General features: G+C 49.6%; 3 protein-coding genes across 9 annotated transcripts; 2 read left to right on the top strand and 1 right to left on the bottom strand.

Annotated features, from left to right (window-relative positions):
- Positions 1-29,562: 29,562 nt before the first annotated feature.
- On the bottom strand, positions 29,563-62,086 carry Acox3 (acyl-CoA oxidase 3, pristanoyl). Of its 5 annotated transcripts, XM_076938351.1 has the most exons (19): positions 61,885-62,032; positions 61,031-61,197; positions 56,315-56,469; positions 55,743-55,976; positions 55,283-55,357; positions 54,749-54,838; positions 51,296-51,439; positions 48,994-49,082; positions 44,989-45,085; positions 43,070-43,252; positions 41,553-41,675; positions 40,118-40,238; positions 38,486-38,608; positions 37,889-38,002; positions 36,196-36,311; positions 34,966-35,140; positions 34,253-34,320; positions 33,572-33,658; positions 29,563-31,407 (listed from the first exon to the last, which is right to left on the bottom strand). In XM_076938351.1, the coding sequence occupies exons 3-19, from the start codon at positions 56,456-56,458 to the stop codon at positions 31,288-31,290; spliced, it is 2,103 nt and encodes a 700-aa protein (XP_076794466.1). In that variant the 5' UTR covers positions 56,459-56,469; positions 61,031-61,197; positions 61,885-62,032; the 3' UTR covers positions 29,563-31,287. The 5 variants fall into 5 exon arrangements, with proteins under 5 accessions (XP_076794466.1, XP_034364950.1, XP_034364949.1 ...); XM_034509059.2 differs by lacking the exon at positions 61,031-61,197 and having other exon boundaries at positions 61,952-62,086; XM_034509058.2 differs by lacking the exon at positions 61,031-61,197.
- Positions 62,087-62,130: 44 nt separating this feature from the next.
- Positions 62,131-92,398, top strand: Trmt44 (tRNA methyltransferase 44 homolog). Of its 3 annotated transcripts, none has more exons than XM_076938350.1 (11): positions 62,131-62,335; positions 71,630-71,744; positions 72,958-73,177; positions 74,832-74,900; positions 75,954-76,061; positions 76,745-76,816; positions 79,113-79,219; positions 80,225-80,408; positions 81,330-81,762; positions 83,629-83,745; positions 91,550-92,398. In XM_076938350.1, the coding sequence occupies exons 1-11, from the start codon at positions 62,131-62,133 to the stop codon at positions 91,777-91,779; spliced, it is 1,860 nt and encodes a 619-aa protein (XP_076794465.1). In that variant the 3' UTR covers positions 91,780-92,398. The 3 variants fall into 3 exon arrangements, with proteins under 3 accessions (XP_076794465.1, XP_076794464.1, XP_034365241.1); XM_034509350.2 differs by lacking the exon at positions 62,131-62,335 and adding an exon at positions 70,741-71,270; XM_076938349.1 differs by lacking the exons at positions 62,131-62,335; positions 83,629-83,745 and adding an exon at positions 70,738-71,270.
- A 21,234-nt stretch (positions 92,399-113,632) lies between these two features.
- Cpz (carboxypeptidase Z) lies at positions 113,633-138,153 on the top strand. Its single transcript, XM_034509247.2, has 11 exons — positions 113,633-113,813; positions 121,327-121,359; positions 123,145-123,519; positions 125,563-125,775; positions 128,094-128,290; positions 128,834-128,995; positions 129,533-129,691; positions 132,059-132,194; positions 133,534-133,673; positions 136,623-136,722; positions 137,690-138,153. The coding sequence occupies exons 1-11, from the start codon at positions 113,720-113,722 to the stop codon at positions 138,034-138,036; spliced, it is 1,956 nt and encodes a 651-aa protein (XP_034365138.1). The 5' UTR covers positions 113,633-113,719; the 3' UTR covers positions 138,037-138,153.
- The last annotated feature ends 3,895 nt before the right edge of the window (positions 138,154-142,048 follow it).

Below are 142,048 nucleotides of genomic sequence, written 5' to 3'. Positions count from 1 at the left end.
CATGTCCAACCCACTTCACTTCCTTCACAGGTTTCTCTTCCAGGAAAAGAGCTCAGAGTCCAAGAACTCAGGCCAGGACAGGTGGAAGCTTGCGAGGGAGCAAGCTTCCTGGGCTCAGGAAATCACAAGTGGTTTCCCAGGCTGGGGAGGGGGCGGGAAGGGGGGATGTGGCACTGGAGATCCAGGCGTTGATGGCTAAGCAGAGTGTAGGAGGAGCTCCTGCACACCCTGGGCCTCCTTGCTGAAGACTTGCAGACAGGGGCCTGACTCTGAGACACTACAGTAGAATTTCTTAACAATCTCTGTTCCATCGTTTATCTTATAAGCATTTTAAAATAAAGGACCCCAGCTGGATAAATAATCCCCCCAACCCATCTAAGCCATGGAAAATGGGAAGCTGCCCAGGCCTTCCATCTCCACAGATGAGAATCACAGAGGGGCCCGGACCCCAGGCCACCTCCCTGTCAGAACTCTGGACAGGAGGGGCTGCCAGACTCCAGGAAGGAGACGTGTGGCAGCCGCCTCAGTGACACTCCTGGGCCCCATCCAGGCCACTCTGAAAAGACTCAGCTGCTAAAATCATCTGCCTGGACCCTCTTGGGCCTGCTTTCTGCTCGTTCTGCATTTTTTTTTTTTTTTACTTAAAAAACGTTTACTGCTCTTCTCAAATGTTAAAAGTAACACATGTTCACAGCATAAAAGTCATATAAGCACAGAGGGAAAAAAGTAGGATTGTTCATAATGACACAAGTGACAGCATGTGCTGTCACACAATGGGTCTGCCACCTGAGAGCAGGCCTACCTTGCCTGTTGTTTTGAGACAGCCACATAAGAATTTGCCGGGTTTGGGTTGGTTGGCCTTGAGCCTATAGGTACAGATGAGCAAGTTGATGCTCTGATGATGCTGTCTTTCTGTCCATGGACATGGGATACTTCTTCCTTTATCAGCGTCTTGATTTCTCAGTGTTTTGTCTACATTTGCATCATGTTGCACTGAGAAAATCATCCGAAAGGACTGCACCTGCTTTCTGTCCTAACGCTATGTGACATCCCATCTTTCTCTAAACATTGTTAGCTATGCCCAAATCCCCATTACATGCAGACATTACAGCAACACAGATAACTGTTCCCCAGCACCGTATCCTCCAGGCTTGCTGTGAATGATGGAAACAGCGAAAGCATACCCGTCTTGTTCCCTGAAAGTTGAAAACTGTGCAGTAAAAATGGGGCCAGTAAGATGGCTCGCTTGCTGTCAAGCCTGACCACTTGTGTTGGATTCCTTAGGTCCTGTGGAAGGAGAGAACTGGCTTTTGCAAGTTGTCATGTGACCTATTTGTGTGTGTGTGTGTGTGTGTGTGTGTGTGTTTATACACATGTGCTGTGGGCTCCATACATGTACACATGTGTGTAAGCACATACACACAAAATAATAAAACATAGGTTTTTTTTAACCTCAGAAAATGGCTGGTAAATGCTCAACCAGCCACCGTGTCGCATGCACATGGCACTGACTCAGGCACTCAGGCATGGGTGCCAGGCACTAAGGGACTTAGTCCCAGGAGTCAACGAAATGCATGAGGGTGTGGCAGCAGCCCCTTGTGCCTGCGAAACACCAGCCTGAGGGCACAGAGCCTCCCCCTGGGTCAGGTCTGTTTTGTCATGGTGACACAGTGGTTTCCTGGGGCTTTCCCTCCCTACTCCCTGTTGTCACCCTCAGAGCTCTGGTAGATGCCCTGAGACCTTACCAATAGCTCCTCATCCTTGTTTGCTATCGTGATGGCTGTTCTTGATTGCCAACCTGACTACATCTGGAATTAACTAAAACCCAAATGACTGACCATGCCAGCAAGGGATTTTTTTTTCTTCATTAAATCATTCAAAATGGGAAGACCCATTTTTAATCATCTGCCGTTAGTCTGGGCCACACCTTCTGCTGGCAGCCTATATAAAGGGCACAGAAGAAGGATGCTCCATCTCTTTGCCTGCTTGTTCTCATTCTTCCTAGCAGGTCCATTCCTTCACTGGCATTGGAACCTACTTCTTTGGGATACCAGCATATACTGAAGATCAGCTGAAGCATCCAGCTTCATGGACTGAACAACTATTGAATTCCTGGCCTTTCTGTTTAAGGCCAGTCATTGTTGGATTCCCTGGACTGCAGCCTGTAAGTTGTTCTAATAAATCCCCTTTCTATACATAGACAGATTCATTCTATCTGTTCTGTTACTCTGGAGAACCCTGACTAACACTGCTATGGTTCTTTCAGTAAGTCATTACTGGCTGCAGCACACCCAGAGATGAGCACTGGTCCCCGAGTACTGCTCAGCACACACTTGACACATGTGCCGTGAAGCAGAACAGATCACAAAGAGGAAAAACCAGTGAGTGCCCCAGGACTCCATCAAGATTCCTCAGAACAGCAATGTACCCCAGGAAAAGCTGGGAGATGTCCAGAGCCGCAGCTGGTTGTCAGACAATGATGCTGTTGGCATCCCATGAGAAGAGGTAATGTCAGCATCCTGCAGTTCACAGGGTGGCCCTTCCCTGGGTTGGGCAGCCAAGTAGCTCAGACAGCCTGGGTCCAGTTGAACCCACAAGTCTCAGGACACTGTCCTGGAAGTGGGGAGCCCTGAGGTGGAGATCTCCTGGTCTTAGCCAGCCCTTTCTTTCTTTCTTTCTTTCTTTCTTTCTTTCTTTCTTTCTTTCTTTCTTTCTTTCTTTCTTTCTTTCTTTCTTATTGGGGTCCAGAAGAGCAGCATGGTGGGATGGGAGGGAGTGATCTGGGAAACAGGCTCTACCTGGCATCTGAGGCCTACTAGGCAAGGACTCAGGTCTCCCATCTCTATAGCCAAAGGCCTGCAGGGATCTGCTCTACACTGAACTGGTACTCCTGAGAGAGAGAGAGAGAGAGAGAGAGAGAGAGAGAGAGAGAGAGAGCCTCATGACAGGACCTCTGAGGCTAGTGGGGTCCAGGCCCTCTGTACCCAGAAGGTGGCAGAGAGTAAAGATCAGAAATTGATTTCCTGAACTCCTAGAATCTAGGGTCATGGGGGTCTTAGAATTTCAAATAGAAGAATTTCCAGCTGAGACCCTCCTCCTGCAGTCTCACAATTGTCCCTGCTCAGGAGACACTTGCAGACCCAGATCACATGATCACATGGTGCCTGGCTCTGTAGAATGGCCCCTCTCTGTCTTTACACACTAAATTCTCCATGGCAACATGGCGTAGTCTCTCAAATACACGTGTTACACACTATGCTCTTTACATGCGCTGATGACCTTGCTCAGCTACGAAAGATGAAAATATGTTACTCCCCCCCCCCTCCGGCCCCTCTTGCTCCAGCCCCACTCACCCTGGCCCATAGGTTTATTTTATTTACTATATGTAAGTACACTGTAGCTGTCCTCAGACACCCCGTAAGAGGGCATCAGATATCATTATGGATGGTTGTGAGCCACTATGTGGTAGCTGGGATTTGAACTCATGACCTCTGGAAGAGCAATCAGTGCTTTTAACCACTGAGCCATCTCACCAGCCCAAATAGGTTACTTTTAAAATAAAAACAAATAAATTGTATTTAAGTAAATATTGCCCCCGCCCCACACACACTAAAAATTAGAATCCTGCGGGTGAAACTTAGAAGCACAGGTCAGACTCCTGGAACGCATGACAGGTTTGACTTCAGAATGTGGCTGGCTCACCTCTTCCATCTTGAAAAGGGCCCTGGTATCCCAGGGGTCAACCCTGTCCTCTGGTCCCCATCTAGCATGGCTTCCTTAAGAATTCAGGCAGCCAGGTCCTAGTCCTGATCTGGGGACACCAAATGTGAGTTAAGTTACCTTGAAGCAGGCTGAAAAAGGTGCAATGTCACCCCAAGAGTGGGTGTCTCCTTGGTACTACTCTCAAGCTCAGGCCTTCACCTGGGGCTCTGGAGCCACCAAGGCAGACAATCTTGGGTTCACACTTGGCCTTTTCACCACAAGAAAGGCTGCTCTAGACTTAGTGGTCATTTGTGAGACTTCAGGAGGTCATGGGACTCTCGGTGGTCCCAAAAGAGGAGGATGTGATTGGAAACAGAGGAGCATGGCCTGACTCTCCCTGGAACACAGCCTGATCCAGCTCCATTCTTGCCTGAAACCTTGAATACATCTATCTCTCAGGCCTCTGTTTCCTTATCCAGTGGATCCAGGGATCCACACCTCAGGACCATAGAGTCTGTCATGAGCACACTATTCCAGAAACATAAACAAACACACTCATGTCTTTCCACAATGTCAGGACTGATTAAATAATATTGAATTCACAAGTTACAGTGTGTGATAATCCTGCTTGCCCTACCTCACCAAGGAGAAGGCAGGTTCCCTCGTTCTACTCTTTTGTTGCTGCTCACAATAATAGTTTTTATGTGTTGTTTGGGAACTTCATACACAAATACAATGCTCATTCTAACCTGAGTTACTAATATTCAACTCTCACATCAAGATGTGGGTTACAGGATGGATTCGAGCCAGGCTACAGCAGTGCTCTGGAGGTTTTGGAAGTGGGCTGAGAGAAACACAAATAGAATCTGTGTTGGTAAGATGGCAAAGGAACCCAACCTAGGCTGCGGTGAAGCTGCTGCTGTAGAGACCAGGCCGCGGAGCTGAGGGTGAGAGTGAAGATGTTGACTTGAGTCCATCTGTGATGGGAAAGGCAGGCCTGGGTGTGGAGCATGAACAGTGGGGGCAGGTCCAGACAGGTGAGCAGGTGGTTGGATGAATGGCTGTTGAACAGGTTGCATGAGAAGCGAGGAATGAACAGAGCTGAAGCCCCAGGGACTGTCAAGGAGCTCTCTCCCTGTACCGCTGTGGGCCATACATCAATGTCAGATGAGGGTGGTATGGAGTCATTGCCATCCCAGAGCTAGATGCAGTTTATGCAGTCTAGGTAATGGAGTTACACCCTTTTTTTGGTCTTCTGTCTCTGATACATTCTCAGGCCTGACACTCCCGATGTGATTTTAATACACCCACGTTCTTGCACACTCTCAATCCACCCTGATAAATTTTTCCTTTCTTCCTACTCTCAGGAATAAATCACATGTCAGTCTGCATATAGGTGACGCTAGACAGAGATCTCGTTTGTGGGTCCACTCAGGTACATGGTCATCCTGTACCTGATGGGTCTTCAAAATGGAGTCAAAAGTTGCTTGTAAAATGGAGTCTCTTAGATCTGTGGGACACAGTCTGAGAAACTGATGTTTTACACAATATGGAGTAACTCAGGGCACAGACTGATCTCTGCAGTCTCGGAGGCCACCAGGGGCAGGTACCACACATGTCTGTACTCAGCAAGACTGGGCTGCATACTCTGCCTTTATTGCCTCCCTGTTCACTGTGAGCCCCACTGGTGAATCACAAAGCTGGTGAACACACTCTCCTGGTGTTACAGAATATCCCATTAGATGGGAGTTCTGCCTAGACTGGCCAGCTGGACATTGCCGAGGTCCCCAGGGTGAATGAGGCAGTGTCTGGTGTCCCATGTCAAGTCACAAGTGCAGAGCCAGGTAGTATACAAGGCAGCCTTAGTGGGGAACCAGCTTCCCAGATAAAGACATGGATCGGGGTCCTAGCAGACCCCATTTAGCTCCTCCCTCTTAGGACACAGAGAAAGGGATGTGGGTAGGCAATCTCTAGTCCCCATGAGTACACCTGGTATCCTGCCAGCTAGACAGTCTATGGAAACCGTGAGAAATCAGTCATGTCATGGGGTCAGTAAAAGTCACTTGTTTACAGCAAAATGCTCTCAGCCTGAGGTGTCATGCAGTATCACAGACACATAAGACTCAAACAGCCTAGATGTGCCTCTAGGAAGAGGGTGGCCCAATGAGGTATGGGTCTAGGGCCCGAGAGGGAGGAGTCCTAGTAGCCAGCCAGAGTATTTGCAGAGACAGTGGGCAGCAATGGCGGTGGCACACAGACTCCTGTGAAGAGTATGTACCTCAGGGCTCGTGTCTCATGGTCTTAGACTCTGTCTGGCCAGAGAAGGCCAAAGCCTGTAGGTAAGGGGCACAGCAATGTCAGCCCTGAAGCTGAGCACTGCCTGAGACACCCCAGGCCACAGACAAGCAGACTTCAGAGCTATGGCAGCAGAGCTAGACACCATAGATTGCCACCTCCCCATGGATACCAGGAGACACAAGATCAAGAAGGATGCAGGACCAAGATTCAAAGAAAGAGCAACCAACAAATGTGGGGCAGGGACACTCTATGGCCTGGGGACATCTTGCAGTCCCGGCAAAGTCCATGCAGGTGGCAATGGTATAGCATGCATGCACACATACACACATGCTGGTTTCTTGTGCACATAGCCACATTGCTACCTCTCCAGCAGCTACACAGGCCCTGTCCAGTTGCCAACTGACAACAAGTTTCCTCCTCCCTGTTTCTGAGCTGCTGATGTTCAAAATAAGGAATGAGAACTCTGTGTCCCTTTCCACAGGACTTTGAGGTATGCCCTAGTGGTTCTGGACTTTCAAAGCCACCTCCCATTCAAAAGCTGCCAAAGCTACAGAGGCTTTCTGCAGAGGTCTCCAAGGCCTGACCTGTGGGTGGCAGAATGTTGTCAGGACACAATGGGCCAGCTCATGCATGGCAGGTCAAGGACTGCATTCCCCAGTGTGTTGTCCCAGTGATGACTATTCTGAGGGCCCTGGGGACCAAATCTCTTTCCCAGTGCCAACTAGGCTCGCCTGAATCTGGGTAGGGCTGGTTGCCATTTTTGTAGCTGGACTGGTGTTTGCTATTTTTGCAGCTGGGCTGGTACTGGGGGTGGGGGTAACTAAAAATGGGAGGGGCTACTGGATCCAGCCATATCTGAATCCAGATCAACATACCCTCAGACACTAGGTTACAGAGTCAATTCATTGTCCTTTTGGCTTCAGCTCCTTTGAGTTGGGTTTCTGCACCATGTGATCAAGAGTCCAAAAGAACCCAGTAGTGTTGGGAGCCAAGACCTAGCAGAAAGCGGCTATCATCTTTGCAGCCATCTTGGGCCATATACCCTGACAAGAGACTTGTTTTCAACAGCCCACAAAGCTGAGCACACTCTGATAAACAGCTTGTTTTTCTCAGATATATCTTGGTTTGTTGTTTAGTGCCCCAGCTGCAAGGCACACGTGATAAAGCGTCTTCAGCTGTGTTCAGCTGGGTATATATACCCAGGGTTTCCTTTCAATAAACGGGACTTGATCAGACTCTGTCTTGTCTCCATTCTTTGCATCGCTTGCCCCTCCATCCCCACTCTCTTGCTAGACCCTGTTGATTGACCCCGCAGACTGGAGCCAAACGTGGGGCAGCATGGAGCAGCATGGGCCGGGACACCTGGTGCCCAAACGTGGGGCAGCACAGGTCCGGACACAATAGGTGTCACAGTGTTCTTATCTGAGAGGCGCCATTTGAAGACCTGCATCTGAGGATCACAGGGTGGCAGAAGTTCCTGCATTGGGGAAATAGTTGCTGGTGAATAGCCTTGTGACCTGGAATCCTCTGTGGTCTACTCGCCTTCCTTTTCTGTTAGCCCAGGGCCACGGGGGTCTTCATGGAACTGGTGCTTGTATTTCAGCGGGCCCTTTCTGCTTGTATTGAAATGAATTTAATTGTAATTTTCTATGTGTTGGCACAAAGGTGAGCATGGTTCTCTATTGCACAAATACTACAATTATAGATAATTTTTCTCCTCATTTTGAGGGGATGCTAACATTCCCATAGGCATCTTTTGCATGACGTGCCTTCCATTTGCATCTGCTATGCCTGTGGTTATGCTGCTCTGGGGCAGCCAGACTCTCCTGAGTTCAAGCGTTGTGGATAAGGTGTCTATGTCCCTCTAGAATTTTATGTATCCTGTTCTGGATGGGATGGTGCTAGGAGGTGGGACATGTAGGCAGAGGTACCCCAGTTTGTTTTCAGTTGCTGTGATAAAATAACACCCTGACCAAAGCAACTTGGGAAGAAAAGTGTTTGTTTGGCTTATACTTCTAGGTCGCAATCCATCACTGAGGAAAGAGGAAAGCCAAGTCAGGAATTCAAGACAGGACCTGGAAGCAGGAACTGTGGAAGAATGATGCTCACAGGCGTTCTCATTGGCTCATGCTTAGCCATCATTCATATACAACCCAGGACCACCTGCCCAGGGGTGGTCCTGCCCACGGTAGGCTGGGCCCTCCTATACCAATCAATCCATATTTCATACACGTGGTAACAGACCAATCTCAAATTGAAGCTGTCCCTTCCCGCCGGATGCTAGGTTATGTCAAGTTGACAATAAAAACAGGAGGTGATGAGGTCATGAGGGTGGGGATCCATATGATGGGAAAAACATCTGTATTACTCTGTTTTCCCTCATTATAGTGAAATACGCAAGGCTGAAGACTTATTTACAAAAGAGATTTATTTTGGTTTTTTTGGTTCTCAGTTCTGGCCCAAGGTCAAAGGCAACATCTGGTGATAGCCTTCTTGTTGGGAAAATCTTGAAGTAGCTCAAGATATTATGACTCTGTGTGTGTGTGTGTGTGTGTGTGTGTGTGTGTCTGTGTCTGTGTGTGTCTTCTTCTTCTTACAAAACCACAAAGATAAAATCATGAGGCTCCACTCTTGTGTCCTATCCAATTCCTATCACATTTATTATTATTATTAATTGATGTGTGTGAGAGTGTGTGTGTGTGTGTGTGTGTGTGTGTGTGTGTATGTTCATACATGACATACAACATGTAAGGAGGCCAAAGCCAACTTTTGGGAGTCAGTTCTCTCCTTCTACCTTGTAGACACAGAGTCCTTCTTGTATCTGTTACACTGTGTTCTCCTGCCTACCCGGCCTGAGAGCTCCAGGTGATCCTTCTGTCTCCGTTTGTCACGTCACAGTAGGAGTGCTGGGATTACAGATGTATGCCATCACACCTAGCTTTTTATGTGGGTTCAGGGTCATCAGACTTGTGTGACTTACTTTTACCCGCTGAACCATCTTATTAGTCCAGCAGTGGACTATGGAAGAAGACTCCAGTGTATTCTTGCCCGGATTCCAGCCATTAGGCCAAGACTACAAAGCAGTCAGCCACCTGCAAGCCAGGAAGAAAGGCCTCTGCAGCTGCATGGAGCTGCCTCTTTTGTTCTCCAGAACTGTGTGAACATCTGCGGAGTCACCTGGTCTCTGACTCTCACCGCAGCTCATACAGACCCAGCATCACCCAGAAGCACCCCAAAAATGCAGGACCAGGCTGCTGACTGAGCACATGGTACAGGAGTCCTGGAAGTGGTGATACAAAGCTGGAGCACACACAGGAAGGGAAAGTCAGGGCGAGAGACCAAGGTGAGAGGTAAAAGGGGCAAACTTGGTGTCCCAGGCAGCCTTTGGGAGCACGGAGTGGGTATCTAAGACGTCACTAGGTATACACTGACCTGCCAGCAATCTTCAACCAGTAACCCCATTCTAGCCACCCAGAAATCATCAGGATTCCTTGGCTACCCCTGCCTCCCATCTAGTAAATCAGCACCATCCAGCACTGGCTTTAGGACAAGGGCTGCCTCCTCCCCCAGGAACCCTGGCTCTTCAGTTGCCTCCTGGCCATGCACAGGGGTCCACAGGAGAGAGAATTCCAGATCCTCCCATCCCACCTGTGTATGTGTGGTCCAGGCTACCTAGCTCCACTGCAGAAAACATCCATGTTCATGCCTGGGGCCCGAGAGCCAGAATGGACAGACTGGGCTCCTCGCCACCTCCTTTCTGGAAGGCATGGGCTCCTTCTCTTGACTCTGGCAAGCACACTGGACTGGCTTTGAGGTCCCCAGGGGACAGGGAGAAGTGAGACACTTCCCGACAGGCCATGGCAGGGGAGGTGATTGTCCTAATGAGAACCAGAGGTAGCTGGCAGGCTCTCTCCTGCGTCCCATAGTTGTATGGTTGCCAGACTGGAATCACAGGACCTGCAGTTTGCAGAGATGGCTCTGGCTTCTTAGAGACAAGTCTGAAGACTGTCCCAAGCAGAGGTTCAAGGGACGTTTGCTTTGTGTCTGGGTCATGTGGGACCTTGGTTCTTTTTGCAGACAACTCAACAGCTAGTGAAATGGGTGATAACAGATCTAAGGACTTCCCTGGGCCACTAAGTGTCCATCAAGTCACATTTCATCTTAGTTGTCACAGTCTCTTCTTCCCCTACAGAGGAGAACGAGGCCTAGGAGATAAAGCCAAGAGAAGCATCCAGTGTGCTGATCTTAACGTTATCACCTGAGCCCTCAACCTGAACCATCCCACTTCAAACCCAAAGTAGATGGGAGGGAAGGAGTCTTGTCCCTCAGAGGGTGGCCTGCAGTATCCAGGCCTCTGAGGCTCAAGGTCTGCTGGTAGCTTACTCCTGCACTCCTGGTCTCTCAGAGCAAGGCACAGAAGACTCTGGGAGGGCATTTAGCTGCAAGATTTCACTAGGCTGAGGCTATTCCTCTGTTACTTTGGACCTCTCTCATCCACACTCCAAGACAGGAGGGGGCTCTGCTTGGGACAGATCTCCTCAGTCAGTAGAGAGTGTGAGAAGTGAAGAGACTTGACTCCTGCCCAGAGGTATACAGTGGCCCAGCTGCTGGTGCTTCTTCTCTTCCTCTTCTGCCTCTTCTCCTCTTCTTCACCACATTTTAACCCTGATGTACAAAACAGGTGTGTCCCCAGACCCCAGAAGAACCTGCTGAAGCTGAGTACTCAGGTTGGGGCTCCTCAATAAGGGAGTCTCCCCACCCCATCATGAGCTCAGCCTCCCCAAGGAAGGGAAGTACTGGTCTCAGCTCCAGATCTCACCTTACAGAAGCCTTTGGATACTGCAGGGTGAACTCTCTCCCTCTCCTCTCTGTCCCACCCTGACACTTTTGATCCCGCAGTCAGGGCTGCCCTGGAGCCCACCCTTCCCCACAGCTTCCTTGTCCATCACCAGCCCTGCTCAGTCCTCCTTCATTGTTGTTTCAGGAGCTCTGGGAAATGTCTAGCAAGCACTTCGGATGGGGACAGCAAGGGCCTGAGAAGAGATGCTCCCAGCCGGTTCTTACTGTGTGGATAGGAGCTGGTTCAGCCCACCATTAGCCAAAGGCTCAGGCACTGAGGGTGCTAGGGCAGGGAGGGCTGAGGCAAGGAAGGCTGAGGGCAGGTGGGTGGGCAGGATAAGGAGTTGTGCTACAGAAGTCAGTCCTGAAGCAGAACCAGCTGGGGTCCTACTGTGTGCCAGGCACTTGGCTGAACTCATCCAAGTCTCACAGCAAGCACAGTAAATGACAGTTAAAAATAAAAAACAAACAACAACAAAACTGTGTATCCAACCCCCTTCCACAGTGACACGCCGTCAGCTCTTCTCTAAATGATTTTTTTTTTAAAGGTCAGTAAAGCCACCACTACTTAGTCCTTCCGAGGACTCTGTAGTCCTGTTCACAACCACTGTAAAGTCATTACCTCCCCTTTCCCATTCAGAGAATGCAGAAGCAAGGACTAAAAAAGACCTTTCAAGACACTGTTTACTTTATTAATTTATTTATTTTTTTAAATTTCATGGGGCTGGAGAGATGGTACAGCAGGTAAGAGCACATACAGCTGTTGCAGAAGATGAGAATTCAGTACCCAGCTCCCACATTGGGTAGCTTACAGCCATCTATGCAACTCCAGCTCCAGGGGTATTGAAGGTCTTCCTCTGGTCTCTACAGAAACCTGCACTCGTGTACACACACACACACACACACACACAGAGAGAGAGAGAGAGAGAGAGAGAGAGAGAGAGAGAGAGAGAGAGAGAATTTCTTTGTACTATATGAATACATTACCTGTTAATTTAAAAAACCTATGGCCTATAAGAAAGGGTAGAATAGAAGGTGGGACATCCCACAGGCAGAAAGGATTCTGGGAGTGAGCCAGGTACTGGAGGTTGTTTCAGGAACATGGGGGAGCACAGAAGGAGTAGAAGTAATCAGCCACATAGCTAAACTTAGATTAGAATAAATGGGATAATAAATAATGAGCTAGTCAGGAAACAGCCAATGCTTATGGCCAAGGCATTTGTAAATATGAGTCTCGGAGTCATTATTCTGGGAGCTTGGGGCTGGCAGAAGAAACATGACATCAACACATACAATTTTAAAATATTTCGAAAAATGTATTCATCACTGAGTATGAGTGTGTGTGTGTGTGTGTGTGTGTGTGTGTGTGTGTATGTGGATGCCATAGCACACATGTAGAAACCAAAGGCTAACTTTCAGGTGTCCACTGTGGGTTCTAGGGATCAAAGAGGGTGTCAGGCTTGCACGGCAAGTGCTTTTACTCATTGAGTCAACTCGATGGCCCCAGAATAGTAACAGGAGAAGGAGGGGTTGAATATAAAGATTTGGGAGTTAGAGGGACTTTTCAGTTGCTATGAGTTACAGTTATGAGAAGGTGGTAGATAAACCCCTACACAAGTGGCCTCTCCTACCATTTCCTGCACACAATGGTTTCTAGAGTTTTGTACCCAGCCCAACTGTCCATTGAGCATGAGGTTAGGGTACAGATGTGGTCAGATTACAACTGTCTCACCTCCTCCAACCTTTACTGGAGTCAGATGAGCTTCATCAAAACAGGAGTCACCAAGGCCAAGGAAAATGCAAAATGCAGAGCATACTCTGCGTCCACAGAAGTTCAGGCAGTGGACAGAATTTGGAGTGAAATCAGCATTAAACAGGCACATATAACTGATATCTGCAGGGAAGGGTTGGAGTCTAGCTCACTGGTAGAGTACTTGCCTAGCATGCACAAGGCCCTAGGCTCATTCCCCAGTACCAGCATTATAAAATAATTTAAAGCATTAAGTTCATTCATAATTAAAAGTAAAAATCTGCATGGAGTTAAAAGGTTAAAAAAGGAGAGGAAGCCACAGTGCACTGTGCTCTGCTGCAGATGGCAGGGTCAGCTTGCCCTTGCGTGTGGGGTAAGGTGCAGAAGGACAGGATGCCATGGACTTCATCAAGGAAGTCATTGACATGCTAAGCCATAAACCTGATGAACAGGTATGCAAGGATGCTATCAGGAATATGAAAGTAAATTCCCAAATAACTCAAGTTTAAAGGAGAGAGTTGTCCTAAAATGGATAATTAGAGTGGATAGATAGGAGTTAGTCTGGCCAGCGGATTGTATAACTCCTTAGGCTAAAGAGATGATATGCAAAAAAATTAGGACTCAGAGGCAGAAGGGATGGCTCAATAGTGTCAAGCACCTGATACTCTTGCAGAGGACCCAGCTTTGATCCCCATCACCCACATGGTGGCTCACAACCATTCTAGGAGATCTGATGCCCTCTCCTGGCCCCTCAGCCACCAGGCACTCATGTGGTATACACATGTGTAGCCAAAACACCCATATATAAAAAAAATCAATTAAAAAATCTGAAAGACAAAAGAATTAGGACTCAGAATGGGTGCACAGCAACTAGGAGTTTAAAACAAGCTAAAAGAAAACATGTGTGTGCTAGAAGGCATGGGGTAACGCCAGAGCCAAGGGAGAGGCCTGAGTGTTTAGGGGTGATAGTCCTGGGTAAGGGACGGGAACATTCTCCACACAGGGTGCATGACCTGGTTCCGGCTTCTTGGCCTGGCCTCCACCAGTAGATCCTAAGGGAGCACCCCATGACGGGGCCATGTGTTTCTTTTGCATACAGCCCTGCACAGCTGCACTGGCTGGATATACTGGCCATCCAGCCTTCTGCAGGGGACTTGGTCCTGCTTTCAACCAGATGTGAAGCCAGCACTGATGTTTTTCTGCCTGAAGCCTGAAGGAATAAGGGCCAAGACCCATTGGTAGTCTGAGAACAAGATAACATTCTGGTCTCCCTGTCCCCTGGTGGGAACAAACATCCCTGGGTGTGGGGGAGGGGCAGAGCCCTGTCTCCGCCCATCTTCATTTGGCTTCATATTTCTGGCAGACTCCCCAGTTCCGACAGCAGCTGACAGCTTTGCTTTCTCCTTGAGTCCCAGGCAGATGCAGTTTCTTGTTAAGCCCCACTTCTTCCCTGAACCCTCCCCTTGCAAGCACAGCCTTGCTCTCTAACACCCTGGTGGTATTAGGAGATGACCTTTCCTTCCCTCCCTCCCATACAGAGCTTTCTGACAGGCAGCAGGCTCAAGCCCTAAGTGGTAAGTATTGCTGCAGCAGCTCAAAAGACACAAAAATCCAAGTTCTAAGGAAGCAGAAACTGAAGGAAGGGGAACATGGCAGGTAGGGACATGGCAGGTAGGAAACGCTGTGGCATGTATCTGTAGGGACAGACCCCAGACCTGATTGTGAACTAACTTTTAGCAAATTTGGGGGACCTCAGGGCTTCCCTAGTTGGTCCTACTCTTCACCCTATTTGCGTGCCCAGCCTCAGCCAATCAAGCTTCAGCTAGCACTCTATAAATGTGGGCTCTGGAGCACAGGGCACAGAAGAATTCAACAGAGGAGGAACAGAGAGTCACCAGAGATGAACCCAACGCCCCCTCCAGCACTAGAGGCTTCTGTTAGCCTCCAGGACTGGATTTTTACTTCCAGCTGAGGGGACTCAAGCCTGCCTCAGCCTCTGTGACTATATATTCTTACACTGTGGAGGGGAATGTGTTTCGGCCTCCAGAGCTGGAGATTACCCAAGGCCCTCCGAGTTTTGTGCTGTAACGCTTAGGGGGCATCCCACTGCTACCAAGAGTTCAAACCTTCTTCACTTAATCCTGCATGGCAGTCTGTTTTAATTTGGTTTGCCCCGTTTAAGGTTCTTAATCTTGAATTGACAATAAAGCGTCTCTCATTTGCACTGTTTACTGTCTGCCCAATCCTTTCTTGGAAGGAGATGGGGGAAAAAAAAAACCAAACTGGAGGCAGACTTGATCTCCATTAGACTGCTTTGGTGGCTGAAGGGTCAGGGATACAGCTCACAAACCCTTGGGCCTGTGCTGGGTGTTTCTTGGACCACCCTTGCTTTCCAGGGTAGAGTCCAAGGTCTGGCAGCTTTGTGTCACCTGAGAGCTTGATGGAAAAGAGTCTCTCAGGCTGAACCCTCAGATATACCAAGTTGGAACCGATGCGTGGGGATGTTACAGTCTGGGCTCCCTGCCTTCCGAGGGCTTGGTGATAGCCTCACATGAGCCAGGAGCCAAGTGATAGCTGCAGCCAGGGCTGGATTTGGTGTGTGCCAGTGCCCCCAAAGGCAGGCAGGAACCATGCACACTGCCTATGCCTCAGTTTCCTCCCCATAAAGAGTCAGGAGCCAGGTTATCTGTCTGGGCTGATTCCAGACAGCTGGAGTATGACCCAGAGCAGGCTGATCTCTGTTTTCTCTGAACATCTGGTGGCAGTGAGGAAGTCCCTGAGGAAGTAAGGGTAAGTCCCCCTCAGTGGAGCTCACAGTAGAGCCTGGGCAGGACTGTGTGCTCAAGACACTTGTTGAATTGAATATTACAGAAAAAGATATGCGGGCCAAAGTCAGCTTGAAAGAAAGATTGAGGCATAGGGGCTGTGGGGGATGCTCAAGGGAGCCTCCCTAGAGGAGGCGGCCCCTAGGCTGGGGTCACCTGGAGAGCGGGTAGGGAGATCGGAGTCTGGGTGAGGTGAGAGGAAACAAAAAGTTCCCCATCTTGGATGCTGTGCTGGATAGTTTCATGTCAACTTGACACAGGTTAAAGTCATCTGAGAGGAGGGAACCTCAATTAAGAAAATGTCTCTATAAGATCCGGCTGCAGGTAAGCCTGTAAGACATGTTCTTAATTAGTGATTGATGGGGAGGGCTCAGCCAATTCTGGGTGTTGCCATCCCTGGGTTGGTGGTCCTGGGCTCTATAAGAAAGGCTGAGCAAGCTACGGAGAGCAAGCCAGTGAGCAGCACCCCTCCATGGCCTCTGCATCAGCTCCTGCCTCTGGGTTCCTCTCCTGTTTGAGTTTCTGTCTTGGCTTCCTTTGATGATGAACAGTTAGAATGATAGTGAGGGCAGAGCCTGCTGCCCAGTTCTGGTTGGTGGACAAGGTACATACCAGGCCTTCACAGACTGACATATTGGAGTGTTTTCCTGAGTCACCAACTGTAACACTGTTACCCTTTAAGACACAGCAGGAGGTAGGGGTGTTGACAAGAAACAAAAAACAGACTTGGGCTTGGACAGGGTGGGGTGGGAGGGTGCAGCCGGAGGTCTACAGGCAGATATCTGGAGCCATCCCAGAGGCCCCAGGGTGGGAAGGGCTGGGAGAAGGGTTTCAGCCCATCGTCTGAGACTCTGGTGTGAAAAGTCACCTATTCCTGAGGTGAAGGACCTGAAAGGTGCTCCCAGGTGCCTGATGGATCCATCACAGGACAGGGGGCAGCCTGGACGTGGTCTCATCTAAACGCAGTCACTCTGTTCCTTCCATTGCTCCAGAATCAGGTGCCTCTTTTCTTCTGTGGTCCCAAAGCCTTGAGGGCTGGACCTTCAGATGATGGCTCTAAGCCAACATGCAGGTCGGTGTGCCTTTTCCTGAATCCATATCTTTACCCACTCACTGGTTTTTATCTGAGGTCTCACTGCTGCCCACTGCGCTGAAGCCTCCATGAGAGCAGGACTGTTCTTCAGTCTGACTTCTGGCATTTATATTAGGCCAGATCAGGCAAGGATCAGCCTAAAGAATATGTGAGCTTTAGTCAGGATTCCAGGGGAATGGAACCCACAGAATAGATACATATCACAGGGGGATTTGTTGGATTGCCCTACATGGTGTGGGCTGGGTAGTCCAACAATGGCTGCACAGTGGAGGGGACTGAGAACCCAGCATTTGCTCAGTCCACCAGGCTGCATGCCTCAGTTGTTCAAATCTGGTGCCGAAGACCTAGAAGATTCCTAGAGAATTGCTTGTTAGTGCACAGTGAAAAGCCAAACAGCTGAAGAAATTGGGGCTCTGGTGTCAGCAAAGGATACAGCAGCAGTAGCAACAGGGCAGATAAACACTCCAGTGAGGTAAAAAAAAAAAAAGTCAGCGCAAAGAGTAGAAGCTTTGCCATTTGATCTCCTTATTCTGGGCCACCCCAAGGAGGTGCCATCCTCATCTGTGGGTGTGTCTTCCTATTTCAAATAACTTAATCAAGAAAATCCTTCAGAGACATGCCCTAAGACTTATCTCATGGACGATTCTAGATCTTGTCAGGTTGGTAATCAATATTAACCATCATGATGTGGGGGTAGGGCTAACTGGTGATGGACATTCAAGCTGACAGATCTGGGAGGGTCTTGAGCTGGTGGCCATATAGAGAATGTCAGAGAAAGGGCATATACCCCAGACCAGAACATAGGGAGGCTCCATTACTAAGTGTCTATGGAGGGCTCCCTGGAGGAAGAGGACAGGATCTGCCAACTCATTATTAAGCCTCAAGAACCACAACAGACTCTGGTTAAAGAGATATGGAAGAGATGTGGTCCAGGCACATCTACAGCAACAGCTGTCCGCGGTAGAAAAAAATGAGCCTCCCAAGAGGCTGAGGTTGTAGGGGGGAGGGATAGCTGAGAGTGGAGGTTGGCCAGGGAACAGCCAAGGATGGGGAGGAAGTGGGCAAACAGAGGAAGCAGCCTGATGGAAGTAAGGAACACCCTGTGTAAAGATTCTGGACAGGCCCAGCTGTCGCTCTGTTTGGGAAGGACCCAATGGGATTCAGGGCAGACATGGCTTGACCCTTTGCACAGTGAAGTCAAGCCAAGGGAAGGCAGGGCTCTCTGGTTGAGGTGTCCCAGAGCAGCTGCTGGCAAGTGTGTGAAGGGTGGGGCAACTGGAGGCGTCTAAGTCCCTGCCCCTTGTTTTGGTTTGGTGTGTGTATGTCTGTGTGTGTGTGTGTGTGTGTGCGTGTGCGTGTGCGTGCGCGCACATGCTCGTACACCCACATATGTGTATTAAGGAAAACCAGCTGGGAGGCCGAGAGAAGGGATGTTTCGAGAAACTTTGATTATCACAATCCAACTTACAAACTTGGGATGGGGCCTCTAAATACCTCCACAAGTACAGCCAACCCCAGGGCTCCACATAGGCTGGTTCAAGCAGCCTCACATCTGGGCCAGACACAGAACCCCAACCTGCACAATGCCAGTAGCCTTTACAGACTCAGGCAATCTAAGACTCTTTGACCCCTGCAGGTACCAAGCCCCCAGGCTGGCTATGCAGGGCCTGTACGGCCTGGCTGTACTGTGCTCACAGACATAACAGAAATTGGCTGGCTTCGCTGTACTGGGAAGACAGATGACAATTGTACAGAACTTATATACTAAGCCATAGTAAGCAAGAATACATGGCCGTGCAGGGGCCCCAGGTATACTGGATCCACAAACCCAGCTGTACTAGGCAGGAAGCTGTAGCTGGATGCTGGACTGGAAGGTACACTAAGCCACACCAGCTCTGCAGACAAAGTGGTACTTGTCAATCTTACTGGGTCTGTAGGCTCAGCCTTACTAAGCAAAGAAACTTGGCCATACTGGCCCAGCAGATCCAGCCCTTCTGGGCCTGCAGAGCTGACCCTCACTGTGCTAAGCAGGAAGACCTAGTAGTACTGGAGAGGCAGAGCCAGCCATATTTGGCAGGCAAACAGCCTTTGCTGGACCCACTCACCTAGCCCTATCAGACAGGCAAACCCAGAGGTACTGGAGACCAGTTCATGCCATGCAGTTAGACATAGCTGTAGAAGGTCCACAGACAGGATCAAGTGGCTACTAGGTAGGCAGACTTGGATATAAAGAACCCTCTGACTTACCATACTGGGCTTGCAGACCTGGTTGTGCTGGACAGGTAGGCACAGCTGTGCCAGGGTGGCTGACCTGAATGTACAGGGTCTGTAGACTCAACTATACGAGGTGGAAAGATCAGTCCATAGTGGGAGGCACATGTAGCTGCACTGAGTCCATAGACCAGGTCATATTAGACAGGAAGGCTGAGTGACTGTATTGGGGAGGAAGACACAGCAATAGCTGGCCCACAGGCCTGGTCATACTATGGAGGCAGACCAGACCTTAATGAATCCTTACCCAGAGTCTTATGAGGCGGGCAGACCTGGTTGTACTGGGCCCACAGACCCAACTGCCCCCAGTAGGATTTCTGCCACCCTGAGCCTGTGCCAAGAGTGGGGTTTGCCTCTCCAGCTCTTGGGTCCCCTCCCTGTACTGTCTGTCTCCACTTAGTTCCCACATGACAATTGCAGCAGCTGCAGTCTCTGAGCTTATAGCATGGGCTTCACATTGTCTCATGGGTCCTGTTACCAAATCATAAGGTCCTGTTACTCTTAGCCTCTAACTGAAACAAACCCTGAGACAGAGGTGGGTGGAGGAGAAGGTTTATTCAAATCTAGTCTTGGGAGGCACGGGTTGAGACTGACTGCTTCATATTCCCTGCTTTCAAAGTGGGGGTAGCATGGGATTTTATGCAGTAGTGTGTAGAAGACTGCGGAGGTTTGAATGAACATGGCTCTCATGGGCTCATAGGGAGTGGCACTATTAGGAGGTGTGGCCTTGCTGGAGGAAGTCTGTGTCATTGGGGGTGGGCTTTAAGATCTCAAATGTTTAAGCCAGGCCTAGTAACTCTTTCTGCTGCCTGCAGATCAAGATGGAGAACTCTCAGCTCTCAGCTCTATGTCTGTCTGCATGCTGACATGCTTCACACCATGATGATAACGGACTAAACCTCTGAAACTGTAAGCCAGCCCCAATGAAATGTTTTCCTTTATAAGAGTAGCTGTGGTCCTGTCTCTTCATAGCAATAGAAACTCTAACTAGTAAGACATTGAACCTTGGAGAAACTCTTTGTATTGCAAAGAAAAGGGTTGGCACAAGTACCTGCCATACCAAGAGTTTTTTTTTTCTACAAGAATAGGAAAAGCCACCTGGGAAAAATCCTGGAGTAAAATGTTCACTGTACTGGCTGGTTTTGTGTGACACAAGCTGAAGTTATCACAGAGAAAGGAGCTTCAGTTGAGAAAATGCCTCCATGAGATCCAGCTGTAAGGTATTTTCTCAAATAGTGATCAAGGGAGGAGGGCTCCTTGTGAGTGGTGCCATCCCTGGGCTGGTAGTCTTGGGTTCTATAAGAAAGCAAGCTGAGCAAGCCAGGGGAAGCAAGCCAGAAGTAACATCCCTCCATGGCTTCTGCATCAGCTCCTGCTTCCTGACCTGCTTGAGTTCCAGTCCTGACTTCCTTTGGTGATGAACAGCAATGTGGAAATGTAAGCTGAATAGACCCTTTCCTCCCCAACTTGCTTCCTGGTCATGATGTTTGTGCAGGAATAGAAACTCTGACTAAGACATCCACCAAGACAAGCGTTTCTGTCTGGAGTGAACAGCTGTCCGGGATCGCTTACTTCAATTCTGGCATTTTATGTGAAGCATTTATTTTCAGATTTGAAAAATGAAGCCTTTTGCTGAAACAGCTGTAGCTTGGTGGCTGGTCCTAACACTGTGACTGCAAATGCCTTATTTGGTAAATGGAGAAACTGGGTCACATTGGGGGCTGGGGAGAATGTCACCTCACAGCCCCTCACCTAGAGAGTGACTAAAGAAGGGATGGCCCTTCTTGAGAAGGATGTGAGGATCACATTATGATGAACCCAATGTTCCATCCACAGTGGTTGGCTTCCTCAATCCCCGCCCTGGGCTGCACAGGACAGAAATGAGCTGAGTTCCTCTTTGGAGAGGCTTGGGTGTGAACAGGAAAACAACCAGAGGAGCAGACAGCAAAAGATGAGTGCAAAGAAGCCACCCAGTGGCTAATCAACAAGAGAAGATGATCCCATAGCCCACCCTTGGGGAAGTACCACCAGGAACACAGTGAAGGTCTGAGCTGCCATGGAGAGGATGAAGAGGTGAAGGTCTGAGGAATGCGTGCTCAGGCGTTGGCACGATCCTGGATGGCACTCGGGATATGCAAGTGCTAGGAGGGAGCTGACTGGTGTGGAAAGTTTATCTTGATGTATGGGACACTGAGGCCTGACCAACACCTGCAGGGAGACCAAGTGCTGGCTGACCTGATAGGCTCAGTCAGCACTGTATGGGAAGAACCCCAAAGGGAACTAGACCTGACACCCACCAGCAGAAGGGAAGACCCAAGGCCCTATGGGTACACCATGAGATGGTACAGCCAGAGAGCAAGAGTTCTGTCACCTGGTATCACATGACAGCCAGGGATAAGAAGCATACACAAGACAGCATTGCCAATCTGTGGAGACTGTTTCCCAGGGCCGAGCGTCGTCTTATAGGAGGCCAAGAGGACAGAGTCTTTCACTCAAGGGTACGTTCAACTCTCGAGACTGTGAGCTGAGTGGCTCTGTGCATCCTCTGTGTCGGTGTCACACATTCAACAGAGTGAGAGAGGAAGCTGGGGTAGAGGTCGGCTGAGGGGAAGGAGCTGGATGGCAGGGACTGAGGAAGGGGACACTAGAGTTTTAGCACCCACAGCCTTCTCATGGGGTCACCCAGGGAAAGTGGCAAGCAGACCAGGGCTAGGGTCTGGCTAGGATCTGTGGAGAACACTAGCATTTGGAGCAAGGCAGGGAAGGAACCCTTTCCTCACAGTGGGGGGTCTGCAGGCATCTTTTCAGTGAGGCCTGACAGGAAGAAGGTGCATAAATACAGACCAGACACATCAGAAGCCAGCAGCTGGCAGGAGGCTGCTGGGTTCCTGTGTGGACAAAGGACCCTTGTTCCCAGGACTGAGCTTGGTGTCACAGCTTGGTGAGCAGTGCTGTCTTAGCCATCCGTTCACGCCTGGTGGGCCAACCAGACAAGCTGGGAGGCTGCCTGTGTGTGGGTGTGTGACATTACCTGTAAAAGTGTGGCCACTACTGTCATCACTGTGACTGCAGATAGATGCTGAGGGCCAGTAAGATAGTCAGGGCTCTTGGGTGTCAGTCTGCCAGGGTGGTTGTGTTACTCATGAGCAGGAGGCTAGGTACTGAAGAGAAGGCTCACAGATTTTCAGAAGAAGCCAGGTGACTATTCAGCTAGCAGAGAGAGGGACACACCAAAGAGCAACAAGCAGGCCATGTGAGGCCAGTCAAGGGTATGTCATTCCAGGGGATTCCATCTATGATCTTAAAGAGGAGAATTTGGTTACCAAGGGGCATGGCTTGGGTGGTCTTCTGTTTTGATACAAAGATTGGCTCATATATTTTTTCCCACTGCTCATACCCCTTCCTGTAATACGTCTGATCTTAATCATAAGCATGCCCAATTATGCACAGGCTCAGGCTGGTTCTTCTGTTCTTGTGGTAATGCATCGGGGATTCTCCCTAAAAGTTAACTTGAAGATGCAGTTTACCTTACTGCATAAGGACCTCGAACTGGTTCAGACTAGATGGACCCTTCCTTTCTGGACGCCAATACATTGAAACTATTGGATAAAATCTGTCTACTTATAGTAGTTGTTAGGGGCAGAAATACTATCTCACTGTCCAGTGGGGGATACATATGGCCTGACGAAGTTGGGGTCGGAGGTTCTAGGTGCATTGTATGGAGAAGGGTGTGTGTGCAGTGTGTGCAGGTGATGGAGCTAACCTGTGTTATTAGAAGAGGTGGGAGTATATCCCAAACCAAGTGGAGTTCCAGGCTGCTAAGGTAATCCTAGGCTTGCCTGTCTCTGTTGTGGTAAAGAGCCTTAGGCTGGGAACATAAACTTCAAGAATTATCAGCTCACATTCTGGGGACCAGAAGTCCATGAGTCATAGGTAGGTGGGCTGGTTTCTGCTGAGGCCCCTCTCTCCTTGACTTGCAGAGACACCTTCTCAGTGTCCCCATAGGGCCTTCTCTATGTGTTTGTCCCAAACCTCTTTTTATGAGGACTCCAGTGGGGCTAGACAGGGGCCTAATTTAGCAGCTTCATTCAGACTCAGCAAACCCTGTGGCCGTATATGGCCTATGCTGGGATCCCTGGTTTAGGACTTCTAAGTGTAACTCTAAGACACAACTTGGCTTCTCCAACACCCTCCATGGTCTCTGATCTGGTAAGGACATGGGCCAGGGCCCCATAGTACTATGTACGCAGAGGACCAAGGACTCTTGGGACCTTTGTCCCCCATCTTTCAGGACATGCTGAACCACTCTCTGATAGATCAGGAATCTATCTTCCCCCAACTGCCAGTCTCCTGCCTCAGATGAACCTTATATGTTAATCACTTACTTGTCAGTGTGACAGACACCTGAGAGATGTGAAGGGGGAGGGTTTCTCTCAGCTCAGGCTCTCAGAGGGTCCAGACCATGCTTGGCTGGTTATTGGTAACAAAGAGTATCATGGAGGAAGGGCGTGGTATCACCCAGCTGCTCATCCTGTGGTAGCCAGGAAGCAGACAGATGAGGAGAGGAAGGGGCCAGAGCCAGGATCCATCCTTCAAAAACATGCCTCAGTGACCTGTTTCTTTCAACTGGGCTCCACCTCCTAATTCTTCCCTCAGCTCCCATAAGGCTGTCAATGGATCCTTCAGAAGGGAGAGTGCTTGAGAGTCAATTGCTTGGCCAAATCCCTTTGAACTCGGCTCTATCAGGCAACCAATCCTTCAACACAGTAGCTTTTAGGATACAGCTCACATCCCAACAGTAATGCTATACCTCTCTACATGTTCCCAACTAGCTAGCATCTCTGTCCTCAGTAACAGAGGTTAGTACACTGAGCAGAGATTCCTGCAGCATCCAGGGACCTCCATCCCCAGTCCTCTCCAGTGCTGTCAGACTGCACTGATTCTATGGAACAGAGATGCCTTCAAAGCCCTCTGGAAATGACATTGTTCATTTACTAGGTCTAAAGGAGCAGCAGCTTTTGGCTTCTCATTCCTTGTGATGGTTTTTAAAGAATTTGAAATCCAACAATAACAGGATGAAAAATGTGTCTTCCCCTGGCCAAACACTCCATTGGGTCATATCCAATTCCAACATTATTCTGTAGCCGTCTACACCTTCTGCCCACTGCAGATCTGGCTCCGTCCCTCTGCTTACCACTACACACCCCATCCCTGGCTGTAAGGTGCAGCACAGGCAGCCCTACCCATGGGTAGAGACTACATACAGCCCTGTCCCTGCTGCAAAAGAGCCAATTAGGAAGGGAGACAGAAGATATGGTCAAGCACATCTTCTCCTCTCCTCCTCTCTCCTCCTCTCCTCCTCTCCTCCTCCTCTCCTCCTCTCCTCCCCTCCTCCCTTCCTTCCCCTCCTCCCCTCCTCCTCCCCACTCCTTCCCCCCTCCCCTCCTCCTCCCCTCCCCCCTCTTCTCTCCTCTCTTCTCCTCTCCTCTCCTCTCTTCTCCCCTCTTCCCCTCCTCTCGCTCTCTCTCTCGCTCTCTCTCTCTCTCTCTCTCTCTCTCTCTCACACACACACACACACACACACACACAGAGGAAGCGATGACAGCTCAGGTCTCCCATGTGGAGCTGGAGTATGTCCCCTGAACATTCCATGATGAGACAGTGTACCTAGGGCACAGTGCCAGAGTGGTCCACCTTTCTCTCCAGCATCTGGACTTAACCACATCACTCTTTTACTAATATACTTGTTCATTCCTTTGTGCATTTAATCACTTATTCATTCATTTACTCAATTATTCACTGTTCATCACCTAGCTACCCTCTCACAAATCCTTCATCAATCCATTCACCCATCCACCTATGTGTCTCCTCATCTACCTATCCATGCACCATTGACTCCTCTCTGTCCATCCCATCCATCCACACATCCACCCACCCACCTACCCTTCCTCAGACCATCCATTTACCCACCCAGCCAGCTTTTCCTTAATTACATTCACTGCTTGTATGTGTAGCCTTTTGCTGGAGACAGATGACTAAGACCCTGACCTCAATGAATTTCTACCCAGAGAGCAATCCCAAAGAAACCAGAGGTTGGGCTCCTGCGTCCCATGTTGTTGGGGAAGGTGTGTCAACAATTGCTTTGGGTAAATGGGTCACAGGTAGGCAGAGGAAGTGATGGGCTGCCATGGCTCTGATGCTAGGTGGATGACCACTGTTCCTGGTAAGAACCCTGCAACCACATCCACCCAAGGCTGCTGAGTAGGGAGAGGACAGATGAGATGTGTGTGAAGATCAGGGAGGGGAGGTGCCAGGCCCCCAGGTGCTAGCCTGGACTCTAAAGGCTCTTCCCTAAAGGTCAGCATAGAGGTGACCAGGGTTACTGCTCAGGGCAGGCTCAAGACACATGGCCTTCTTAGTGGGAACCATACAGAATATATTCAGTAGTTATCCTGGTCCTGGAAGAGCCCTGTGGTAGACACAGAGAAAGCTAAGGACAGAGCTGTGTATACTAGGCAAGAAGAAAAACAGCACAGGGTAGGACCATCCACCTCCCGCTACTTTGGTCTGCATTAGATCCAGGGACAGGCCTTCCCTGCCCTAGGACCTCCTCCACAGAAGGAACTGCCTTAGGATGTGGAAAGAATGTGCATTCCCCTGGTCCAAGTTCAGTTCAGTGGGCCACAGGTCTTCCCTGTGGTCTTGATTGTGTTGGGAATGCTGACACATACTGTCTCAATCAATCCATACAGTGGGACAAGTTAGCACACAACAGTTAATGTGCCCATAGCTTTGAATAAAGTGCTGCAGAGTAGAGAGGCCAGGGAGGAGGTGGTGAGCAGGGCTAGCTCTAGGGCTCTGTTTTTATACCCTAAAGCACCCAGCCCTGTAAGCCTATCCATGGTCTCCTCCTGCAAAGCAAACAGCACACTGGTCCCTGCTTGAATGTATTAAAACACCCTAGTGAACCTCAACAAAAGGGCAAGCAGGCTCCACTCCAAGTGCAGCACCAGTGGCTCAGGACCAAGCCACCCAGGAAGGAGCGCTGCCTTTAGTGTCGGGAGCAGAAGCAGAAAAGCAGTCTCATGTTTCTGATTCCCCTTCATGCGTGTGTGCCTCTCCTGCTGACTGACCTTCTCTTGCCCACTGTACTGGAAACTTCTCCGAGCATCACACGGCAAACTGAGTCACTTTCCCGGCAGCTGCTAGGGCGAGGGTGAGGGATGGTGGTGGAGGAGGGTGGTATAGAAACTTGCTGAAGTAAGTCCTTGCAATTGCCTGGGAACAGGGCAGCTGAGCATTCCTGGGAAGCCATGGGGGCTCTGGGTGGGTTCTCCCACAGAGCCACCCTGACCTTTTAGATTTACGCTCTAAGCCCTGAGCCTGAGGGAAATGCCCTGATGTAAGTTTCAGTGACAAGTGGCTGCAGAGTTAGGAACCAGACAAAGCAGAGACTGCCCCAGGGTCACTGGGCAGTTGGGATGGCTAAGAGTAAGGATACCCCCAAGGAATGGAGGCACCTCTGTGGGTGCCTGTGCTGAGCTCGCCAGCTGTGAGCAGCTAGGATGCTGGTATCCAGGAGGCTGCTGCAGAGGAACTGGGCCTAGTGAGACGTAACACTCACAGGCAGGCAGGTAAGTTTGGATACTCACTGAAGGCAGCAAGCATTAACAGAAGGCACAACCCAAGGGGACAGGCACCCAAGGCTCAGTAATGCAGCCAAGGTGGATAGGGTCTCTCTCAGACGTGGCCACCTTGCATTACAGAGGCTCCGAGGATGCTCTGCTCTGGGTTTTATGTCCTGAGTACCATGCAGCCCACTGAGCTTATGAGCTGCAGAATAATATCTGACTTTAGGTCAAGGGCTACAAAGCCTGGGGCCTCCAGATACCTCATTGTAGCATGCTGCATGCTTTCTAGCTTCTGGCTGAGACCTGAAGGCAAAGCTAAGAGACGGAGGCCTTCCAGCACCAATTATTGCTCAGTCTCGAGCCTGCATCTGCCCTACTCCATTTGTTCTGTAACACTCTCGGGCTGGAGTCGGTCTTTGCTCCATCCCCTAGACTGGCTTCTTGAGTCTTGGGTTCGTAGAGGTGATACAGCGGAGGTAGCAAAAACCCATCAGAAGAAACCTCCAGGTCCAGTGGAAGATGCCACTTCTATGCCAGCATTGGAGTCAGCCTTTAGGGCTTAACCAGAAGCCCTTAACCTGGGCTTGCACCTATCTCTGAGACCATGATCAGAGTCCCTTGAAATTGTTACCTTGTTTCTCACAATGTCATCCAAACTTACCACACAGTGAAGCAAGAGGCTTTTCACCACTGGATGAAGTTAGCCTGTGCACATAAATGTCATATGATGACATTATTTTTCCTGAGCATAACACAGAAATAGAAGGTTGGAATGCTTGAAAAATCTACCAGTTAAGAGCATTGGCTGCTCTTGTAAAGGACCAGGGTTTAATTCCCAGCACCAACATGGCAGCTCACAACTGTCTGCAATTCCACTTCCAGAGCCTCTGACACCCTCTTTTGACTTCTGTGGGATCCAGGTAGGCTTGTGGTACACAGACATACAAGCAAGCAAAACTCCCACATACACAAAATAAAATAAAATCGCCTGACCAGACAGCCTTGACTGTCTTCCTATAGAGACGGAGACTCTCCTGGAGTTGGCCTGTCAACTAAGCAGAGCCTTCAAAGAACCATATGGATCTGTGGGCTGGAGACAAAGCCAAGTTCAGTTGCTTCAGAGGTTTCTGAGAGAGATGAGAGAAGAGCCTTTCCTAGCTGTACCAACAACAGAAAGATGAGAAGCAGGGTCCTGGAAACCAGATGCTGTGCATGGGACAACCTGACATGGAGTTGCAGAAGCAGGAGCCTGAGTCTTGCCTTCCACAAAGGGAGAATTCAGACCTGTGCATGATTCAACAGGCTAACTGGCTACTATCCGATGCCTACCTCATACCACGCCTAGAAAACATGCAGCCTTTCAATGACAACTGAAATGTACCCAAGGACGAGCTCATGAAAACAAAATTGATCATGGCCTGAGAAGAATTTCCAAGTGTGACCTACAAGGCGGGGGCCCATGTGCTTCTTCATTATAAAGTTAGAAAGAGTTCTGATTTTAAAGCGTAAGCCACTTTAAGCCAAAACAAGGCTAGTACATTACAAGGCAAGTGATGAATGATGGAAAATAATTTACAAAGGGTGACTACGCTTTTCTACTTTCCATAGGTAAAAATGATTTATAGACAGTCATGCATGGTGGTACACACCTTTAGCAGTTGGGAGGCAGAAGCAGGCAGATCTCTGTGAGTTTAAAGCCAGCAGTCTATGTAAAAAGTTCTAGGACAGCAGGGCTATGTAGACAGACTTTGTCTCAAAACCAAACCAAACTAAGAAACAAAAAAATACTTTACAGATAAAATACTTGAGTTTAATGGTTTCATTAGATGATGAACAGAAATGGGGCTGAGGGGAGGGCTCAGTGGGAAAAGGGCTTGCTGCACAAGCATGGAGACCCGAGTTCGGATCTCCAGAGCCCACATCAAGCCATGTGTGGTAGTGTGTGTCTATAGTCACAAGTGCTCCTACAGCAAAGTGAGAGGGAGAGACAGACACCCATCTGTTGTCCACAGGGGCTCAAACAGGGTGGAGAGCCAGGATTGGCTCTGACCTCCATGTGTGCACTGGGGCACATGTATACCTGCACTCACACACAAACATGCACATAAACAGTTTTAACAGAACAAGCTAAGGACAGGTGCCATCACGAGGCAGCAAGAACAAATGAGGCTGGGTTACACCGTAAGAGAAGACACACAGGTGACCTACTCAGGCAGCGTCGGAGGTAGGCAAGCCTGCTGCTTGAAATGCTTTCACCCTGAGGACGGAAGTCTCCTGCCTTCCTGGGGAAGCAGTTGGGATGGAGACTTACCAAGTGCATCACTTGCCAGCCTCAGGCTTGTGTGTTCTCACAGATTTGCTGGTGTTTGTGCTTACTCAACACAAGGGGCCTTTCCTCAGGTGAGAACGTTGCACCTAGTGCTGATGCGGCTGGCCACTGCTCATGCTGTCTCCACGCCTCTATGGCAACTTGGTACCCAAAGTCCTACAGCAGAGGGTACAGAGTGAGTCCCTGCAAGCCCCTTCTGAGAGCTAGCCACATGCAAGGACATAAAGGTACGTATGTGCCAGCCATAGTGAGATTGAAGTGCAAGCTTCTAGATTCATGTCTCTTGGGGGGGAGGGGGACTGATAACCTTGGAGGTCTGTGTGGCTTGGTAGGAGAAACAACCACACCATACTAACACATGCACATGCACATACACCATACACACACACACACCACACACTACACACACACATCACACACACACATGTACACATGCATACACACACATACACATACCCCATACACACACACCATACACACAAGGAGAAAAGCATCCAAAGGGACGCATGCTAACATGATAGCAGCTGGTGTGATGCAGAGCCCGGTGGTGATCATCTTTGGGAGTAGAGGAAGGACCACACAGCACAGGTCACTCCCTCTGCTCCAACTTCTCCTGGGTGGAAGGAGCCTGGAAGGAACCAAAAACAAAGGACAGTGAACAGGCTCTGTGTCTCATGACACAAGTAAATGAGAAAAGGGTGGCAGTTACTCCCAGAGGTGTGAGGTCACCAGAAACATGTTTTTCTTCTTTGAACTCTGCTGTTGCCCAACAGCACCCAGGAATAGGCACCGGCTTTATAGGCAGAAACATGAGAAAGCAGGGCTTTGATTTCAATACTTTATTGCAATTATTCAAGTCTTTTCTGCTGTTCACAAATGTTTCATTTTTATGGGGCCTTTACAAGTTTGTCTTAATAATATGGCCCTGTCCGTAGGCCCTCACATGCCACCTGCCCCACCCTCGGGACAGAGGAGGGGAGTGTGCATGCACAGGAGCAGGGACCAGAATACACGATTCACTCCTGGAAGTCATGTCATGTCTGCCAGCTAACAGGACACCCATCCAAACCTAGTTGCCCAGAGAGCCAGTCCCTACCCCAGGGACAAAGATATATCCAAACGGTAGGTGTGAAAATTTATGTGCACACATTACAAAACAAAAGCCATCAAATCCACCCTGTGCCACACATATGCTCTTGGGTGCATGGGCATGAAATGGAGCATGGTCAACCTACCTAAGTGGCTACTCTTAAAAGAAAACTGACTCTCCCTCCCCTCAGAAGCTATAGCTAATGATCCATTTTTCTATAATTTGAAATCTGTTGGCACCTTGGCCACCAGGGAACGCTCTGCAGTCAGACTGCCTGACCTGGGGACCATGTGACTTATCTTAATGCAGCATTCTACTGACCTACTGACCGTGGACACTTCTGTGATATTCTAGTCAATCTCCAATCAGACTTATAAGTAACCAACTCCCACACAAAAGTATGGTCAGGGGAACAGGTGGCTGAGGTGACCACTGCGTGGCAGGATGGGAGGGTACAGACCCCAAGAGCTGGGAGGACCCAAGGGGACCTAAGACCTAGTCCTCATTGTTGGGAAAAGCCATAGATCCAGGTGGAAGGCATCATCTGTAAACACATGGCCCTCATGTACCAAAGAGACTCCAGCTGGCAGACCCCCATTTGGCTGGACTGGGACTCTGGGAGGGGGCTGAGCCAGGACAGGGTAGGGTGGCTGATAAAGATCAGGTGGTGAAGAGAGAGGCTCTCTGGTTCAGCAAACACCTGAGGCTCAGACCAGCCCAACAGAAACATGAATGGTGTTGGATCCTCCCTATGGCAGGAAGGGATGGCGACATGTGCCTTTCAGAAGCGAAGGGTCTGGCTATGGCCAGTGTAGCAGGGTCATGCTGTGTGTAAATTTGCTGAGGGACACTTGATGGGAACAGAGGACACTGGGCATTTCTCCCAGTCATTGACACAGTGGGGTGTCTGTGGTGAGCAGATTGGATGTCCCCACCACCACGCACATCTTCTGTGGGAGCACTTTCCTCTGTGGAAACTTCTGATGCCACCAAAGGAGGTAATAAAACATTTTTTTCCCATAAAAATCTTCAAATTACATCATTCTGACAGTCCATGGTACACAGCAGTAAGTGGCAGGTAAACAGAAGTATGGCAACCCCACGGCAGAATTAAAGGATCAGACAGCAGCAGAGAGAAGAGAGCATCTGGAAAATCCTCCACGGATCCCAAAGTTCACCTGAGCAGAAGGCTTTCATTGTTGAGCCCTGACTTTACCTTCCTATCTGAGCCCCGAGATAGCATAACAAAGTCCTTTGTTCGATTCCAAGGCCCTCGGGGAAACAAGCTCTGCAAACCCCTTGCAAATACTCCATTTGAGGATGGGTACAACAGGCTGACCAGGGTCAAGGAGGTTTAGTGTAAGCAGTTTTCAGTGTGGGCATCCCCGTGACTCTTGGAGCTCCACGTCTGGGTCCTCTGGATCAGCTGATCCTGCTGTAACCGCCCCTCCAACAGTATCTACAGCTGGGACTTCAGCCTGTTGGCCACACATTTGTTGGCAGTGAACTCAGGCCACCAGGTGGCACGCTCCAGCACACCGTTCTGCTGCAGGACAGCTGCCCACAGGTTTTTATAGAGCTGCAGGAGACACACCAGGTAGAAGTGAAGGGCAGGGACCAGCAGAGTCCTCAGGGGACAAGTGGCCAGTGTGATGCCCTCTCGTCTTGAGGACAGGAAATTCTCCACTGTCACTTTTTAGAAAATGTTATGATGATGTACTTTACTTTTATTTTTCTGAAAGGAAGTAATTAACCTAATTTGATTATAAAGTACCATAAAAGCAATCCTGGTGGGAACCATCCCCTTCTTGAATATTCCCATGGCAGCCTCTCCTATATCTGTACCCTTCCCCCACCTCCACCCTCACCCCCCATCTTCCCAGGCCATGTTCTGTCTTCTCTGAGCCCTGTCCCCAGCTACCCTACAGCTCAGGATACACAAGCCAGGTGTGGCTGAAGAGCAGGAGGCTGCGGCAGGGGTGGGAGCTTGGGTCTCCAATGGCCCCACTAGGGTCTTAGCTGTTCTACGTCTTAGTTCCTCAGTAGAAGACAGTTAGAATGGAGGATATCCAGGAGGTAGGTCCAGATCATACCTGGCCAGACCCTACACCTGCTACAGACATGGACACCTTGGGCAGAGGCAGTTAGGGCAGAGCCACAACAGAACAGATGGCTCAGTTAGTTAGCTCCAGGCCATGAAGCTGCCCTCCTACACAGCAGACCTGGACCGCTCGCACATGTGGTGTGAACTTGGCCACATTCCAGGGTGCTGAGCGCTGTGCTGCCATCAGAGCTATCTCAGATCCCCAGCTGAGTTTGCACTCCTGAAGCCATGTCTGCTGGAAGAGCCTGGGACGAGCACCTGTGGCATGTGCTCCAGTTCCTTTTGCAGGCAACAAGCCCCTGTGCATGGTGGTCCTGCTTGCAAATGCCTGAGAGGCCAATCTGCTTAGGGGGTGGGACCCAAGTGAGGAAAACCTTACTCCTCAGTGTTCTCTTCATACTCAAAGTTCTTTGTCTATCATCAGTTCAAAAATGGGACCCAGATCTCTGTCCAAAGCCGGCTCTGCTGTGCATGGATCACAAGGCAGGCTTCTCTGCACCTTAGGCTCTGATCATAAAAATGATGTGGTACACACCTTGTGGGCTATTGGCCCTGTCTGTACATGCTCCTGGTGCATCTGGGAACTCTCTGCCCAGCCCTGCCTCATATCTGATCCCTGGATGTCCACTCCAATGCACATGCAGCCTGAGTGTGCCAATCTTGGGGTTCATACCCCCAGAAAGGACCCTCACAGGCTTGTGAAGCACTGAGTCCAGAGGACAGTGGACTCCATGCCCTCACCATTGATTGCAAGCTCACAAAAGGCTACCACAGCCCTGGGGTGGGTAAGATTAAACCTGTCCCACAGCTCACAACCATCAGACCTCAAGCATATAGCTGGTACACCCTGCAATGTCATGTTGCCAGAAGAATGGGGGTACAGCCCCATCGGTAGCAAGGCACTGTAGAACACCAGGCTGTGAACGTCTCCCTACATGGGCATCACCTTGTGGTGGGGGGTCACACAGGGCAGGAAGGGGCAGCAGGGGTGGAAGAGGCCAGTTGCATCTTGGGTGCCTGGTTGCTGGCAATGGAAAGGCCTAAGCCCACTAACTGCTTCTGAACAAACCATTCTAGAATTTGGTAGCCAATGGACACCAGGAAGCTTAACAAGGGCTGTGGGGCTGTAGAGGGCACAGAGGGGCAATGGCCCCACAGTTGGGATGGTCAAGGAGTAGTCAACTGGGGCTGAAGGGCAGGGCAGAGGAAACTTGAAGATGCCAAGGTTTTAAAATCAGACCAAGCAGATGGGGCCATGTCTGACCACAAAGATCAGGGCCAGGGCGGCTAATGTAGCTGTTTTGTCAAGTTTATGGCTTTGACACCATGTCTGTGACTGAGCTGTAGGGTCTATGTGGAGGCATGGAGGGATGAGGAGGCTGAGACCTCAGTCCCTGCAGAGGAACTGTATGTCACTCCAGGATAGCAGTGCCACTCTCCTGTTCTGTGGGGTAAAGGAATGGTACCCAAGACACAGAGCTGGAGTGGCAAAGAGCTGTGACACCACCTAATTTCTCTTGTCCCTAGAAAGCTCCCCAAGTGTGACAATTTCCAGGAAGGCACCCGAGACTGCTCACTACCTTAGGACCCACATAGATTCCAGTCAAGCCTCAGTGGCCACAGGGGGCATTCCTCTTACCTCACCATCAGCTTTGCCAATTGGAGAGCCCAGAACAAAGTCGGAAGGGGCGATCACGTCCACCAAGGCCACAGCATCATCTTTCAGCTGTTGGGAAACAAAGTCCGTCCACTTGGCGACGCCCTACAGTCTCCAGGGCAACCATGGAGTAACAAAGCCCTGTGGCTGGTTGCTACGGTGCACTGGAAACCTGAGCAGGCCTCACCGGTCTGGGTTATGGATTCCCTGGGTGTGTGTTTGCATACTTCTACCATGTCGCCATTGACTTGGGACAGCCAGCATTTGTTGTTGCGGCAAGGCTGGGAAGCTGGCAGATGTAATGAGTACAGCCTGTTAGCGTGTCTCCCGAGGCTCATCCCCAGCCTACCGCCAAATTGCCGACTGCTTTCCTGAAGCCAGAAAGGAAATCCAGAAGCCACAGGGGCAGAAAGTGCTCCTGAGCTCCTGCAAAAGCTATCACCCTCACAGCTGAGGTGGTGGTTCCGTAACCCCTGCTTCCTCACACGGACTATCATTAAGCCCCACAGAGTCATCTGCTGTGGAGATGCCCAAGGACTTTCTTGAAATGCATACATTTTTTTCCTTCATATAACTCCAAGCACACTGAAGCTTAATAGTGTTTGGGTGATGGCAGAGCTTGGTCGGACAGAGAGGATTCCCAACAAAGGTAACGTGACTCACCTGCACACACAGCGTCAGGATGGCATCCTCCATCACTCTTCCTGTTTGTTCCCCAGAAATGTAGCCACCTGCAAGCACAGCCTTGTCATACATTCCTCAGCCCTGTGGCCACAGCACATCAGAAATGGTTCACACACTCCTCAGCTGTGGCCACAGCACATCAGAAATGGCTTTTTCCACTTAGTCCCATGAAGTCTTTTAAACAGAGATGTCAGGGTTATCACAGCACTGACTAGCCCACTGTGATATCTGGGAAGAAACATGCTGGCTCTGGACCAGTTCTGAGGCTCTCTGTCCCCACCCCTCAACCCCTGGGTATGTGTCAGGCCTGGCTAAGGAGCCATGAGGGAGGCAAAGGCCCTGAGGCTTGGGGCTGAGTGGAATCTGACCACAGGGGGAACAAGGGATACACAGGTAGGCAGGTGTCAGCATCAGCCCACGCAGGTGCCCAGATGCACTCCAGGTGGATGTGAGGGGGCTGACAGCCTAGAAGGGTCACGAGGCTATGGTGTGTGGAGCATATAGCCCTCTGAAGCTATCAGAGGACAGAGTAAGGGACCAAGCTCACAGCAGCCTTCCTGTAGAATCTCAGCAGTGGTCTGTGCAGCTGGGAATGTGTTGAAGGCAGGAACTATTTTTAGGATGATTTTTCACCAAGGAGAAAGGTGCCTGGTCGCTACTTTCTCAGACAGCAGTCCAAGTAGCAGCCTCACCTCGGTAGAGCAGGGCCATGTGCTGGCTCAGGCACCACAGGCCATAGAGTGTGCTGAGCCGCCCGAGCACAGTCCGTAGAGATGGAGGCACGCTGGAGCTGTGTATATGCTCGTGGAATCGCTGCATCACAGTGAGCTCCATGAAGGCCAGGGCCAGGGGCTGGCAGCCATACACCTGCAACAGGACAGAGGCCTGGTGTGCTGGAGGCAGCCAATCAAACAACTCTATATCTGGGTCTCCTATGTGGTGGAATGTCAGGGAACTGGAGACTGAGGTCCATGTTGGAACACTAATTCTAGGTCAGTACCATGAAGCTAAGCAGCCTGGGGACACAGGATAGCACCCGCAAAAAGGACCTCCGAGTGAAGCTAAGTCCTGTAAAGGGTGGCTACAGAATTTACACACTCCAAGACAGCCTACTTTCCCTTGGCCCCATGCCCAGCCCATCACTACAGCACCATGAGGGGTTCCAGGGCATAGGACCTGTCCTCTTCTGTAGCTGGGGATGACGGAGGACAGGTTCTACTGGACAGGGTCAATGCTCCACTGTTCTTAAGGGTTTCTGAAATGCAAATCCCCCCGTTCCTATACCGTGTGTGAGACTGGCAAGTAGCCACAGGCCCTGCAAGATTCCCTCTAGCCACAGACAGATCACCTCCTTAGGGAGGCTAGCCACCAAAGACCCTTTCTGGTGGCCTTCTCGGATAACCAAGCTGGCTGCTGGTGACCGCCAGCACATCTTTCCCCGGCCCCAATGCACTGCCTCAATAGAACTTTTAAACCCACAAGGACTTTAAATCCACATAGGTGCTGCTTGGCTGTGAGCCCAAGCCTATGCTGCTTCTGCGGGCAGGAGACAGTCAGTCAGGAGGGCAGAGAACAGGAAGCACTACAGCCCATTCCTACCAAGACACACTAAAGATGGTGACTGAGAAGGGCTGAACAGAGGGTTGAGAAGGAGGGAGGGGTGTGCAGTGGGAGGTGTTGCCTATTGAAAGCCCTTACTGTGGGTCCATGTTGTTATAACCGATAGCCCACTCCAGCTGCTGCCGCTCTGATTTCCAGCAGCCACCACTTGGCACAGTGAATACAGTACTCTTCACCTCTCCCATGGGCACCACAGCTGGTATTGACAGTCTATGGTGCAAGGGCAGGGCCTACCAAGGCACTGACTTTTCCAAACAGACACCAGAGCAAACAGGACAGACGTAAACGGTGAAAAGACCTACCTGGCTGTTGTTTCTTGCTTCAAAGTCACTGCCTCTGGACTTTTTCTCTTGACAGTATCTCCGATGACTCTCTCGGAGCAGGTAGCAAACAAGCCAGCGGTAGGCTGCCAGGGGGGCTTTGGAGGGGACACATAAAACAACTGAGAGCATCTATCACCACATATGTAACCCTGGGCAGACGGCACCACTGGCCATGTGTACCCTGGTGGTCTTCACAAGGATGGCAGAGGATGGGGTGGTTTTGCAGACAGGGAAACCCAGTCACAGAGGGTAGCTGCCCGAGGCCCTTTACCAGGAGTTGACAGGGCGCAAGTGATCGACAGCATTTTCACACTGCCATTACAGCTTTGAGATGGCAGATCACAGAGCCACTCGGAACCAACTAAGACACAGTGGCCTCTCTTTAGAGGGCAGAAAGGACAGGCACCTGTATTTCCATCCTTAGCCTCACTGGCCAGCTAGGGGGCTGTAGGTTGGTACTTGCCCTGCCAAGGCCTCGGTCTGGCATGCTGCTCCATACAGCTCTCACTGGCAGCAGCCAGCCAGTTACAGAGAGGGGAGGGCCGGGGTGGGTGGCTGGCCCCTTGCCTGCTCATCCTCCCTGCCATACCTGAGCAGGACACAGACACTGATGAGCAAGGACACACAGCCTTGGATGAGAACTAGGTTCTGACCAGATATATGGTGGAGTCCATGCTCTCTGTAACCCACATCCAGGGGAAAAAGGCCTAGGTCCTAAGGATTTGCAGGTTTCAGGGACAAGGAGCAAGGGGACCCCTGCTAGGCACCTGGTCATGACTCAGAGCTTCTGGGGAGAAAACAGGGGTCTGGTCAAAACTGGTTTGGGCCTCTAGTGTCACATAGCCTATTCCCAGAGAAGTGATGGCACAGACTATTGGGCTGTGATATCCTAGTGGCTCAACTGAGAAGCCCCTTAAAAAGACAGGCAAATGTACCTCACAGGCTCACCATGCATGAAGGAGAGCTGCAGTGGGAAGGCAGGTTATTGTGACTTCAGCTAGGTGTTCCAAGGAGCAGGTGCGGCAGGGCTGGGGTATGGGGTGGTATACCCTTCTCAGGGTCCTTCTAGGTATGGTGCATACAGGTGGTCTCCAAATATCTACCAGGTTCAGAGCCCTGGAATTTACGCCTGGCCCTTTTAAGATGGCCTACACAGGAAGAAGTCGTAGCTAACAAAGTGAGCTCACCCTGGGATGGGGCAAGCCTCAACTCCTATAACAAGGGTCCTCACTCAGAGACAAAGATGATATCTTGAGACAACAGAGGCAGAGGGTGGAGTGTTACAGTCACAAACAGAGGGTTCCTGGAGCCCCCAGGATCAGGGAGAAGCAGGGATAACTTGATGTTGATCTAGGGCCGCCTGATGCTCATCTGTGAACCTCTAATGTCATCCCCAGCATGTCAAAAACCCTCATCAACTTCTGGAGGCCACAGTCGAGGCTGAGGTGATGCCCACTCATTCTTAGGTTGTGTGGTTCACTGCTTCCCAGGCTCCTCCCAGAGAATCAAGTCACAGGCAGCAGGAAAGGTGGGTGCCCCGTAGACCTTCCCAAGATTTATGTATGGCAACAAAACCAAGGAAATGCTGCAAGCACCCGTCCCTATGAACTGTACGATTCAGTCCCCAACCCTGTGGATAGGCCCAGGGCAGTGGAAGGGAGAATGTTAGTACCTGCTGAGTCCAACCAGTCAGCCTTGCTGGAGCCCATGAACTTCTGGCCCAAGATTCCAGGATAGGCTTCCAGAAAGTCCACTGTCTTGAGAGGGCTTGTGAAGTGAGCTCCGTCTAGGGCACACACTTCTGTGACTTTGGAGAAAGACAAAAAGTCCCCACCCACAGAAGCTGGCCTGCTAGCTCATTCATCTCTGGCTAGGCAACCCTACTTGGCTGTCCTGCACCCAGGAAGCTCCACTGCCACTAAGTAATGACCTTTATTCATCCCGCAGGTGGCCTGCATTTTATTTTTGAGACAGTGTCTTTTTTTTTCTTTTTTTTTTTTTTTTGTGGGGTGGGGATTCAAGACAGGCTTTCCTGTCTCTGCCAAGTGCTGGGATTAAAGGCATTTGCCACCACTGCCTGGCAAGACAATGTCTTGCTTTATAGCCCTCTAACTTGAGATGCTCTTACCTTGGCTCCTGGGCTACTTAGACTATGGGACTGTGCTATCATGCCTGGCTTAAGGACAACATCTGACCACAAGCTTGAAACTCCCAGAGCCTGAGAGTCTCCTGTGCCCTGCTGAGTTCAGCCGCCCACGGAGGTGCCTGCCTTGGAGAGGATGCTCCAGGAGGCTGAGCAGGTAGTTGCTGGTCTGCTGCAGCAGGACGTTGTTGTCACCTTCATAGGTACAGTTTGGATCGTTGTCATTTCTGAGGTCACCAAGCCGGTTCACTGTAAAAAGCACCATGGTATCACTCAAGATGCTCTGAGAGGTGCCCCTCCCATAGCCCTGCCCAGCAGGGGGAGGAAGTGCTCTCACACCTCCCAGCTCCCTTGGCCCACATTTGCTGGCTATGCCTCTGCACAATCCTTAGGAGTAAAAGGTACCTCCAGGAAGGCTGTGGGATGACACATAAACATTCAGCACAAAGTTGGTGGCTGTGAAGATTGTCACCTTCCTACCTATTGGTATTAACAGCAGTATCTCCCTCCCTCCCTCCCTCCTTCCCTACCCTCGCTATACACACACACACACACACACACAGAGCATGCCAAGTGTGGGAACCACTCCAGACAGGCCATGGGGCTACTCTCCTATAGCTAAATGAAGCCTTTAAAAGGCAATTTGTAACTCTGAGATGGCTTTCATGTTGACACCACTCTCCTGCTATGTGAGCAGCTGGGGCCTGCATTCACTTCACCGGATGCACTTTGCCCAGGTTCTGCCTGAGGTGAGCTGTCCAGAACCAGCCTCTCAGCCTTCCTCTTCTGACAGAAAACATTCTCTTTGAGGCAGATGGAGGAGCTAGCAGGGGGAGGAGCCAGTCCAGCCCCTTCATGTGCTAGCTAACCCACTAGACAAAGAGCTGGGGTGGATCTGATGTGGACCCAGAAAGCTGGCATTCAACCCTGATGTGGTTCTTTACACTGCTGTTGATGTCTCTGCATCCTCACTGGAAGTTGCAAGCTGTGGGTCAGTCACATTTGCATCTACAGTACTTCAAGATGTAATTTCCTTTTTCTAGTTAAAGCCAGAACAAAGCTACACTGTTTGTGTGTTTCCATGAGTTAGAACAAAAAATACAAGCTCTACCAAGAACACTGAAGAGAGGACAAAATCACGCAAATAACTCAGATAGGACCATTGGGAGCTAGTGCCGGTAAGAGACAGCATGTGGGGGAGTGGAGGCCAGGCCAAAACATGCTGGGTGGCTGGGCCAGGCTACTGGGAGCATCAAATCCAGGCTATCACAGGAACATACACTGCTCCACAGGAGCCTGAATCGTCTCTTGGGCCACTAAGGGGTTGGTTCTGCGCTGTCTGCAGCAGCAGTGGACCTCGTTGAGCAGCCAGTTATTATTGATCATTTACAACGTGTACTATATAGCACTATATATATAGTGCTACAGGCCAGGTCCTCTAATCATTTATATACATTGACTCCTTGGAAGAACCTATATGCTGTGCATATAATTCTACCTTCTTCTAATAAAAAAGCTGAGGGTATAGTGAGGGTAACCTGCCCGGTTACCATGAAGGCCACACCAGGTGCTGACCTGACCATGTACTCACAGTCATGTACTGGCTACATGCCTAGTGGGTATGGCTGAGAGGAAGTGTGTGCATGAGTGGGTACAGCTGTGTCCCAATAACACCTTATCAGAAAAATAGGCTGTACTTTGCGGGACCCATAGGAGGATTGAGGATGAGAAACTCCCCCAAACTAACCCAAAACTTACTGGCCAGATAGCCATGTCCCCCACATGCCTCACGGCACTCCTGAATTCCTCGTTGGGCTGTCCATGAGGCTAGGGGCTTGCCAGCTGAGGCCAGTGCATGGATCTCACGTCCGAGTTCTGCCTGTGGGGGAGAACCCAGTGAGAAGAGGCAAAGACCAGCTGGCACTGCAAGTCAGGCCCCAGCCTCGGCACTAGTGTCAAAAGAAGGGAAGCCCAGCTATGATGAAAGGGGTTAGGAAGCACGGGAGAACAGAGCCAAGGTGGATGTGCTCCACTGCACAGGTTCACAGCATGAGGATAAGTGATTTTGGCTCTGTGGAAATACATCTAAAGGCAGCACATCTACTGCAGGCACAGACTGCTGGAGAACCACCATTAGACTTGGCTCCTACCAAGGTCATGGCTATGTAGTGAACATGACCATCTGCAGAGAGGGCAGCAGGGGCATAGACTGGCACGACACTGGAGCCAGTGCAGCCCTCTGAGGACCATGGCCATGCAGATGTTTGGCGATGGCTTGGCACCACGGCACTCCTGGGCCTTCATTCCTGGAGCTCACATCTGTTTCATATGCATCCTCTTCTCTACCTCATTGGATACAATGGCTGCTACACAAGATGATCCATTTAGCAGCAGCATCTGTCTCAACTAAGAACAGTTTCAGCTGCCTGTGCCTGGCTGAGTTTTACCACAGGGTTTCAGAAAAAAGAGAAACAGGAGAACTATGTTGTCAACAGGCAGGTCTTGCTAGGGGAAGCATGTTTGCCCCTTCATCTCGGCAGCACCCCTCAACAGCCTGTTCCTCCCAAGGGAGCCGTGCCAACATGTGCAACGCTCCAGCTCTCATTCCAGATCTGCGCTGTGCACTCCAGTGCAGCATCTGACAGGTGGGTTAAGACTGAGTACGAAGCCTCAGTTTTCGGCACAAACCTGCTTCTAGATCCATGGCTTTTGATTGACATCTGATTTCCACCAGGGGGCGGGTAGCACAAGGAGGAGCCAAACAGCAACCCACAGGCTAGCCAGAGAGGAGCCAGCAATGGACATCCTCGTGCAGAGCAGCTGACCCAGTGGAGCTGCGTGCTCACTTCTGGCACAAATCCTGCCTGGGCTGTCAACTCAGAGAGTGTTTTCAGACCTCTGTGGAGTTGTTTATGAAAAGACAAGAGTTGAGACATCTTCTGAGGGTGGCAATGTGGAGTGTGAACACCATCATCTCTAAAGAAGCTGTGAGTCCTGCTCTGCCAGCACATCCCCCAGATACAGGCTGATGGACACGGCCCAAACTGTAAGACATTGGGCAAGCCAAACCCTAAGCTGGTGGGCAGCTGAAGGAATTCACACAGGCTCGGTTCCCACAGTGAGCTGATTTTGTTTGGCCTTAGTGCTGAAACAGGGCTGTTCAACCTTGGCAACAGTAAAACAGATGCCTCACCTGCCTGTCACCGTGGTCTCCCCTGAGCTGGGCACGATGTAGCTCCATCAGGTCCAAGAAGATTGTCTTAGAGAAGTGGTCCAAGGCATAGGCAGCTGCCAGGTATGGAAGTAGGCGCCATTGCTGGAGGAAACAAGACACACAACAGATACCCAGAGCAGCTGGCACAAATAGCCAGCCTAGCCCTGACCATGGGAACCTGGAGTCAGCTTCCTTAGGAATGAAGGACACCTGGTGCCAATGCAGTCCAAGACAGGTGCCATTTTTAAATGCTAATTTATTTAATGTGTATGAATGTTTTGCCTGCATGTATTACATATATGCATTTCATGTATGCCTGGGACTCAAGGAAGTCACAAGAAGGTGTCAGATTCTCCAGGTGCTAAAGTTACAAACAGCTGCGAGGCACTCTGGGTGCCGAGAATCAAACCCAGGTCCTCTGGAAGAGCACCAAGTGCTCTAAACCACCAGGCCATGTCTACAGTCCTGGCACCATATTTCTTGAACCTGTGAAAGGTGATCAGTCACCCGGGGTGGGGAAACTCACACACCAGCACCTGACACACACAGCACACACCCACTGCTGGGTGCAGACAAAAGGATGAAGAGACAAATGGACTGGAGGACACAGGTGGAGCCTGAAAGGGACCCATTAAGCCACCACCATAGCTGTCAGTTGTTACCATGTGCCAACTCTGTCAGCACATCACAGCCCCTTAGGCAGTGGCAGCACCAGCGAGGACCTGGGTTGGAGCTTCTTAACCACTGGACTTCCCTGGGCACCCAGAGTAGTTAATATGCTGTCACCACAAGGAACAAGGATAATAGAAGGGCACATGGGCCACCCAGGCACGGTGAGACACTATGTTTCAATATTCACTTCCTAAACAGGAAAAGCCCACTGCCAATGTAAGGCAGAAGTAAAGAGAAAGGGCAATTCTGCCTCATTTTCCTGTCACTCAAACACCTATTTACGCATAACTCGGCACAAGGCCTAAGCCAGATATAGCAATCAGTCTACCAACCTGACCCTTGTGCCCATAAAGAGGGGCCATGACTGCCCCTCTGGCTGAAAAAGGCACCCGGGGCAGGGAAGGCAGTCAGATTCTAGCTGGGGAGCTCAGGAGGTGGCTGTGACATGCCCCTTTCCACTCGTGGTGTCTGTGCTCACTTGCTGCTTCCAGAAATGGCTTTTTCAAGGCCATTTCTTAGGGATGGGACAGAGGAATCAAAGAACGTGGCCTGATCCAGAACAGTCTCCCCTGGCAAAGCAGGGTGACCTCATTTGCACATTCAGCAGGCTTGTACCTGCCACCAGAGTCCTGGCTCTCCTCCTCCCATGTGTCTCCTTTTGAGCATACATACGCCTTTTTAATTAAAAGCCACCCCAAGGCCCTGCTGCCTGGCAGGCCCACTCCTGCCCACTATCCTGTTCTCAGGCCAGTCCCTGAGAACTCTCACCAACTCCCAGGGGCCAAGAAGAGCAGAAAGCAGAAAATGACGCAGACGGCCGGTACCTGCAGTGGATATTCAAGGACAGGAATCTCTTCCTTATCCGTGGGTCCAAACTGACACCGTGTGGCTGAGAACCGGATGGCTATGGACACGGCCAGCTTCAGGTTGACCACAGACATGCTGATGATGGAGATGCGTCCTGAGGACAGACTGCCCAACGATGCTCCAAAACGCTGCCGGACATCCTTGGGAAGAAAAACGATGTCACACATCATTCAGATGGTGTGCGGCCTCAGAGAACATCCCAAAGAAGAAGGTGTACATTCAGATGTACTGAGAAAAGAGGGCTCCCAGCTGCTCAAGGAGGGAGCTTTGAGAAACACTGTGGCTCAACTGTGCGGGCTCTTCTTCTTTGGCCACCTGAGGGCACTGTGCCCTGCCTTTTCCTAGAGGGGCACCAGATAGATGCAAGCGTGGTCCAGCACAGGACTCTGTACCCACTAGGCACTCTGCTGGTGCACTGACTCCTTGGACCCCAGCTGCCGAGCTCCTGGGGACTGTGTTCCAGCCTTTGGTGTCAACTCCACATCTATCCTGCCCTTCACTGTTTGACAGAAGCTGTTCTTGGGTCCCTCTGTGGTAGTACTCTGGGACAGTCTGGTGTCCTTGCTTCCTGGACCCCGCTGCTGCCCTGAGGATACTGTCCTTCCTCCAAAATAGGGTGTCGTGTGCATGGCAGTCTTCCAGACAGGGGACATCTGTCATACTTTCATGTAGAGAGGACAGCTTTGTTGGTGTTAAAAATGTTCAAATTCAGTGTCACACCTGAGGCATCACGGTAATAATTGGGTTATCCACCTGTATCAGAAGCACAATTTCTGAATCCTCTGACGATCTTATTTCCCCCCACGTGTCAATAGATAGCTTCTCCTTGCTTTTCCTCTTTGGAACAACAGAGATCCTTTACATGAGTCTTTCTTTCTCTGGCTGGGGACATTTGATTGTTATTTCTCTGAATCCCTGCTGCCACAACAGGACACTCCAGGGCCTTCGCTGAAGTCCTCCTTTCAAGCCTTTCACATCATGGTAAATTTTAATTGGCTGTCTTCATATTACTGTGTGTCCTGTATGGCTTCTTCCCCCACAGGGCTAATTCCTCTTAAGTAACTTTGCTGGATTTATTCTTGTTTTTCACCAGGCAAAGGGTGAGGGTTGTCTGGGGAGTGTCCTTCCTGGGAAGTCTCTTCCTGGAGCCCTGTTCTCAGGGTCAGCCAACTGTCTGTCTGTGTGCTCACCACTCCCCAGAGCTGTGGGCTGCCCCATGGTTCATCTCCACCTCCAGCCTTAACACTCTCTGTTATCATCACATCTGGTTATCCCATCTGTACACAGATTTCCATGTAACCCTCCTGTGGTACTATGAATGAAAATGACCCCCATTGGCTCATATGTTTGAATACTGTCAGTGGAACTGTTTAGGAAGGATGGCCTTGCTAGATGAAGAAGTGTCACTGGGGGTCAGGCTTTGGGTCGCTGTTTCCAGTGTGCCTCTGTCTTGTGAATGAAGATGTGAGGCCCCAGCTGTTCCTGCTGCCTGCCATTCCTGTTCTCTGCCGCCACAGACTCTAACCTTTTGAAACCACATGTTCCAACTTAAACACTCTCTTTTGTAAGTAGCCTTGATCATGGTGTCTTATCACAGCATTCGTAGCTAAGACAGTTTTCCTCTGTATGCTGTGGGAGAGCAGCCCCCTACCCAAGCAGTCATGGATATCCAGGCATAGCCAGAAAATGCTGCTAGATCCAGGCCACCCTTGCCCACCAACACTGTGGCTAAGTCCCTTCTCTGCTGAGGGCACTAAACCCAACCAAGAAAGCTGTGTGGTAATCCCAGGGCCAGCTGTTCCTGGGGTGGTCTTAAACACCCCAGGAACAGATACATGTGTAGTTCTGTCTGCAAATACCCACAGCCCACTGGTACCTTAAAGGAGGTGTTGTATGTGCCCTCAGAGGTGACATTCCCAGTCCGGTCCAGCAGGTTCTGGCGAGAAATTCGAACTTTGTTGAACATGGCGAATCTGTGCAGGAGATAAGGTGGGCTTCTATCATGCAAGTCCTCCAGGAGCCTGTCACATGGTTCCTGGACTTTACCCCTCTCCCCAAGAGCAGCTGAAAGTAACATCACCCCCCCAAAAAAAAAAACCCAGGGGCATGAGTATGATGGGACCATTTGGGGGCCAACCAGCTGACGGTAGTTTCAAATGCTAAGTCAAGCTGGCAGTGGTAGTGCACACCTTTAATCCCAGCATTCAGCAGAGGCAGCAAATATAAATTGGAGGCCAGCCTGGTCTACAGTGTGAGTTCCAGAACAGCCAGGGCTGCACAGTAAAACCCCTGTCTTGAAAAAGCAAAGCAAAGCAAAACAAACAAACAAAGAAAATGCTAAGTGAAATCAAAGAGCCTGTGGTCCAGTCTCTCCCCCTGAGCAGCTAGGACAAGGTTCTAGTTGCCATGGACACTGGGTACTGACAACCCAAGATGTTTTGTAATGAATTAAGGAAAAAGCTTGTACAAGGCTACATACAAATCTACGTCAACTGCAAAGTAAACCATTGAGAATTTCAATGATTGCAATAGCAGTGTGACTAGTGGCTAAAATACTATGCAAACAGAACCTCATCAGTTGACAGCAACCACCTGTGCTGCTGGCCTGACAGCCTGCTGCTCTCCACCTGCATCTGACCTCCTGCAGGCTCTGGCTGGCAGCAGCCTTGCTCCACCTGCGCTGCTCATTAAAACAGCAGGGGTGAGTGAAGTATTTCAAAAGAGACACATCCTACTCAAGACCACCAGGTGGGTGTGACGGGATTTTCTGTCCATCCTGCAAGGATCCAGAGGCAGACCCCTCTCCAGGGTAGCACTCAGAGTAAGCATTCAGTTGTCCCTGTTTCTCAATGAGTCACTTTCCTGCCAGTAGATTCTTGGAGTTCACAGCACTTAGTCCCTACCAAAGCACTTAATGACCAGGAACAGAGGTGATGGTGTAGGATGGTCCTCCAAGGTGACAGAGCCATCCCCCAAAGACCATTTCCTGGGAAGACACAGAAGCCCTTCTCAGCACCCACAAGACAGGGCTAACAAGAGCCTTGGGTGGCAGAATCTAACACAACATAACAGCGCACTGTGTCTGGCTGCCACCAGGCTGCATGGCCCAGCCTGCAGGCTGCACATAATGCCTCATTTTTTAAGGAAACCCAGCCTCGGTGCCAACCCCGAGGTGCTCCAACTGTTTACTTGAAAGCCAAGGAATGCTTCTCAAGTGCAATGCTGTCAACAGAAAGCTTACTTTTTAAGGAGTGGGAAATCTTCACCCTTTCTTGCCACCGAGGTAGAACGAGTTTGAGCACATTTGTGCTTCTGGAGTTTCTGCTCCAGCTGAAGTCTCACAGATCATCTCTGGGTCACTTTTATATCCACAGAAAAGTCAGATGGGTCCAGCTGGTGAGCTATTTGGCACACTATGATTATGGTCTCCAGAGTTCAGGGGATATGTGTACAGCAAAGTGTGACACAGGGAATGTGTAGCACAAGGTATGTGCATACATGTGTGGTAGGGGACATGTGTGTGACATGGGGCATGCAAAGGTTCAAGTAGGTATATGTGTATGGGGATATGTGTACATACACATGGGGGGCTAAGGAGGCTTCAGGGTATGTGTGTGTGTAAATGAATGACAGGACAGTGACGTGGGATATCTTTAAGGCATGAGGCATGTGGTGTGGAGAAGGATAGAGTAGGAGGCTAGGGAGAGTGCTGTAAGCAGTGTGGATGACATGAGCATATATACAACTTGAGGCATGTGGACTGAATGTGACAGTGAGTTGGAAGGGTGTAGAGGGTGTGTGTGTGTTGCAATACCTTCCATCCGGTCTCCTGCTGCAACTTCCTTCCCTAGAGGCCCCTCCAGCAGCTACCAGCCGATTCCCACCTGGTGCAGACCCTCATCCTGGGCTCCCTCTCCATCTTGTCAAGGAGGACTCCTCAGGCCCAAAGGCCCGGCCTCATCATGAAAAGTACTGCGGGCACACTGAGGTTTGGGCTTAAGGGGTCCCTGGTAAAGATCCTTATCATTAGAACATGTGGTTGAAAGTGATCCATGCAGCTGACTTGCTCTGGATTCCTAAACAGTCATGACAGGTTTCAAAATGGCAAAAGTTAACTCAGAAACGGTCCCCAGTCTAAAAGCTCACTAACTGCTCCTGGAGCTGAGGCAAAGCAGCCACGCAGCTCTGGAGCTCTGGCGTCCTCTGCTGGTGGCCCGTGGTCAGTGCAGTCAAGAAGCTTAGTCTGCTAAGGACTTGGGTCCAAGAACTCAAGAACCTAGTAACCGAGCATGTCAGCGAGGTAACAATCAGCCATTAGCCTGGCATCTGCTTCGCTAGAACAGCTGTTCAGGCTGCCCCACAGTGTGTCCATGGTGACTCTCAGCCAAGCCTTTGCCACACCTACAAGTTGGGACTCCTGTAAGTGGGATTTGGTGCCTGTAAGGATGTATCCCAGGAGACGATCCATTTAAAGACAGGCACTGCTGTGACAGGGCCAAATACAAGCTCTCTGTAATGTTCCAAGGTTACTCTAATGGCTTTAATGAGCAACCAGCACAAGCCAAGAGTGCCTGCCAGGCTGCGCACAGTGCCCTTAGCAGAGGGATGACAGCTCTGTGATTTCTGAGCCCTGAGCCTTTTCCTTAAGTCTGGATTGCTAGGTATTGGTGCTCCTAGCCCACTCCTCACTGTCTCTTACTGACTGCAGGCTAAGGAGGCTTGCGCCCTCCCCTGGCCCTGCCCCAGCCTTCTTGTGATAGCTAGACAGTAGTGTCCATCAGAGCCTTGGGAAGCCCCTGGCCCAGGTCAGGATTCTCTCTCTAGAGGTGGCTGGTCTTAGTAGCCAGCCACAGCATTTGTTCAAGGTGACTCTATGAGCCCAAACCCACACAGAACTGAGGTGGGCAAACATACCTAATGCAGCAAAGGCACAATGCTTGGGAACACCTATTTGGCCACTTCCACAGTCATAAGTTATCCTGTGGGAAGAGAGAGTCCTAAGTGCATTGGGCCAGGCATCTTGGAGCTGGGTGGAGCCTGTACACACTGACCCAGGGGAAGGCAGGAAGGCCACCTAGGCTGCTCAGCAGGTCCTTTGAGGGCTAAGCAGGAAAGCTGGACTAGGAAATAATAGAGATGAAAGTAACCCCTACCCTGCTTGGGTGCCATGCTGCTGCTGTCAACCTGAGAGTCAAAGATGGATGCTCAGAAATGCCAGGACCTCTCAGGAGCTGACTCCACTACTGCTCCTTCACCTGGAGCAGGCCATCCAGGTGTCCTTCTGAGCATGGGCCTCAGCCTGGTTAAGGAGTTAGCTAAGGTCCTTCCGGGTTCCACCCAGCCCAAGGTCTTCACTCCCATCAGAGAACTCAGTGCACAGTGCTGTTTCTGAGTGGCACTAGGATGAGTCAAAAGCATCTCACTAACCATCATATGGTCCAGGACTTTGCCAATTACTGCCTTGGGGACTCTAAGCAAATATCATGGTTGGTTCCATGGTGGACAACTAAGGTTGATCACTAAGAGACCTCACAGAGGCAGGAAAGTCCTACATAGTTGGGCACCCCCGAGCTTGAAGTCTCTCCAGGAAGCAGAGGGCACCTCTAGTCTGACCTGAGAGCTGGGAGAGCTATACTCTGAGAAGCTGACCCATAGAGTGCAAGGCCAAGGTAGACCTGTGGGAACTGGGCCCATGCAGGCCATGGCTGCTGTTCAAGTAAGTGCCCATTAGTACCTACCACATCCATGCCAGGTCCTGAGGAGCCTGAACTCCAGAGTGAGTGTGGCAGTGGCAGTGGCAGCCCACTCCAGCCTGTGGCTTAGGAACAATCCTGGAGCCCCAAAGAGGTAGCATTTGTCTGGTGAGGCCAGTGACACTCACCCATTATCCAGGCCGTTCTGTCCCAGCTTCTTCCCCATGTCACCGACCATCACCCCTGGCATGGGAAGCAGGGTCTTTGGGTCCCGAATCTGCACAGAGCCACAAGGAATAATGGCTGCTTAAGTCTATCAGCAGACAAGAAAGCATGTCCAGATAAGCTAACTACTGACAGGGGTGACTCCGAATATCTCCGAGTCATACTGGGTCCCCTGAAGTGATATGCCCAGGCCTAGAGATGGGGCCCTCTGAGGAAAATAGACCTCTGCAGCTGTAATGTGGCATAGACCCCAACACAAGATCATCTGGATTCCTGGGTGGGCCATAAATCCATGGTAAGAGTCTTTACAAAAGAGAAGGTTCATAGAAGGCAGTATGGAGGGGAGGCAGAAGCTGGCATGACACGGCTACCAGTAAGGGAAGCCAGGAGCTGGGCAGGTAGGACGGAGCTTCCTGAGCTATCAGAGAGCACCTAGATTCATGACTGCAGCTTTAGTGGCCAGTGGCTCTCCTGTCTTACTTCTGGCTACAGTGTGACACTGTTCACACCTCAGACAGAGAACCTGCAGTGGGCTTCCGGTATTATGACAATCTTGACTGAGCACATATGTGCTGTGGGAAAGACAGTCAGGGCAAGCTATGCAATCTCCTCTTCCCCATTGGGTGTCCACTAAACATTCCCTACAGGAATGCAGGCATGACTGGATATAGACTCCTGACCTAGGGACACTGTGAAAAAGCAGGTTTCATCCCACATAAAGCAGGATCGCCAACCTTAAAGCAGAGGCTCCACTGCCTCCCTTCCCATCAAGGGAATGAGAACAGTGTCTAGAGATGCTATTGTTCCAGGTGGCAGACAACAGTGAGCACCACAGCTGCCACTTACCCACCCAGAAAACACAGACACCTCAGATCAGAAGGCCAGAGCACTGAGGTGGGGAAATCTGGAGAGTGAGATTAGAGCCCAGGGTATAGTATGTGTATTTGTAAGAGCTACCAGCTTTTGTTTTGTGTATCTGATTTTTATTGAAAAAAAAGTATATAATATTAAGGTTAAAACTTAGCCACAAGGCATCTTTTAATTTTCTAAAATCTTGCAATAAAGCTAGCTAAAAATTTAGACACAAACTTCTCTTAAACCTTTTTAAGTAAATACCATAAAACCCAGACAGTTGGAGAAAGATCGGTGATGACCAACCAGGAAGTGTCAAGGTTTGGATCCTGGTCCTCAAGGTAAAAGGTTTGGGCTTTAGCCAACGGTACTGTGGGGAAGTGGGACACGGGTAGGAAGAAAACAGACCACTGAGAGTATGTCCTTTAAGGGGCTATTGAGACCCTGGTCAGTTCTGTTACTTCTCACTTTGTCCCCAGACACAGCCTACTCAGTCACATACTCCTGTCAGGGTACCAGGGCTGCCACAGGCCCACAGCAGCACCAGTGTCATGACCCCATGGGCTGAGACTTCAGAAACTGAGCTAGAACAGACCTTTCTGCCTTTGAGGCTATTGAGTTAGGGATTCTGTCACAGAGGCAGAAAGCTAACACCAGAAGAATAACCAGCAGGGTAAAAGCAGTTGGTGGGTTTTGTCTGTCTGTTTGTTTGTTTGTTTGTTTTCCAAAAGATCAAACAAAAACCCCCACTCAGTGGCTGGAGGAATGGCTCAGTAGTTCTTGCAGAGAACACAGGTTTGGTTCCCAGCACCAACATCAGGCAGCTCACAACTGGCTGTGCTTCCAGTTCTAGGGCATCTCATACCCTCTTCTGGCCCTTGCTGGGACTGCCTGTATGTGGTGCATATATTCAAGCACTCTGTACACACACACACACACACACACACACACACACACACACGGACGCACATAAAATAGAAAAATCTTTGAAAAATAATATGACTAGTGGCAGTTTCCAGTTCATCTGGAAAGAATTCCAAAGTGAAAAGTAAAAATAGCTAAGGTCATGCTTAACTCAAAAATATTAATTGTGCAATTCACCTGTCCATTTCCTATGATACGCACAAGACTGCCAACCCTGCAGGTGTCTATACAGGTACTCAGCTGGAGGGGGATGGTGCGGTGTCACTGAGGTGTCCTGACATGTGCCATAACAGCAGGCCTGCTCTGAGCATTGCTCACAGAGGCTCTGGCATACTGCATCTCTGCGAGCTGAAATGGAAGCCTGCTACAAGAAGCCTGCAGGAAGCCGAGAATCAGCACAAGCATCTTCCACAGCAGTACACATCTGCCTGAAGACACATGCGGCTACAAGTTAACTGTCCATCGGTGCCAGCCCCGCCCAGATCTTACCTGCACCAGGAAGGAATGCAGCCCGTGGCACTGGCCGTCTGGCATGTATAGCTGGGCAAACACCACTGCATGAGTTGCCGTCTTGCCCAGGTTGCCCACCCAACATTTGGCAGCCTCAAAATCCGGGGAATGCAAGATAAATTCCTGTGAAGGGGAGATTGGCAGCCTTGTAATCAGCAGCTGAGACCGGAAAATGGGCTTTCCCTCCACAGCAGGCTAACCCCTATGTTCCAAGCCTCGGAGCCAACAGAAAAAATGGACTAAACACTGTATTTCCTGCGTGGGCCAAGTTGACTTTTTTTTTTTTTTCATGATTACCTTACAAAGAAAATGGAAAGTGAGGTTCAGTCTCACATGATGAACTACTGGCTGTCACCCATAGAGGCTGACACTGGCCACACTCTCCCAGTAGAGTTTGTTTGACCCCTTGCCACATGCCGTTCTGACTGCTAATGCATGGTGCCTGCAAGGTCGAGTTCTGCTGAGTCAGCAATTGACCCACAGCCTAAGGTAAGGCCATGGGGCACTGTCCTCAGCCAGCAGTCAACACAGGCTTCCCACAAGTCCCACAGAAGCCACAGGCACCAAAGTACAATGGGAGCAGACAGGGTCAAGGTATCAGAAAGTCTTTGTCAAGAAGCAGGCAAGAAACTACGGGGGGCCTATGTGCTGGCAGGTATGACAGCCTGCACGGTGGTCCCGCCCTGGCAGGACTGTGCATGGTACGGTCCACTCTATTTCCACTATACAGCAGCCCAGGCCAGGGTCCACCATCAGCCATGTGGATGAATGGACAGTGTACAAGTGCTGAGCACTAAGCTTAATTTTCTACACATAGATCTATCACATGCCATCTAGTAAGAGGAGCGAGACACCCCACCAACAGCACATGAAGGAAAGTGGTAGTGGGACACAGTCCTCAGATGAGTGGAAAAAGGGGGCTTCCATGCCCCACTCTACACTGACCATCCCTGACATTTGAGACCTGTGGTGGTTCTAGTAGGAATGGCCCCCATGTGCTTGAATACCTGGCCCACAGGGAGTGGCACTATTAGGAAGTGTGGCCTTGGAGGAGTAGGTGTGGCTTTGTTGGAGATAGTGTGTCACCGTGGTGGTGGGCTTTGAGGTCCCATATGCTCAAGCTACACCTAATGTGGCTTACAATCACTTCTGCTGCCTGTGGATTAAGATGTAGAACTCTCAGCTCCTTCTCCAGCGCCATGTCCGCCTGCATGCCGCCATGCTTCTCACCATGACGATAATGGACTAAACCTCTGAAACTGTAAGCCAGCTCCAATTAAATGTCTTCCTTTGTAAGAGTTGCTGTGGTCATGGTGTCTCTTCACAACGGTAAAACCCAAACTAAGACAGAAGTTGTTTCCAAGAGTGGGGTATTGTTGTGGTAGGCCTGACCAAGCTTTTGTTTGGTAGAATATGAACATTTTGGGACTTTGAAAAGCAATTGAACACTGTAAGTGGGGCTTAATGGGCTGTCTTAGTATGAACATAGAAGGCAGTGGTGCAGAGGGTTACTTGAACTGTGGGGGCTCAGCTCAAAAGGGTTGCAGAGAAGAATTTTAGTATGTGGCCTAAAGACTGTTCTTGTGATATTTTGGCTAAGAATGGGAGTCTCTTCACAGCAATAAACCCCAAAACTAAGACAAGACTCATGTCCCTCCCACCCTGCATATCAGGAGTTTCTCAAGGACCAGGCGTGGACAGTGCCTCCCTGCAGAGCAGTGTCCACACAGAGTAGTGCATAGCAATGCTCCACAGGTGGTCAGCAACAGAGGTGTCACAAGGATGCCAGAAATGTGGCAAGGAGCAGAGCATCTGGGCAGCAGTGGGCAGGGCAGCCTGCTCAGCCACCAAGAGGCCTACAAGAATAGGCAAGGCAGGCCTCAGGGCTGGGGATTGGGAAGAATTACCCTCCTTTGGGACACCTCATGAAGAATGAGTATTGTGGGAAAACTCTGCTAATGAAGTCTGCCATGACAAGATGACCTTTGACAACTCTGGATGTTCCTACTTGCCGAAACCTACATGGCCATGCAAGTGACATAGTTCCCACCCCTGGGACAGAATCAGCAGGGCGAGGGCCTCCATGAGTGTTCACAGTTATTGTGAGTATAAGGTTTGTTTATATAATAATGTACATATTCTCATGTTCCTCCTTTGGGAATGTTCACTCTGCCAAGATTAATGAACTCATGATAATCAGAGACAGCACAAGTTCAGGAGGCAAGGGTATGTCTAATGTCTTAGCAAAATGGTAAACATTGAGACCTGAGACCTTCAGGACAGCCCTTTGTGGGAAAGAACTCTGAAAATATAAGTTCAAGGATATACAATTTCTCAACTATGCAAAATATAAGGATGCACTATGAACTGTATAAGGAGCTTCATAGACTTAAAAGAACAGAGGCAGCGGCACTGAGAGTCAGCTTGTCAGAGAGATACTCAGGAAGGAGCTAAAGAGATTTAGGGAGTAGCGATCAATCGAAGAGCAAGATCCCACCCAGATAAGTTTATTGTTTGTACTTACAAAGGCAGGCCGATTCCTGAGTTCAAGGTCAGCCTGGGACAGAGCAAGGTTAGGCCCAGGCATGGTAGGAATGGTGATCTCAGAGCAAGAGTCCACCCAGCTATCTTATTATGTCTGTGCTTACAAAGGCAGGCAGAACTCTGAATTCACTTGCAATGTTTAGGAAGAAAAAAAAAAGTAATGTATTTGCTGTCTTTTTTCCAAAAATCAGGGATCTTGGGTGAGGGGATGCTGATTCATAGAATAATCAAAGGGGAACCTGGGGTGAACAATCTAATTGATATGTAAATAAAAGACTGGGCTTTTGGTCTGCAAAAGATGAGCTATCCAGAAAAATTTTATAATTTTTTTTTTCTAGCCAGAGAAAGCTCCCTCAAGCAGAGGACTGTCTGGAAAGCTGTCTCCAGCAAATCACAGTCTATCAGCTTGTGACTTAGAAGAAATTTTTTCACTGCTTTCAAACATCCCTTCTCTCAGGAACCACTCTTCAAGCTGATGCTGGTCATCGGCACCCACCCTCAGTCCCCCAAAACTTTATAAGCCTTGAATCACCCGAAATAAAGTTGATCTCCTCCTGATCCGATAGCTGGTCCCATTGTGGTCTTTCACTGAACGTACCCCACCCCCCCCCCCTCACCCCCGCTCACCCATCTCTATTCCTTCTGCTCTCATGGACTGAATCAGCCAAGGATCCATGAGAGCAGGGAGACCCACAGAGGATCTGACTCTCCATGGGGTCCCATACCCGTTTGCTCAGTGTGGAAGGTAAAAACTTCATGCCTCAGTACAAGGCCTGTTTTCAGTGGCCTCTCTAATGAAAGTGTGTAAGGGGACAACATGCTTGATTAACTCTTGTCCATTTACATTTCCTGTGTTCCATCCAGGGCCCAGGGGAATCCAGAACCTACCTGGGTAGCAGGATCGTAGTGAGCTGTCGTTCGCATAGCCTTGGTATTACTCCCATGACTCAGTTCAGTGAGAGCAAAACAGCCAAAAATCTAAATGTCAAAGCACACAGTGACACCAGGTAAGAGGTGTGTTCCTGTGTGTAGTCCTATAGGGACCTTGCCCCCACCCCCCACCCCCACCCCGAGCCCTAGAAGACTGAAGCCAGGAGCCCAGCCACACCTCCCTACATAACCTAAGGCATGAGTGAGACAGCCTGTTGCACTGGATACCATTCCCACTTGCTGGCATAGATGCCATAGCCTATGCTATGTTGAACATAGGCTGCAAAAATCTTTACAGTCAAAGGAGGTCAGAGAGATTCAGTCAGACAGGAAAGCTAAGTCTGCCGGTAGGCAGGGTGGGCAAGGAAAAACACCAGCCCGAGAGCACTCCTATGAGCAGGGCCTGGCCCCCCAGGTCTCTCCTGTGGCCTGCCCTGTCCATGGCTAAGTATGGTGATGACACTGGGCTTACAGCTCACGTGGCCAACTTACCTCCAGGTTATAGATCTTCTCAAGGTACTTGAAGTGCTGCTCAGAACCAGAACTGAGAATTGTGGTTCCAAAAACCTGAAATGTAGCACAGGTCAAGGGTAAGGATGGAGGTGGGTGCTGCGGCTTCTGCCTCAGGGCAAGCATACCCCACACCTACTCACCCCACACCTACCTCACACCCACCCCACACCCACCCCACACCCACCCCACGCCCACACCCACCCCATGCCCACCCCACACCCATCCCAGGTACACCTCTTCCTAATGGACTGTACATTCTAAATATACATATTTTATCCAAGAATTCATGGGTGCAAATCTACACCAAAAGCTGAAAATCTGATCTTGTCACTAAATTTTAAATGCTGTATATTTTAAGAGCCACATGGCTGTGGTTTGTGTCTGATGTGTGTGGCCCTGTGTGGGCAGAGGAGTTCCCTGCCCTCTGCCACATACTCACCAACATGTGGAGGACACATTTGTTGGCCAGGGACCAGTCGTACATGCCCAGACAGTTAATGAATACTAGAATCTTCAGGGGGTTCTTTAGCAGGTCCTCCAGGTTGAAGAAGCCATACTCAAAGACCCGCTTGCAGCGAAGGAAGTTCAGTTCTCGCAGCTTCTCTAGAGGCAGATCGTCCCCATATGAGCGGGCAAAGAGAGGGTCATTCTCCAAAGCTGAGAAGATCGTTTTCTGTAAACACAGAGCACAGGGTGCTAACTTGAAAGCCAAAGGTGGGATTTCACATGCTTCTATGCAGTTGGTTTCTCTCGGGGCCATTGACTGCCTAAGACCTAGTCTGACCCAGAAATCCTCAGATAAAAACATCCATCCCAGATGAAAGGAAGACATGGGGATTTCAGAGTCTTGTCCATTCCTTCCCCTGGCATCCTAGGGACCATCCTCGGGTAAGGGATGTCCCACCCATCCCTGTCCCAAGACCCACCCATCCTACAGAACAATCAGGGCTAGGAAGGCCACTGGGCTATATCAGGGAGCAGAGACATGACCAGGCTCCATGCAGACCTCACCTTGAACTGGAGTACATCCTGGCCGTCCCAGAAGAGCAGCAGCTCCTTGGAGTTGAAGGAGGCTTTTGCTCGGTAGGCACTAAGGGGGCCCTTGGGGATGTCTGACCATAAAGCACTGTCTCTTTTTTCCAGTGGGGATCCCATGGTACTGTCACCTGCACAGAGAACCAAACCCACTGTGAACAGCTGCACAACATCAAAACAAGAGCAAACCCAGGTATTGGGAGCGACCTTGCTTATACATTAATGGCCTAAGTCAGCCATAGGCCTAAGTTAGCCATACATGCCTACTGACACAAAGTCTTGGTCTCTGTGGGAAAGCACTAACCCTAGAACAGATAGCTATAGATCTCGTAGACAGGCAGCTCTGGTGGGAAAGTACCAGCCTAGATAAGAACAAATGAACAATAGATCTTATGGACAGGTACATAGTGACCTGTTCTGCCCTGCTTCTTCTGTGAATTCTTCAACCAGACAATATCCTGTTCTGAAAGACATCTGTCCTCCCTCTGAGAACACCTGTGCCCCCCCCAAAAAACAAAGAAGACATTACATCATCCCCTTCCCCACATCCTACTTCTATGTGTATATAACCCCCCATGTGGAAAAATTAAAATTTGACAGCTTGATCAGACTCTAGACAGCTGTCGGTTTCTTGCATCCCTCGCCTCCCCCCCCCCCTTCCAGGTCTTCTGATCCCAGTTCAATGCCCCTTGGGACTGGGGCACCAGCAACAGCAGCAAGGATAGTGAAGCCTGGAAGTACCAGTGTCCAAAAGGGAGGTGAGGCAGCTCCCATCTCCTGGACTGCACTCCTGATCAGGCAATGAGGACACAGGGCACAGCTAAGCCATCTGCTAATGGAGTGGGAAACAGGGCCAGGGAAACAGGCTGTAAGAAACCTGGTAGCTACAGACAGGCCAGCCTGGGGCTCACTCTCTTGTTACAAGTGCCTGCCTGAGGACACTGTGATCTGCATCAGCAGGAAGTTCAAGTCCCTCTGGGTCACTAGGCCAAGAAGCAGGAAACTGTCCCTCTGGGTTCTGGCCACTCATAACACTCAATGTTCCTGTTCACCTGGACACAGGCCACTGGACAGAGAAGCTGTGACTACAGGTTCCTGTGCTGGTGTGTATTCAACACTCAGGCATCCCACTCACAAAGCAGGTAAGTCCTGGTCACTAAAGGACTGTTCTGGAATTCTCTAAATAAACTGGGTACTCTTCTAGAGATCTGATTCACATGCAATAGAGGCAACGGGCTTATGCTCTAACCAACAATAGTCTGAAAGCCAAATCCAGGCATGAGGCTCTAAGACCTTTGGAATCCACTGAGGTAACTGTTCGAATAGTCTCGGGCAAGACTGCTGTAGTCACAGAGCTGGTGGTTTGGTTTTTGCTTGTTTTTCTTTTAAAATGTGCATTGGTGTTTTGCCTGCATGTGTCTATGAGGGTGCCAGATTCTTTAAAACTGGAGTTACAGAGAGTTGTGAGCTGCCATGCTGGCAGGGGGTGGGGGGGCGGTTGAATCTGAGTCCTCTGGAAGAGCAGCCAGTGCTCTTAACCACTGAGCCATGTTTTCCTATGTGACAGGGACAGCAGGTACATGGTGAGACTGAGCACCCACCCTCTGACGACTAAGTCCTACAAGACTCTCCCCAACTCTAAGCCAAACAGGTTGTCCCCACAGAAACAGGAGCCACTAAATACAAGACCAGAGGGAGAAAACAGTCAAAACTGAGAGCAAGGGCCCAAAGCAACAGGACAACAGACAAAACTCCAGGAACAAAACCTATGTCCTTATAACGACTCACGGGACTGGAAAATGACCACCAGAATGCTCCTAGAAAAGAGAAAGGCCAGACTCTGATCAGGAGGCAGAGGGGACATCAGCACCTGTCATGAACTAGAGGGACTGAAGGAACACACAAGTCAGAGTTAGCCCAGAGGCAGTAAGCAGGAAAGGTCCATGCAGAAAACTACCAGTTACCCACATATGCTACAGTGGAACAGGACACCAGGTAAAAGGGGAGTGTAAGGGTTAGAATGAAGCCAGAGCTGGAGCCATGGCCTGGTGTTTTAAGTGCTTACTGCCTAGCAGAGGATACAGATTTGGTTTACAGCAACCACATACTGGCTTGCAATTGTCTCCAGTTCCAGGGTGTCTAAAACTTCAGACCTCCTTGGGATCCTCCTGCACACAACATTTAGTTGGGTCTGGCTTACAGGTTCAGAGGCTCAGTCCATTATCATTAAGGTGGGAGCATGGCAGCATCTGGGCAAGCATGGTGCAGGCAGAGCTGAGAGTTCTATATTTTCATCTGAAGGCTGCTAGTGGAAGACTGGCTTCCAGGTAGCTAGGGTGAGGGTCTTAAGCCCATGACCACAGTGACACACCTACTCCAACAAGGCTACACCTCCTAATAGTGCCACTCCCTGGGCCAAGCATATACAAATCATCACATGATCCTTCCTCAGTTTAAGAAAGATAATCAAGACCAGCCTATAGACCAATGGTTCTCAACCTGTGGGTCTTGAACCCTTTGGGAATAAAACAACCCATTCACAGGGGTCTCTTAAGATAACTGGAAAGCACAGATATTTACATTATGATTCATAACAGTAGCAAAATTATGAGAGCTGAGAATTATTATGAAAATAATGTTATGGTTGGGGATCACCCCAACATGAGGAACTGTATTAAAGGGTTGCAGCATTAAGTTAAAAAGCACTGCTGTAAACAGACAGCCAAGATTTTGGCACCTGTGAGAAGAGAGATTAATTTAACTAATAGCAATTAGAACACACCTTCAAGGTCAAAATGAACTACCTGACTTAATCAGTCTTCTGTCAAAACCAGCCAATATCTAATGGCTGGCAGACAAGATCAACAACTAACAAAGCCATTGTCAGATATGCACAATGGGGGCTGGAACCACCTAAAGGTGTAGGCAGCACATAAACAGCCTCAGGCAAGTCTAGTTTGACAAAGCTGGTCAATACACGTAGCCTCTTCTGCCTTCACCTTCTGGGATGGTCAAACCTTACAGCTTGACTGCATCTGGAATCTTGAGAGAGAAAACAAAAAACAAAAAACCAACTTATCTCTGTGTGTAGCTAAGGTTATTTCCAGAAAGCTTTAACTGAGGGAAGACCCAAGCTAAGCATGAGAACATCATCCCATGGACTAGAGTTCCAGACTTAATTTTTAGAAGGGGGGCAGGGGCTGGCAAGATGGCTTAGCCATAAAGGCACTTGCTGTCAAGCCTGAAGACCTGAGTTCAATTCCAGGGGCCCCATATAGTGGAGGGAGAGAAGCAACTCTCCCAGTGTGTTCTGTGACCTCCCCCTACATCCATGCTATGACATGAGTGAGCCTCTGCCCCAGGGGATAAATGAATAAAACAGAAATTTCAAAAAGTTTAAGGGGGCATGGGTGATGCATGGAATTTGATCTACGTGCATGGTAGGAGAGGGCTGGCTCAGATAAGATGTCCTCTGGCTGTACACACACACACACACACAGGTATACACACAAACAGGTACACACACACAAGTACATACATAGGCACATGCACACAGGTGTACACACACAGGCACATGTACACACATACATATACACACACATTTACACTTACACGAGACCCCGAGTAAAAAAGGTCACCCTTGTACACGTTGTCACTCACTTCTTAATTAGTACGCCACAGTAATTCAATGAGAAGAAGCCATTTTTTTCAACAACTGTGGAAAGGACAAGGTTCTCACATACACAAAATCACCTCCCTATGGCACTGATCCTACCTGTACAAACCAGACCAAACTCTTAGAAGACAATGGAGAAGCCAATCTTCGTGATCTTAGAGTTGCAAAATCTTTTTTGATAAGGCATGTTAATACTAATCTCCAGTTTGACTACATCTATAAACTAAAGCACAAACCTCTGGTCATTCTCGTGAAAGATTTTCTTCTTCAGATAATCTGAAGCAGGAACCCCTTCTGGTGGTGCCTTTCAGATAAAAAAAAAAAAAAAAAAAAAAAAAAAAAAAAAAAAGGAAACAGGAGGAAACTTTGCTTTTTGCCTGCTTGCTCTCACTCTCACCTGCAAGATCATCTAGTCTGCTGCTGCAGCACTCCTCCCCAGTATCAGAACCACTTCTTCAGGATTCCAATGTAGACTAAAGACCAGCAGCTCCCCAGAAATCCTCCAGGACCACAGCCCCAAAGCTGGGACTGCTGTGACATTCAACCTCATGGACTGAGCAACTACTGGATTCTTGGCCTCTCAGAGTGAGGCGGCCATCGTTACAGTGCCCAGGCCACATCCTGTAAGCCAACCTAATTAATTATATATATAAATATCACATGTGTATGAATACGTATATATATTCATTCTATCAGTTCTTTTCCTAAATTATACATATAAACATCACATATGTATATATTCATTCTATCAGTTCCTTTCCTTTAGAAAACCCTGACTAACACAGGCCATCATAGGCAATGAGAAAGTGGATTTCTACTCAATCAAAAGCATCTGTGGCAAAGGAACAGCGTGCTTTGGTCTAGATCCCAGATCCTCACCAGCTCCCAAAGATTCCCAAGCCACAGGAGGCTACCAATACATCCATACTGGTACCGATTAGACAAACACAGCCCACAGAGCCAAGCTGCCTTTGCTCCAATCTCAATGATACAGTTTACCAATCCAGTGAATTTACCAAGTTGCTCTGCCTCCCTGTTTCTCAGAAGCAACGCTAACTGTGCACACAGGGTAATGTCTGCCACAAATGTTCCTGGACTCAAATCGGGCACTTGGGATGTTTCCTGGGGTAAATAGCAGCTTCATTATCATTGTTCTGACACAACTTTCTTCCAGTCTTTTAGTCTATTAAAAATAAAAAAAAATTATAAGGCCCTAGTTTGGGTCTGAAGTCCTATACGGATGTCCCCAACAGACCAGACCCAACCAACGTGGAGTCATTAACATCACACATTCCGTTATCAGACTGAAACTTTCAGGACCCCTGGGAGATTGGTAGCACCTAGCCTTATGGTAAGGATTTCCTCTCTCTGCTTCAGTCTTACAACAAAGTAGCAGATGACCAAATCTTCACCAGTTTCTGTTCCTTGTTTCTGTTCCTCTTCTTGATCCCACTTTTAAAAGTCAGTGCTATGCTGAACATAATGGATTGGTCTATGGTCCTGACTGATGCCAAGACTGAGCCAGGAGGATAGAGTTCAAGGCCAGTCTGAGCAAGGTCTCAGGTGTAGAGCAGCGGTAGAGCGCTTCCTAAGAATTTGCTAGGTCCAGAGTTCAATGCACTTGAGAAGTATAAATACTGTCCTGCCCGTGCACAGTGGGGAGCAGTCCTCGGACACTACAAACAAATTCAACTTACAGCTAACTTTGTTCTGTCTGTCTTGGAATATCTCCGCGCCGTGGGGCAGATTCTAAAAAGCTGCGGTCAGTTCGTTCTCCCACTAGCGAGTGTAAACTCCAGCAGTCACCCCAACCTGGGCTCCTGCAAACCCTGTCCTGTCTGCAATCTCCCGGGCCTGGTCATGTCCTCACCTCCTGGATCCAGCTTGGGTGAGGTCCGTGGTCCTAGTCAACCCGGTGTCCAACGGACACAACTTACCAGGAATATCCTGGCCTCTGAGGGCGGAGCAGGCTGGTGGTGCCGCCCATGCCCCACCATCTCCGAACGTGACGTCATCCCTCCCTTGACTCGGGTTGCTGCCGGCTGAAGCCTTGCGTCATCATTCCGAGCCGCCTCGTCGCCTGGGAAACGCGGGCGCTTCCGAGAGCTCAACTCAAATGCGGTTCCGGGTTTGGAGTTACAGGATTTCATCCTGGTTGTCTTCTCCCTGGTTAGAGGCCTCGGGCTTATTCAGAAACCGCCTTCGGTCAGAGCTGTCGTGTTTTGGTCCAGGCCTCTCGTGGCTCTGGGAGCACTTCCGGGAGAGTTGGACCGCGGCTCCTTTGAGGTTCACCTTACTCAGAATTGCTCCTATTTTCCCAGGTGACCTCCTTGTCAGGAACTCCTAAATAGTGCTCTGGTTGGCAGATTCCTGAAGTCACTGCAGAACTGCTCAGCGCACTCCTGGCTAGGCGTTTCTGAGCTAGCAGCTGCTGGCGGACTTTCATCACTGGTCCAGCCAGGATTTTGTGGTGCGGCTGAGAGGAAGTGTGTGCCTGAGTGGGTACAGCTGAGAGGAAGTGTGTGCCTGAGTGGGTACGGCTGAGAGGAAGTGTGTGCCTGAGTGGGTTCAGCGATTGCCTTTGAAAGGGACAAAAATGATGGATAATGGAGTTAGGGGGAAGAGAAAGATGCTGAATTTTGTTTTAGAGACAGGTTTGAGGCATTGGGACCAGACACAAGTGGACTCTACCGTTGTCAGCTGAGGATGGGAGCTGCTTGCCTAATTGCATAACTACTTTGTCCAAAGCAGTTATCGAATTTATGACTCTGACTCAGAACACACTTGCAGTCACAGGTGTCAGTGGGGCTTTCCTATTGGAAAGTAGGGCATCCTGAACATGCCTCATGAACTCGTAGTGGAGAGGACTGACTCCAGAAAGAAGTCCTTCAACCTCCGGGAGTATTCCCTGGTATATTTGTGCCCGCACACATTATACTAAAAATAATAATGATGATGATAATGATAATAATAGTAATAATAATATCAGCACAGGGAAATGACTGAAGGGGGCAGCCTGAAGAATGTGATTGTTCCTACCATAAACACACACCAAATATACTCAATAAACCAACAACAAATACATCCTTCCCACCTGGTGTGCAGTTGTCACAGTGCCTCCCATCACCAAGCAGGGTAACCTGGCGGCAAGGACAGAAGACAGCAGCTACCAACCCTGGATGCCCGCTCTAGCCTAGAAGTTTCCAGAATCAAAAAAGCACTCCTACCCAGTCACATTCATAGTGCCTGAACAGCTCGTAAGAATGTCTTCTGTGTTGCTAAACAATCAGAATGGACATTCAGTCTCCACCAGCATTTATAACTTGAACTCTGTCATTTCAAGGAGTCCTTGAGTTCATAGGGCTGCCCAGAATGGCCTGCAAAAATACATGCTATTGTTTTTCCAAAGTTAGAGTAACAAGGTACCCATTCATTACAAAAGTCATATGTAGCTCACAAGTTTTGTCCAAACACAGCTAATAAGAAGTCTGATTCATGTGTTAACATGAGGAAAACATTGTTTCCTTAGGATTTATCAGTTTTGATGAGCAGTAGGAGTTTGACTCCCTAAAATTAAGGTTTTCCTCAGCAACAATGGAATTGCTATCTAGGATATGTGAGCCATGATGGAGCATAGGCGTATGAGCAGATCAGGAGTGTATGGACTGTTGTATGGGGTCTTTGGGAAAGTTTTTGGGAAGGTTCTTACCCCTGAGGACAGATAAGAAGTGTGGTGTCCCTCTGAGGCTGATGGCAGTTGCCAGACCAGCATTCTTAGGGAAGGATTTTTGTGCAGTGCTGTGATTTTGTTAAGAAGCAAACATTACCTAGAATCATCCCCAGGTCTCCTGACTTGGTTTTGTTGGAAGTTTGTTGACATAAATGAACTCCATTTGATTCTCATTCAGGCTCCTTCCAGGAGTAAGGGTGAGAAGAGACATTTTCAAGCAGCTGTGGGAGCCAGAGGAAGGGTCAGAGTTACTGGTGAGCGAGGCAGCAGTGGAGTCGGATGGGTGGGAAGAGAACTGTTCACTGTCAGTTCCATAGAGGATGGGCATCATTGTAGCAGATAAGCATGTAGAGGAAACTTAGAAAGTATGGTCCAAACACCCTCCCTCCAGTGTGCACGTTCTCTCTCTCTGCTCTCCCTACCCAGCTTCCGCTTTCAAAGTTCTCCAGTTCTCTGCCTCTGCCCATCATTTCTTCTCAGGGCAGGCTCAGCAAGTTTGGATCCCATTGTTCCACTGTTTATTTAGTTCTATGGTAACTGCGTTAAAGACTTGCCCTAATCCAGTATGATGGTGGCCTTCCTTGCGATACCAGCACTAGGGGAGCAGAGGTAGGAGGATCATAAATTTCAAGGCAGGCTGGCTGACATAACAAGATCGTGTCAAATCAGTCTTTCTCAGCTCCGGTCTGGCTTACTTCAAGATCTCTTGGTAGCATTTGCTTATGTTCTCCAGTTTGTAACTCCAAGGCCCCCTTCCTGGATCCCAGGACACACCCAAGCTTGTGTGTGACCAAGAATTCATTGGACACCTCTGCGTTGAACCCATGGAACAGTGATACTGCAGGATGGTCTTGAGGGGAGGAACTGAACCTTGCTGTTCTCAGGGGCAGACTGATAAAATTAGAAGGGTTTCATGTTACAGGAGAGACAGGGATTTGCCCTTGCCTCTGTAGTTACTTCCTGATGTGCCTGCCAAGAAGCTCCAAGTGCAGTGGCACACAGCTCCAAGGGAGATAGGCTGAGGGTAGGACTCGTTGAAAAGTGACCTGGCAGTATATGCAGGAGGCCTGCCAGCAGACCCTGCTCCTGCTCCGTGGGTGTTCACCTTTGCCTCCACCTCATTCCAGTGCCCTGCCAGCCCCTGCTGGTTTCTTCCACTGCATTCCAGTGCCCTGCCAGCCCCTGCTGGTTTCCTCCACCTCATTCCAATGCCCTGCAAGCCCCTGCTGGGTTTTTAGTCATTTGTTCTGTTGGCTGTCACTGGCACCTGCAAGGATTTTCATAGTTTTGTTTGTTGGTGCTATTGCTTGAGATGGTCTCATGTAGCCTGGGCTGGCATCAAACTTGTCATATAGCTCACAATACCCTTCAACTCCTGATCCTTCTGCTTGGTAGACAGGTATGTGACAACACACCTGACTGTACATTGTCACTGCTTATTCCCACATTCTAGTCACTTGTCTTTCAACATAACCCGTCACTACCACACCTCCATAATTAATTCAAGATTCCCAGTAATAGGGAACAGTCACCACATCACTCAGTGAGAACATGAGGTGAGGATTTAGCACCAACCGTGGCTGGTGACAGCCCTGCCAGGACCACCCACATCAGCTTCCTAGTTGTAAACTCCTGTACAGCAGTGGACAGCCCAAAAGAGTTCTGGGTTGTAAGATACACACACACAGGTTGAAACCTTTTAGTCATGGTGAATGTTCCTGGTGTGAACCAGTGGAGGGGAAAACCCCACTGTAACCCCAACCATCCAATCGGAAGGGTTATCGAGATGAAAAGAAAAGCTCTCGGGAGTCAAAAGAGCTTCTGTGGGAATAGGAGAGCATTGTAACCTGGCTGCATAGCCTGACTGATCACAGCCTATCTGCTAAGCTGGGGACCACAGGGAACTTCACATAATGCATCTATAACAAGGTCTTGCTGCAGGGCTTGGCACCAGCTCATTGGTGAAGACACACAGATGTGTTTGTGCAAGCTCCTTACCTGGATTGCTGCAATCGCAGGCAATATTCTCTCCATAATCTTTATTCCAGAAAACACAAGGTGGGAAGAGGGAAGTGGGAAGTGGGAAGCCATGTCTTTAAACATGGAAGTCATAGAAACCATGAGAAAGCCCAGAGTATCAGGGAAAGCATGGTTAGGCTTTTGGCAGAGATCCAAAAAGAGATAAAAAGAAGGAAGAGAAAACAAATGCTTAATGCCAAAACCCAGGTGTCAGCTCAGTGGTCACAGGGGTGCACTAGGGACACATGCTCAGAAATACAGTCCATTTATTTAAAAAGGGAAAGGAGCTGGAGAGATGGCTCAGCAGTTAAGTGGATCTCTTTTTTCTGGACACTTTCTGATAAGTGGCCCAGAAATAATGAGATCTGAGGAGGAATGTGTTGCTAGCTTGGCATCCTCAGAAGGCAGACAGAAAAAATCCTCACCATCACCACCACCACAGGTTCTAGTCAGGAAGTAACTCAGATCTCAGTCTATCCTGGATCTTGCTGGTTTTTTCTCCATGAAGGCTAGGATCTGCTTCTCCCAGAAGCTGTTGCAGGACATCTCTGTGCTCCGCAGTTCTGTCGTACTTCCTAACCTTGGTGGGTTCCTATGTGCCACAGAGGATCCTAGTGCCATAATGCTGCAAGTTAATGGTGTCCCTTCATGAAGGAGGTGACTGGAAGCAAACGAAATTGGGTATAAGAAGACACATACAGCAGCGGGAAAAGTGTCTCGGGGGTGTCTAGTTGGTGTGGGGAGCCCTGCCTGGGGAGGGACAGTTTAGCTAACACCAAATGGGAGAGAAGAGCTAGAAATGTGTAACCCAGGAGGAAGGCCCTAAGGCTGGATTTGCTCTTTGGTTTGGAAAACCAAAAACCATGAGGCAGGATTCAGTAGGTGGTGGAAAAAGGCCAGGGACTGGGGTTGAAAGGGAGATGGACTGTGTGTGATGCTGGGGGTGAGAGCAGAGTAAACAGACACCTAGTTCCGTGGGATAGTTTCCCATAAGAAATCTGCATCTGCCAGGACATCGGCCTGGATCAATAGATGGCTCTTTCTCTTCCCCAGGCAGTGGCTTCTGGGTTTCCCAACTTTGCTCCAGACCTAAGCCTACAGGTTTCTTAGGTCTTTGTCATACCCTTGACATGTTTCAGTGAAATAGGAACTAAAAGATGGTGTGGTGTCACACGTGTAATCCCATCACTCAGGAGGAAGAGGCTGGAGGGTCACTACCTCCTCCATGTGTAGAAATGCACTTAGCCTGGAAGGAGTGAATATTTCATTCAAATATGTGTGCTTTTGTCTGTGTGTGTATATGTGTCTCTGAGCGTGCACATGTACGTAAGTGCAAGCACACATTGAAGACAGAAGGGGGCATCCAACCCCTTGGAGCCAATGACTGGCGTTTTGAAGCTGCTAGATATTGACGTTGGACACTGAACCCCAGTTTACATGACTGAGCATCAAATGTTCTTTTGTTTTGTGGGGGTATTTTTTGTTTGTTTTCTTTTATGGAACAGATTTTCTCTGTGTAGCCCTAGCTGTCCTAGAACTCACTCTATAAACCAGGCTGGCCTAAAACTTGGAGATCTGCCTGCCTCTGCTTTCCCAGAGATAAGATTAAAGGTATACACCATTAGCACCTATCAAAGAAGCTTGTGTTCTTAACAGTTAAGCCATTTCACCATGCCCTCTAGGAGTGAAGATATTCAAAAGAGACATTGTGCCCTCTAATTTGTCTATCAGACATAGAAAAGATGGTGCCCAGCTGGGCCTTTAAGCTCAGCATTCAGGAGACAGAGGCAGACTGATCTCTGAGTTTGAGGCTAGCCTGGTCTATGGAGTGAGTTTCAAGCCAGTTGGAGCTATATAGGGAGAACCTGTCTCAAAAAAAAAAAGTGTGAACTGGGGATTCTAGGTGTTTCACCACACCATCTTTTAATCCATATTTTACTGATGCATGTTACAAGGGTATAAAAGAGACCCGAGAAACCTGTAGGCTTAGGTTTGGAGCTAAGTTTGGAAAGCCAGAAGCCATTGCCTGGGGAAGAAAAAGAGACATCCAACAGGTCAGTATCCATGGAGCCTGGAAAGCAAAGTTGTGCATGTGTAGGGATGTGTGTGTGTGTGCAGAGACAGGGAAGCTAGTGACTCACTGTAGCACCTCCAATCTGATGTGGGCTGGTGTCCTGGCAGATGATGCAGGTTTCTTATGGGGAAACTATCCCAGTGAGCTAAATGTCTGTTTACTCTGCCCATGGATCTCAGTGCCAGCACCATGCTTTGCTATGCTGTAAGGAATAAATTATATAGTCTGTGTGCCATGTTCCCAAGCCCTGACTTGAGCATCCACCAATCTTTTTTTTTTTTTTTTTTTTTTTTTTTTTTTTTTTTTTTTTTTTGAGACAGGGTTTCTCTGTGTAGTCCTGGTTGTCCTGGAGCTCACTCTGTAGACCAGGCTGGCCTTGAACTCAGAAATCTGCCTGCCTCTGCCTCCCAAGTTCTGGGATTAAAGGTGTGTGCCACCACTGCCCGGTGAGCATCTACCAATTTTGGTCTCCTAATTTGTTTTGGTAAATGTGGTAGGATGTCTAGCTCTTGGTAACATGGCCTATTATGGCTACCAGGGCCCAGGAAACTTTGGAACAGAAAGACCCTGCCTTAACAACAAATAGACAAACCCATCCCCCAAGTAACAAATAAGCACTTTATATTCTAATAGCAACTAAAACGAGGAGTGATGCCCAGCTTTATGCCAGCAGCCCCAAGCCAGTGAAGTCTTTCCTGTAAACATTCATTCCCTGTGGAAAACTTTGTCCTTTACTCCTGGCAATAACAACAAATATATGTGCTTGCTTATTTTCCCCACTGTGAAAGGTTCAGTGGCACGGGAACTATTTTGTTGGGTTCTGAGACCTTGGGACTTTAGACAGTCAGGTCTTCTGGAGTCCAACTTTTGGGAAAGGGCACAAATCAACTCTCTTTAAGTCACATGACACTAAGCTCTCACCACACCTTTGAAATTGGAGGTGTCACAGTGAGTCACTAGCTCCTTTGACTCACCACCATCACCACCACCACCACCACCCACACACACAACCTTTGCTTTCCAGGCTCCATGGATACTGACTTGTATCAGCTGCTTCTCAGAGACAGGGTCTGCTTAGCCCTTACCCTCAGTCCCCACAAATATCTAGAGCTAACATTGATCTTTGCCAACTATAGCACCACTAAACACCTTCCAATAGGTTAGTATTACCATTCAGCAGGCTGCGGTCCTTTCCTCTAACTGGATAGAGGCAAAAGGAAGGTCTTCAAGGGCTCTCTGGTTTTGCTGGCTTTTGTATCCCTTAGCTTATGCTAACCTTGAGTTCTTGGCAGCACGCAACATAAGCAGCAATCATTTGCGCCCTCTAGTGTTACATCTGTGTAAGTTTAAGGTTATGGTATCCTTAGCCCTACAATGTCAGGTGTTTCAGTTCTTCTACAGGGCTAGAGTGTCAGAATTCCACAGCCTTATCCTGCATGAGTGTTAACAGTTCCTGGATGTGGGGTGTCTGAGTCCCTTGGCTGTTAAATCCCGACAGCTCTCTGGAATTCTTCAGGCTCTTCACAGCCTTCTGTCCTTCAACCTCAACTCTCCACACACACACACACTCTATCCCCGCTGTATGGTTTCTGCTCTGGCTGGCCTCTAACTTTTTGGCTGCCTCTCTTGCTATGACCACTGCCACGACTGTTGCCACTACTCTGTTTTGCTGCTTCTCATGCTGTCCTCATTGATGTTGCAGCTGCTACCATCATTCTCTGTTACCACCCACGGCCAGCTCCCACCACCCCTCTGTGGCTTCCACAGCTACACTCTGCCCCTCCTGTTACTTGAGCAGCAAGCAGCCATAGTTGTTTAGTTGCTGTAAAGTGTTCCTGGATCTGCTCGCCTCCCTAAGGGCATTGTGAAACCCAGGGTTACAAGGTGAAACTTTGGCCTACATGGATGTTGCTAACAGGTTGTGGGGGCGGGAGGTCAAGGGATGAGGGTTTGGCTATTTGGACCACAGAGCAGAGGCATGCTGTTGGATGTGCTCATACAAAACACAGCTTTTACCTTAAAGGGAATGAGGAGGCAGTCTGGAGACTGATTTGACTATGGTTAAAATGCTATGTTCATACATGGTGACAGTTTCATGATTTTTAAAAATAGTAACAGAATCCATAAAGTATTTTAAAAATACATGAATGGGTACCATCAGGTAGATGGAGTAGAACAAAAAAGGAAAATTGCTGGTGATATTCTTAGCCTTCATGTTGGTGGAAGCTAATAGTTTGTACATTCCAAAGGATTTGACAAATACTTTGTTGGGGACCTCAGGTAACAAAGTAAGAACGTTTCTGCTATAGGTTTCTTATGTTTTCTGATGGCAGCCTTATCTTTTGGGTTGCCAGGAGGTAATGTTCTGCCAAATTAATATATTTCAGTCAAAGATATATTCCAGTCAAAGAATTTGGAGTCAGACACAGAGGTGAGCAATGCATGGCTATGAAGGGGCTAAACAACTGACCAAGGTAATGCTGGCTTTGGGTCCGAATTCCAATTCTTCACAATCATGAAGTTGTAGTCAGCCAGCTTTGTAGAATCCTCCACATAAGTGTGGCTTTTTACTGAGAGCATCAGTTAAGTCTTATTTTCTCAATAACACCCTCTGCGTATTATTAGCTTTGCCGTGGGCGAGGTAGAACCTATGGGGCAAAACTTCATTTGGGGGGCGTGAGATGGATGTACCGCTTGGGAACTCTTATTTTCACGCAAGAATGCAAGCGGAGAAGACGCTGTCCGTTCAGTCTTGGAGGATCCCGGAAGACTGTACCTACGGCAGCCTACACTCTGCTCCGCCCTCGTCCCATCCTTCACCAGCCCCTCGCCGGAGGCTACCTCCCAGCCAACAAAACAGAAGGAGGGCCTTTCGGGCTCTGGTTCTAACTCCCGTCAGTCAATGGGCTTCCGGGTCGCGTCATCTCAACGCGCCAGCGCGCAGACATGGAGGAGCTGCGTAGAATTCCGCTAAGCGACCCTGATGCTCTGCTGCCTGCAGGCTTCTGGGCCGCCGTGACCGTGTGGCTGGAGAGGCCACAGGTGGCCAACAAGAGGCTGTGCGGCGCCCGCATGGAAGCCCGCGGGAGAACTTTGCGGCCCGGCGCTCAAGCGGAGTGTGGACCGCGGCAGGGACAGGGACACGGGCTGGAGATGGAATCCGGACAGACTTCTCCCGAAGGAGAGCCAGAGTTGGGGCTTAGGGCGGGCCTCGAAGGCACCGCTCCCGCAGCTGACCTGAACTCGCTATGGGACCGAGTCTCTCAAAGCCTCGTCCACGCCAATCCGGAAATGCTGGCCTTCCTCTATGGCCCCTCGTTGGGTTCTCAGCCTGAAGCCACGCAGGACCTCGACCTGGTTCTCAGAACTGTTATCCCGAAAGCGAGCCCGCACTTCCCCCTTACAGAGCCTAAGAAAGAACTGGTGGTGCAAGGTAGGAGAATAGTGGGAAGAGCGCAAACAGACTGAAAAGCGTTCACTTTTTGAGATAGGGCTTTATATGGCCTGCAATTCGCTGTGTAGTGCAGGCTGGCTTCGAACTCACAGATACACCTGCCTCAACCTCTCAAGTGCTGGGATTAAAGGAGCGTGATACCACACACTGCCCAGCTCTGGCCTTGTATGTTCTAAGTGCTGGCTATGGTGTGTCCAAAGTGTAGAGCCCTTCTCCCCAGCGCTGGACAGCCACCAGGGATTGGAAAGCATCACTCTCCTGTCCATTGCTGCTCAGTTCTACTTCCAAGGGATCTGTTTAGAGCACCTATAACCTGATGTCCTGTCTTTTCCCCTCAGATGTCTCTAGTGGGAGTGTCACCTTTTTGCCCTTGGAAGAAGATAATGAGGGGAATTTGAAGGTTAAAATGAGCAACGTGTATCAGCTCCGTCTCCACCACAGGGAAGGAGAATGGTAAGAGCTGGATACTGCTCTCTTGCACCACTACGTGATGCCCATCATGGATGTTCTATCCGCAGATAGCTGGAAGGTTCTGGGGTACAGAAAAGCCAAGGTCTTGTGTTGGCTGGCAGATCTCAGATGTATACTATAGTCACCACTCTGCTAGTTCCTGGTGCTGGTCCTGGGTTGGGGATCACAATGTATCCAGTAGCCAGAGTCCTTGATCTCTACGTTCCATATGCCATTAAGGGATTAAGGGTCTACAGCAACTCGCTGGGATACTGGGATACTCTGTTAGTCAACTTTCTGTTGTATATATCCAAGGGAGTCAAATTAAGGATGTTTGAGAACCAGTGAGATGACTCTGCTTAAAGGCGCTTGCTTCAAATCTTACAAGCTGTGTTTGATCTCTAGAACCCACATGTTCTTTGAGCTGTCCTCTGACTTTTACACACACACACACACACACACACAGAGAGAGAGAGAGAGAGAGAGAGAGAGAGAGAGAGAGAGAGAGAAATGAGAGAATTTTAAAGGGGTCTCAGGTTTTAGTTTGTGATCACTCCGCTGTTTGGTTTTGGGGCCTATAGTGAGGAAATAGGAACATGAGCCTTTCACTCAAGGCAGCCAGAAATCAAGAGGGACCATGGTCAAATTGTGCCCTTAAGAGCCCACCCTCAACCCAACTCCCTATTTTCTCCAACAAAACTTCACTCACCCTCTAAGTTCCCACCACTCCCAATATCCCTTAAGCTGAATGTGTCTATGAGTTAGCCTGTTGATGATGTTGGTCCTGTCATGGTCCAGTTACCTCCCAGAGTCCCCACCTTTGAACTCAGCTAAACTGGGGACTGAGCCTTCAACACAGGAGCCTTTGGGGGACTTTTAAAATCTAGACCAAATTCACATGAACTCTAATCCCATTATCATGCTGCTGTTTGTATATCTTGGTCCAGAGTAGTGGGTGGCATATCCTGTCATAGTTTAGTGTACCTCTTATAAAGTATAGGTTTGTCATTCAGTAGTAGAACACTGCCCGTTTTGTGCCTAGCTAGGTACTGGGTTTGATACCAGCAACAACAACATGCACATACACACATGTACACATACACACACTGAGAGAAAGAGTGTTGTAGTTACTCCTCCCTTCTGGGAAATAAACATGTGACTTAGGAGTAAGAATTGAAGCCAGCACTTCTCATTGGTATTTCTCTTATTTTTGAAGGTTCATATCTGTTTTAATTTTCTGTCCAGAGAGGTGGCATTCAGATGGTGTTATCTATCCTAAGCCTGCCTGGCTAGGAGAAGAACTGCTGTCCAAGCTGGCCAGGTGGGCAGTGGAGAACAGGAAGAGTGAGTTTAAAAGCACACTTTCCTTGGTGTCCATCCAGCGCTATAGCAGGATGTACCAGAAGCTCAAAGAGAAGTACAGAGACATGGTAAAGGTAATGCTCGAGGCGTGTCCACAGTCCCCTCATCTAACAAGTGGTATAACCAGTGCCTGCCAGGGACTCTATCAAGTTCCTGTGGACTTCCTATCAAGTTCAGGCACCACACTGAAACCCAACTATGGGTACAGATAATGTAAACCAAGCGCATGTTTGAGTACATTTTTAAAACCAGAAGTAAACTTTTTTGCATTTTTCAAGAACTCAAAAGGGGAATTTTAATCTAAAAAAATCAATAAACATTGTGTTACTGTATTATAAAGTTTACATTTTGTTTAAATTTCATTTTTGTTTTTTGAGACAAGGTCTCTACGTAGCCCACATTAGCCTGAAACTCATGGTCCTTCTGCCTCATCCTCCAAGTGCTAGGGAATGCATGCATGTGCCACCATGTGGGTCTGGCTAGTTTAAAGAAATTATTTTAATTTTTTATTTATTTATGTGTGTGTGTGTGTGTGTGTGTGTGTGCGTGCATGTGCGTGCATGCAGTTGCCCATAGAGACATAGTGGGGTGTCAGATTCCCCTGGGGCTGAACTTACAGGCTGGTTGTAGGCTGCCTGACTTGTGTGCTGAGAATCAAACTCAGGTTCTTTGCAAGAGCAGTAAGCTCTCATTGAGCTGCCTCTCCAGACCTGGCCTCATTAACTTAAAGGTATTTCTAAGACAGTCACTCTAAAAAAGCGGTGTCCTTCATGAACTTGGAGTTAGTCCTTGCATTATAAGGCAGAGTAACCAAAGCCACAGGCCTGGAGCCTCAGAGAGTCATTATAGAGATACTGTTCAGATCTGTACAACAGCTGGGTTCCCTTGTCCTGCAGACATGGCCCTGAGAAGGTCTTCTTCCCCTGCAACTCTGAATACCTTTAAGAAGGTACTCCTGGTTCTCAGCTTTTAAACTGTTCCCAGGACATGGTTTATGCATTGCATCATTCACTGTACCTGTCCTTTGTGTAGATGGCTGACTCTCAGGGTGTCTTAACTGTCCCGCCTGTCATCATCAGAACCTGTCCCTGTGTACTTAGCCCAGTCTTGTGAGTCCCAGTCTGTGGCCATCTGCACCACTCTCATTATTTCTTCGTCTGAGTGCTTGCATGAGTATGCGTATGGGGGTACGTGCACCTATGTGCATCTATGCATCACATGCAGAGTTGTGGCCTGCTCCATCATGAGCGTTTTACACTGAACTGGGAGCTAGGCTGGCAGTCAGCAAGTCCCAGTGATCCTCCTATTTCTAGTGACCCAGGGCTGGGACTACAGGACCCCACATGACCATATATGGCTTTTTATGTGGGTACTGTGGATTTGAACTCAGCACTCTACCTACTGAGGCACCTCCCTAGCCCTGCTCTTCTCTCTGGTTTCATTAGTCATTGTCTCTATTCAGATAAGCTGGCTTTTTTTCTGTGACTAACATCTTCAACTATATTGTTGATGCTTTGGATCACTTTGTGCAGGATACAATCTGTCCTTAACAAGCAGTATAATAACATTTTGTATAAAGCACTTACTGCAAGAAATCAACTGAGCTTGCTTTTGAAATGAAAGTGCCCTTATTTACTATGTGATTAGTTTGGTTTGACCTAGGCTGTTTAGTGATACTTTAAGTTGTTGATTTCACAGCTATTTACATATTATCTGTAAACGTTTTAGGTTTGGCCTGAAGTAACAGATCCTGAAAAGTTTGTCTATGAAGACGTGGCCATCGCTACATACCTGCTGGTAAGAATACTTGCAGTGTTCACACTCACATGGAGTGTGTGGAGCTTGCCTCTGGAAGATGCTACTATTTGGGGGTAGAGAATTCACAAGTCAGGACTTCTGCTTTGCCCTGCTGTGAAGTGGTTTCACATCCTGCTTGACTCCTTCATGAGCACAGAGCAAGTGTGAATCAGGAAGCTGGAGGGCAGATGTCAGTCAGTGAGACACAATTGTCACTGTAGAGGCACCAACAATCTTGTGCTGTCCACCTGTGGGCTGGGCTCTCTTCCCTAGTCCGTCCTTAACTTGCTGCCTGGGCAGCTGACATGGACACTTCTTTTCTCAGCACTTTTGATTTTCTTATCTCTACAGTGTTTAAACTAGAGCCTCCCTGTTCTCTTTAACTTGTAGTTCTCTTAGTTTGGAAAACAGGATTATTTTGGTTGTCAAAGCATGTAGAAGTTAAAGGATGAGGAGAAAGTATGAAGAAACCCTGAGTCATCTTAGTGTGCTGGTGCCTAGAGATGACCACTGGATGTTTCTAGTGCATGGAAACCAGGGCCTTATATGTGCTGGCCTCACTCTACCATGGGTACCACTAAGCTCTACCTCAGTCCTAAATGAGTACAATATCAGGGGAAAGAGTGTGTGTGTGTTGGGGTGGGCAGCCTAGTGTCCCTGGGGCCAAAGACCCCATGTATGCAGCTCGTGTGTGTCACCTTCCTGGGAGCCTGGGGTCTTGGAAGAAGCTACTCCACCCCCAGCTCCCATCCCTCAGTGGCATTAGCATTTGGGTCCTTCCGTTTCTCTTTCTTTATAATCCTTGGGCTGGAATCCAGGGCCTTACACACGCCAGACAAGTGCTCTGCCACTGAGCTGTTCATCACCAACTACTTTTCTAAAATTTGAGACAGGATCCCACCATGGCTTCTGGGCAAGCCTTGAACTTACAGTTCTTCTGCCTTATCTTCCCAAGGAGCTGGGATCACAGGTGTGTGCCTTTACCCTGTTAGGATTGTTCTGGAATAGAGTGAGTCAGCCTGTGAGTTGGCTTTACTTTGTCTCTTTCCTCAGATCCTATGGGAAGAGGAAAGGACTGAGAAGGGAGTCACCACCAAGCAGTCGTTCGTGGACTTGGGATGTGGAAATGGCCTTCTGGTCCACATCCTGAGCAACGAGGGGGTGAGCACAGCTCTGCTGCCGTTTCTTAAGGTTTCTCTGGGTTGGGCAAAGGCCCCCCATGTTTCTTATTTTTGTTTGTAATTATTTTAAGGCAGTGTCTTGGTGTGTAACTTGACTAGCGTAGAACTTGCTATATAATCCAGGTTAGCCTCAAATTCACAAAGATCTACCTGTCTCTGAACCGTATTCAACTACACCCAGCTCCAACAACATTTCTGGATGCTGCAGCCTGGCTCAGAGCCAGCCTAGAGCAGAGCCTGGGAAGCTGGAACTTTCCTGTGTGTCTACAAGGGCATTTGCAGTGGCATCCCTGAGAGGACCTGGAGGCTGAGTACAGGAGTAATAGGAAGGTTCCATAGCTCTCTGCCCAAGTTAGGGAAGAGTAAGGTTGTGGTGAAGGTGCAGGAACCTTGATAGGGCTGATAACAAGCTTGCCTTCCCTGCCATGTCCCCTGAGCGCTGGCCCTAGACGTGTTCTTAGGACACAGGCTACTCAGGTCCCTTTTGAAGGTCTATGGTGAGCGCTGGTGGGGTGCAGGTTCCCACCAGCCATGCGGGTGCAGTGTTACCAGGCACACCTGCCCTTTCTATGTGGCAGTGCAATGCCTACAGGTTTGTTAGTTTTGCTGACTTAGCTGTAGCGGCCCAAACTTAACCCATAATCTCAGAACTTCTCATTTCAGCATCCAGGCAGAGGGATTGATATCCGAAGAAGAAAAATCTGGGGCATGTATGGACCCCAAACTCAGCTGGAGGTACTCTCTCTCCCCCCCCCCCCCCCCCCCCCGATCTAGCAAGAATGGTCCCCTGAGTCAGCTGTTGGCAGGAGCGCTTCTGGATTTAGCCCCCAGTGTCCCACACACTGCTGCCCACAGCCATTATTGCTCTGTCTGCAGCAGAAAGTACTAGAGACTGTTGCATTTTCTGTCGTCTTACCTCTTTTTCAAGTTGGGATAATATGAAAAAGGCTTGAGGAGCGGAGAGGTTTTCCTTACTTTTTTTTTTTTTTTTTTTTTTTTTTTTTTTAATTTTTCTTTCTGCACTCATGGTTGTTTTCCCAGGGGTTCATAATTGCTTGTAGATTCACGTTACAAAAGTCTAGCCAAGCAACCTGGTGAACTCCTGTAATTCTGATACTTGGGAGGTGGAGGCAGAAGAATCAGCTTAGTTCAAGGCCAACCTGGGTTTCATGAGACCTTTACCTTAAAAAAAGGAAGAAAACAGAAATTTTTTAGGATTGGTGTGGTGGCAGGCATATGCCTTTAATCTCAGCTCTTGGGAGGTAGAGGTAGCAAGATCTCTTGAGTTCTAGGCCAGCCTGGTCTACATGAGCAAGTCCAGTCCAGTTGGTGCTAAATAGTGAGACCTTGTCTACAAAAAGAAAGAAATGTTAGTTTTCAGTTTGAGGACTGTTGGTAAACTGCAGGTGGATAGCAAGCCCTGCAGGCGGGTGTTCTGGGTGTGAGACTGACAGTCAACAGGAGTTATTTGGCAGGTGTCAGCGCTACTATATCCCTGGAGCTTGCCCTCTGCTTGGTAGGAACTTTAAACTGTCCTAGTCTGTCTTAAGATTTTATTGCTGTGAAGAGACACCACGACCAAGACAACTCCTATAAAGGCAAACATTTAATTGGGACTGGCTTACAGGATCAGAGGTTCAGTTTATCATCATCATGGTGGGAAGCATGGCAGCGTGCAGGCAGACATGATGTTGGAGGAGGAATTGAGAGTTCTACATCTTGATCTAAAGGTACCCAGAAGGAGACTGTCTTCCACAGGCAGCCAGGAGGAGGCTCACTGCTGCAATGGGTGGAGCTTGAACATAGGACCTCAAAGCCAACCCCACAGTGATGTACTTCCTCCAATATGGCCTTACCTACTCCAACAAGGCCACACCTCCTAATAATGCCACTTCCCATGGGCATATTCAAACTACCACACAGTAGTAAGTCCTGACTATAGGAATCCCCGATTGATGTGAAGGGCTTTCAGGAATTGTATAGAGGCTTGAGTTGTTCCTTAGGGATCTTTAGCACCTGCCTCAGCCCCTTCCATGAATCACCTGACTTGGGGACTCCATCTAGTCTTAGTGCTAGAATTGAGTGTGTGAGGTAGAAGCCAACTGTGTTGTGTTGTACTTTCTGCCTGAGCCTGTGGCCTGAGGATTTGATGGATGTTGAATGCTGTTTATTGTGTGCTCACAGTTTATTTCCAGCTACAGTAGTGGGATTTCTCTGATAGCTCTGTCTAGAAAGCCCATCTATTGTGGCTTAAGCATCTTTCCATTCCCTGCTCAGTGGGAGTGTATTTGGAATCTCTTGTGAATACAGTTCAGTGATGATCTCAGATTGTCTTAAGTTTGTGCATAGAACGGGGTAGTTGCAATTTGCTGTATTCAGAGCCTTTTGTAAAGCAGGTCTGGTTTCCAGAACCCTGTGGCCTGGTAATGGTGATCCATAGTGTAAGTTCTTGACTTAAGAAGACAACTGGGCAAATAGAAGTGCAGAATGCTAGATAGAGGTTTGGTTTTCCTGTGTGGTTTTGTACTTGCAGTTGGACTGTGTACGTTCAGTGTCTTAGCATCAATGTCAAGTGTACCACCAGCATCTCGGTAGCTAGGACACTCTTGCTTCGAGGGATCATTAATTCAAGACTGGCTGCTGACCACCAGGAAGGGTGGTATACAGAAGCTAAGAAGAGTGGTGTGAGTGAAGAGTCACTGCTGAGAGCTCCCTGACCATAGTGACAGAATAGCCTGGAACTTCGTGGACTCACTCCCAGTCACCAACTGTCTCTCTGTTGGATACTTTCTGTGTTTTTGCAGGGAAACAAGTTTAGTTATCAGAAAGTGCTGTTTTGAGGGACTCAAAAAGTTGCCAGTGATTTGTGTTCTTGGGGACCAACTATGGGCAGAATAGTCACCTTCTCTTAGTGAGCTGGGCACAGAGGAGGCCTGGGAGGGTAATGTGGTAGGTGGACTGTGGCCATGGGTCATGGCCCAGAGCTTCTGGTGCATGGACTGACTAGTTCAACTTGTGTGACATTCTTAAGGAAGGTTCCATCACTCCGAGTGACACGACCCTGTTCCCTGGTGTTGATTGGCTGATTGGTAACCATTCTGATGAGCTCACCCCCTGGATCCCTGTCATTGCAGCCAGGTGAGCAGGAGAGGCGGGTGGCTGTGTCTTCCTGTGCACATGTGTCCTCGATAGCAACCCAGCTGCTGCGCCACTGATGTGGTAACTCAGGAGTGTTGAAATGACAGCAAATATGTACAGAGTACATTTAAGTCTACCTGCTGTGGTTACTCAGGAGTGTTGAAATGACAGCAAATATGTACTGAGTGCATTTAAGTCTACCTGCTTTCTTTTGCAACTGTGCCTATTAGAAAACCTAAACCATGTGTCTTCCCCCATGTTCTGTTGGCCAACATTGATCCCAACGGTATCATCTCTATGGCATTTTTATGTTGAAAGATGTGTGCTTTTTTTTAAAAATGTTCTTCCGATTTTGGAGGGTTTGGCTTCCAGGAAAAATCCTTCCTTAGACAGACCCTTTGCAGCAATCTGCACCTTACAGATCCCTCTGAGGAGTGTGAGGCATTGCCTGTGCCTTCAGCCATGCTTCCCTTAGTCTTCTCTTGGGCCCCTCCCACCACCAGAACTCTGAGTTGGCCCTGCTTCTAGCTCCACCCCAGCTGCATCTGTCTTGGTTCTGATTCCTACCTGAAGTTCCAGCTCCAGAGAGCTAAAGTCACAGTGGGCCAGAGTAACTGCACAGGGAAATTATCTTTCATTAATTCAATATGTATTTTATTGATAAATATGATGTGCTGCAGTGTTTAGAGCTCCATAGGAAAGAATCCCAATATGATAGCTATGCCGTTTCCCCAGCACATTGAAGGTGGAGCAAGGACATCAGGGATAAATAGTGCATGGCCAGGCTCGGCCACGGGAAACCTTATATATAAACAATAAATAAATAAAAATCTGCTATTAATAGATGTAAGAATTGGCAGGAACAGCCAGGCAGGTCAGCCTCAGGCTGCGTGTGCATGCTATGCTGAGCCTGTCTGCTTGGGTCTGGCTGGGCACTGGGCTGCTTGGGTCTTCCTGGGTCTCTGCTGGGCTCCTGAAGATTTCCTGGGTTTCTTTTTTCTTCAGGTCTTCCTACACCTGCCGGTTCTTCGTCCTGCCCTGCTGTTTTTTTGATTTTGTGGGGCGATACCAGCGGCGACAGAGCAGGAAGACACAATACCGGGAGTACCTGGACTTTGTGCTGGAGGTGGGGCTCTCTTGTGGCTTCCATGTGCAGGAGGATTGCCTCAGGATTCCTTCTACCAAGCGGGTATGTGCCAGGCAGGTACAGGGCCAGGGAGTTCTTTGTGCTCTACCTGGAGCTCCTTTAGAAGTTCTTCAGAGCCCATCCTCAGGCTGGTGGCTTTCCCTCCAAATGGTGTCTATGTCAACAAGTCTTGCTCCTCCCAGCATGCTGAGGTTCATTTTAGGGTGGAAGAGACTTGTGTTTCACAGCTGCAGTTCTACTGCTTGTCATTAATAACCAAGGAAGCTCATGCAGTCTGACCCAGTGTTAGAGTTGGATGGCATGCATGGCGCCCAGTAAGTGCTGGGTAGACACCCAGCAGTTGGGGACCAAACACATCAGATGCTGCTTAGCTCCAAATCCAGAACACGTGGTAGGGCTTGGTAGCCTTAACAGAACTCTGTTGGCTCCCTTTGCTGGTGTGCACTCTAACTTTGGAGTTAATGATCAGAGGCAGAGTGTGGAGGAAGTTCCCTAGGTGCATTGGCACCTACATTGTACTGAATGTCATGCTAGCAGGTTAACACACAGCTCCCTCTCTCACAGACCCCCGAAACCTTTAGAGGTAAGCTGTGTCATCCCTGGATCAAGAGCAGCCACAGTAAGGACCATCCAGAGTGCAGCATTTAGAGCTCTGAGCTAATGTGCACCTTCCTTACGCCTGTGCCCACACTCCTCACCAGCTTTTTATTGTTATCATTATTACTAAATCATTTCTGTTGCTATCTGTTCAAAAGAATAAAGGGTTTGGGGCTAAAGGTATTCTTCAGAAGGTAATGCTTCCCAGCATGCACTAGGCTTTGGATTCCATCCCTAATACCACCAAAAGGCTTAAAATAAGGATTTCTTTCTTTTCATGACAAATTTCTAAATCTTTGGTATAATTTGTACTTTAGCACAAGAGTGCTCCAGGAATGTTGAAATTCAATGTCTCTTCAAACACAGGTCTGCCTCATTGGGAAATCCAGAACATATCCGCCTTCTGCAGAGGTCTGGATGGATGAGCAGAGAACACGATACCTCCACAGCAGACAGGGCCATCCACAGAGCCCACCTGGTGGGGAACATGCACCTTCTGCACCCCAGACTGCTGCTCACGATGCTGGTCTCCAGGACAGTCACAGGACCTTTGATGCTGGGGCTGAGTGCCTGCTGGAGGGCCTGGCTGCTGGGCGAGCAGCAGGAGCCCCAGCCCCAGGACTCTGGATGCCTGGGTTCTGCCCTAGAGAAAAGGCCGAGCGTGTGAGGAATTGTGCTTCCCTCCCTCGAGACTTCATTGACCAGGTGGTTTTACAGGTGGCAAACTTGCTGTTAGATGGAAAGAAGTGCAACACGGGAAACTCTGACGCGAGGAATCTGAAGACCTGGAATGGAGGAGGTAGGCCCCCACTGAGGCAGGCTCACTGGCCACTGTGATTTCTGGATCTTCTGTAGCTCAGCACACTCAGAGAGTGAGAGTGAGCAGCTGTCCACAGTTGCCATTCAGGAGAGGACAGCAGAAGCCAGGGCTGCTTATGTTCGAGCCTTAGAAATGATACAGACAGACAGGTCACTGAGTATAAAAAAAATCCTACTCCTGTGAACGCAAATTCATACTTTCATTCACTGTAATCCCTAAATACAAGACTGTTGTCATGGAACAGACATTATCATTTGATTGTGCATTGCCTGGAACCTGTATATCAGAGAGAAAACAGGCAAAGTAAGGTTGCTATTACATGCAAAGGCTGTCAGAGCTTTCAGCTGCACCCCTTCCTTCCACCTGTGACCACCAGGAGGCGGTATGGGACCATCTGCTGACCAGAACCAGGGTTACACCTGAAGCTGAGAACATTGCCTAGTTCTCGCCCCTCATAGGTGCAGATGGCCCCCAGCATAACTTAAAGCGGAGTGGCAACATTTCTCCTCACCACATCCTCATCTGTGACTGCTGGCTCCAGGTTTCTTCCCTTTATCCATCTCATTTCCCACATACAACATGGCAGGACCTTGTATGTTTCCCTTCAGAGCTAACCAACCCTGGGAGCTTCCAGGAGTGGCCAGAGTGATCTTGGCTCAAGTGGCCATGTAACTTAAAGACTCAGCACTCTGTAGATGATAATATGGGGTCTTTGCAGAGGGAGGGAGGCAAGGTTTCCCACCAAGGCTGGAAGTACAGAGGGGCAGCGCTGGGATGGCAGCAGGGTCCAAAAGTTCCTGAGTGTGCTGTGCAGCAGGATTCCTAGTTTAGCAGAGGAAGTGATGGGAATTTGGGGGGGGGGGGACTGTTGGCTGTGGCTGGGATAGAAAGTCATGAGCAAGATGGGCCCTCTTTCAAACCTAGGTCCAGAGATGGCTCTAGGGGCTGGGTCTCATCCTGCCTGCTAGCAGGAGTAGTTCTGGGTACCATACCTTCCCTGATGGGTATCTGGAGACCTGGGTTTGTTACAGACTCTCAGGTAACCCTGGGAGTGTGAGGAAGAAGAGCCTGGGCCTCAGAGGCTACCCATGTCCTCTCCCCATTCTGCCTGATGGAGGCCTGGGTATTTCCCTCAGTATGACATTGCTGAAGGAGGCCCTCCAGTCTGGGCCAGGCAGTGCTGCTACTGCTTAAGTAATAAGGCTGTGGAGGCTGGGCTGCCTTTAGCCTCCAGCTCTAGGAGGCATAGGTGCACTGCAGGGTGAGATTCTTGGCAAATGCACCCATGGAGACCCATTGTCATCTTAATTGGAATACACTTCATTGTCATTGCTGTCTGGTCAGAGTGTTTTCATGTCTGAGCAGGGTCTTGGGCAGCATTGTGAATGGGAGAGACCTTATTGTGATATCTGCAGTTCTGTGTCACACCTCCCATTCCAGCTCCACCTGTGTGCCTGGCTCACATGGGCAGTGTCCTGCAAAGTTTTGACAGCCTGGCCAAGAGACACAGCTAGAAGCTTGCCTGTTGGTCCTGCCTCCTCAGCTGTGAGCCATATCTCATGGGGGCTAGGCCACCCACCAGGTATTGATAGGCTTACTTGATGCTCAGCCTGCATAGTGGAAGCATGTGGTCCTGCATGCTGGCACACTGTCACTGTGGCTGGGGTGACTGCCACCCGCATAACCTGTGGTTGTATGATACGGATTCAGTAGACTGCACTAATGGGGTCCTGCAGCTGAAGCACGCCTGAAACTTCAGAATTGGCTTTGGCTTCGGGACCCAACAGTCTCTGTTGACTATAGGCTTGTAATTTGGGCTGTTTGTGGAAACCTGCTTTTCCACAGGGAGCCTTTCCTTGGCAGAAGTGGCTGCAGAACTAAGCTCAGAGACGCTGCAGCGGCTGAAGCGGGAGTGTGGTGGCCTACAGACTCTGCTCAGGAATAGGCATCAGGTGTTTGAAGGTAAAATCTCTGAGGTTGCCATACACTGTCCTTCCTGCTTGTCCCCAGAGCAGGTTCCTCCCTGTGCGTTCCATAGCACTTGCTTTCTGTCCGCCATTGAGGGGGTTGTGATAATCAGGGGCATCCTAGATGTTCAGAAGAACCAAGTGGACAGTATGGCATCCCTGTGTCTATCCAGGTCACCAGCAGCTTGTATTGTAGGGTGAGGCCATAGCTACCCTTCTCTCTAAACACACTCCAGCCTCTACTCAGACTCCCTGTGCCTTGGTCCAGACAGCTCCTGTTTAGGATATGCCATTGCTTCTGTGATGCCTGTTCCTCACAAGGGAAGGTGGTTAGTTGCAAAGCCTGCTGGCTGCATCTTTTGTCACCACAGAACATTGGTTCACCTCTGCTACCTTTAACAAGAAGCACATGGAGCTGTAGAGCCCATCAGTCAAGTTGGAGTCATGAGTCTTCTAGTCTCTGTTTGATATCTTCAACACTGGATTCTTGGTGGGTTGTGGCTCAGTCCCTGTCCTGCAGGAGTATTTAAGGATGGAGAGTGGAGTATGACAGTGTCTACCCAGAGGCCTGAAGTGTAGAGATGGCACTGTAAATCCATGAGTGTGTAGAAATAGCACAAGGTGAGAAGAGCTCCAGGAGCCAAGTCCTCTCACCAGCTCTCTCCACAGGCCACTCCCACTTCATGGGGTGTATCTCTCCTAAAAGTATCCCTTTGTAGTAATTACTTAAAAAGCGGCCGGCCACCAGTCAAGCCAACTGTCTAGGCTGCAGCATCTCTGCCTAGATCAGACGTCCGCCACGTGTACACTGCAGCTAGAAACGGCCAGCCAGAAACACCAGCCCTGCTACCCACAAGACGCCAGCATGGAAGATAGCTCTGCCAATCTTCCACACTGTCTCTGCAAGGCTGGACAGTGCCCGGACCATCCTGCCAATCACACAGACTCAGTGCAGATGAGACTCTAATGCTTAGATTATCAAAAGGCTTACATATTTAGTAATGATCAATAACAAGATACCCTTACAATCAGAAGTATAACCCAATACCCAACCTAGATATACCAACTACCTTTGACTGCTACAGACAAGTGAACATCAGCCTCCATGTCCACTTCTCTCCTCCCCTAGCTCTTCCTCTTCCTTCTCCTCTTCCTCTCCTTTACTCCTCCCACCTTAGCTCCTCCTACTATCACCCTTCCTGTTAAAATAAAAAACTTTCTCTCAAAATACAATTAGAGCGTAACCATACCAATTTGTATCAGTAAAGTACAAGATAGACCTAATACCCAGTCCATCATTTTGTTGATTAAACAGAACCTCTGTCATCTCTCCTAACTAAAAGACTTAGTTCTGAACCTGGCTTTTTTCTTGGCTTTAGAATGAATGTCAGCTGAAAACCATCCTCTCAAATCTGTTCTCTCAAAGTAAATAACCAGGATTGGCTATGAGACTGTAAGTCTTCAACCCTGTCAGAAATCCAGAAAGACTGAATTAACTGAAATTATGGGAAGCATAAAGCATGGCTTCTAAAATTTAGCCAATTTATAGAGACCGCTGAACACCTGGACAGTCCCTAAACCTCAAAATGCTGGAGCATTCAATCTTCAGCCGTCTGGCCCAGTATCATCTACAGACCTAGTAATGCAGAATTATTAAGGGCTGATTACTCTGTCTTGGCAGATATAATCAGTCAACTATTCCACAAGTGTGTCCTTTTCTGAACAGTAATTTGTCTGTAGATGACAAGAGGCAATTTTTGCCTAGTGGCTGACTCACCACAACTGGAGTAACTCCAGAGATGCTCAATTTCTTCTTAGAATCCAAGACAGGGAAGCTGTCAGGAGCAGACAGGTCTCTAATCAAAATAAACATTAATACAGAAATGTTTGTAACATCAATTCTGTGGACTTCTGACGTTTTGAAAACTAACTATCCATGTAAGGCAATCTGGACTGTTGTCTGTTAACTCCTCTTAGCTATTTCTAATTAAAATATAGAAAACACCCTAACAATAAACTCAAAGCCATGAATTTGCTATAGGCCCTTAACTCACAGGCTAATCATATCAAATCAGTTTTAGAAAGTTAAAGAAGGACTGGGTCTAAACCTTGTATTCCTCATTGTGTTCTATAGGCACAATGCCTAGGAGAGTAACAATATTAATCTCAATTTTATATCAATAAGAAACTCGTACCAATGAAAATCTTAAATTTGAAATCAAAGTAGATTTTGTACCATTTAAGAAATTAAACTTTAGCTTAATAACAATTAAACAGATTTCTACCAATAGGTTATGGCTATGCAATAAATCCTATCTATTTCTCCTTGTTCCAACAAAACCACTACTTTTCCCTAGAAAGACAGCCCAATATTAAAGACCTCAGTACCCAAGCCCAGGGAACAGGGCCACCAACTCTTCATTAACTTCTTCAAGCTGATTATGGGCATTGAGTTACTAGAAGAGGGGCATGGGGAAGGGTAAATTGATAAGCCTCTGATGTCTGTGTCTTCATTGCATCCAGCTGAAATTCCAGGACATCAGAGGTTCAAGCAGTTCTGCTCAGCTTGCTTAATGAGTAGATTCACCGAGGCTGTGTATTCTGCAATATACACTTCTCAAAACAAATTTTAGTATCAAGAAAATTTTTTGTTTGAATTCTGGAATCTAGTCTTCTGGTGGCCTGCCTCTGTCATGTCTAATCCATATAATTCTGGAACGCAGAAATATCTTAATCATCGCTTCTGAAAACACACAGACAAAATCTTTTTCCCTAAACCTAAACCTATCCTTGAGAGCCAGTAACCAGAAAAACCTTTATCTTGACCTCTTTCCCAGAGGAAAAATATAACCGCAAAACTGAAAATCACACCCATCTTTTTTCCCTATTTTGCCAAGCAGGAAATGAACCCAGAATTCCCGTGGGGCCCACGTTAGACAGAACCTGAGTCTCCTGTAAGGCAATATGACTTTATATCATTTAAACACACCTGATTTACACTCTCTTTCTGTTTGGCCCTTTGCCTAGAACAGTTTTTTATTTATACCATCTATCTGTTTGTCTCTGTACACCAGAGCAGCTTCCACTTGTACACAATTTTCCCTATCTTAAGTTCCAAATCTCGGGCAATAATACCCACGTGATTCCGACAAATCTGTTTATAAATATTTCCTAAAAGCAAATAATCCCTATATTTTAACTTTATACTTAAATCAGTAACTGCTCCACAATGGAGGCTTATTTATTTGGCTCTGACTGCAGCAGCCTGCAATTTCTCTTAGCAGAGGACCTGCCTGCCAGCAATCTCTTTATTCATAGTTCCTGCGCTGGAATCATGTGACTCCTATCAGCACTAATCACTCACTTGCTTTTTCTTTAAAAAAAAAAAAAAAAACTTTTACTCTCAGGTGAATAGACTTAAATTTCTAGTGAATTCGTGCCAGAAGTTGGTGCGTACTTTGTTGTAGTAATTATTTTAAAAAGTGGCCGCCACTGTCTACTCTGCAGCAGCTCTGCTGAGCTCAGCCACCATGTTGTGTGGCCAGAGGCCACATGTGCGCTGCAGCTAGAAACAGCCAGCTAGAGACACCAGCCTTGCCACCCAGGAGACACCAGTGTGGGAGATGAATTTGCCAATCTTCCACACCATCCCACCAACCACATGGGCTCAGTACAGATGAGACTCTAATGCTTAGATTATCCAAAGGCTTATATATTTAGTAATGATCAATAACAAGATGCCCATACAATCAGAAGTGTGGCCCAATACCCAACCTAGATATACTAACTACCTTTGGTACAAACAAGTGAACATCCGCCTCCATATTCGCCTCTCTCATTTTTCGTCTCTTTCTTAGCTCCTCCTTTTCCTCTTCCTCTCCTTTCTCTTCCTCTTCCTCTCTACTCCTCCCACCTTAGCTCCTCCTACAACCCCATGTCTTAGTTGAGGTCACTATTGCTGTGATAAACACTATTACCAAAAACAATTTGGGAAGTGTCTTAGTTAGGGTTTTACTATTGTGAACAGACACCATGACCAAGGCAACTCTTATAAGGATGACATTTAATCGGGGCTGGCCTGCAAGTTCAGAGGTCCAGTCCAGTATTATCAAGGTGGGAACATGGCAGCATCCAGGAAGGCATGGTGCAAGAGATGCTGAGAGCTGTACATCTTCATCTGAAGGCTGCTAGGAGAAGACTGGCTTCCAGGCAGCTAGGACAGGGGTCTTAAAGCTCACACCCACAATGACACACTTCCTTCAACAAGATCACACTTCTAATAGTGTCACTTCCTGGACCAATCAAACCATTGCAGGGATGAAAGAGTGTATTTGGCTTTCATATCACAGTCCATTTAGGAAAGCCAATATAGGACCTCAAGCCAGTGAGAACCTGGAGGCAGTAGTTGATGCAAAGTCTGTGGAAGGGGTGCTGCTTACTGCCTTGCTCTCCATGGCTTGCTCAGCCTCCTTTCTTGTAGAACCCAGGACCACCAACCTAGGGGTAGTTCTACCTACGTCAATCACTACTTAAGAAAATGCCCTACAGGCTTGTCTGCAGCCCAGTATTCTAGAGGCATTTTCTCAGTTGAGGTTGCTGCCTCTCAAATGACTATAGCTTATGTTAGGTCGACATAAAACTAGCCAGCACACCCCACCTGGAGTGCATTCACCCTGACTATAGCTTATGTTAGGTCGACATAAAACTAGCCAGCACACCCCACCTGGAGTGCATTTACCCCAGGAACTTTCATGTTTATCATGATCAGGACAGGCGTTGTCTCGATTTACCTGTACGCCTTCACTACAGGCATCCACTCAGGCTCAGTTACTCAGAAAAGCTTTTCTTAGGCGGTGGTGCTCTAGACATGACCGGTAGGAGGGAAGTTCAGGAAATGAAGCTGTCTAAGAGGAGAGTAGGCTGCGAACTGAAGAGATCCAGGAGGAGAGGAACCTGAAAATGAGGAGGTCCAGGAAAGTTTTAGTCAGTGGGGTGGTGGTCTGGGTTGATAACAGGCTGCTGCAGTGCCCAGAGAACTGTGGCTTCTATGACTAGCACAGACGGTTGATACCCAAGTGGCCTGGGAAGGAACAGCCTGGCTACTGTGTCTGCTTCTAGGACCTGTGGCACATTGGCCCAAGGTCCCTGTCAAGTCTCTCAGACTGCATTGTTGAGCTCCATGGGTCTAGGTGATGGTATGAGCTGCTCTCAGCTCAGCACTGGTTCCTCTGTGGTGTACCACCTGAAACTGAGAGCCACCTCAGCATAGTGCACCTCATCCTAACAGCCTGGGACTTGGAGACAGGTTAGGGTCAGCCTTAATCCACGAAGAGCCACTGACTGATGATGATAGGGAATGGGGCCTTGATGGGGAGACACAGTTGGAAGAGTTGTCCCAGTCTCACCTCACAGACCTTACACCTAAGGAAGAAAGGATCCCATGTTCCTCTTCCATGTCATTGTGAAAGACAAGGTGTGTGCTGCTGCATATATTTGAGCACAGATGTGTGCTGTCCCATGTACATGAGAGCATGGCTGTCAGGCGCTCCTGAACAATGTATTTGAACATGTATGTACTTGCTGCCTGTGTGTACACCTGGGAACATGGGTGTCAGGCACTCTCTCATGTGAGGGCATGGCTGTGAGTCTACACAGCTGCCCTTGGGTGGTCCAGTTGTCCTTGAGAAGTTGGATATGGTTCTGTCAAGCTAACTGGCCCTCACTTGGGTGAATGCTGCTGTGGGTAGGTGCAGGAATGGCCTGACATCCTCCTGGAGACATTGCTGAAACCAAGAGCCCCACACCCAGACGTCCAGATGAACTGCCCAGTGCGCAGCATTTGTGCTTACTTAGAAAGCTTTAATCAGTTAAAATACTATAGCCTGAGGGGCCTTACATTTTCTTTGACTTTATGAGGGATGGTCTCTCCTGTCAAGTGTAAATATGCATGTATGGGGTTAACCACTTTTCTGTGCAGTTCACTGTGGGGGGGGGGGGTGCAGTTATTTTTGAAATCATTTCTGAGTAGAAGGCTAGGGATCCAGTGCCTCGTGAACATTGTCTTTGCAGTCATGCAGAAAATATGTGCTGAAGCTGGAGCTTATCTCTGGCTGGTGTTTTGTTTTGTTTTAAGCTAATGTGGCTCTGGCTGATCTGGAGGCATGTGTGCTCCTGAGGAAGCTTTCAGATGGTTTAAGGTCGGGTCACATGCACAGTGTCCATGCCATATCAGAACTGACCCTATCTTGGCTCCACCCCTTCCAGAGCCCTTCATGGGTTGGTTGTTTATTGCTGTCTGCTGGTGAAGTGGCCTCCTCATTTACAGGAGTTGGACATGGCTTAGAGGAATTGGTGACTTACCCATGGTCACCAGTGAGTTTAACAGTCCAGGCCAGGAGAAACCCTAGTGCCGGTACTCCTGAAGACAGCACGTTGGTGCTCTTTCTGTTCCCTGGTTCTCAGCATGTGAAGTGAGAGGCTGTTGTGGAGCAGCTGCTGAGTAGAACCTTCTTTGCTTCTTTGCAATCCAGCAGGGGGCATGAGTTGGGGCTTGAAAAGGGAACAAATGTGTTCCTGTGATTCCATTTTAAATTACCAGCACATTTCCCAGAGGAGAGCTGTTGGTGGTCTGACTTGGATAGATGGCATGTGCCCTGGAGAGCTACCCCTCTTGGTGCCTGGCACCATCTTTCCAGAGTGACATCCTGGTATAAACTGGGAACATTAGAACACTGTGCATACTAGATGCCTAGCTATTCCCGCTCCAGGCTCCTGTTATTAGTGCTCCCTTTTGGTCTTTATACTTACTGACTGGGCCTGACCACACGAGCCTTGCAAATAGTACCCCAATGTGTGGCTGGGCATGCTACTACTTCCTAAGTGTCCAGGGAGGTTTCTCCTGCTGGCCACCATGTCGTTAGGGAAGGCCCAAGCCAGCATTGAGGGCAGGCTTCAAGTCCACTGTTGGCCTCGGATTACTTAAACATGTCAGAACTTCCAGCAGGGACAGGGGCTTCTGGCCACTGACAGACTAATGTCCTGGTGCTTCTGGAAGACCCTCGAGGCTCCTCTAAGCACAGTTCAGAGAGTTCTGGGCCCACAGTCACAGTCCTTTGCTGTGGTGGGAGGCTGTGCTCTGGGAAACTTCTTTCAAAGTGTCCTGAAGTGACCCTAACCTGGGCTTTAGTTCAGGAAAGACAAACCTCAGCCCAAAGGAGGTGGTTGCATGTGGTGTCACGTGACTCTGGGGGCTTCAAGCCATCCCTGAAGACGAAACCCTCCCTGTGTCCTGTGCCATAGGGTCCTCTCAGGACTCACTGCTCAGGTTTCCAAGGGAAATATTTACTTCTGGCAGTAGCCAAGCACTGGGGCCATAGCACAGGGGATCCCAGAGCCGACAGGAAGCTGCATTCACTCATACACACTCTGTTCAGCCCTGGAAGTCAGGGAGCCAGACTTCCTCAATGTGGCACTATTCCTCCCGCCACCCTGGCTACAGGTAGTTTTACAGTACTAGGGGGGTGTGGGGGGACCAGAAGGTTTGGTTGCTTTGGCTGAGTTTCACACGGAACTGTTGGCTCCTCAAATGAAGTGGCAAAGGGCAGCAGGCCACTCTGACCATCTCCTGACTACTATACACTGTGCATCCAGGTCCCCTGCGGCAGGACTTACAGCTGAAGGCCCTCACTTGACCCTGTACTCCCTGGCAGGACTCTTCACAAGGTGGCGTTTGTCAATCCCTATATACTAATGACACTCAAGCTAAAGTCTTAGACTTTGTCTTTTGTTCTAAACCTCAGTTCTGAATGGGCGAGTTCACATCCGTGACTGGCGGCAGGAGCTGCAGAGGGAAAAGCCTCCAGAAGCCAAGCGGAGCCTGTCTGCAGAGGTGTTCAAGACTCGAATCTGCTGGTTCTTCACTCACCATCCTGATGGCTGTGTGCTGCCTGCTGCCCGTTGCCCCTTTGCCCATGGGCCCGAAGAGCTGCGCCTGTCTCAGACCTTGAAGAAGCAGAGGCAGGCTCCCTGAGTCACCTCTTCAGTGTTCTCTAGCTGTTGGATCAGTGACTCTCCTGCCTGTTTCCGTTGTCCTGATGACTTCATGTTGGGGCTGGGTGGTATGTATAGCCACTGTCAGTCACTGGTATGTGTCTGCAGGCTGTGGAGCCTGCTCAGCCCTTTTTGGACTGTTCTGATGCCAGAGCCACCATGTCAGCCTCAGGTGACCTTCTCATTCTCAGGGCTGTGTGACCCAGGTCTCCTCTGCCAAGGAGCTCTCCTCAGACTGGTCACAAGATCCCTGAAAACAGGCACAGGGCCTTTTGAGGTTTTTATCAGAGTCCTACAGAAAACAGCTTCCAGAGTCATACATGGTCACCTGGTGTTCGAGGCATGACTCAGAGTAAGCTTAGCCTGCCTCTGCCTTATCCTTCTCTTTAGAACCTGCTCCCCAGAGGTATTGGACGGTTTTTTTCTTTCAGGAAAAATGATTTCCATTTAAATTTGTTTTCAGTCTTACACAAAGCACTCACAACACCTCAACTGAATGTCCTGGGGACCATTCTCTGAAACCTCATGTGGTAGAAGTATTTCTGGTAACTAACCTGGTGTCATCTGAGTGGTGAGAATAAAGTCATTTATTCTGAAAAGCCAAGGCCTCTATAGCATCCTGGGGCAGGGCAGCCATCATGGGGTCTCAGGCCCAGCTGGTGAGAACCCACAGCTTGCTCCCACCTCTTCCCTTGACACTTTAGTAGCCCCAGCTCCCAGAGCGGTGATGGCAGTCTGCCCCCAGGCAGTACTACCACCACTCTCTTGGAGGGACTAGGTTATGTGTCTCAGGAACTCAAAGAGGAGCAGTCTCTGTCCTCATTGGCCCTGCCTGTAATTGCCTTTTCTCCCATGTCCATAGGGGCCTAGAAGCTGTAGAGCCCTTGTCCAGCCTGGCCTCCTGTCTGAAAGGCACTGTTTGGTCTCAGACCCTGTAGGTGCCTGGAAATCTAATGGATCCCAAGAATTTAGTTAGGTAAGGTTCCCAGAGGTGTTGGGATCTGGCCTTCTGATTTTTCTGGGGCCCCATGTTAAGACAGCTAGACCAAGAGGTGGGACAACAGTCTTAGGTTCCCACCTTTTCTAGTTCACAAAGCCTCATGCTGAAGCCTGGGTTGCTCTGGGAGAAGACACCACAGAAGCACATTCCAGATGAGCTGTGGGCTTGCTCCTTCATTGGCTCACACCCCCTCCAGGGCCCCTGCATGAGTATGAACAAGCCTAGGGAAGTGCTCATGGGGGAGGTGACCAGACCTGTCTCTGCTGCATTGCTAGTCTGTTAAAGCAGTGTTCTACCGTACCAGTGACAGGACCTGCGGAGCAAGTGAGCTCAGAGCTGAAGGACTGTGCTAACGCACACTACCATGGTGACTGGCTGGTGACCACCCATCCCAGGCCAGCTCCACTTGCAAACACACTTGTTCGTAAACAAGTTTGTCTAGAGCATGGCCTCCTTGATCCATTTGGTTCTTGAGTCTTCAAATGGTTGTGGCCCCCACAGTTAGAGCTCAGTGTTGGTGGTGAGAGGTGCCGAGTTCCAGAGCGCTTACAAGGTAAGGAAGGCTGTGGGCATCTTCTCTGCTTTGGGCAATGGTTTGCTTTCTTTTGATATGCAGCAAATGACAGTGGACCTAGAGGCTTAGAGCAATGAGGTAGGACAAGCGTAACTTTGCCGGGCCTTTATGCCCAGGCCTCTCCTGGCTGCTCCAAGGTATAGCCTAGGGCTGAGGTCTCAGTGGAGACTAGACCGGGGAAGGAGCTGTGTCCATGCTTTTGTGTCTTTCCATAGGCTAGCTGGCAATAGCAGCAGGCCGGTTCCCACCTGTGTCACATCACATAGGTGCCCTGTCACTTCTGATTTCTCCTGATGGGAAGCAGGCCATGGGCCCTGCCTGCACTCAGAACAGGCTGGTCAAACACAAGCACCAATGTGTAAGGATCACGTCCCTTTTTTGCCAGCTACACCCCATGTCCAGACTTGCCTCCCAAGCAGCATGACCAAATGTCAGACACAAGCTTTGGGGAACATTGTGCATTCACAGTCAGTCTCCTTACCGTTTGACTCCACCTAACTCCCAAGTGAGAATCATAACACCACCACCCCTGGCCCCAAAGCTCACATGCCAGAACTTCAATCAGCCTGGTTTGGAAATAGAGACTTTACAAGTATGGGCTGTGTGGGGATAGGGTATACATCCTAATGAAGTGACAGTGTCCCTGGGGCTGATTACGACACAGGAAGAAGCCACCACACCAGAGGCAGAGGTGAGTGATGGCCACAAGCCAGGTATCCTGAGAGCCCCTTAAGAACTGGAGGAGCAGGGAGGGTACCCTAGAGCCTGAGACAGCCCCAGGAGTTACTTGGTTTCAGACACTGGCTGGCACAGATGGTTCTCATGGAACAGAACACCATCTCCTGAGACTTGGTAGGAGGCCAGAGCTCATTCTAGTATCAGGGACTATGGCCTCAGATATCCAATAAAAAGGCTCTGGATAGCCAGCAGTGTACCTGGGTCTTAGGCTCAGACTCTTTGGACCTTAGAGGAAAGTAGGAAGCCTGCTCTTGCCATTCCAGACTTAATCCTGAGCCACCTGGATGGCCCAAAAGATGGTCTCCTCAGTTACCCTTCTTCTACCTGATGTCAAATTGGGGGACAGATGGGAAGTCCTTTGCTCAAGGTCACACAGTAACCTACATCACCAGAGTTGGTGGGTCTATGTGCTCTGACGCTCAAGTGAATCAGAAGCTGAGACTACAGCTGCAGGGGGTTATAAAGCTCTCAGAGCACCCCAACACCACTGCAGGCAGTGGGTACAGAGATGGCTTTAGCGGCAGGGATGAAACTGGCTCCTGAGAACCTTCTGACTGTTCCCATTAGCTAGTACCCTGGCTAGGTCAGCGGAAACCAAAGTACAAGCCAGAGCCATTGCCACACCAGGCAGAAGCAAGAAGTGTTCAGAACACACCCTGAGCCAACTTGAATTCTGGGCTCTGCCAGGGCAGTTCTGCCAATGTGCTGAGTGTGTACTTATGCCACGTGAGCAGAGAGGCCAGGGCGGGGGAGGGATGCAGGCCTGGCTCCTGGCTTTCAACAGAGAGGCACCAATGGACCCACATCTGCAGACCACAAGCCAGTTTCTGGATGAGTGAAGCAGTTGGAGCTCCAAATGGAGAAGCTGCTGGCCTGGTTGGATAGGGTCTGTTTACTGGCCCAGCCCACTGAGGATCCCCTGTAGAGGGAAGCTGGGAAGAACTGCAACATTTGCTGGGCTGGGGTGGAGCTTTCACAGTATGACCCACATGGCAACCAGTCAAGGAATCAGCCTGTGACCCAGCAGAGCCATAGACCTGTGACACACCAGCTTCTCCTTCCCTAGCCTGCAGGACCAGCAGTCACTCTGGTGATACTTCCAGCATTGAGCCTGTAAGGAGCCAGAGACAAACTGCACGTTCCATGAGTGAGGCTGGCTTCCACAGTGCACTATGGCCCTTAAGAGTTTCTAACCATCAACCAGGCAGCATCTCCAGTGAGCAGAGAACAAAAAGGGATGTCTGCTTGGCTCTCCAGAAATCCAGGGTCATGTGGCAGTGATTTGTTCTGCTATGGACCACTCCAGAGCAAACTAGGCAAAGCCCAAGGAGGGGTGGAGTCTCCAGAGAGCCACCCAGAGCCTCCTACTGAGTTATGAAGCTATTTCCTCCCCGTCCTTTCTATTCCCTCCCTCCCTCCCTCTCTCCTGCTCCATACAGAATTGGACGGGTACTAGAATCGACCCAGTCACAGTCCAAAGGCTGTTCTCTAGGAACAAGGCTGGGATCAGGTCTGTGTCCACAGACAGGCTTAACTGGTGGCTGAGTTATGACTTCATAACTCAGCATAACTAGGAGGAAGTGCAGCCTGGACAGGACATGGAACAGACCTGACTGGCAGGAGCCTCTAAGAATCTGAGTGGGGGTTGCCAGCCTAGTTTTTCCATTCCCAGGGCTGGGGAGGTTGAGGCTGTGCCCCAGGCAGAAACAAATCTCCAGCTGCAGAGCAGGGAGACAGGCTGGTTGCCTCTCTGGATTGACTGAGGAGACCTCACGGTATTCCATCTTGCTGCCTTCTATGAGGCCTTCAGTATTCCTAACTAGGCTGGATAGTTTTATGTCAACACAAGCTAAAATTATCTATAAGGAGGGAACTGCAACTGAGAAAATGCCTCCATAAGATCTGGCAGTAAGGCATGTTTCCTGATTGTGGAAGGCCCAGCCCATTGTGTGTGGTGCTCTTGGGGCTGGCGGTCCTGGGTTCTCTAAGAAAGCAGGCTGAGCAAACCAGTAAGCAGCACCGTCTATGGCCTCTGCATCAGTTCCTGCTTCCAGATTTCTTCCCTGCTTAAGTTCCTGCCTTAACTTCTCTCAGTGATAGACTGTCACCTGAAAATGCAAACTGAAATGAACCCTTTCCTCCCTAGTCGCCTTGGTCATGGTGTTTCATCACAGCAATAGGAACTGTAGGACAAGTTGGCACCAGGAGATAGTGTAGCATTGCTGTGACAGTCCTGACTGTTTTGGGGAGATTGTGAAAGGCCTTTGGAACTCTGGGCTAGAAAAGTTGAGTGTTGAGAGCTCATGGATGTTCTGTAGGAGACTGGGAGATAAGAGTGTTGAGATCAGTGCAGACAGTGGAGGCCCAGCTTGTGAAGTTTCACAGGGAAATAAAGACTCTTCCAGGATATCTGTGTGAAGAATCTGTGGTGTTCAACAAGAAACTGGCACCACTGAAATGAAACCTTTGTGTTCCTGGGACAGTTGCCAGTGGTTATTTGGAGCTGAGAAATTAGCAGTGATTAAGAAGAGACTTGTATCTGTAGGGCACTGAGCTGAGAGACAACCAGGTGTCTGGTTGAATGAGCTTCAAACCCCGGAGACCCTTTGAGGGACGGTAGGCCGTTTGACTCTGTTCCTGGGCCCCTGGCTCTCTCAGCTTCTGCCCTTTACCACTTCACAGCCCCTCCCTCAGAGAGGTTGAGAGGTCTACGACCATCGAGTCACATAGGAATGGTGTCCCAGGCTCTCCTCACATGCATATGAGGCATCCCCAAAACCTCAGACTAAGCCAATGAGGTTACCTGCTGCTAAAACCTTCACCCACCCCAAACTGTATATATTGAGCTTAATTGAGAAGTAAAGCGCACACAAGAACCATCCAGGTGTCCAAGAACTTCCTTCCGTCATTGACCCTCCACCGCTGCAGCTGCCGCCACTGCCGCCTTTCTCCGCTACTTAGCCGACACTTCCCGGCTTAAGAGCTGTAACGCTTTAGAGCTACCTAGCCGACTTTCCCCGGCTAAACGAAGAGTTGTACCGCTTGACAACCCGCCGGCCTGCCTGGAATGCCCGGCTGCCTTTCTGTCAGCTAGTCGGCTCCTTATCGGCCTGGCCTGGCCCGAGCCTGGACCAGTTCAACGCGGAGTGGGGGGGTGGGGGGGAAACACCTGGAGAAGATCGGCCAGAAGCAGCGGCAGGGGCAGGCAATCTCAATCTCCCCTCTCTGCTCACGCCCTGCCACCAGCCGGGACACTGTCGAGGGACATCTTCCAGGACCAGGGTCCAACACGTATCCTTGAGGTGAAATCTTCTAGAAAGTGTCTCTTTAGAGTCAGTACACAGCATCTACAGTCCAGAGGCAGCCACGGTCATACCTCACACCAGCAGCCGAACTTCGTAGTGTAAGACTCACCCAATTTGAAGGCATGCATCAGTCATGGAGAGTAGCTGAGGCTTGGCAGTGTGTGGCAGGGTTGGAGTCCCTGAAGAGAGCCCAGAACAAATCAGTTGACAGCAGAATACCCCAACAGTTTTGGAGATGCCAGTACCATGGGATGACCACCAAGAACAGCAGCAGCAGAAAAGCGGAACCAGCCGGAGCCCAGATCCCAGAAGACAAACTGTTTCAAAGAGCAGAGCCAGAGAAGTGACCTTTCAAGCCCTGTGGGGGACCCAGATCTTGAGTGAATCCAGACATTGGGCATTGAGTTATTTATACTACTGGAGTTTGGCTTTGCTTTGCTTTGGTTGTGATGTGTCCTGGTTCTCCCCTCTTGAAATAAGAAAGTATTTAATTAGTTTTAAAGGAACTCACAGATGAAAGGCTTCAAATTTTAAAAGACTTTGGATTTTAAAGAGACTGAAATTTTAAAATTTTTATTTATTCACTTTATATCTCAATCACTGCCCCTCTTCCAGTTACCCCCTCCTACAATCCCCCCCATCACCATCCCATTCTTCTCTGATAGGGTGAAGGCTCCCCCTGGGTATCCCCCACCCTGGTACATCAAGTCTCCGCAGTGCTAGATGCATCCTATCCCACTGAGTTCAGACAAGGCAGCCCAGCTAGACGAACATATTCCACAGACAGGCAACAATTTTTGGGATAGCCCCCACTCCAGTCGTTTAGGACCTACTTGAAAACCAAGCTGCACATCTGCTACATATATATGGGAAGCCCTAGATCCATCCTGTGTATATTCGTTGGTTGGTAGTTCGGTCTCTGAGAGTCTCAAGGTTAGTTGACTCTGTTGGTTCTTCTATGGAGTTCCTATTTCCTTTGGAGCCCATCGTCCATCCCCAACTCTTTCATCCACTCTTTGGCTGTGGGTCTCTGCATCTGTTTGAGTCAGCTGCTGGGTAGATCCTCACAGAGAACAGCCATGCTAGACTCCTATCTGGCAGAGACTGAATTTTTAAGTATTTCAATTTGTAAAGACTGTAGGACTTTTAAAATTTGGAATGTTTATATTGTAATGTTGATATTAATGTATGACTTGGGGAAGAACACGAAAGGAAAGGTTATGGCTTAATAATGATGTGTTTGTGTGACAAGTTGACAAGGGGTCAATTGTGCTGGCTAGCTTTATGATGGCTTGACACAATCTAGAGTTATCTGAAAAAAAGGAATCTCAATGGAGAAAAATACCTTCCTCCATGAGATCTGGCTTTAAGGCATTTACCTAATTAGTGATTGATGGGGAAGAGCCTAGCCCATTGTAGGTAGTGTGATCCCTGGGCTGGTGGTCCTGTATTCTGTAAGAGAGCAAGCTGAGCAAGCCATGGAAAGCAAGACAATAAATACCACCCCTTCATGGCTCTGCTTCATTTTCTGCCTCTAAGTTCCTGCCCTATTGGATTTCCTATTCTAATTTCTTTCCATGATGAACAGTGATATGGAAGTATAAGCCAAATAAACACTTCCTCCCCAACTTTCTTTTGGTCTTGCTGTTTCATCACAGGAATAGTAACCCCAAGACACTACTTCATTGTCAAGGCAACCATCTGCCACAAAGCACTGTTAACCTTGAGTTTTTCAGATGAGTCAGTTCAGCCCAAGGAAGACAAGGGTCATGCCAAGACTAGATTCTCATGACCTCTCTACAGCGGGAGATTCCCCCCTCCCCCGGCTACATTTTACAATAAAACTCAGTAATTTGGGAGGAACGAGGAGAGGAAGAGGAGAAGCAAGAGGAGAGAGGGGAAGATGGCAGTGGATGTCAGAGTGTCTCTAGCAGTCTAAGGTAGCAACTTATCAAAATGTAAATATTGGGTTACAACTCTAATTGATGAGCATCTTGTTAATTGAACATTTCCAATTATATAAAGCCTTTGGATAATATTAAGATTTAGGGACAGGACTGGTGGGCCTGCTGTTCCTGAGTGTGCTGGGCCCAGGGGAACTCAGACCCCTCAGAAAGAGAGCTGCCAGCCTGTCACCTGGCTTCCTCTCAACTCCCCTCAGCAATGAGACTATGGCCCAGGACTTGGGGCAGTACCCACAGTGGAAGGCAGGATGGGTTTCCTAAGCTGTTCCTGTGCCAGGACAGGGCCTAGGAAGGAACCAACAGGGTCTCAGAAAGCTGATAGCTATAAGATCAAACTTTCCTAACATCATAGCCTGGGGTCCCATGCTGAGCCTGCCCAATGGTGATCAATGGGTGGGGCCAGGGACACCAGGACAGCCTTGCAGGGAGGTCTCTGCAGCCTGTGATTAGTTCCCTGCTTCTAGGCCCATGGTTGCTATGGTTACTTAAGAGTGTGGGAGGGTGGAGAATTCCCTTCTAGCTCACCATAGCCTTGTGCCTCCAGTTGAGGAAGAAGTCTGGGCTTATTTCCCACTGTGAGCAGGAAGTTCTGGAAAGGACAGGGGTAGCAGGAGTCTGGTGTCCCTGCCAACCCTAGACTGCTCCTGCAGAAAACATCCTCACCCCATCTTGTGCCTACTCTGGTTAACTTGACTGTCCATGGAAGGTCCAAGCCAGATCCAGCATCCACCACCAGGGAGTGCCCAGGATGATGAGGAAAGTTGGCAAGGCCATTGCATGATCTGTGATTGCTTATGAGACCTTCCCACAGGCCCAGAACCATGTACAGAAGGCTACTTAACATGCAGTGAACTTTGACCTGTGTGTGGTTGTCCTGTGGTGCCTTTATGGATAAGGAAGGGAAGTGGAGAAGTTACTGGTGAACTGAAGTTCTCAGAAGAAAGTCTCACACTGAGCATTAAGTGACTCGTTAGAACTGTGGTTGTCAAAAGTTGGAATGATGCCAGTCCAGGGCCATATCTTGGATTATCACAAGTCCTCTTAATAGCCATCCATTGCCCACCTCTGTGAGATCCAAAATCATTGTCACTATCAGGCAAATTCCTTTGGAATGGCAAGCAGACCCCTAGCTTCCACCAACTCAAAGACCAAGGCATCTGAGGCCTGCCCCAAGTTTTCCCATTCTGCTATAACCTGATGCTCCCAGAAAAGTATGTGAAGTGTCTTCCTCAATCCATAACATTTTTTTTGTTGTTTCTATAAAAAATGTCATGGAACTGTTACCACACTGGGATACGATATTTTAGGGCAACCTGAATTCATGCCCTTGGGCCACAGTCATTCACATTTGAATAGATTATCTCCTTATCACCTTTGAGCTTCTTGTCCACCGTCTCACACGGTTATGAGAGAAGTAACATTCAAGTTCTGCCGACTGACCCTGCTTTGTCTGTGATTTCGTGTCTGGTGTGGATAGAGGGGGATGGAGTGTCAGTGGGAGACCAGAAGAGGGCAGACATGAGCCTCCCTAGGAGCTGAGAGCAGACAGCCAGGTTTTGAGGGATGAATAGAAGTTAGTTAGGGAGAGAAGGAGAGAAGGACATTCCAGGTTTCTAGTGAAAAGATTAAGGTAACACTTGTACTGGCTCCAGTTTGTGTTTACTCAGACAGTTGTATTTACCCCATCCACAACCATCACATCTGCCTTGGCAACACACTGGAGATTTCCATGGCCTTGACCATGGTCCAGGTGTATTAGCCAAAAATAATCAGCAAGTTATGTCAAAAACAACGACCATGGTCTGCCAGAAATGAACATTCCAAAGTTACTCTAACTCTCATCTAACGCTGATATATCTGTGATTTTGGCCTTTGCAAACACTGTACCTCTGAAGTTAGGCACCAAGGGACTTTATGGGCTTTCAAGCCACTCTTGGACTGACCATTAAGAAAAGACTTAAAACTCTTAATTGTCTTAATCAGTGTGGTTGTCAATAACTATCCCATGTGTATCATTACACTAGTTAGATGGTTGCCTTGCCTTCCTCTCCCATCCAATCTGCCTTCTGGTGCATGGGCTGGAGTAATTAATTCCTGTCCTATGGACAATGCACATGAGACAATCATTTTTTTAAAACATTGGGCCCAGAAAAATAAACTCTGGGTGGATCAAAGCCCTAACTGTAAGAGCAAAAGTCAAATGTTTAGAAAGGCATACTGGGAACTGAAGAGAGCCCAGCCATGAAGAGCACTTGCTGCTCTTGTAGAGGACCCAGGTTCTGTTCCCAGCACCCACATGATGCTCGCAGCCAACTGTACCTCCAGTTTCAGGATCTGACACCCTTTTCTGGCCTCTTTCGTCACTGCATACACATGGTACACATATGCACATGCAGACAAACACTCATACACATAAAATAAAAATTAATCTAGAAAGGCCCATTAGCGAAAGTCCTTAAGATACTGGCTCAGAACCCACTTTTCCATCCAGTACCTTAATGGCATCTTCTAGCTTTTCCCTACTGTGGTGAATCCTCCAAGCCAAGTGCACGGGCTTATCTGGATTGCACAATGCCTGTCACACACACAGCCTGGGACAGGTCCAAGCACAGAGCCACAGTACACTCATAGAGAGCCAGGGAATGTGCAGCTCCCCTGCCCCATCACGCTCCTCAGCAATCCTCTTGCTGCAGGACTATGTGTGCCCTTGGGGAGGAGAGGGTGGAGGGGAGGCATGACTCAGGCACCCCACAGTGCAATCAGTGTGACTCCAGTTCACAGACAGTTCACAGATGGGTCTGTTTGTGTAATGTCCATTACAGGACCACAACAAAGGCAAAATCAATGTAAACACTTACAGGTCTCACTTTGTTTCACATTAGTTACTGGAAATCTTGTTGCAACTCCTGCACACATCTGTTTGGGTGGAGAACCCCAAACAAATGAGCATGCCTGTGTTCTAAGGAAACTTTTAGTTTAGCAACATCTGGTCTTAGCTTGCCAGCTTCTGTTTACTGTAGCAGAGCCCTGTAAGCCTCATTGCTTTGCTATGAGAAAACTTGCTAACCCTATAGAGAGTGCCAGGGGTGGGTGTGGAGAGGGGGAAAGGGTATGAGGGGTGAGAAAAGCATTGGCCTAGGCCAGCTTGCTGGGATGGAGATTCCAAGGAGGGATATACCTAGGTGGCAGGCCTTAAGGTTCTTCCTCGTGGAGACTTTCCCCATCTCTAGAGTCCCTGGAGCTGAGGGAAAGACCACCCCAGGGGCCCAGCTCAGAGGCCCTCCTGTGCAGAGAGAACTCAGGACAATAAGAAAGATGCATTTCAAAGGAGGTTCAAGAATGTGCTGGGTAGGAATTTATTTTCTATGAAGTTCAAGGGTGTCTGGTGGAATCCAAAACATTCCAGTGAGAGGAATGTGGATCTGGCCTTCTGAGCCAGCAGCTGGAAGCCTCTAAGATGGCTAGTCTGAACTGAATTCCTTCAAGGTTCAGAATAAAAGGCAGTGGGGGCACTCTGCAGCATCCAGACGCTGCAAATCAGGGATGCGGAGGGCCACATGGAGAACATCACTGAGGGTGGCTGAAGCCCTTTGCGACTCCTGGCTCTGTACCTCCTCCATCTCCCAAGAATGGTGTGCTGGGCTTAGGTTCCTGCCAGTCTCTTAGGTGATTGGGGACAGGCACTCGGGGACAAGTTCATTCATCTTTGTCCTTAGGACCAGCACAACTTTAGGGAAGCTCTCTGCTTCATGACTATCCTTGAACTCCAGACCCTGTTCCTCTCAGATATTTCCTTGTCTTTACAACACAGAAGCAGAAAAACTGCTGCGATGTTACTGTGGCCTTGTGTGGTCACGAGCCACATCATAGTCTCGCCAAAGGCATTTTATTTATTTATTATTTATTTATTTATTTATTTATTTAGTGAGTCCTACTACAGACATGTGCAAAAAGGCTGCAGTATGTGTGTGCAAGTCAGAGGACAGCTTGCAGGATTTAGTTCTCTCCTTCTACTGTGAGAGTCCCAGGAATTGAACTCATGTTGTCAAGCTTGGCAGCAAACACGTTGACCCACTGAGCCATCTTACTAGCCCACCAAAGGTGTTCTAAATGGCCACAAGTCATTCTCTCTTGGCTGTTAATGAGAAGTAGGGTGAATGGAGCAGACAGAAAGACATGGGAAATTAGGGGGCAGAAGAATGAAGGGTGCCCTTATCCCTGAGTCGGGCTGAAGTCTGTCAATGGCTGAGCATCAAGCCAGGCAGCATCAGCATCAACCGCTGTGAGAGCTGCCAACACAGTCTGTTTTCTAAGAATGTAAAACAGGAATGGGCGGGGCCTACAGCCTGAGCTGCATGGCTTGTCTCTGTCCCAGCTGCTCTTGTCTAGGAATCGCACCAGTAAACTATGAGTCTGAAGTCTCTTGTGGGCTCTGGTGGCCATCTTATCAGATTGCAGTTCCCTTTAAGACCCCCCCCCCCCCAGAGCCACTTGTCAAAAAGAAGGATAAAGGAAAGAAAGGCATTTCTTAGTAACTCTTTGAGATGTAACTTGACAATGACCAAAATAGTATACATTGCTTCTGCTGAGCCCCTTAAACAGGACTGGCCTGAGAGGCTGGCTCGCAAGCCCCTGTTCCTTCTATTAACACTGGTACCAAAAACCTGGGTTTAAAATGTCTTTTTAGTGATTTATTTATTTTTATTTTATGCACATATTGGTGTTCCTCCTGCACGTATGTCTGTGTGAGGGCATCAGAACTCCTGGAATTGGAATTATAGACAGTTGTGACTTGCCATGTGGGTGCTGGGAATTGAACCCAGGTCCTTTGGAAGAGCAGCTAGTGCTCTTAACTGCTGAGCCATCTCTCCGGCTCCCACCTTTATATATATATATATATATAGTCATTCATCCATTCATCCATTGTGTGTGTATGTGTGTGTGTGCGCACGTGTGTGTGTGTGTGTGTATATACCATAACATGCATGTGCAGGTCAGAGAACAACTTGAGGAAGTTGATTCTCTCCTTCTACCTTATACATAGGACTATGTGGGGAGTTATAGCATGCACCTGTTAACCCAACACTGGGCAAGCAGAAACAGGCAGACCTCTGAGGCTTATTGCTCAGTTAGCCCAGTCTACTTGGAAAATTTGAGTCCTGTCTCAAAAGAAAAAGGTTCATGGCTCCTGAGGAACAAGTCCTGAGATTATCTCTGGCCTCCACTAGCAACACACATGCGTGTGTATCTATACACACAAGCATAAATCACTCATTCACGTCACATGTAGCAAGCAAGCAAACAAGCGTGGGGGAGGTATACTACCTCCTGAGGACCACATGAGAAAATGCATGTGAAATCAGAAACATAATATCCAGTCTTCCTGTCTGTAAGTTGAGAGATGGGCTTCTCGGTGACAGGACTATAGAGTTGGGCATTGTCTAACTCTAGGCTGCAGGGCAGTGATGGGAGTTTGGTAGTGAATTGAACCACTCTCTGGAGTTCAGACCAGGCTGCCTATGTGGCATGCCTATGTGCCCAGCATGACTGACTCTCCAGAATAGCTGCTTCCTGTGCTGACTGCTACCCTCCCTCCCCTGGGAGAGCATCCAACTCCTGGTGTGGGAGGGAGTTCCAGGCTGGCACAGCAACTATTTTGGGCATGGACTGCAGATGGTAGGAAGTGAGGGTCTGTTGTTTGGCCTCCCCATGGCTCCCTGGTTTCCTGGGACCCCACTCTGGGGCATTGGGAGGATTGGGCAGACTCGGTACTGGCAACAACTTGGCCATGACTTGCAAACCCAGACAGGTCCCAGAGCCAATGTGCTAAGGGCTTTGGGTGGCACCTGACTGGGATTCAGTGTGGTGCTACTGAGATAGATTGTAATAGAGAGAAATCCTAGATGGTCTCAAATTTCTGTTCCCTAGTGTGTATCTAGGATTCCCAACTTCCTTGGACTGTGGATGGGACCCATGGATCTGGTGGGATTCTAGCCAGGACATGTCTGGTACTACACTGACTTCAAGAATGATGAGGGTTCATCCTGAGTGGGCCTGGCCTAAAAGAACCCAGGCTCCTACCCCAAAAGAGATGTACCCAAGCAGTGTTCTCTGTGCCCAGCTCTGAGGACAGAGTGGCCCATGGCCAGGATCTGGAAAGAGCTTTTGTTGCTAAGGGCAAGTTCTGGGCAAGAAACTTGAGAAACCAAACCCTGTTCATAGCCCTGGGAGCCTGGAAGAGAACCAGACCACAGCTGGCCCTCCCCAACCTGGAGTCCTGAGCATGGAGCTGACTGAGTCCCACCCAGACTTTGACCTGAGGGGATGGAGCTGACCCAGTGGGCACTGGCTATAGTTGGTCATGAGTTTCTCAGCCTAGAGAATACTGCAATACAGTCCAGATTCTGACCACTGCCAAGTTGAAGTGCAGGGATGAGAATTCTCTGGACAAGGGCAGCATCTGACAGGTTCTTGGCATGCTGGACAAAACATAGGTAGAGTGGTCTGTGGGCTATTTTCTTTCAGGGAGGAGGGCACTGAGGGTCACCCTGGTCACACAGCCCTGCCTGAAGCTAGTCACCTGTACCTTGTGCTGGTCCAGGTCCTGAACCTCTGTCAAGGTGCACAGGGCACCAGGGAGTGTCTCACTGTCGTTCTCAAGCAAGAGCAGAGCCAGGTCTGACCTGAAGATCAGACTGCCTTGGTGAAGGTCAGGAGGAGAAATGATGATGGCCACCTCAGACTGATGGACCAGGGTCAGTCAAACCAAAGTCCTCAGTCCTTGCTAGCTGCAGGTGCTGGGATTCAGAAAGGGGCCACCAGCCCATTCTCAGGCAGCTTTGTGCCCTGGCACTTTATTAATTCCAGGAAAGTGGGAAGGACATGTGGTCCACAGCCAGATGGACATCACACTTGTCCTATAAAATGTCCGTAACACTGTATCATGGGCTGCACATGGTGTTGCTGTGTTGGTGGCTTACTGTACCACCTTGGGAAGGTGCTGGTCACCCAGAAGTGTGCCTGTAGGTTCTATCACACATGTCCAAGCATGGGTGTGATTAAGGTCTACAAATATCTAGCTTCAGGTTAAGGAGGTCACTCTGCATCATCTGGGGGAAAGGCCTTTGGAGAGGCCTGAAGCATGGATGACATAGTCTAAGTTTAGCTTCTTCAGCCACCCAGGTCACAGCCTTCATTTAAAATCAGCTCCAGGATGCTTCCCAGATCCAACTGCTGCTCCAGACACCAATTATCCTGTGGTCTAAGAGACCACCTGGCAGTAGACCCCTCAGTTAACCTCAGTTCTGTGTCTCTAGCTGAACCACAACCATGGTGACAATCCCTCAGTGAAGGAAGGTCTGGTGCAAAGCTGTGATTGTCAGAATTTTATGAGAATGCCTTAAAAATAATTTTTGGTTGAGTGTTTATCCTGTGAAGACTCGAAAAGGGCCCAGAATTCAACAGAGGCCAGAGTTCATGGCCTTCACTGGTACCTCAGTGGACAGGCATAATTAGGGAAGCCAGAGATTATTGAGTGAAGGATAGGCAGGAGCCACTGTGTTGTCTCTGGGCTATGATGAACTCTGATTACATCTGTGGAGCCATCTAGGACTCAGGCATCTGTTGGTAACATCTATCTCCTAGGCATGGGCCATGGGGCCTGGGCAGGTGAAGTACACATCTGCCTGGCTTCTGGGATGATGGACAATGTGATATGTAGCAAGATAGCAGCAGAGGAGGGTGCTGGCTGAGGTAATCACTATTAGAACAAGTGTGGACAAATCAGAAGCAGGGAACCCCTGTGGTGGCTTGAATGAGAAATGTCCTTCCTACCTCCCATAAATGTATACATTGTAATACCCCATCACCAGTAGGTGGCGCTGTTTGGAGAGGTTATGGAACCCTTAGAAGATGGAGCCTTGCAAGGGGTTGGGGGAGTGTGTTATTAAGATGGGCTTTGAGAGTTTATAGTCTTACCTCACTTCCGGTCCTCTCTTCTGATTCCTATGTCAGAAGCAGGGGATGCCATTATCGGGGTACCTGAAGACTTTCTGCTGAAGGGGCTTGTCTTGTGTTGGCCTGCTGCTTCTGGCCCAGGTGACAAATAGGATCCTTCAGGGCATGGGACACAGTTCCTGTGTGCAGCTTGGCTGTGTGTCCCTGAGCTCACTGGCTTTCCTTCCTGCTGTCAATCCTGATACACATGTTCCCTGGATGCAGGCTTACATGCATGAGGGAGCCAAGGGACTATGTGTTGAACACTGTACCTGCCAGGGCAACTGAGCTGGGGGAAGGTCTAAGGAATCCTCTTCCACCTCTGCCATCTCCTTCCTTCATACTGATATTTAGTGGAGTCTTTCTGCAAAGGGCTGTGCCCAGGTGGAGGGAGGCAGGAGGTGCCCACTCCATTTCTGCTCCCTCCATGAATTCATTTCCGTGGGAGCAGACCTGCTTTCTGACACACTGACCAGGAAAATGGGGTCAGACTGTGCCATCATCCAACTCACCCATTTCCATCTGTGCTCAGGTTCTGCTGCATAATCCTAAGCCACCATCAAGGCAGCCATCTTGGCAGGATCTGAGGAAGGACACCTGGAGATCTTCCTGCTAGCCTGGCCTCTGCAGGAGATAGGTGGCCGCATTCCATCCTTGAAGACCCCTTTAAGACATGTGACCAGGTTGCAGTTGGCTCTGGAATTTGCAGCATGTGTTTCCACAGGGCCTCACCCCTCCCTTCCATGCTGCCTCCCTTTCTGGCAGCAGCCAGGAAGTGACAGCAGACTTTGCTGTACTAGGGCTGATGTCCATAGATACTCCCACTGCAGGAACCCAACAAGCAGTTATTCAGTCAGGACCCTGACATCCACATTTTCTCAGTGGGTCCTTGGGCTACCACGGCCTATGAGGATTTTCTGGCTATTTGTGTGAACACCCTCTATGTTCCTTCTGACCCTCTGAAATACCTGTTGTCCTCAGGCCATTAGCCAGCTCCAGTCATGGAAGCAGTAGCTTACTGAATAAAAGAAGATTCTCATGTGTGTGTGTGCATGTGCATGCGTGTGTGTGTGCATGTGTGTGTGTGTGTGCGTGTGTGCACTTGCATGTCTGTCTGTCTGTCCTGATTGCCCATGGGTGACAGTGTAGAGACAGGTCCTGAAACTCATCACTTCATTTAATCCTCTTATTAATCTTTTTTGTTTCATTTGGTGTTTTGTTTTCTTTTTTCTGTTGCCAATCTTATAGGGAAGGTCACCATAGTTCCATTTAATACAATAGTCCTCAACCTTCCTAGTGCTGCAACCCTTTGATATAGCTCCTCTTGTTATGGTGACCTCTGACTGTGAAATTATTTTTATTGCTCCTTCATAACTGTAATTTTGCTAGCTATGAGTCATAATGTAAATATCTGTGTTTTCTGATGGTCTCGGACACCCCCTGTGAAAGTGTTGTAATCCCCCCACACAGGTTTAGAACCACTGACTTAACAGAGGACAGTGAAGCTGAGGAAGGCAAAGCCTGCACAGTGAGCCAAAAAGAGTCAGAAGCTTCCAGCACTCTCCCTGGTAGGTCCTGCCAGCAGCCCCTGAATGAAGAGTCAATACCAGGGGTCTCCTATCCAGTATCTCCCACACAGCTGAGGCTTCTAGATTTCTCTCAGTCTCCTACTACAGAGCAGGGTATGTCACCTGGGGTATGAGCTTCCTGTACTGGGGCTACATCTGAAAAGGGAGGATCCACTATGCTAGGACCCATACCACCCTTGCTAGCCCTGCTAGATGCCTATCACAATCCAGAGCTCCTGGGACCTGATCCAGTTTCTGGTGTCTCATAGCTGGGGTATGCTTGGGCCTGCTCCAGGAACAGCAGAGCCTGGAGATCTGTTCCATCCTCCCCCAGCCTTCTTATTTAATTAGCTCTTTTGGCCCCTCTGAATCTAACTCATCTCCTTCCAAATTGTCTTGCTCTTGGGAAACTGGGATGGATCAGATACCACCTTGGACTACCTGTACTTCTACCCTCAAGATACCAATATTCTCAAAGCCACACAACTAGAGATGGGGAGAGCAGATAGCCCAGCTTGTCATTCTCCAGGTCCACCACTATTCGGTCCAGCCCTTAAGCATTGGCACAGGGAGCTCCTCTCCCCCATAAGCTGAGCCCCTCTTCCCCTAAGGAAGAGAAAGGCAGACAAGAGCTTTCAGGCCAGACTGGGTGTGTGGAAAGGGCTACATGAGGAAGGAGATGCCAGAAGTATCAAGAAGCTCTCAGCAAACAATGGCTTCTATGTATCTTCATCTTATTCTGTTCCTGTCACTTGGTCACTGGGAGTCAAAAAAGTCCCACACATGACTATGTTCAGACACGGAGAGAGCACAGTGGGGTGGAGAAAGACATACTCTTTCCACACTCAAGGGCATTACAAGCCATGAGTTTAAGGACTCTGTGATATGAGGTTGTTCCCATGTGCTATCCCTTTGAAAGTGTCCCTCCCAAATCCCTCCCTTCATCCTCTCTCCAACCACTGGGCCACTAACCACGAGACAACGGGTCACCAGACCATTAAATACTTGATCACTGAAGTATTGAAGTATTGAAGTATTGGTACCAGCTGGTGAAAGGCAAGGTATGGGATGCAAAGAAGGAACGATGTCTCCAACTGTGATTCCTATCATCTTACATCTCAACTGCATATGATTCAGAATCCAGCAAACTCAAGGATGAAGAGGATGGGGAAGGTGGGACTACTTCAGGGGGACAGCCTGATGGACAGTATAGGGACACAGAGTTCTTTCCCCAGGGATCTCTGAAGGGTCAAAAATCAAAGAGACTTTCCGGCAGGGGTCCCCTTTGTCAACCAACTGACTTTTGCTTTGGGACAGTGCCTCGGGCAAAGAGATGGGCAACCACATTCAGCACCGAGGACAGCGCCGCTACCTGTGGTTGTTCCCAGCAGTGCCAGTTACCCAACACCACACAGTGTACATAACACCCTGTCTGGGTGCTTAGACTCCAGACTTGCCTCACTTGAGCTGTGTTGGGTGCTGCCAGGCTCTGAGTCTATGGGAAGCTGCAGTGTGTATACCATAGCAAGGCTCTCTCTGGACAGCTCCTGGATTTCAGCCAGGAGCACAGTCCCACTACCACCTGTGGGCCTCCTGGCAAGCTGATGCTGGTGGTGTTGCTGCTGTCCAGTGCCCTGGTGCTGTTCTTCTGGGTCCACAGAGCTGAGCTTCAGGAGAGCTGCCTCTGGGCCACTGGTTGCTGCCTCTGGATAACTGGTTGCTACCTCTGGGCTACTTGCTGCTATCTGGATTGGACATTTCCTTCACAGTAATGGGTGGGCTGTGTTCATTGGCTGCCCTGCATGCCTGACCATTGGCTTTCTGGACATCTGATTGGCATCCAACACTGTGCAGAGCATTGGGAGCTGACTGTGGACCTCTCACTGTGCTGATAGTTGTCTGTTACTGTACTATGCATGGGACAGTCTCTGCCTTTTGCAGTCCCCTACTGTCCCACTCCAGTCCTGCTTGCTGTTGGAGCCAAGGTGTGCGTTGCCACCCTTGCTGCTGTGCTTATTGTCACCTGATTTGTGTAACCACAGGTCATGCACTGCTTCATGACACTCAAGATCTGGTGAGTGGAGCATGGCCACTGCCAGGCACATTAATGCTGTCATCGTGAAGTGGCAGTCACTGCTGACACTACTCATGGACCAACACCCAAGGTAGCATGTGGCCTGTCACTCTGGGGACTGTGCCTGTGCAGTAAGCCCTCCTGGTAAGCCCTAGCAAAAGTCAGTAGGCATTGTTCTACAGTGTTTCCATTCTCCAGTTGTTCAGCTGACCCTTTCCTGGTCTCTGCTTGTGGCCATACATCCGGAAGGCAAGTGTTCAATATCTGTGTGGCCTCTTGGAGCATATGACGTGGGGAGCTTTAACAGGACTAGAGGCCTGAGTCAGCAGGAGTCTTCCAGAGGGCTCAGGTAGTCAGCCACTCCTTTCCTGGTACATGTAGGTGTGGGTCTGAACACCCATCATCGCTGCCCACTGTTCATCCACTGGCATTGCCAACTTGAGGAGAGTGTGTGGGGGAGATCTGCTCACTGCTTACCATGTCCTGTTTTATGGTTTGTCCAGCAGGTGTCACTGTTGTTCCCAGTTATCTCCTTGAGTGTGTGCTATTTGTTGCCCTGCCCAGAGAGTAATCTTGGGTGGTTTCTCCCTCCCAGGGAATGGAAGCCCAGCATGTCTCTCTGCACAAGGTGAAAGGAGGAGTTAGGAGTTAGAGGTAGACCATAGAGGAGTAGAGGGAGCTGGCCAGCATAGTAAAGGAGTGGGGAGGGCTGGCCAGCATGGAGAAGAAGGGAAACACTTCCCTATGTTGCACCTGTAATAAGAAGAGAGCTGGTGCTTCCTTTCCACTGTGCCTCTTCTCATCCTGGCCATCCTCAGACTCAGTCTGAGTACCTTCCCTAACCCTACATCCCCCTGTCTCTGGGCTCCGAGATCAGGCTCTGCCTAGTCTCCTCCCTTCACCCTGACCGCTGCCTCCTGTCCATGCAGTTCACAGTCATGATGTGACTGGAAGAGAATAGAAGAGACACCGCCAACCAGCACTGGGAAGACCAGCCCCTCTATGGGATCCTTCATCGTCTCCTTTGCCCCTACATTGTGACCTAGTGGGTCCCACTGAAAGGTCATTGTTCTGGGAACCCTCAGGGCAGCAGAGGGTTCAGCCTCAGATGACAGGCATTAGGGGTCTCCCATCCAAGGATCTGGAGGAAAGCTGACATCCACAGGCCTCTCTCCATGTCTCAGGTGCCAAGGACATTGTCTTATATCCTGTTACAGGACAAAACTGTCACCAGCCCCATATCCAATCTCACAAATGACAAACTTCCCTATCCAGGGAGGTGGATCTGAGCCCAGGTCAGTGTAGTCTGTGTGGACAAGCACTTGGTCCTTTGCAAGGCAGGATGCTTCCAGCTTCAACCAGACAACATGGGGCTAGCCATACCTCCAAGGCCACATCTCCTAACATGCACTGGGGGACTGGGGGACTTGGGCCATGTTTAGGGAGACAACATCTTTGCTCCCTGGTCTCTTTCCCTGGAGCCCTCGGCCTACACACCTTTCAGGCCAGGTCTGCCTGAGTCAAAATGTGTTGGAGACCAGCCTGTGTGAAGTGCTCACTTGTGCTGTTGTCCCATATAGCCATGTAGGATTCTTGGGGCTCTCACTTGTGGCCAGACAGCAGCCAGGTCCCTTGGTTTTCTCACATCTGGCTACATTAGAATGGTACCTAGCAGAAGTGGCTCCTGGGAAAGCTGATGGGCCCCAGCCTGCAGAGGCTGGGTTGATACGGCTTAAGAGGACCGTTACAGTGGGGTAATGAGAAGGGGCTGGCAGGCAGATGTGCATATAGCTAGACAGCTGTGTCATGGACTGTCCTGAGCCAAATGGTCAAGCCTGGAAGGAGAATATACAGGGCTCCAGGCCATCTCTCCTTACGTGGGTGCTGGCAGCCCTAGAGATCTACAAGTTCTAAGTGGGGAAGGCGAGGGTCAGGTGACCGGCTACATAGGAAGGTGCTACCATTGCCCTAGGTATAACCTGGAGTTTGGTCACCAGTAGGCTATTGCCTCCCACTTCACAACATTGCCTTCAGGCTACCTTCTAGGGGTAGATACACAATCCTTCAGGAAGGTCCTCTGGGCTAGGTCCCTGCTGGGTCCTGCAAGTGGTGGAATCAAAGTTCAGGGGACTTGTCTGGAACACAGCTCCACACAGGATCAGAGCTTTGTCAGCATCTAGGCAAGGGTGCCATGGTAACAGCTCCTTTGCTCTACAAGCAGCTCCCCTGGGAGAGAATCCACACAGGGGACAAGCATGAGAGACCTGGCCAACCTCATTTAGCTCTGACCAAGCCAGACTCTGACCAAGGCCTGGCTCATTTCCAGCTGGGGGTCAGCTCTGGGCCAGGACCCATCTCCATTTCTGGTGATGTCTCCACCCACCTACAAATCAAGGTTTTTAGGCCAAATCAGCAAGCATTTGATGATCATCTCCTCAGAGCCTCCCACAAGAGGACAAGTCCCTTTCTTGAGGAGGCAGGGCTCCTAGAGGGTTAAGGGGCAGGTTGGCTTTTATCTGACTTTCCTCTTCCTCCCCTCCAGCTTCTCTCCAGTGTCTGGCGCTGCCTGTTGTAACCCGACTCCTGCGCCGGCTCCTCACCGCCCCCCCCCCTCCTCAGCCGCAGGGCCCAGCAGCGCCACTCGCGCTCCCCGAGTGCCACATCACTGCGCCCTCCCGCGCATCCGCGCATCTGTGCCCACCATGCCTACAATGCCGCTGCTGCTAGCCGCGCTGGCCGTGCTGGTCGCGCTGGCCGTTGCGCACCCCAGCTGCTCGCCTGGACCCGACCACTCCGGTAGGGTCCCAGCCGTCCCTCTGGGTAGATTTAGATACCCCTCCTTCCACCCACCTGGGAACTTTTCTCTCTTTGTGGGTCGCAGAACTACCGCTTGGGTAGAATGTCCTGAGGGTGCTACATTGTGACCCTTAGCCAGTAGAAACAACTTTGCTGGGGCACTGGGCCAGAGACCCCAGGAAGATAGCAGAGTTGGAGGGCATCCAGCACCAGCTACTGCAGAGAAGTCACCTGGAGTGGTGGGATCCGAAAGTGGGTCAGAGTGAGCAGGTGGCAGACTGCAGGACAAGGCAGTCTGAGTCCCCTGTCCTTCCAGGAATGGGGAGGTGCTGGCCACATCAGACTCCTGACCCTTCCTTCAAAACTCCTGGCTGCAATGTGGATTACTTTTTATTTCCGGAAGTGGCCCAGAGAAGGGTGGAATATTTTGGCAGGGATAGGACAGGGAGAAGGAGGAACACCCAGGGATCACAACTGAGGGTCATGAAGATGGGTCAGGAGTCCTGGACTCCATTCTGGTGCCTCTGCCCCTCCAGAAGCTGGGCTTCGGCTTCCGTCTTATTTGGATGGAGATATGCATCTAGTTCACATCCTTTATGTCTTTATCAACAGCAACCACCTGAGTCTAGCTGGAGCCCCCAGGGTCTTCAGAACCCATGGTATCAGGTGTAGACTTTTAAGAGCTAGGATTTGTGGTCACCTGAGAGCCTGCCTGCTCTAGCCAGGTGGATGCTGGGAATACAATGCCCCTTTTCTTTGCCCTCAGCCTGGCATTTTCTCCCTACCCCTGGCCTCCCCTGGACCTCTATCTGTCCTGTTGTAGAATAGACAGTACAGGCCAGTTGGGCGAGTGTGCACATGTGCAAGTATGTGTGGACCTGTGTGCAGACCATGCCTGTCTAGTGCTGCTAAAACTTGCAGTGGAAGGCCTTTCTCTGAGCTTTTGGTATCCCAGAAAAATACATAGAAGCAGGTACAGGAAGCCTTTCCTGGCCTGCTCTGCACCAGGAGTACTAGCCCCAGACCAAGGCTGCCTTACGGACCCCACTTCCTCACTGAGGTAGGACACGTGGGTGAGCTCTGTCTCTGGCTGGGCCGAGCACCACCACAACACATCAGGGAACATTTCTGGAGGGAGAGAATAACTTCTTTGGGTCCAGTCTCCCTCTATAGGTATGGAAGTTTAGAAGGCTTTCAGATCTGAAAATTTCTGGGTCAGCCTGGAAGCTTCTAGTTAGGCTGCACATCTAAGGGTGGCCGCACCCCCCACCCTCACCCTATCTCTGTGTCCCAGGGGCTTGGAGCAAGCTTGGCATACACCTCTCTGCTCAGTCTTTACATTGATGGAGGACTCTGTTTCTTCACTGAGCCTGAGTTTGGGTTCACAGCCTGACTCCATTACTCCGCTGTGACTGGGGACAGGTATCCTGCTTGATCCTAGGACACTCTGCTCTGCTAGAGGGGCTCTAGCCAAGAGCATGCTAGGCAGTTGTATGGACTGAGGGCAGCTTCTGTCCCTCCCTTGAATAAATGCCGCCACCTTGTGGCTGATGTAGGTCACTGATGTGGGCTGCTAAGAAGGAAAGAGAATAATAATAAAAATCCAATTATCTGGAATATTACTTCAATATTTCCTCATTGGCATAAAATTATGATCTAGGTTGCTTTCTATTGCTGTGATAAGACACCATGACCAAAAACAACTTGAGGTTTATTTGTCTTACACCTCCTGAGGAAAATCAAGACAAGAACCTGGAGGCAGGGGCTGATGCAGAGACCACAGAGGAGCGCTGCTTACAGGCTTGCTTCCCATGCTTCCCAGCTTATTTCTTATGCACCCCAGGCCCACCTGCCCAGGGGTGGCACCATCCCCAGTTGCCAAACCTTCCACATCAATCATTGGCCAAGAAAATGTGCCCCCCCCCCCCAGACTTGACTACAGGCAATCTGATGGGGGCAATCCCTCCATTGAGGTTCCCTCTTTCCAGGTGACTGAGGCCAGCTTGGGTAAACTTGATCAACAAAACAAAACATAATAGCACAGAACATGTCACCTTCTTTTAAAAGTCTGAATTTTACCATGGATCCTTCCACTTACAGTAGCAGCTGGTTTCGACTTGCTGGTCTCAGGCCCTGGACACCCACATTCAGTGTGTAGCTATCAAACAGGATAAAGTGGCTTTAGACTCTGCAGCAGGCCCTCTATGTTCTAAGGAGGTGTAGGTTCAGGCATCTGGAGTGTGTCAGCATATGTTGTGGGTGGCAGGAGGTGAGTGGGCAATAGTGACAGTGTCTATGGCTCTGACACAATGGATGGCAAGATGGAGTGCCTCTGTGTAACTGGCTCCGTTTTTTGCTTTGTGCATGAAAATCAAAGGCCTGGAGAGACCCACCCAGCTGGAAGAGGTACAATTTCATTCTGTAGATGGCTGTGGAATCCACAGGCACATGGCCTTACTCTGGGTCCCTTCTCTGTCCCACTTCAACTTTACCATGACCAGAGAAGATCGCAAGTTCTAAGCCCAGGAGCTGTGAATAGATCTCGTGTAGGAATAGAGTCTTTGCAGATGAACTAAGACTGATGGAGAGGGCTTTTAGAGGTAGAGTGGGGCAACAACACAGATTGCATTGAGGCAGCCATAAATCAAGGACACTGGGAATCCTCAGGAGCTAGACAAGGCAAGGAGTCCTCTGTGGGCCGTTAGCAGGTGCACGCTGGTCATACTTTACCTCTGACTGAAGCATCCAGAGCTTTGGTGTGGTGAATTTCCACTGCTGTAACCTACTTAGTCTGTGGTGTTTTGTCATGGCAGCTCTAGCAGACAGGTCTGCCATCTTTGGTATGGTGGAGGCCTGGACATAGTTGGAGATTAACTTGGTGGTTGCTTGCCCCTGGCCACCCCTTTGAGCCCTGATCAAGTTTTGTTGCTTGAGAGGTCACTGTGGTCAGTACCTCCTTCTACACACAGTGTGCCCAAGCTATGTCATGCTGACACACCCATGAGTTACCTCATTGTCCCCTCAGCTGCTCTATCAGACAAAAATTACTGTTTTTCTCTTCGTGTTCAACAAAAACATGTTAATCTCTGAATGTGTTTCCTCATCTGTGAGCCAGAGAGAATGGAAAGGCTATGAAACCATCAAGTTCTCTTTTTGATCCCTGAACAGTGGTCCAATTTCAGAGGTGGTTCTTCAGTGGCTTTGTAGAACAGCTTGGGTACAGCCAGCACCTGGTATCCTTGCCTTAAGTTTCCCTGAGGCTGGAAGAGGACCCAAGGCCGAGTTCAAGTTGATTTTTCTTTTTTTTTTTTTTTTAACCTTGAAAATATTTTATTGTAATTAACTAAATTAGAATATAAAATCACCATGACTTTGACTATTTGACTATTAACTTTCATCACTTAATTATCCTAAACAATTTGTAATAGCTATTAAAAGGACTGGGATTAAACCTTGTATTCTTTTTAAAATTTTTTTTTATTGAATATGTTATTTACATTTCAGATGCCATCCCCTTTCCCCATTTTCCCCTCCCTAGAAAACCCCTATCCCAGCCCCCCTTCTCCTTTTTTGCTTTTATGCAATTTTTAAAATGTTAATCAAAGGCTTTATAAGTTTGGTAATGTTCAATAAAAAGATGCCCATACAATCAGAAGTGCAACCCTGTACCTAACCTAGGTACAACTATCTTTGTACCAACTATCTTTGGCAGAGACACACAAACATCTGCCTCCTTGTCCCCCCCACCCCCCCCCCGTCTCCTAGCTCCTCCTCTCCTTCTCCTCCTCCTCTCCTTACTCCTTCTCTTCCTCTCCTTACTCCCCTCACCTTAGCTCCTCCTACATATCACCCTTCCTGTTAAAATAAAACTTTTCTCTCAAAATACAATTAGAGCATAACTATACCAGTTTGTGTCAGTAAGGTACAAGATAGACCCAATACCCAGTCCATCATTTTGTTGACTAAACAGAACCTCTGTCATCTCTCCTAACTAAAAGACTTAGTTCTGAACCTGGCTTTTTTCTTGGCTTTAGAATGAATGTCAGCTGAAAACCATCCTCTCAAATCTTTTCTCTCAAAGTAAATAGCCGGGGTTGGCTATGAGACTATAAGTCTTCAACCCCGTCAGAAATCCAGAATGACTGAGTTAACTGAAATCATGAGAAGCACAAAGCATAGCTTTTAAAACTCAGCCAATTTATAGAGACCACTGAACACCTAGACAGTCCCTATACTACAAAACGTTGGAGCATTGGATCTTCAGCCTTCTGGCTCAGGATCACCTGACAGACCTAGTGATGCAGAATTATTAAGGGCTGATTACTCTATCTTGGCAGATATAATTAGTTGGCTATTCCACAAGTGTGTCCTTTTCTGAACAGTAATTTGTCTGTAGATGACAAGAGGCAATTCTTGCCTAGTGGCTGTCTCACCACAACTGGAGTAATTCCAAAGATGCTCAATTTCTTCTTAAAATCCAAGACAGGAATTTAAGATACTGCCCAGGTTAGAGCTCCTGAGAGGCCTGCTTCCTCTAGGTTCTGTGAGATTGGGGGCAGAGCTGCCACCCAGGATCTGCTCAGTGCTCGGGCCCAGACCAGAAGGCTCAAGTTGATTTTTCTATTCACTCCTTGTTGAAGTAATTATTTAAAATGCTGCTGGTCAAGCCGACTATCTAAGCTGTGGTAGCTCTGCCTAGCTCAGCCGCCAGGTTCCGCCATGTTCTGTGGCCAGAGGCCACATGTGCTCTGCAGCTAGAAATGGCCAGCCAGAAACACCGACCCTGCCACCCACTAGATGCCAATGTGGGAGATGGTTCTGCCAATTTTCCACACTGTCTACACAAGGCTGGGCTGTGCCCAGATCATCCTGACATCCACACGGGCCCGGTATAAACGAGACTCTAATATTTAGATTATCCAAAGGCTTTTTAAGTTTGATAATGTTCAATAACAATATGCCCACACAAATGGAGGTGTTTCCCAATTAACTAACCCAGATATAAGTTGTTACCCAGGACTGTTCTCGGTACATGCGTGGTCATCCATGGCACTACCTCTCTGCCCCGTCTCTCCTCGTCTTCCTCCTCCTTCTTCCTCTCCTTACTCCTCCTCTTCCTCTCTTTACTCCTCCCATTTTAGCTCCTCCCAACTTTCAGGGAAAATTTTCCACTACAACTCCTCATCACAGAACACCTAAGCTCCTACAGAGTGAGCCTCTATGTGCACTGTGTGAGCCTGGGGCTGCAGGAGCAAGGGGAAGTGACTGAAAGCACCCCCTGAGCTGACTAGCTTCCTTCCAGCATCCACCTTGGTCCAAAGTTATTGTAGAACAAGATGCTACCCAGACTGTGAGTCCTGGGAATGGCATCTCTGGATGCAGTGGTTCACAGGGCTTTGTACAGCGTGGAAGTCACACCAGGTCTCTCATGGGATCCCTCCTCCTGTCCCAACATTGCAGTTTGCCTTTGCTTCACTGACAGCAGATGACGGTACCATGCTCTGGCCAGAGGTCAATTCAGTTTTTCCTCACTGTTCTCAACAGTTGTTGACACCCTGTGTCCTCCTCCTCTGCTGTGGATGGTGAGAGCACATGCCAGGGACACTTAGAACCACAGAACTAGCAGTCTTCTGAGCTGGTCCAGCCAGGTGCTTGGAAATCACTGCATGAAGAAAGCAGAGCCTTGGGACACTTGTATGTGCAGTAGGGGGCTCTCAAGACCACCCTTTGCCTGCTTGTGCTCAGTCCACTCATTGTAGTGGGTTTCTTTTGAGGGGTATGCACATGCAATCTTTTCTATCAGGGTAAAGGCTATAGACACCCCCCAGGGGTATCTGATAATGATATTCACATGACTTGATCTATTGTGTAAGTTTGGCCTGAAGCAGGAACAGTGAGAATATCTATTAACTGTGGGATGTTGTCCTTGGGCCACATCATTGTTAGATGTGGGTCATCTTCTAGAACTTTTCATAGTATATCCCTAAAGGGATTATTAGAAGCCTCATATAAAAAGAACCCCATAAGAGTAGTGAAGTGAGACTTGTCCATGATCCCACTGCATGGGCGGGTGAACCCAGAGCCATCCAGGCCAGAGGCTGGGCTCCTCTGTTCTCTACTGCACTGGTCAGGACTCTTTACAGCATGGTTCGTATGAGGAGGAGAGGATGTCCTGGAGTACCAGGGGCTTCTTGTAGCCGGGGTACACACCCAGAAGCTACACCATAAGAGAGTCTGTGTGAAATCTCTCCCTGATAGCTGAGAGGATAGAAACTGGGCATGCCGTGCACTCCTGTAATCCCAGCATGCGTGAGGGAGGGAGAGAGGCCAGGAGTTCAAGACCATCTGCTGCTACATGGAGCGTACAAGATCTGCTCTACATGGGACCCTGCCTCAAACCACCAAAACCAACCCCCCAACTCAAATATATTAAAAACCTCAGCTACCCTGTGAGTGCCAGGCAGGGGTATGGTATCTCAAATGCTGCCTGACTCACAAGAGCATGGGAGTACGATCCCAATTGAGGCAGCCCGGCACATAGTAGGTACACTGAGCACAGTAAGTTTTGGTAACCAGGGTGGGTCTGAGTCCTTGCTGTTTTCTCTATAGGTGACAGGCATAGGTGGCACATTCCTGTGTCTACCATGACTTTAGATCTTGAGAGAAGCCTACGGGTGCTTTCCCCTGCCAGGTTCTGTCTGCACAGGACAGAGTACAGGCATTTGCTATGGTCCTTATGCCAGCAGGGTCCATCTCCCCTCCCATGCAGGCACACCTGCTCCTGAGAGACTCCTTTTTTGACCATGGTCGTTCTACCACACTTCTGGTCCTTTCCCACACAAGCTATCCTGACCCTACACCAAGGGCCAGACCAGTTTAAACCTGATGCAAATTTTTCTCCTTGGCTCCTTCTCCTTATGCACAGTATGCCCAACAGATGCTTGACTGAATATGGCTGCTGGTGTTCATGGGGGTTATGGCCCCCTCCTGTATCTTACTGTGGAGTCCATAAGAACTGGCATTCAGGAGGCCCTTGAGACCCCACAGTTGCAAGGATAGTTTTGTATGTTAATTTTTGTTGGAAAGGGAGCCCCAAACTCACACAGCACTGAGCCCCCTTTTCTTTCAGTGTTCTTGGGATTAGATAGTCTGCTTGGATGGCACTTTGAATGATGTTCAGTCTTGGGTACGGTGGGAGCCAAAGGCATAGTCTGAGGCTCATGGCTCAGGATGCTGTGGGAGCTGACGAATGGCTGGCTATGGGGATGTAGGCACAGGGCCCTTCAGATTGGTTCCAGGCTGGGCTGGAAAAATGCCAGTATATCCACATTCTTAGGCAAGTCCTGTGATTCAGACTCTGCTGCTTTGAGCTCAGAGGTCAGCACTGCAAACTAGGGGGTGAAGGTAGCAGAAGATAAAACAGGGCTCATCATCAGTGAGTACCCAGCAAAGGCTGTGAAGGGGGAGGTGTGTACCTGTATCTATGGTTAATCAGAGTTGTCTCTTTTCCCAGGTAAATGTCAGAGACTGGCTTCTACACACAGTGGTAGGTACCACCCCACCCCTGCTTTGTCTTGTAGGAACTCCACATTTCCCTGACCCCCATGCTGTCAAAGCAGAGATGCTGGCTTGGGATGTGGTTAGCAGGACAGGCTTAGAAGATCCAGCAAAGTGAGACTAAACAACTCTGCCTGGGTGCAGTGCTAGGGGTCCTTCCAAGGCCAGCCCTGCATTTGTCTCTTGCTGTAAGATGCTTTTCCTTTCCTTAGTGGAGAAGATGTTCTGCTCAGAACAGAGCCCAGGGCCTCCTGCCTGTTATTCACAGCCTGTGTTTCTAGTCCATGGCCCATAACAGAGAAGCTATCCTCGGCTTCTGGTCCTGAAGGCCCAGCTGGGTTTGTAAACTTGGACATGTCCTTCCTGAGATGAGGACATCTCAGGGCATCTTGCTTAGTGACTTGAAAGCTATGATCAAAACTCTCGGGACAAGGCTGAGGACACACCTCTCTCCCACCAGCTGTGCACATCTGGTGTATTCTATACAGAGATTTATAAACCTGGGGAACATTTCCTCCTGGAACAACAGTGCCATAGCTGAGCTTGGTGACTCATGTTGGTCACCTCAGCATTTATTAGGCTAAGGCAGCGGATCACCATGAGTTTAGAGCCAAGTTGGCTTACATAGAAGTTCTAGGCCAGCCTGGGCTACAGATCAAGGGCTGTCTCAAAAACCCAAGAAGCTGACTGCTGCTGAGATTTAGCATCTGAGTCAAATCCCTAGGGTCCACATAGTAGAAGAAAAGAACTGACTTCTGCAAGTTGTCCTTTGAGGTCTATGCTCCTGCTGTGGTGTGAGCCACTTATAAATAAATGAATTAAAAACAAACAAACAAAAAACCAACCAAACAAACAAAAAAATCAAGGCCAAGTGGTGCATGCCTTTAATCCCAGCACTAAAGAGGCAGAGACTGGCAGATCTCCATGAGTTCAAGGCCAGCCTGGTTTACAAAGCAAGTTTCAGAACAGTCAGGGCTGTTACACAAAAACTCAAACAGACAAAGAACAACAAGAACAAAAACCAAACCCAAAGAAAAAAAAAAAAACGAAAACCTCCAAGGGCCAGAAGAGAAGACCAAAATCAACATATCTGAAATGCTTTGAGCAGAAAGAAGCTGAACATGAACAGCCATGTCCTTCCCATGCAATGACATGGGAAACTGGCAAGTTCTTGGGTCAGTACCACATAATGTCTCTGATGGAGGGAGGAGGAGCAAGTGGCAGGTGAAGTGAAGGCCCTGCCTGGCAAATGGTGGTTGCTGGAGGTAGAACAATGGACACCCATGTTGGTCCAGCACAAAGTGTCTAATATCAGAGGAGATGGCCTCCTTCGGCCTGTGCTTACAATGTCCTTGTAACAAGAGGAGAAATAGAGCCAGGCTTGCCAGGTGCATTCTGAGAGGACTTAACATTGTCCTGAGGATGGGGTATTCCACATAGGATGGGTTCTCATGGACATCTCTCCTTTGGACCTGTATGAGGCTGGCTCTTGCTTTTGACAATCCACTGGCCTCATCATACCCCCCAGACAGGGCAGGCTGCCTGCTCCCATTCTGCTGGTGCCTTTGCCATCCTGGACCATTTTCTGGTAGGTATCTTGGGTGCAGTTGCTTCAGAACCCCTTGCTGTGTCTCCCATGGACCCTGCTTCCTCCACAGCAGCCCTGCCCTTGTTTCTCCCCACAGACTGGGTACTCCACCATTGCAGGCCTTGGTCTTAGGTGGTATCTACTTGGGCATGGGTCATAATGTGACCTGCTGACTCTCCTTCTCAGCCACCTGTGTGGACCTGCATCTCAGGACCTGTGTGGATGCAGCCTATAACCATACATCGTTCCCCACACTCCTGGAGCACCGGTCGTGGGAGGCAGTGGAGTCCAGCCCTGAGTACATGCTGTTGGGTGTGCTGCACTTTCTCCTGGAGGGTCAGTGCAACCCTGACCTGCGGCTGCTAGGGTGCTCTGTGTTGGCCCCCAGATGTGAAGAAGGCCACACACAAAGGCCCTGCCGGCATGTCTGTGAGGGCCTGCGGGAGGCCTGCCAGCCGGCTTTTGATGCCATCGACATGGCCTGGCCCTACTTCCTAGATTGTGCCCTATACTTCACGCCAGAGGAAGAAGGCTGCTATGACCCTCTGGAACAGCTCCGGGGTAAGGCAAGGCTTTGGGGTACTCTAGGCTGTCCATTAGCTCTGGGAGTTACTGTCTGGGCAGCCAGGTGTCAGGGATCCGCTAGGGCCATGTGACAAACAGAAAGATAACTTGAATCTGGGATGGCACCCACATTCTGGTGCTGACCCTGCTCCTTGTAGAAGGGTACCATAGGGTTCTATGGAGGGTTATCTCATTGCTAAGAAACCAGAGGCTCCTGTATCTATGGACTTGGAGGGAGGGGACAGGGGAAAGTGTCCCATCCAGGCCCATGAAGGATCCTATCCATGGAAAGGCCTATGCCCAGCAAACAAGGAGGGCATGATCAGGGTAGACAGAGTGAGCAGCTGCAGCCGCCTTCAGAACTGCATTGCACTGGCTGTGTCCCTGGGCAGGGAACTTCTCAGCAGACTTTCTAGCCAAAGCTGAGCCTGAAGGATGATTCAGGCTATGTGATCTGAGTCACTCTTCAGGAACAGTCTGTTGGACGGCAGGAGATATGATGCAAGCTGCAGAGAGGAGGGCTTGTTTTTCCCCAGAGTTAACCGGTGACAGAGGAATGGGCTACACGGAATGCTAGTGAGAGGCTCATCTCGGGAGGTGTGTGAGTCGCAGAGGACTGCTTGGCACAGTGCCTCAGTGAGCACAGCCCATTCTATTCCTGTCTGCACCCTTTCGCCTGAGTGGTGAGAAAGACGACCCACTGGGAATCAGCACCCACTGTGCCACCCTGGCCCATGGAGCTTTCTGTGGGACAGACACCAGGCCTTCCATACTGTCCCGGGCAAGAGTCACCAGCCACTCTTTCATCTTGCTTTGCAAACCCTTAGTCTTCTGTTGCAGTTGGGAAATGGAGGCCCGGTGAAGCAGATAGAACAGGGGCTTCCCTTGGAGTCGCCCTGGCCAGCCAATGATGGATGGGCTTGCTTGTACAGCCTCATCTATTGAGTGCCTACAGTGTACTGAGATGTAAAGACTGTGGGGAGGGTGCAGACCTAGCAGAGCATATGTGAGTGGCTACCAGGAAGCTTACTATGCTGAGCCTGGTCTTGGAGCCTGGTCCTGCCCTGGAGAGGGCAGGTTGGGTTCAAGCGCAGACACAGTGGGTTCTGTGCACAATGGGCTAAGGTGTGGAGGTGGCAAGCAAGGCTGGTGAGAAGAAAGGAAGCCAACCTTCTCTAGCTGAGCCTGTTGCCCCAAGAGAGCCCAGGCACTGGAGAGGGATTATTCTGAAACCACTAAATTGCTGGGTTCATATGCTCTTTCTCCTCAGCAACCATTTTGAGCAAAAAGAAAGCCACAAGTAGAGACAACATTAACTCTTTGTAGCCCTGGGTGGTCTGCAGGGACCTGCTTCAAGTTTCTTCAACCATTAAGGCTGGGGAGAATCCCCAGGCTGCTAGCCACTGGGCTTCTTCTCTAGAGAGAAACAGGGAAATGGGGGGTGGAGGTTCAGGTTGTCAGGTGGAGGTCACACTCTGACCAGCACTGTCCCAGCCCCCTTTTCTTCTTGATGGGAGGTCCCCCTGTCACAGAAACATTTGGGAGCAATCTTAGCCATGGGGAATCACTCTTAGCTAGGCTGCCTAGCTCATGTGAGTGTTGACATGGCATAGGCCAGGGTACCAGTAGGTAGAGCAGGGATGCAGAGCTGTATCGGGGCGCCACGGCCAGCTTATGTCAGACAACCACAGCTTAGAGGCAGATGACAGCCTCTCATTGATTTCTGTTGGTCAAGGATTTCTAGGTACACCTTCTCTTGAACTCTGCCTTTCATATTTGAAAGTTCCCAGGCAGGCACCCATATCTTGCTGTCACTTTTACAATGGAGTGTAGACATGCTCCATATTCATCTCCTGGGCACTGTCACTGGCTGCCTTGTGGCAGTGCCATCCAGGAGGCCTATGTGTCATCTCCATCCCCCACTTGTACAGCAGTACAGTGGGACTGGGGGTGAGGGTGCTGGGCCAGGTTGGCTAGTGGTCTGTGCCATGAGCAAGTATTCAGTGCATACCCCAGCCCCAGTTCCAATTTTCTCCCCAGGAGAGCTGGATGTTGAGGAGGCTTTGCCCTCAGGCCTGCCACCTACCTTCATTCGCTTCGCCCACCATTCCTATGCTCAGATGGTCCGGGTGCTGAAGAGGACAGCGGCCCGCTGTTCCCAGGTGGCCAAGACCTACACCATTGGGCGCAGCTTCGAAGGCAAGGACCTGGTAGTCATCGAGTTCTCGAGCCGCCCAGGCCAGCATGAACTGAGTGAGTGACCATGTGAGGTCCGGGTGTGATTCTACCCCTGGGAACAGGATGCAGACCCACTTAGCTTTGGGTTGCGCAAGCTGAGAGTGACTAACTGGTGTCCCCCTTCACTTACCTCCCCATGATCACCTAGGCATGACTGGTGAGTGACCACAACCAACGAGGACAGTATTAAAAAGAATTTCTTCAATCCAGGCATGGTGGCATACACCTTTAATCCCTGCACTTGGAAGGCAAAGGCAGGAGGATCTCTGTGAGTTTGAGGTCAGCCTTGTCTACATAATGAATTCTAGGACATCTATGGCTACATAGAGACCCTGTCTCAGGGGGAAAAAAAAGAATTTCTCCAGAAAAGCCTTATCACTTGACTTTGAGAGCATGGAAATGAGTTGGTCTCATTCCAACAGACACTTGTCTGAGGAGACTAAATAATAGCAAGAGAGTAAGTTACCTAAACAGATGACAGTGTGGAGACTCTGTCTTCAAGGAGAGGGCAAAGTTTTCTGAGAGGTTGGAGGCTGGAGAGACTAGGGCAGGTCCTGGAGGGGACACTGGGCCAATGGGCAGTGGCTGCCAGAGCTTCAGTCTAGACCCTTACTATGGAATATGTCACCATCACCACCACGGTGGCCATGCAGTCTTGTGAGTCCTGGGCCTGTGCAGGTCTGGGTCCTGGGTTTCTTTTCCTCTGCTCCGCTCCTCTTTTGATGCATAGTGTGCTAAGCTGGTGGTGTGGACACAGTGGGTTTTTCATATCAAGGTACAGTGACGTTAGGTGTGGAGGCCTACTTTGAGTTTTGGAAAATGCTAGATGGGCCAGATCCCTCAGGACTTCCTTGCTATGGTGCAAATTAGGAATCAAACTTTGTTACAGTAATTACTAGTGGTTCTAAGCTAGAGAAGAGGCAAGCTGACTGTACTTAGGGCTCTAGAATGTTCAAACAGAGTTGGCTTGCATCTCCATCTCCTGTGTGAATGGTGACACTGAAAGTTTCTATTCCCAGCACTGAGAATATCACTAAGGCTGGATCTCCCTTGGTCCCATCCCCCAGCCCATTACCCCATTGCCACGTGGGTGTACTAGGGCCCATCCTTCCCTCCAGTTCCAGAAGTCTCCAAGTCTGTGAACTTAGGACTCTGCTGGGCTGTCCATCCCCACCCAGCTTTCACCTTGTTAGACTGAGCAGTGTGGACATCACAAGCTCAAAGGCCTTGACTCTCTGAGGCCAGAGGTCAGCAGGTCACATCTGGCCTTCTGAAGAGACATAGAAATTTCCTTGTTGTTTATAGCCTGGGATGTGGAGTCTGAAGGGCCTGGGCATTCACACTGACAGCTGAAGGTTTCTGGGCCAGACAGGTCGGGTAAGAGATTCTGGTTTCCAATGAGCAATGTAAGATCCAGCAAGTAGGGGTGACTTTCCCATGGCCACACCGAAGAAGGCTGCCAGGCTTAGTCTAGTGTTTCTGTGACACAGCCTTCATCCACCCTTTCACTCATTAATCCATCCAGCCACTCACCCTCACCTGCCCTTTCCTCTGGCCATCATTCATTATTTTATTCATTCACATATTCATCCATCCATTCATTTATTCATTCAGTCATTTGTTCTTCCATCCAGCTATTCATTCACCAGCCCATCTGTTCATCCACTATCTATTTATTCATTTGTTCTTCTATCTTCTGTCTATTTAACCACCAATCCATAAACACATCTATACATCTACCCACCCATCAACCAACCATCCATTTATCCATCCATCCTATCTATCTATCTATCTATCTATCTATCTATCTATCTATCTATTTATCCATCTACTCACTCATCCATCTATCCATCCACTCATCCATCCATCCATCCGTCTATCTATCCATTCACCCAACCACTCATCTATCTATCTATCTATCTATCTATCTATCTATCTATCTATCTATCCCTCTGTCTATCTATTCACCCATCCATCCATCCATCTACCCACTCATCTGCTCATTCATGCATCTATTCATCCTTCCCTTCTAGGACCAGCTGTTTTACCTATTAAGCACTAATGTGTTTGACTTCTCGCACAAACACGGGCAAAAGATGTCAATAGAAGTCACACAAATCAATGGCACCATATATTATCATAGCATTCTTTATTTATGCTAACAATTGTGGCTAAACACAAGAAATGAGCTCAAGAAGTGAGTGTCTAGATAGCTCATTATGCCCAGAGACTTCTGAGTCAAAACAGGTAGGAATCGGTCTCAGCAAACCCAGTATGCCCTTACTAAACCCTGTCTGTGAGACAACAGCCCATATCACAGTTTCTCCCTGCAGTGGAGCCTGAGGTGAAGCTCATTGGAAACATCCATGGCAATGAGGTGGCAGGACGGGAAATGCTCATCTACCTGGCCCAATACCTGTGCTCGGAGTACCTGCTGGGCAACCCCCGTATCCAGCGTCTGCTGAACACTACCCGCATCCACCTGCTGCCATCCATGAACCCTGATGGCTACGAGGTGGCAGCTGCAGAGGTGGGAGTTCCCGCTGCCTGCAGAGGGGCTGCATCCTCCGGCACTCTTAACCTTTGACTTTATCCATCATTGTTGAGGGTCTGTTTGCAGCCATCTCTCTAGGTGACCAGGGCTGAGCCAGCAGTGGTCCTGCAGCATTCCGCCTGATGGATGAGCAGAGCTGTGGTGTATTGTTTTAGGACAGGGCTGAGGATGTAGCTCAGTGGTAGAGTACTTGCCAAACATGCAAGATGAGAAAAAGAAGCTCCAAGGAGACAGTGTGCTGATGGAGGATTAGGGAAGCTCACTAGGAGGAACAGAGTGACATGGGCAAGAGCCCATCAGAGGCAAGAGGCCATGGAGGGAGCAGGTATCCCACGCATGGAGAATACTTCTGGGCCATGATGCTAGGGATGAGAGGAAGGCTATGTGGAGGCGTAGGAGGTGGGAGGAAGGGCAAAGGTGAAGCCACAGAAGCCACAGTCCCACTCGAACCTCAGTCTAGCCTGAGCTGGAAGAGGTGGGGTGGGAGATGCTGATCCTTGACCGGGCCCTTGTGTCCAGGGTGCTGGCTACAACGGCTGGACCAGCGGGAGGCAGAATGCGCAGAACCTGGATCTGAACCGCAACTTCCCTGACCTCACGTCAGAGTACTACCGACTGGCCTCCACTCGTGGTGTGCGCACAGACCATATCCCAATCTCACAGTACTACTGGTGGGGTAAGGTAGGAGCTGTGTGGCCCCTCCCTAGGGCACTGGCCCCTCTGAGCCTAGATATTTAGCCTGTAGGGTAGGCCCATCCCTTGCTGAGGCAGTCACAATGTATCAAAAGCCTCAGTGCAGCAGAGACGATGTGAGTCTGCATCCTGCTGGAGTGCTTACGGCCCAGATACTTTCCCAGAAGCCCTGAGTTCTCCCTCAAGAATGAGCTTGACAGGAGCCCTCTCCTCTGTAGCTAGCGTACCCTATTTTATGTCAGGACCACTGCTGAAGCTAGTGGGGCCTACTCACTGCAGGCACTGGACGGTCAGGAGCTGCAGGGGTGGGATTCTCCTCAGCTTCCAGGAGAGGTGAGCTGACCAGGAGGGACAAAGTGGGCTCCAGGTCGAAAGGCCAGCACGTACTCTGCAGTGACCAGAGCCACTACTACTCTGTAGTAGCTGGACAGGAGTTCTATTGGGTCTGGGGTGGGTGGGAAAGGCAGCCGTCGGGTGGCCAGCAGAGAGGGCAGAATCTTGAAAGCTGTGCTCCAACCCCGGCAGGTGGCCCCTGAGACCAAGGCCATCATGAAGTGGATACAGACCATTCCCTTCGTCCTCTCAGCCAGCCTGCATGGGGGCGACCTGGTGGTATCCTACCCCTTCGACTTCTCCAAACACCCTCATGAGGAGAAGATGTTTTCTCCCACGCCGGATGAGAAGGTGAGACGGACGCTGTGCCGAGGCTGAGCAGGTCTTCTGCCACCATGGTCATTTCTGTCCTGGCTCATAGGCATTGCTGAACCTCAGGAACCCCTTTGCGTGCTTCCCCCACATCCAGGAAATGCCCTGTCAAGCAGAGAGCAGTCTTCCTTCTCAGTGTCTTAACCTCAGGGAGGAGCTCTGGCCTTGTGTTGCATCTCTCATGGCATTCCAGATAACACCAGCAGGGGGCAGTGCTACCACATGCATGGTGCCCAGTGGGCTCTGAATTGGATTCTCTGCCTGGGCTCCAGCTTAGGTGTAGAGGTTAGGTCCGGGACTCTGGCCCTGCTGCTGCTCACAGGGTCCTTGGGTAAGGTCCCTGGTTTCTTAGGATTATTTTCTTAACAGTACTGTGAGTTCGCAAGACCAAGTGACCCAGGTGAGGCCTGTGCAGGTCTGAGCCAGGCTTGCTCTCTAGTCAGGTCTCTGGGGAGTCAGATAGGTGCAGAGTCTGGCGTACCTTCAAGGGCAGTTTTCATTTCAGACCTAGGGGAAGGGACCTGGAGGTAGGGACCATCATGACAGACAAGGGCCAGACACCAGGCTCCCTGATCTCTGGGCACCCTGGCCAGGAGAACAGCTGCCCCTGAGCCTTGTTGGACACTTATACATCAAACTGGTCTTACCTAGAACCTTCCGTGTTCCTGGGGCACAACTTCTCCCTCCTACTCTGTCCACGGAAGAAGACAAACAAAACCACCAAAAAACAAAACAAGAACAATAACAACAAAACAAGCTGGGATGAGACCGTCAGCCTCCATGAAGAGGGCCAGAGGCTGGGGCCCAGTATATGCAGACATGAGTGAATACGGCTGGATTTGCATTCGTGTTTGTGTTTGCATACCGTTGGGAGGGTGTATATATATACAGGCCTGTGTTCTCATGTGTGTCAGGAGAGGAACCCCAGCCTGGCCTAGACTTAGAGAGGGGGTTCCCTTAGGTGGCAGCTTCTCCTAGTGGAGCACAAGGGCAAGTATGGAAGGTTGCTTCAGGAACAGACTGTGCAAGACCTCTATGCAGCCATACCGGGCTCAGTGCCCTCGCAGTCGTAAGCTGCAAGGGCCGTGCCAGCCACGCCTGTATCATCTGGCTTCTCAGCCCCAAGTCTGCCCATCAGCTCATGCACTTGCTCATTCAGTCATTCATTTACTTATTCATTCACTCATTCATGCACCCACTCTCTCCTCCCACTTTCTCATTCATTCAGTCCTCCACTCAATTATGCATTCACTCATTTACACTCATTCATACATTTTCTTGTACACTCATTCAGTGTGGGGTTTCAGATCGTGTGCCTCCTTAGAGCAAGTGCACCCCCTGGGTGGGCAGGTGTGCTCTGAGCAGCAGGAGCCCCTCCATGCCCAGCCTCTCAGCCTCAGTGCCTGGGGATGTCTGACGCGGGGAGGTTCACCTCAATGGGTCCCACTAGAGTCAGAAGAAATGAGCCTGCTCCCCAGACATCAATCCTCAATCAATAACCGTGCAGCCTGCAGCCAGTGGCAGGCTCTGTGGAAACCACAGTCTCAGGAGAGGTGGGGAGAGTGTGTGAGGAAGGAGCTGGCTGGGTGTCCCAGGGGACGTCTTTGCCAGTGTTCCATCCTGCCAGAGAGAGTCCTGGGAGCCACACTCACAGCCCTCAGCCCTTCCTACTTGTCACAGCTCTAGGAGTCAGCACAGCTGTGGTTCACCAGGGTACTTACAAGAGCAGTTGCTGAGAGGTCAGGGTGCGCTCCTGGGTCTCTGTAGTTGCCCTGCCCCTCCCTCCTTCCCTCCTTTCCTCCTTCCTTCTCTCCCTTTCTTCTTCCCTCCCTCCCTGCCTCCCTCCCATTCTTCCTTCCTTTCTTTTTGTTTTTCTGAGACACAGTTTCTCTGTGTAACCCTGGCCGCCCTGAACTTATTCTGTAGACCAGGCTGGCCTCAAACTCAGAGATCCTCCTGCCTCTACCTCCCAAATACTGGGATTAAAAGCGAGTGTCACTGCGCCTGGCTCCAGCTGACATAGTTCATCTACACTCCTCGTGTCTGCACCCCACCTGTCCACATAGCCTGCCAACAGGTCATGCCTCTGTACATCCTTGCTCTAAGCTAGGCTTGAGGCTCAAGTGCCCAGGATTTTGGGGACGATGTCTATAGCTTCCTTCCAGCTTCCACCCACAGGACCATGGAGGAACATGGGATGATGGCCCCAAGGCAGGGATGAGAAAGAAGAGTGGTAGGGGACCAGACAGTACAGGTACTGGGTCTAACCTTGGAGCCAAGCCCATGTTTAGACCGATGGGGGAGGGCTGCAGAACACCCACCTTCCTTCTCCATCTTCATCTTCAGATGTTCAAGCTGCTGGCCAGAGCCTATGCTGATGTCCACCCCATGATGATGGACAGGTCGGAGAACAGGTGTGGGGGCAACTTCCTGAAGCGGGGGAGCATCATCAACGGGGCGGACTGGTACAGCTTCACTGGAGGTGCGGCCTGAGCAGGCGGGTGGGCGGGGCCTCCCTCAGCAGAGCCCTGGCACTCTCTGCAGAGTTAGTCACCATCTTCCTGGAGAAAAGGGACTGGGATGAGCTGGTCCTGTGACTTTGGCAGCTACTGTTGAATTTATTTTATAATCAGGATGTGGTGATTCTGCTGTGACCCAACCCTTGCTGCTTGTTAGGTGTTGAACAGGGCTGCTAGGTGCAGTGGCAGAGCCCCGGAAAGCTGACATTTCAGGACAACAGAGGACTTTCTGGTTCTATGTAACAGGTCCTAATACTTCCTGTGTAAGAAGTAAGATATATTTCCTATGTAAGATATTGGGGTGGTTGTACTCTAAGGATTCTGGGTTTCCCCAAGCTCAGCATTCACCAGGCCTCTGAGTCATCACTGGCTGCTGTGTGCTGGGTGAAGGTGTCACTGTGGGAGACACATGCTACACACACATTGAAGGGCCCCACCCCCCACAGCAGCAGCCACCCTTCATCTGACTCCTGCTGTGCCCCAGTACACCCTGGACCAATCTGTAATGGGCAAGAGGGCAAGAGACAGATTCACAAGGCCTGTGTTAGCAAGGCCAGGGCTCGCTCACCTTGCAACTCTGTCTCCCACCAAACCTACTCAGGCGGCTGACAGCTACCTTTCTCATGTGTTCCAAAGCTACTATTCGGCCCTGTCATGCTGCCAGGAACTAGCACATGCTGTCTTCTGGGGCATGAGAGCTTCCCTTCTTCCCAAGTTTCAGGTACATTGGGTCCCCAGATGCCAGACAAAATCCTACTGTCAAGGCTGAACTGGAGAGACCAGTAGGCTTCTTTACAGCAGCCACCAGGGCCACAGGACAGATGGGCCCACAGATGGAGCATGGCGGCCGTGAGGACTGTGGCAGGGTGGCTGCAACAGCAGAGCTCAGAAACACAAAGGCCCTTAGAACTGAGGGGTAGGGGAGGATGCTGTAGTCCTCCCAACTTTCTCTCCTGGGAAATGATCAGGGCTCCCTGGGCTGCTGTTAACTCTGGGTAACTGTGTGCTGAGGTCACTGTCAGACTCCTTGGGGCTATAGTCTGGGATACAGAGGCCCATGTGGTACCCTGGCTGGTTTCTCTGGGAGAACAAGATTCTAATCCTATGGACTCTGCTACCCACATGTCTGAAATCAAAGTTTAACCCTGTGGCCTAGTCAGGGCCTTCTACTCCTGTCCTCGGGGTCATGCATGGAAGAACAGTGGCTGAGTAAATCATCTCTATGTGCAAAGTGGTGCTGGGCCCGGAGTCTGTGCCTGCCACAGGCCCTCTGCCCTTGACACTCAGCTGCCTAACCCACAGGAATGTCTGACTTCAACTACCTACATACCAACTGCTTTGAGATCACGGTGGAGCTGGGCTGTGTGAAGTTCCCGCCAGAGGAGGCGCTCTATGGCCTGTGGCAACACAACAAGGAGCCCCTACTGAACTTCCTGGAGATGGTGAGCCCCGCCCACTGGAAGCTTCTCATTATGGGGATGGAGTCCAGCTCCACCCTTAGGCTCCCACATCCTGGCTCTGTCTGGGGCTCAGTAGAAGCATCTGTTGGTGACATCTCTTCCCACACACCCTGGGGCAATGTCAGGTAGATGGCCATTTTGTAAGAATCTCATACATGACAAACATGATTGGCAAAGGGAACACGGGGGCTGGCAGACTTTTGGGGGTGCTGGCAGCCTGAAGGGAGTTCTGGCCAGCCTCCAAGCCCTGGGGTTTATCAGGAAGCAGGAGGTGAATGAAGCTGAATCTTGATGGGAAAAACACCAGGTAGGAGCAGATACTCTCTGAGCAGAGGGAGTGCAGTAGGTGACTCAGTGAGGCACTTGGGACCTACAGGGTCACTGGAGTGAGTGTGGCTGCAGGAGTGTGAAGGACATTATGTATGGAGGGGCTCAGAGATGATGATTCTGGGATGCAGCCTGTTCACACATCAGAGGCCTCCAGGCAGAAGGGTAGACTGCCTGAGAGTACCTGAGAGCATCTGCATCAAGGTCATCTGGACATAGGTGGGCAGACAGTGATAGAGGTGGCTGAAAATACATCCTCAGAATCCTCCATTGGATCCTGGAGCTAGGGTCTGCTGGGTCAGAGGAAATAGGTGCCTAAGCCAATGCTTCACCCAGCACAGCTCACACGTGTGTTATAGAATTATGATGAGGCACGGAGAGCTATAGGGAGATAACACCTCCTGAGGAAATCACATTTAGATGCAGGGAGGTCATGGCAAGTGCACAGTGTTCCACAGTTGGTTCCATCCTTAGATGGCCCTGTCCTAGGCAGCCCCACCCCTAGATTATGGGGCTTGAAGGGATGATCATTGTGGTCACAGAGGCACATGACTATGACAGAGTGGGAGACAGAGCAAAAGGAGTGGCCATGCAATGTGGCCTGGCAACTGCCTGGAATTTAAGTCTAGACTTTGTGTTCCCAAGTTGGGTCCTTGAGCCCTGTTTATTTTCTGGAGAGATCAGGAACTTTCCACCAGGTTAAGAACAGGCTAGAGCCGTGCTACAACAGCAGCAATGGAAGAAGACAACTCCAGGTAGCACAGAATGTGGCTGTGTGTTTTCTGTGGTAGCTAGCATGTCATTCAGGCAAAGTGTGTCTCATCCACAGGCAGGGCCTGGGGCAGAGCTAGGTGCTCAGGCCATTCTGTGGTCGTCTGAGAAAAATGAGTTAGAAGGGGCTTTGTTAGGACTGGGATCGCTCCTTGGATATTGTACATGAAGTCTCAGCGTATGAAGATTTAATGGCAAGCAGAGTGGTGGCCAGTCGGGCAGCACTTGGCTTACTCCGAGACAGATGACCCCCAGGAAAACGGGCTTGGATCCTGATAAGGATCAGGACTGTCATGGCCAATTGAGGCCACTTTCACAGTGATCCTGAGCAGGCCCAAGGGTAGGGGGTGGAAGAGGCAGAACCAATTCTTCCTGCTGCTCAGCTCCAGACCCCAGGGTGGCAGAAGAGGACCCGAGTTGAAGTACAGACCAGAGACTAGCCAACTGCAGGGAGGGGCTCCCACGGACAGGTCTTGTTCCCTTGAGGGACAGAGGAGACACAAATGCCCACTCAGTAAAACCCAGCAGGGAGAGAGAAGTTGGGCTGTGAGGTCATCAGGAATGGCCTCCTGGAGGCTGAGGAGTGAGGGCTTCTGGGAGTGGAAGAAGGGGCAAGTCGGTGCTGATGGCCAGGACATTCCAAGAGGGCAAAGGTGGGGGGCAGGGGTCTAGAGGGATACAGATGTGTGAGACCCAGTGGTTGGCTGTGACCACTGACTCAAGGGACAGCTTTAGCCAGGTCAGCTGCGCCAGTGTCGTGCACAGGATTCAGTGCCTTTCTGTGAGGGAGGAGGAGCAAGGGAGGAGCTGGGGTGGCATGATGGCCTCTGAGCCATCAGTTTCCCTCAACCAACAACCCTCCCTCTTGCTCCACAGGATAGCATTTCTGGTTTCAGCTCCACAGAACAGCAATCCATGCTCAGGGGCATCCAGGCGGTGGTTACCCATCCATGGGCAGCCAGCTACCACTTAGGTGTTCAGGTCATGAGAGCTGAGATCTCATCCTGTGCTAGCCACGTCTATATGCCGTCTTTCCCCAAACATTCAACACTGTTTTTTTTTTTAAACTGTAGGAGAGAAGTGACTAGACTGTTACGTCTGCCTCAATGCCACTGGGGGTCAGGAGGGAGGGTGGCAGCCACTGAGAACTGCTGGCTCTGAGCAGTGGGGACTTCTGGGGACTTTTTGGGTTCCTGACTTTGCTGATCTTAGAGGTACTGTGAGTCCTAGGTGTTATTGGCAGCTCTGGCCCCACTTCGACCCATTCTGTAGCTAAGGAAGCTGAGTGTGAAGAGGCAAATGGTTTGCTGGGGACAGGAGGCACTGGGTGTGGCGAGGAAGCAGAAGGGCTAGTTCACAGTAGGGCTGAGTCTGTCCAGCTCCATGGCTGTCCTCCATGGGTCCTGGGATTTACTCTGAGGATACTTGCTGGGTGTCTGGTGCATAGTCAGACACGTGAGTATAAGTAGTGGGTTGGGGGTTTGAGGCCCTGGTCTGTCCTCACCAGGTTTCCTTCTAGAACCTCTCTCAGAGAGAACTGTGGATGCCTGCCTAGTCTAGTAAGGTACTGATGCTCAGTTACACCTAAGGATGGACAGCAAGGGTTGTCTTCAGTGTCTGGGGTCAGGAAGAAAGTGAACATGACCCTCAGGCAGAGCTGCAGTGGCAAACAACAAATCGCCAGAGATACCTCAAACAGGAAACAAGGCCCCCAGAGTGACTTACTCGATTATACAAGCAGAATCCCAACTCAGAGGAGCTTGGGGGGGGGCACTGGTGAGAGTGACATTGGGGTTAGACATTACCTCTGTACCCTCTATCTGGTGCCTTTAGGTACACCGAGGCATCAAGGGTGTCGTGACAGATAAATATGGAAAGCCAGTCAAGAATGCACGGATTCTAGTGAAGGGCATCCGCCATGACGTCACCACAGGTGAGCAGCAACCTGCACCCATCTGTGGGTGAGGTCAGTGCAGGGCTCCCATTATACCAGGTTCTCTATCCATTCTCGGCCAGCTTGATTAGGGACGGTGGCAGCCTGGAGTCACCTCCCTCAGGAATCCTATTCATTCAGGACCCAAGGTTCATGCTGGGACACTGCGTGCAGGATACTTAGTTATTTTGATTATTGCTGAGACAAAATCCCTGGCAAGAAGCAACCTAAGGGGGGGGGGCATTTAGTCTCAGAGTCCATCCTAGTAGAGAGGACATGGTGGTAGGCTCTACCTCCTAAATGCCCCACAACCTTCCGAAACAGCACAGTTAACCAGGGATCAGTTGTTCAAACACATAAGTGCACGGGGACATTGAGCCCACAACACTCTGAAAGTTGATTTTGTCTCACATGGACGTGGCTGTCCTGAAGCCTTTCCCAGCTGGAAATCATAGTCCCGGGCGATGGAGAGGTGGCTCTTGCAGAGGACCCAGGTTAAATTCCCAGCACATCTGGTGACTCATAGCCATCTGTCATTCCAGTTCCACAGGATTCAGTGTCCTCTTTTGACCTCTGAGGGCGCTATGTGTGCAGGTGATGCAAATACATACATGCAGGCAAAACATTCAACTGCATAAAATAGGAATGAAATATTTAAAAAAAAAATTAAAAACAGAAGCCTGTAACGTGGGACTTGGCAGCACCATTGTCCGGTAAAGGGTAAACTTGCAAATGAAACACCTGGGGACAGGGTGAACCCTGCCAGGAAGAGGTGACACCTAAGTAGGGCTTTGAGGAATGAATAGGAGTCTGATGAAGAGGAGGAGGACATTCTAGGTGGAGGCAAATGCTCATCCTACCCCGAGCTAAGGCTCATTTACCCCATCTTTGGTGAAATCTCACCCTAACCATCATACTTCTGCCTCAGCCTCAAGCCCTCTGAAGACTGTTTCTATTCTCTTTGAAGCCCCTGACGGTGACTATTGGAGACTCCTTCCCCCGGGTTCCCATATCGTCATTGCTCAGGCCCCTGGCTACTCCAAGGTAATGAAGAGAGTCACCATTCCCTTGCGTATGAAGAGGGCCGGCCGTGTGGACTTCATCCTCCAGCCTCTGGGGACAGGACCTAAGAACTTCCTTCCTGGACCTTCAAGAGCTTTACCTCGGTCCCAGGATCCACAGGGAGAGCCTGCACAGCTGGATTTTGAGCCCCCCAGGGCACGTAGGCAGCCAGCTAGTGGGAGCAAGCCATGGTGGTGGGCTTACTTCACATCACTGAGCCCGTACAAGCCACGCTGGCTGCTCAAGTACTAGCACCCTGCTCAGGCCCGGCCTTGATGTCCACCTCCACAGCCTGGGCTTCTGTCTGGAGTCTGCCAGCCACAGACATCACACACAGTCTCTGCAGCTTATTAAAGTGTGTTCACCCACTGTGATGAAAGGCTTCGTGAAGAGAGGGGAGGAATTGGGTCCTTGCCTACTGAGGGCAACTCAGGTTGGTCCTAGTGAAAAAGACCCCAGGTGGTGCTTTCCCTGCCCCCAGTAGTAGTACTGGAGCTATCTGGGCAAGGCCCCCAGGACTATTGTCTTTTTCCAGATCATGACGCCTTGAAGGTTGAGCTCCAGATCCTGCTGCTGCAGGTTAAGTGGCCAGGAATCATCTGGATAGGTGATTCCAAGGCAGGATCAAGGCCTCAAAGGCAGAAGAGTTGGTTAACACTGGAATCTCTGCAGCTTGGCTAAAATCTGCCTTTGTGGGGCTCACAGCATTCATGGGGTCTGATTCTGGGTCCTGGTCCTCCTTGGCCTTCCTTCATTCTTATGTTGCTACCACCTCAGGTCCAGAAGTCCTTCCATGACCTCATGTTCTCCATGGGTGGTCTTTCTTCATCATCTCTCTTACTATAAGGGCTTGTACCAGTTCTGGGATCTACCAGATTGGGAGTTCTGTAGCCTCCTAAGAGCACGCTAACAAAGGACGTGCTCAACCACTAGCACTGCGTAGCACAGTCTAATTGGGGTTTCCAACAATAGGAGTTCATCACAGCCTAGTCCTGGAAGGGCTGGATTTTCTCTGCTCAGCTGGTAGGTTTTACCTCTCTTCTCCTCGTGTCATGTGGGATCATGACAACACAACTGTTACTTGACTGTCACCAGCACTGACTTGTTCCTCTTGGCAGCCTGGCCCCAACACAAATTTTCCAGGCCACAGCCTACATGCTGTCCTCACCGGCTATGGTATGAGGTGGGTCCTAGGGCTATGAAAACATGGCTCTAACACTGCAGTTCCTGGCTGCTGAGCCAGACGTGTGAGCCTCCAAGAAGGTTCTGGAGCATTGGTTTCAGAGTCTTGTCAAGTTTGGAGTCCTTGTGGACTGCATTTCTCTGGGTGTCTGATGGTCTCCAGGTCAGCATGCATTTGGCTCCACTGTATACAGGGCATCATGCTGAAGTCACTGTATGCCCTGGAGCAGGGACCCCAGTGGAAGAGCAATGTGGCTACAGCAGAGGGAGCTGGCCCAGACTGCCAGGATCTTGGTATGTGCTAGTGGTAGCCAGGTCCCTCTGGCAGGGCATGTATAGGGAGCTCCCCTAGAGCTTCCCCTGCCCTGTTCACACAGCCTGGAAGAGCAGAGCTCAATGATGCTAGAGTGTGAAGCTGAGATGACCAATGGACCCAGTTATTCCTGAGTTCGGTGTTGGTCCCCGAGGACAGGCCTGATGCTGATGGAAGATGGTCGGAGAGCCTCAGAAAGGCTGCACAGAGCAGGCAGTGGTCATTTGGGGGTGATGAGGCTATGACATCCAGACCAATCCTACTTCTTTATCAGTGTTCATATCTCTCTACCATGCCCTTTGGTGGCTGCCAATGGGATCCTGGCCATCCTTGATGACACCCTCTGGTACCCTGTCCTACGAGCACTCTGTGTGTATTCTCCTTGTTTCCAAGCTTCTCCTCACCTTGTTGGCAGGAGGGTTATAGGGAGATACCTGGGAGGCCCTGGAGATTCTAGGCTGCAGATCCAAAGGACACAAAGTTCTCAATGGGACACCGGAAGAGTTATCATACTTGGGTGTGTCCAGATTGAATTCCCCCAGGTGAAGAAGCAAAAGCTTCTTTCTGTGTTAGCTGCAAAATGCCTCAGGCTGTCTGATGAAACCTGGGACTTCAAACACAGGAGAGAAAGAGATTCAGGGTGAGTCAGGCCTTGTGAGCAGTCTTCAAAGGAAAAAAGACTGGATTCAGAGAATGGCCTAAAGAGAGAAATCCTGAAACATCCCAGCTGGGCATTCAAGAGGGACACTGACACAGGTTACCGAGAAGCAAGCAGTTATTAGAAGCTATTAATACCGTAGCTCGACAGAGATAGGCAACAGTATGGCGGAGCTTTGAGGAGACTTCAGGTTCTAGGACCAGAGACAGAAACACGGGGTGGGCTCTGAAGAGAGAAAATCAGGCCCCATTGGGGTTTCTTCATCAGCTCCTTCTGAGGAAGGGGAAGGTTTCACAGCACACCCTCAGCCAGGCTTGCTGATTCCATGACAGGAGGCAGGAAAAGAAGGGTGTGTGGTCACCAATACGCTCTTTGATGCAAACTCACCTCCTAGGTGACAGATCCTGGGACCTGGGAATCTGTTAGCTAGGGATTCACAGACAAGGCCTCCGTGAGTGCTTGTCTGCCAGTGCTTGTGAGAGGGGAAGGGCTTCCGTAGGTTCTGTGGCCTGAGGAACAGCTGGATCCTCACTGGGAAGCCTAAAACACATGATGGACATGAAGACCAAGGCCCATGGTGAAGGGATTCATGGCCACGGTAAGGAAGCACTTTAATGTAGAAGTAAAGACTAGGGCGGGGCCATACCTATCACCCCAGGACTGGGGTGACACCCCAGCACATAAGAGAGCTCGGACTTCAAGGTCATCCTCAGTTACAGAGTGATTGGAGGTCAAGTGCATTCTAAGCAGGAAGGGAGATCATGAAAGGGGAGGGGGCCTGCTCTGCAGAGGCCTGGTGGGGGAGGCCCCCTGGCTGCTGCAGAGTGCCAGTGACAAGAGGGTAGGTAGTATGTAGAGGCCCTGGTGGCCATACTCAGTCAGTTTGCCTGTGGAGTGGAAACAGTCTTTTGTTGGTATGGGGAAAGGGGTCAGTGTCCCCTGGGAATGGGTGGGGACTGTGTCGCATCAATATCAAGGGGGGGACGACGTCCACGGCCACAGTAGTGGCTGCTTCTGTCATTATTTACCACCTTTCCAGCTGCCCTTGGTGCTGACCTGGGCACTGGAGAGAACCCTGGACTACTATTGATTCTGGAGAAATGTAGACGATCACTTACCTCTACCAACTACAGTCTCCTTTCCTACCCAGCGCTAGCTGGTTCAACTCTGTTTATGACCTAAGGACAGGAATGGGGTGGGGGAGCATGCCCCAGGAATGGGAATCATGTCCGGAAGGGAAGCTGTTGTTGCAGCCTGGCACTCTCCCCTCTACCCCTCTGGTTTTATGACATTTTACTGACTTTTTAGGAAATAAATGACTGACAAGTGCCATGAAGAGTTCTAGACATGGTTGGGAAGTTTCCCAATGCAATGTGCGGCTGACTACACTGCAGCCTGCGTCAGAAGAGAGTCTCAGAGCTACAGGCTGTGCATTCTTCTTATTGTGATGTGCTATCTATAGGTGTGTTCCTATGTGAGATGCTTTCTTCAAGGCCTCTCTGCTCTTTTAAACTTTCCTTGGAGTGCCTCTCTCTAAGGTGGCCCTCTCCCCTCCCTTTGGCTATCCTTCTGCCATCCTGGGCTGATCCTGTGACCTCACATGCTCTGCAGAGGTTCATGTCCCCTGTCCCCCAATAGACGATGTACAGGCCGAGGACAGAAACCGCAAGGCCTCACTCTGCCCTGGCAGTAGATCATGAGCCACTCTCCAAAGACTTTATGAAGGTCATTTTTTTCCCTTCCATTTTCGTATACAAATCTAATCTTTTGAGAGCCCACTCCCTTCTAACTCATTCTAACTCACCATATTACAGGCTTTCATCAATAATAATATACGATCAATTACTCAAATGTAATTGATTAGTTAAGAGAACCACATTTCCCCTCTTAGCCTGTGTCTGATTGGACGCAAAGCACGGCAATTGCCCCAGAGGGTGGCCTTGCCCTTGGCTGTGGACTGTCTTGGCTTTTTAGCTGAGATTGAATTTATATACAATTTGCTAATGTTAGCTTAAGAAAAACCCAAAAGGGCACTTTATGTCCCAGCCTTACTGATGACACCATCCCAGGGTGCGATAAGCTGCCCTTGAGGGGGATTAGTGGCCGAAATG

This window comes from Arvicanthis niloticus, chromosome 7 (assembly GCF_011762505.2).
Source record: "Arvicanthis niloticus isolate mArvNil1 chromosome 7, mArvNil1.pat.X, whole genome shotgun sequence".
NCBI classification, from domain to species: domain Eukaryota; kingdom Metazoa; phylum Chordata; class Mammalia; order Rodentia; family Muridae; genus Arvicanthis; species Arvicanthis niloticus.
This window is presented reverse-complemented; position numbering and strand designations above follow the sequence as displayed.

Excerpts from the sequence above, each read along its gene's own strand:
- Trmt44 (XM_034509350.2), top strand. The coding sequence starts at position 70,784 with ATGGAGGAGCTGCGTAGAATTCCGCTAAGCGACCCTGATGCTCTGCTG. Across the intron at positions 73,178-74,831 it reads AGTACAGAGACATGGTAAAG|GTTTGGCCTGAAGTAACAGA; the intron begins GTAATGCTCGAG and ends TAAACGTTTTAG. Across the intron at positions 74,901-75,953 it reads CCATCGCTACATACCTGCTG|ATCCTATGGGAAGAGGAAAG; the intron begins GTAAGAATACTT and ends CTCTTTCCTCAG.
- Cpz (XM_034509247.2), top strand. The coding sequence starts at position 113,720 with ATGCCTACAATGCCGCTGCTGCTAGCCGCGCTGGCCGTGCTGGTCGCG. Across the intron at positions 128,291-128,833 it reads ACGAGGTGGCAGCTGCAGAG|GGTGCTGGCTACAACGGCTG; the intron begins GTGGGAGTTCCC and ends CCTTGTGTCCAG. Across the intron at positions 132,195-133,533 it reads CTGGTACAGCTTCACTGGAG|GAATGTCTGACTTCAACTAC; the intron begins GTGCGGCCTGAG and ends CCTAACCCACAG.
- Acox3 (XM_034509059.2), bottom strand. The coding sequence starts at position 56,458 with ATGGGATCCCCACTGGAAAAAAGAGACAGTGCTTTATGGTCAGACATC. Across the intron at positions 55,358-55,742 it reads AATGTGTCCTCCACATGTTG|GTTTTTGGAACCACAATTCT; the intron begins GTGAGTATGTGG and ends GCTACATTTCAG. Across the intron at positions 45,086-48,993 it reads CAGAACGGCCTGGATAATGG|ATTCGCCATGTTCAACAAAG; the intron begins GTGAGTGTCACT and ends TCTCCTGCACAG.